At 41.3% G+C, this 144,179-nt stretch overlaps 4 protein-coding genes across 11 annotated transcripts in view; 2 read left to right on the forward strand and 2 right to left on the reverse strand.

Moving 5' to 3' along the window:
• AP3D1 (adaptor related protein complex 3 subunit delta 1) overlaps positions 1–6,832 on the reverse strand; it is a 55,981-nt gene extending 49,149 nt beyond the window's left edge. For both annotated transcript variants that reach the window (XM_032210179.1, XM_032210093.1), the window contains exon 1: positions 6,399–6,832. In XM_032210179.1, the coding sequence (XP_032066070.1) occupies positions 6,399–6,494 (96 nt within the window). In that variant the 5' untranslated portion in view covers positions 6,495–6,832. The remainder of the gene's footprint in view (positions 1–6,398) is intronic.
• A 13,767-nt stretch (positions 6,833–20,599) lies between these two features.
• On the forward strand, positions 20,600–115,343 carry DOT1L (DOT1 like histone lysine methyltransferase). 6 transcript variants are annotated; one of them, XM_032210293.1, is made up of 29 exons: positions 20,600–21,002; positions 36,575–36,618; positions 42,197–42,271; positions 47,558–47,621; positions 51,140–51,368; positions 53,465–53,559; positions 56,842–56,904; positions 60,846–60,901; positions 63,179–63,258; positions 66,726–66,794; positions 68,196–68,302; positions 69,526–69,567; positions 70,212–70,295; positions 72,675–72,912; positions 73,850–73,963; positions 76,308–76,399; positions 77,373–77,474; positions 79,494–79,631; positions 81,145–81,270; positions 82,788–83,272; positions 86,436–86,559; positions 89,530–89,676; positions 92,822–92,951; positions 93,698–94,323; positions 99,387–99,592; positions 100,899–100,963; positions 102,248–103,201; positions 104,097–104,731; positions 109,351–115,343. In XM_032210293.1, the coding sequence occupies exons 1-28, from the start codon at positions 20,922–20,924 to the stop codon at positions 104,690–104,692; spliced, it is 5,232 nt and encodes a 1,743-aa protein (XP_032066184.1). In that variant the 5' UTR covers positions 20,600–20,921; the 3' UTR covers positions 104,693–104,731; positions 109,351–115,343. The 6 variants fall into 6 exon arrangements, with proteins under 6 accessions (XP_032066184.1, XP_032066338.1, XP_032066514.1 ...); XM_032210447.1 differs by lacking the exon at positions 89,530–89,676; XM_032210623.1 differs by lacking the exon at positions 104,097–104,731 and having other exon boundaries at positions 20,601–21,002.
• A 3,203-nt stretch (positions 115,344–118,546) lies between these two features.
• On the reverse strand, positions 118,547–129,593 carry PLEKHJ1 (pleckstrin homology domain containing J1). The gene is made up of 6 exons (XM_032210983.1): positions 129,440–129,593; positions 127,058–127,125; positions 126,069–126,138; positions 121,972–122,062; positions 121,004–121,067; positions 118,547–119,284 (listed from the first exon to the last, which is right to left on the reverse strand). Exons 1-6 carry the CDS (start codon positions 129,531–129,533, stop codon positions 119,219–119,221), a joined length of 453 nt encoding a protein of 150 aa, XP_032066874.1. The 5' UTR covers positions 129,534–129,593; the 3' UTR covers positions 118,547–119,218.
• Positions 129,594–129,776: 183 nt separating this feature from the next.
• On the forward strand, positions 129,777–143,698 carry SF3A2 (splicing factor 3a subunit 2). Of its 2 annotated transcripts, none has more exons than XM_032211098.1 (9): positions 129,777–129,950; positions 132,550–132,701; positions 135,321–135,392; positions 136,606–136,652; positions 137,887–137,996; positions 139,008–139,057; positions 140,479–140,619; positions 142,238–142,306; positions 143,250–143,698. In XM_032211098.1, the coding sequence occupies exons 2-9, from the start codon at positions 132,576–132,578 to the stop codon at positions 143,574–143,576; spliced, it is 942 nt and encodes a 313-aa protein (XP_032066989.1). In that variant the 5' UTR covers positions 129,777–129,950; positions 132,550–132,575; the 3' UTR covers positions 143,577–143,698. The 2 variants fall into 2 exon arrangements, with proteins under 2 accessions (XP_032066989.1, XP_032067076.1); XM_032211185.1 differs by having other exon boundaries at positions 129,777–129,945.
• Positions 143,699–144,179: the final 481 nt, after the last annotated feature.

Here is a 144,179-nt window from a genome sequence, read left to right on the forward strand (position 1 = left end):
TGACAATGCCATAAAAAACAGATTTCTGTGCTAAAAGTTTCTGCAAATCTTACACAACCACAAATTCCTATCAGTAAATATCCAACATGGTCAAAGGAGCCTGCTAAATTGAACTTTATAGAAAGAGTCACTGTAACAGTGAGATGGATGGCATATAAATTTAATAAATAAAAAATAAAACTTTACAATAAACTAAAAAAAGTCTTAAACAGAAAAACATACTTGATCAAACACATCTACTCAGAAATAATTTCACTGAATCTAATGTAAAGCCTACTAGTTATCTCTCCCGCTTGGTCAGGGGTGGGGTTGGGTTGGACTAGAAAACCTACAAGGTCCCTTCCAGTTCTATTAATCTGTTAAAATCTGTTTTATGATATTGCCAGAGGTTGTAATCCACAATTTTAATACCAGCTGGGAAAAGACATAAATACTATTGCACATTAATGACCTGAATGCATTTTCTTTTATTTCTGAATTACTTCTATAATTGTTAACAATTAAACTGATCTCAACATATCCAGTTGATATGTTTAATTTGCACAGAATCTCACAACAAGAAATTAAAGGAACAAAAATAAGCTTCTTATTCTTACTCACCATAGTTAACTGAGTGCATAATTATTTACAAATCTATGCGCTGTCTACATTAGCTATAAACTGCATGACTATGCTCAGAACCCATAATGCATTATTCCCACTACTATAGGGTGTGTGAAGAAACCAGAAGCTTTCATTTTCATTTTTTCAATTGACTGTCATGTTTAAACACACAGCAACCCACAAATATAAATCTTAACTGTAATCTAGTCTGCACAAGGTGCAGTCCATGCTTAGAGATAAGTATTTATTTATTGAAAAAGACTGGGCCACTTATGCAATACTCTAAATATTCTAAAACATCCTGCCCGCACAACTGTGGTTTGCCCACAACCTTCTGTCCTTCTCATAAGAGCCTGAAGGCTTGGTTCTGCCAGTTGGCCTGGGGAACCAATGGGGGAGTAGCATACTGAGGGTGGCTATTGGCCTAACCACTGACCCCATCTCCCTCCTGTGCATCCTTCTCCCTCCAGACCAATCTTTTAATTCAATGGCCCCCAACCTTTTTGGCACCAGGGACTGATTCCCTGGAAGACCATTTTTCAGACTTTGGGGGGAGGGAGAGGATGGTTTTGGTTTCACTCACTCTCCTGCCACTTACCTCCAGCTGTGCGGCCTGGTTTCTAACAGGCCATAGATTGGTACTGGTCCTTAGCCCAGTGGTTGGGGACCCTAGTTTTAATTCAAATTGTTGTACTCCCATTATTTATTTTTATTATTCCATTATTTTTCAATTGTCATAGTAACATTTTTTATAATTTGATGTTTGCTGTTGTAAACTGCCCATAGCCTCATGGAGAAATGAGGAAAGGGGCAAATAAATATAATAATAAAGTAAAAATAAATAAAAATCTACAACAAAGCTGGATGGCTTAGAAGGACACAATAAAACACAAAAGAATCATACAACCAGCATGAAAACCATTTCCAATGCTTCAAAGCAAGACCTCCCCAATACATAAACATTCACACTTACTGTGAATGAATGTGTGGGTGATAACACTAGTTTTACTATGGGTAAACAACTTTCGAATCGGAATCGTGGACTTTACTTAAAAGCGACCTGAACCTATTAGAACGATTCCAGCTAAGATGCCTGCGCAAAATTCTGCACATAACTCTATGGGACCGATGGAAAAACGGAACGGTATTGCAGCTGTGTAAAAACCAAACTACAATCGAACTTTACCTAAGAAGACAACGACTTAGATGGTTTGGACATGTTTGCCGTATGGACAATAGCCGATTACCTTACCGATCGATTAACTCGCTGCGACCGGATGGGTGGAAAATCGCACGAAATGCCCCAAAGAAAACGTGGATATCCCAAGTGGCTCACGATCTTCAACCACTCCATTTCTCGATAACCGATGCCCAACAAGCTGCCCTAAATCGGAATCAATGGCGTGCTGTAATCCGTGACATCCTGCCCCTGGCCTTCACAATGCAACGGTCACTGCCTTATGGACGTTGACATTTACGAAGATTAAGTCCAAGTAAGTCCAAGTAAACAACTTACCCACAAACTATGAGAGAGACAGCCATCAAAAGCCAAGCCCTCTCTCATATAATCAATACCTTAGCTTTTTTACACTGATAGTCCTCAATTTATGACATAAATGAAGCCAAAATTTCTGTTGCTAAACGGAACATTTGTTAAATGAATTTTGCCTCATTTTATGACTTTTGCCACAGTTATTAAGTGAATCATTGCAGTTGTTAAGTTAGTCACGGTTGTTAAGTAAATCTGGCTTTTTCACTAACTGCTTATCAGGACATAAAAAGTGATCACATGACCCTGGGATACTGCAATCTTCCATCATGTGAATCAGTTGTCAAGCATCCAAATTTTATTCAAGTGACTGTAGGGATGCTGCAACAGTTGTAAGTGTGAAAAATTGTCATAAGTCACTTTTTTCAGTGTTGATGTAACTTTGAACTGTCAAAAGTCAAGGACTACCTCTAGTAATTTGTGGTAATTTCCTATGATTTTCTTACTGAATTAAAAAAAAAGTAGCTTGAATGGGATATGGTAAGATTAATTCTTCACAAGAATTTTATTTTTAAAAATGCTACTGTGTAATTTTGTCTGAACAACGAAAAAAACCCCCTATATTTAAATATTAGAGTTAGAAGATCTGAAAGCCACCTGATAATGGAGAAAATCTATGTGGTTGCTAGCAGTTGACAGTGACTTAATTGCACATAATCAAAAACTTCAAATACTAATGTGGAAGGCTAAAATAAAGTAAACAAGGTTAAAAACACTAATCCTTGACTTATGACTGGACACTTAACAACCAAAGTTATGACAGGCCTCCCCAAAGTTACGTATGATGAAGTTTCAAAATTCCTACAGCCATGCTGCCTGTGGTCACGTGATCACATTTTGGGCATTTAACAAATGGTCATATGACTGCAAATTTTTGCATTTACTTCTCATTTCTGACAAAAAACACCCATTGGCTAAAATGGGTTGTTTTTTTACAATTACTGAAAAAAGGGCATTACTGAAAAAATTGGGTGCAATCACATGGTGACCTGCTTAATGACAACTTAGAACCATAACCACTATAGTTTTGATTTCATACATACATTTATATCTAATGTTTTCACATGCTTGTGGTAAATGAGAGAGGGGTAGATGAACAAAGGAAAACTTGGCTAATTATGATAAATTATTATTTATAATTGCATCAAAAGACTAAATGTTCATGTTGTGAAGGATATAAGGCTCAGACATTTCCTCTTTTTAGGGGGTAGGCTTATCTGAATATATTAGGAGTCATTACAAAACAAAGTACAAATAGTTTCTCATCCAAGGGCAGCTGGGAAACTAATACAATGTAGTAAGCGCTACATTCCTTAAATTTATTTTGTGCAATAGATACATAGAAAACATTTCAAAGATGCAAGCTTTGCAAAAAAAACCCCACTTGAAATAGCTTTGTTAAAGCTTCTTCTTGCAAATGCCCATATACATTTTGTAAAATGGAAATGAATAAACTTTTTTGATAGAGGTAGGAAATAGATAGGAATGCTATATAATATGCTTCTAAAGAAAAGGAAGAAACAAATCTAATATAAATACTGGATAATTGCAAAACAAAGATGTTGTAACTGCATGAACTACATTTTCCTTATTTCTATCTGAGTCCTGAGATAGTAACCTGTTCCATAGTAAACCATGGCTTGCTTAACCATTTTAAATTTAGTACCTGAGACATAAAATAGATCGGGTGGCCAGGGCAGCAATTAACAATTTTGGGAAGGATTAAAACCACAATGGACTGGGATGATGAAATAAAGAGAGCATGTAACAGTGGAGTCATTCTCCACTGCCTCCCATGTTAGAAGTTTTTTTTTTAAAAAAAATGGCCCACTATATGCTTACTTATGTTCCTATATTTTCTGTCAGGAAAGAGTAGAAAGCCATATTATGAAGGCAAAAAATCATGCTGTGAAATTTTAATAATTTTAATTGAAGTAGCATATCAGGGCTACAAAGGTCAGTTTTCAGGCCATATAGCAACCACTAGTTGCTACGCTCTTCTTTTAGCACATTCAACAAATGATTTCAATCTTTATCTTGAGGAATAAGTTAAAAAAGCTATTCCAGTATTATCTTGAGATGGTGGTTGTGTAATTGTGGCTAAGGGAATATAGAAGATTGTTGCCAGAGATTAGTTAGTTACAGTGATAAAATGGATTCATATTTCCAAGCAGCCTCCCCACCAAAAAAAATTAAGCATGAAGGTAAGATATCTCCTTTCTTGACTGTTCTCAATATAGGAAATTCAACAATGAACCAGCTTTGTTGATTGGATAGATTTACTGTAGACTTATCAGGCTGCCTTAGAAAAGCTACTTCTCTGAGCCTCAAACCCTGTTTCCACACACCTTCAATGGCTGTGTTTCCAGAGCATGCTTATAATGAACTAAACCACGGTTTAGGTAATTTTCTGAGTTCATTCAATACACTGAACCATAAATTAGCCACAGAGGATAGGTTTATTCAACACAACAGGCTAAAATGTGGCTGGCTAGTTTTTAGTAGCTGTGGCATGCAAACACAGCCAATATAACCATACTTATTTAGCCTTACCACACATGTATTTACAATGTTACTTCTCTTTAAAAGCATATAAGCAAAAAAGTTGCACTAGTAGTCATGTGTTATGACTATTAGATACTGGCAATATTCTTGGGGGACTAGGGAATCTACTGTATTCATTTGCAAGAATTCAACCCATCATCTTAGGTAAGATGAGGATATAGTGGCCTGTCACAGGACTGTTGAAAGACAAGATAAATAATACAGTGGCATATTCAAGCAGAATAAAGATGTTTATTCTTGAATGTTTGAATGATTTAGTAAAGTGTTTTGAACTAGGGAGATCCAAGTCCACCCTTATCCCACAGAGGAACTGTTAGGAAAATTGCAGAAGTGCTATGTATGCTACTTTCAGTTCTTTGTGGAAGAAGAGTTTGCAACACTAGTCTACTTTACTGAGTAAATGTGAAGTAAACAAATTATATGTCAGCGATAAAGATCTTCAGATTTTTTGTTTGGTCAATGTGTTTTGCTGACTTTTGTTACTGAAGGCAGGGGTTTAATCAACTGTAAGACCACAAAGCATATTAGTCTAGTGAGTACTTGACTAGATCCACATATATAATTATGTTATTATTAATTACACAATGATGTTCATAAAAAAAATTACCACAGCATTACGACAAAGTCACTGAGATGCAACACAGAAAACCTGTCCAAATTTATCTTTCTAGTTACTATAGATAGCCTTTTAAAAATTACATTTTTATTTATGAAATTTATCCCCCATCCCCTTTCAGAAATGCAGGACTGTTTTCCAATTTTATCCTCACAACAACCACACTCGAGTAGGCTTGGCCCAGAGACTGTGATTGGCCCAAATGAAAGGTTTTTAATGAAATGTTCATATGATGACAATATTACCAACTAGTTATGGAAGCTGAATAATGTCAATACATTGAAATTGTAAGACCACTATTTATCATAAAACATATTTTACCTTTCTTTTACCAGAAAGGTTCACTGAAAAAATCAGTGATATAATACAGCACAGTTCCTGTTCCAGGGTTTTAATGTAAAAGATACATTTATCAGAATCAAAGGGAGAGGAATAATAAAATTCAAGCATAAGGTCCAAAGACAGACCTTCTTTCACTATTATACTAATAAAGAAATCTTGTGCAACTCTTCTCTTTGCTTCCTTAACTAAGATTAGAAACAAAGATGGAAGGTGAGAAAAACCTAAGATGTCTAAAAAAAGAAGAAGAAATCATATCTTCTTATCCTGAGGGACAAAATAGATCTGAGAGAGCAAGTTCTTTGATTGAGCCACTCCCCACATTTGGTGTTCCCGGAGGGAAACAAAGGGTACAAATTCCATATGCAAAAAAAACAACACACACAGACAGAAAGAAGGGAAAGGAGAAGGCGGCGTATAGACGGGGTAGGAGAAACAGCAACAAGTGCACCCAATTCTTAAATCAGCTTTGTCCTTAATTTGGCTCCTTGCAGAAGCCCCGTGCTTCAATTCGCATGACATCCAGCTGGCATGCAGCTACTGGCTGAGGCTGGGGGAACTGGCAATCTAACACATCTGGATTATCAGGTTGGGGGAACTTGTGACTTAAAATCTGACAGATGCTGAAGAGGGATGCGCTATCGCTTACATGATGGCCTAGCCCACCCTTCACGTCTGCCCCCCCCCCCGCGCCTTTGGTTAGGCTGCCAGCCTCCTCCTGCTCACCTCATCCTCCTTATGGTTGCGGATGCCCCGCACCAGATCCTGCAGGTTCTTGTCAAACATGCGGTCGATGCTCCCCTTCACCATCTTCAACGCCATCGTGGAGAGGGAGAGCCGACGGAGCGGGAGAAGCCAAACTAAATGAAAAAGAAGGCAGCGTTCCGCTTAGAAAGGAAGACACGCCACAGGAGTCAGGAATCAGGCAGAGAAAGGCAGGTCGGCGGCGGGTCACATCCCGTGGGCTGGAAAGAGCGTCGCCGCTTTGCCCGCCTGCTCCCCTTCCCCTTTTCTTTGCCTCCCGCCCCACCGGCGCTTTTTCTGAGGTAAAAGCCGGAGCGGCGGACAAAATGGCGGACAGTCAGCTGAGTGAACGCAGGCCACACCTCCTATCCTCCAGGCCAGCCTCCCGTCCCAGCATCACGACCGCCTTGTGCGTTCAAGTTTATAGCACTATACAGGAACTGTGTGAAATTTATGGTTGGTCCATAGAGTAAGTTAATGATGTTAGTGAACCAACGTCACATCCGTCTGCCGCTCTCTCCTTTGCTCCCTCCGTCTCTGTATCACTAGCTTTGCTCATTGGGCCGTTTGAGTCCACGCGTCAACTGAGCTGGCTTCTTATTCTCCCACGCCTAAGTGCGAAAGCCATGACTACAGAAGCACGCCAAAAACCTCTTAAACATTTTTTTAGCTTATTCGACATTACTACAAGAGACTGATAGGGATATCCCGCTATAGCTGCATGATGGTGGCTGTCGTACTGAACTACAAACCACTCAAGTCTAACATGTTTATGAAATCAATTCCTATGATAAGTTTCGTGGTTCAGTGACAACCATAGTTTAGTCTGTTTACCTTTCTGGATTTCTAGAATAGGAATAAAAAAATCTAATTAACGGCTAAAGCTCAAATCCATATTTGCTTTTATTCTCGACAGTGATTTAGGAATATTTTTGCTACCATTAATTTAGAAAACAAGATTAAAATTGGAAGCATGTTTGTATTAACTTTGGCATTCAGTTAACCCACTATTCTGATACTGAATTATAAATCGGCTTCATATGCTGACATTGTACATCATATCACTTAGCTATATCAAGGTTGGGTATTTTGTGTTCTTGGGCTGACTGCTATTACTATTTTGCTTAATCTGTTTTCCTTTCGTTTTAGAGTATTGCTTTGTTTTTATGCATTTTATGATTTAATTTCTGAATTCAGACATTTGATTTGTTTTACCTAGAGAAAAAGTGAAATATAAATTATTGTAGTTACATTTTAATATATTCTATCCTGCTTTTCATTCAAACGTTTTAACAGTTTCACTTACTTAATATGACTCTTCAATTTTACTAACACTGCAAATGGAGGAAAAAAGCATAATACCAATTCTTAAAGTAAAATATTATTAGCTGGTATACTTCAGGAAAAGTAAGTATCCACTGAAGGTAGTTATCAGAGAGGATAGACTTTATCACTTCAGTTCTTAATATTATCCATTCAGTCATGTATGACTTTTGGCGATTCTGTGGGCGGTTCACCAACAAATGCGCGCACGACAAATGCGCACCAATAAAACCACGGTGAGAAAACCACGATGTCGAAATCGCGCCGAAAGTGTGCCGACAACAGCGCGCCATCAACAAACAACGCGAAAACAACATAATAACCCTATCCCTAACCCTTACCTTAACCGTAATTGCGCTTTTGTCGGTGCATTGTTGTGGGCGCGATTTTGACGTCGTGGTTTTCTCGCCGCGGTTTTGTCAGTGCACTTTTATCGGGTACGCATTTGTCGGGTCATGTCTGTGGGCTAGGTCTTTCCTCTTCTTCCTTCTTGAATGTTTTCATTCTCTGGCTGATGTAGGCTCTGATGGTGTTTAGCAACTATGTTCTTTGATATCCTGGTTTTCTTTTACCACCTACTCTTCCAAACATAGATGCTTTCTTTAATGAATTCCTCCGCATGACATGGCCAAAGTAAGTGAGATGCAGTTTCATGATTTTGTCTTCTAGTGATATGTCTGTTATGCGCTCCAATACTTGCTTGTTAGTCATCTTTGCTGTCCAAGGAATATGCAGGAGCCTTCTCCAGGACCACACCTTGACATATAAGAAGTTAAATAGTAATATGTGCTTTCAGAACTATAAAGCTTGTATTAGGGAAGGTGAAACTATGTACCTCAAGGTGGAATTTATTTGCACAGTCACAACATTGCCAGCCATATTCTAACATAGCATAGTATTGTATGAAGCCAAACTCTGCCTTTCCCCATTTCGGTGGGTTTATAAGACTGGCTAATCAGTGCAGAAATGTTGCCATATTGTTAGAGTCTACGTTTTACCAACACTAGTTAGCCAATATTTGGTAGGGGTTGTAATTTAGTACCATATAACTAGCCACAGAATTCTGCAAATGTGTGTTATACTCACAACACGTTCCCTTGAACCCTGTGTATAACAAATAGATAGCCATGATGGCAAACCTATGGCACATATGCCACAGGTAGCACACGGAGCCATTTGTTAGGGCATGGGAGTTGTCCTGTCAGGTCTGCTGACTTCGGCCTTCTTTTGAGGCCGTTTTTCGCCCTCCGGAGCGCAAAAAACGGGCAAACCAGAAATCCATTCCCAAACTTCCACTTTGGTCACAGGGCCATTTTCTGCCCTCCAGAGCGTTCAGGCGGCTTCCCTGAAGGCTCCGGAGGGCAAAAAAAGGCCCTACGAACAAACCGGAAGTCCATTCCCAAACTTTAATTGCAAACTACTTCAAGTGCAGTTTGGTACAGAAAAATTACCTATAAGTTATTTTGATAAATAGAACTAAATAAAAGTAAAATATGAACATTTTATATTGCTGCACAATAAAAAATAATCATAAATGCACTGGCTATGAACATGCAGCAAACTAATCAAATTTTACCTATTATGTGAATGCTTCATCATGTTATACAAACCAGGCATGATGTGCAAACTGACTATGTCTTATTTTGGATTAGCATATATGAATTCATTCAAACCATCATTTATTATAGTGTGCAAATGTGGCAAAAAGGAAACATCTATTTTGGACCACAAACTCATTGAAGTGGGCACTTCTAAAACTTCCATAGATATATTGATATATTACAGGTGAAACTAAAAAATTAGAATATCGTGCAAAAGTTCATTTATTTCAGTAATGCAACTTAAAAGGTGAAACTAATATATGACATAGACTCATTATGTGCAAAGCAAGATAGTTCAAGCCGTGATTTGTCACAATTTTGATGATTATGGCTTACAGCTCATGAAAATCTCAAATCCATAATCTCAGAAAATTAGAATATTTCATGCAATCAATAAAACAAGGATTGTACATAGAACAATATCAGACCTCTGAAAAGTATAAGCATGCATATGTACTCAGTACTTGGTTTGGACCCCTTTTGCAGCAATTACTGCCTCAATGCGGCATGGCATGGAAGCTATCAGCCTGTGGCTCTGCTGAGGTGTTACCGAAGACCAGGATGCTTCAATAGCGGCCTTCAGCTCTTCTGCATTGTTCGGTCTCATGTCTCTCATCTTTCTCTTGGCAATGCCCCATAGATTCTCTATGGGGTTCAGGTCAGGTGAGTTTGCTGGCCAATCAAGCACAGTAATCCCACGGTCATTGAACCAGGTTTTGGTGCTTTAGGCAGTGTGGGCAGGTGCCAAGTCCTGCTGGAAAATGAAGTCAGCATCCCCATAAAGCTCATCTGCGGAAGGAAACATGAAGTGCTCCAAAATCTCCTGGTAGACAGCTGCGTTGACCCTGGACTTAATGAAGCACAGTGGACCAACACCAGCAGATGACATGGCTCCCCAAATCAACAGACTGTTCCCACTGGACTTCAAGCGTCTTGCAGGGTGTGCCTCTCCATTCTTCCTCCATACTCTGGATCCTTGGTTTCCAAATGAGATGCAAAAGTTGCTCTCATCAGAAAAGAGGACTTTGGACCACTGTCTGTTTTTCTTTAGCCCAGGTAAAACGCTTCTGACATTTGTTGTTCAGGAGTGGCTTGACAAGAGGAATACGTCATTTGAAGTCCATGTCCAGAATCCGTCTGTGTGTAGTGGCTTTTGATGAAGACTCCAGCCTCAGTCCACTCCTTGTGAAAGTCCCCAACACTTTTGAATGGCCTTTTCCTTACAATCCTCTCCAGGCTGCGGTCATCCCTGCTGCTTGTGCACCTTTTTCTTCCACACTTCCCTTCCACATAACTTTCTATTAATGTGCTTTGGTACAGCACTTTGGGAACATCCAACGTCTTTTGCAATTACCTTTTGAGGCTTTCCCTCCTTCTGGAGGTGTCAATGATGGTTTTCTGCACAACTGTCAAGTCAGCAGTCTTTTCCATGATTGTGATTCCTACTGAACCAGCCTGAGAGACCATTTAAAGGCTCAGGAACCCTTTGCAGGTGTTATGGCTTAATTAGCTGATTAGAGTGGGACACTTTGATCCTAGAATATTGCATCTTTTCACAATATTCTAATTTTCTGAGATTATGGATTTGGGGTTTTCATGAGCTGTAACCCATAATCATCACAATTATGACAAATCACGGTTTGAACTATCTTGCTTTGCATGTAATGAGTCTATCTCATATATTAGTTTCACCTTTTAAGTTGTATTACTGGAATAAATGAACTTTTGCACGATATTCTAATTTTTCAAGTTTCACCTGTAGTTTCACCAAAATCACTTTTAAAAGCTTTTCTCTTAGAACAGAACCAGGCCTTTCTCCTAATGTAACCTATTCTGTTATTGCTCTAATCCACTGTAAAAAAATCTGAGCTAAACCAAAATAGAGTATATCTTGAATTTACTATTCTATCTCAACGATAGAGACTCTTACAAAGTAAGCAGACAAAGCACCATTTTTTTCTAGTCACTAGCTATACCATGATGCTGAATAATTAGTTTCATTTTGAATTCTCCTTTTCTGTGGTCTTCAGGGATTTTTCAATCCCAGACTAATAAGGACTTTTCTGGATTGAGCAAATTTGCTTAAAAGTGGTGCAGGGCTATAGTCTCAACAGACTGTCTGCAACAGTGCTGTACAGAGATCAAGACACCACTACTAGTACATGGCTCCTTTTTGTATACAATATAATTATTTGTACAGTAATTGTATTTAGGATAAAAGCTCCAAAAGAAGTATAGATCACTTCTGTAATCTGACTTAAATGTGCTGTATAGCACAGTTTGATTTAACGGGCAAATTGTGATGCTTAGATTTTGATGGTTAATCTACACAATATGATAAATGAACACCAAGCATACTTAGGCAGCTCTTCTCTGTACATTTCTGTTGAATAGGTATAGTTTTCAGTAAATATTTACACAACTTTAGCATTTGTGTCAAAATATTTGTATTACTTTCTCCTATATCCACTTAATTTAATTTAATTCAATTAAAAATATGCAAGATAAATTAGTTAAAAATAATTAAAACATATGCATTTGAAACAAAGTCAAGTGCACTTTAGGAAAGTAATTAGAATTGTAGGCTTCAGTATAATATCCCGGTCTTCCCCAACCCAGGCATTTGAGATCTTTTGAGCTGCAACTTCCTTCCTTCCCAGCACATCTAGAGGGCACTAAGCTAGAAATGGCAGTTAAATATCATGCCAATATATAGTTGTGCTTATTTTTTTCCAGCTGAGGGCAGTACAACACAACCCCATAGAAACATTTTTAAAGCAATATTTTGTATTATTGCATTGTTTGTCTGGCCAGACAGACCTGTGGAAAAAGGATTGTTCTTTTATTATAAAATGGCTAGTTGAAATAATACAAAATTATATAACATGCTTAACCAGTTTGGCGTGCAGTTTGTGATTATATTTCAGTGAGCCAGGGTCATGGGATTGTGATTGACTGATCTAATTTATATAGCTATCCGTCTCACCAAAAGTGATTCTGGGTGGTGAACAACAAAACTAAAACAGTAAATAAATACATAAATCCATTTATTATTAATTAGGTAAAAGCATTTAAAAATATAAAAAACAGAACAAACAAGGAAATAAGGAACAAAACGATGTTAATACGTTTACCTGTCCCCTGGGGTCCCCAGGCTTGCTGGCATAATCAGGTCTTCAGGGATTCTCAGAAGTGATTAGGTCAACCTCCTTTCAGGGGGAAGAAGATTCCACTTCAGAAAAGGCATGCTGCCTAGAGCTTGCCAACTGAAGTTTCCTAGCTGACAGAACCCATAGCTTTCTCTGGATCTGGATCTAGCTGGAAGAGGCAGTCCCTCAAGTAATCTAGTCCCACGGTTTTGAAGGACAACATCAACAACTTGGATTGTACCTGGAAACAAACTGATAACCAATGAATCTCTCAAAGCAGAAGTGTAATGTGTGTTCTACCATATAATTGCTTGTGCCACCACATTTTGCATCAGCTGAATTTTTTGGACACTCTTCAAGGGCCCCATGTAGAATGCACAGCAATAGTCCAACCGGGAGGTGAAGAACATGGAACGGATGACCAAGTTTTCAGAAGCAAGATCAATGGGGAAACTTGTAGGAAGTTAGAAGTTATGTAGTCACATGTGGTCTTCCCTTAATGATGGCAACTGAGATTATTAGAACTGCTGTTGCTAAGCAGAGGAGTCATGCAATGTTATGATTTTTGACCACATTGTTTAGTAATGGCGGATGATCCCAGCTGCCATTATAAACTGAGGACTACTTGTATTCTACCTTTCATTTAGGACTCAAAAGCAAGAGAAATAGTACTCTCTACTTCTATCCCCCCCTCCCCCCAGCAACAATCTTGTGAGAATTGGTTCAAAATAACCCAGGGAGCTTCTGTGGCTGAGGGTATCAAGAACCAGCATCTCTCTCAGCTTTTTTTGTCTTTTATTGTAATCATTTATTGTAATCTTCTCCCCAGTTGGAGATGGTTCCCCCCCCCCCCAAAAAAATCACTGCTGTCAGGTGTTTTGCTACGGTACAAAATTTCATGTGGTAGTTGCATCCTGGTTTCAAGTATATCTAAATTCAACCAGGCAGAATTTTCTAAAATGGTTGGTTTAGTGGTGGTTTAGTGGTTTATTCAACTTGTATGCCGTCCTATTCCCAAAGGGACTTAGGGCGGCTGAAAAACCAGGAGGGAAGGGGCACAAAGACAAAAAAAGTAAAAACAGAAACAAACAACAATACAAAACAATTTAAAAAGTCACAACAAGCACAACCAATTCGAGTAGGGGTGGAACTCAACAGCCCCAGGCCTGCTGGAACAGCCAGGTCTTAACGGCTTTACGGAAAGCCTGAAAGGTGGCGAGGGTCCGAATCTCCACGGGAAGATCGTTCCAGAGGGCCGGAGCAGCCACAGAGAAGGCCTTCCTGGATGGAATTCGGAGGCGGCCTAATCTGTGGGATCTAATGGGTCTATGGGAGGTGATTGGCAGAAGGCGGTCTCTCAAGTACCCAGGTCCAATACCATGTAGGGCTTTATAAGTGACGACTAGCACCTTGAAGCGTATCCGGAGACCAATAGGCAGCCAGTGCAGCTCGCGGAGGATAGATGTAACGTGGGTGTACTCAGGCGCACCCACAATCGCTCGCGCGGCTGCATTCTGGACAAGCTGAAGTCTCTGAACACTCTTCAAGGGCTGCCCCATGTAGAGCGCATTGCAGTAGTCCAGTCTTGAGGTCACAAGGGCATGAGTGACTGTTGTGAGAGCCTCCCGGTTCAGGTAGGGACGCAATTGGTGCACCAGGCGGACCTGGGCAAATGCCCCCCTGGTCACAGCCGACAAATGGTGATCTAAAGTCAGCTGTGGATCCAGGAGGACTCCCAAATTGCGAACCCTGTCTGAGGGGCGTATAATTTCACCCCCCAGCCTGAGAGTTGGAATACATGGCCAATTTTTGGGAGGGAAAAACACAAGCCACTCAGTCTTGTCAGGATTGAGAGCCAGTTTGTTTACCCCCATCCAGATCCTAACATCCTCCAGGCACTGACACATCACGTCAACCGCTTCACTGAGTTGGCACAGGGCGGAAGGATACAACTGAGTATCGTAAAATGGGTGATGTTTAGCATTTAGGGCGAAGAAAATGTTCTCGTCTCCAAATTCTGGCTCTTGTTCAAGAAACAGAAGCATTTCTAGATTTGATCAGTATTTTTCCTTTTAATTGTGCAATTTGTCCTGACAGAACATAAAGAAATCCAACAAAAATCTCTTGGTCCTGTATTTTCCTTCACATTCCAGGGTGGGAAGTTGAGAATTCATAATCTTAAAAAGTAAGAGAGATGAGAAGACTAAAGGATAAAATATAGTCACTAAAAGTGTTAAGATACTTTTCTGTGTCTAAGCTCATGTATATATTTGAAGAGATCCAGAATAGCCATATTTTCTTCCGGGGAATGCTCTTGAACTTTTAATAGTTGAACTATCTGTAGAAATTATATCAGTGAGGTTCCCCAGTTCAGAACTGACAGGAGCTAAACTGGAAGTTCTTGAGGTATATGATTAAAACCAAAGGTTGGGCTGGTGCTGGTGGAACATATATATCATAGCTACACAAATAAATGTGTCCAATTTTGTACTGATTGTAAAATTGATGAAAGATGACTATTCTAATTAGCTTTTTTAACCAAGTGGATTACCTTCTTGCAGTTCTCTGTCTCTTCAGTTGCACAATGTTTAACCATGGTTTATTGAATAAACATAGTTGGCTGGTTTCAGAGTATGGTAAAGCCTTAAATAATTACTTACAAACCTCAATGGCAAGATCTGCACAATGCTCCAAGGAACAATTAAAGAACAAAACAAGTGCCCTCCAAAATATACAATATATAGTACTCCATATATTGAAACATACCAAGTTCAGAAAGTTGTGTGAATGCAATATGTGTCAGACTGATGAGACTCTAATATGCCTGCTTAAAAAACAAGATTACTTGCATATATCATGCTATATCATGAAAGCGTTTATGATACAAAGCAGATAACTACCAGAATGTGCTTCTGTACCACATGTGTTGAGAAGCAGATAAAGGTATATAGAACAGCTGAGAAGAACAAGGAGAAAAAAACTTTCTAGTTTCAATCAGCAACCAGCTGCCCCAGAGAGTGTCATGTTTTCCAACATGAAATTCACTAATCTTGGAAGATGACTCCTGTTGTTATAGTTATAATAGTTACAACATCAGAACATTGGAAACTATCTTCTGCTGCAATGTCTATGGAGATTCTTAATCATCCAGGTCATGGTAGTCCCACAGATACTTTTTCCAAAAGGCAATGGGACTTCTTGGTTTTTTCCTTTGAAAATGTTTTGCTTTTCATCTAAGCAGCTTCTTCAGTTAAGGGGAACTTCTGCTACATTTTCTCAATGGGGTTCTTTCTACATATTTAGAGAAAACAGACTGTTAGACTTCCCTAGCCAGTATGGCCAATACTAAGATTACTAACTGATTGACTCAGAATGATGAGGCCAATACCCTGCTCAATGTAGAAACCCAAAATTAAACACTCCTGATTGTTGGCTAAATTACTTCATTTCACTTAAACATATACAGTGTGGAGGCCCACCAACTCTCTGGTTAATTGGTTTTACTAGTAGTTTTGTCAGAACTACTCTCTTCAGAATTTTTCCTATATTACTAAATTTGAATGTCACGTAGGCTTTAGTTCCTAGTCCCCTATTCATTTTTGCTGCCCTTCCCTGAAACTGTTCTAATTTCTAATTCATCTTTAGGTGTAGTGTCCAGAACAGTTTTGTGGTAAGGTCTGACCAAAGCAAAATGAAATGGAATTATTATATCCTTTATTTGGAAATGATACTTCAGCTGATACAGCCTAAAGCTGCAGTAGCTGTTTTTGGAGCCACATCAGATTGCTGACTCATTCAATTTGTAATCAACTATGTCAAGTCTTTTTTTGCAAAAAAATATTTTATTTTATTGGATAGAGAGGCTGCCTGACTTCCAAAGACTGTGTGAGTGGTTTACATCTCCAAAATAGGAAACAAAAGAAAGAAGACATGCATATCCAGACAACATAAAACTAATAAGAGGATTGACAGTTATCCTAATCCCAGACAGGGAGCAAATCCAGATATTCAAAGACTTGTAGAACAGCAGTGGGGTGGGAACAATACAGATGTATGGGGACAATGTTCCACAGTGCAGGTATCACCAGGTGTGCTTCCTAACTTCTGTAGACTTTTTAATTGATGGGATTTGGGGTGTGATCACTATCTCAGTGATGTCAAACACAATTTCATTGAGGGCCACATCAAGGTTGTGTTTGACCTTGGAGGGCCAGGCGGTGGTGGTGGTGGTGTGTGGCTGGAGTGGGTGTGGACAAGGTGGGCGGTGGACATAGGATCAAGATGCATTTCCCCCCTATTTTCTTTCCACAGTTCTTTAGTATAACCATTTTCCTATCTCTCCTACCAGATATTACTGGCAAACATTTATTACTTATTCTTCATACTCTACTAAACTTTTTATTTCTAGATTTATACCCCATTGTTTAATAGTAAATTGTTTTTCCAGGCAGAATAGCATAAATAACATGATAATACAAGATCTAACAGTGGAGGTGAATTTCCAGGATAGTAAATAGAAATGTCTGTCAATTATAGATCGTTGATTGTAGATTAAATGGATTTACAGTATGTAAAATCTGACATTAAACTGTAGCATTAACATAGGATGTTGCTTGTTTTCTATCCAGATCCGGCACTTACTTGAGGTAACATAATTGTAATCCAGTCCAATCCAGTCCTCCTGCAGCACTCTGCTGGCCAAAAACGGGCCGTGCAGAGGTCCCGCATGGCCTGTTTTTGACCAGCAGAGTGCTACAGGAGGCCGGGGAGGCCAAAAACATGTCATGGGAGTGGGTGGCACATGCATCCTTCTCCCCTGGTGGCCTATTTTGGTTGGCAGAGGCACCGCAGGCCGGAACTTTGATATTTCCAGGCCAGCCCCATGGCCAGATTTAAGCACCTGGTGGGCCAAATCCAGTATGCAGGCCTTGAGTTTGACACCCCTGCTCTATCTGATCTTACTGGACAGGTAGAAACTACTGAAGCTAGGTGGACCCTCAAAGAACCTAGCTTATTCAATAGGGCTTTACAGGTGATAACCAGCACCTAAAATTGCACTTGAAAATAACTGGCAATAAGTACGGCTCACAAAGCATCAGTGATACATTGGCATAATGTGATCTGCTCATCGTTGGCTATGTTGCTGTCATTTTATTATTAAGGGGGAATCAACTGAGTCTTAAGGATCTGGCATCATATTTTCCTAAATTCAGTGAATACCAGAATGTAAACCTGAAACAGTTTAATTTTGTTGAAGCTGTTATATCTCATAGAAACATCTGAAGATAAAAGAGTGCAAGTTAGTATACTATTTTGAATTTTGGAGGAAGTGCATTTAATTTCAGTAATATTAAACTGATGTAAAATGACTTCACATAGCCATAGAACTATTTAAAACTACAGTATTGCTATGAATAAAAAGGTGTAGAGGGAATAGGAAAGAGAGGGTGTGGTAATATTTATTGCCTGTTGTATGTTTCAAAAGCAAAAGTGGAAAACCTTTGAAATGTAAACTACTAGACTTGAATTTTGAGAGCACTGTTAAATTTTGCTGTGGACTTGAAAAGGAAATGTCTTCAGTGCCAGCTATATACTGTGTTTAGACATGCAATAATAAAGGTTTCTTTATTTAAATTCACATTCATGTGCAGAAATAGTGGTGATCTTGAACATAGAACTCTTTGGAATTGTCCTTGAGCAGATGCTACAGAGGGACTGAATAGATATGCTTCACTCCCTATCAGCAAGAAACGCTGACACAGTTTGAACAGCTTCTCAATGACGTCTCCTTTCAAATGTTCTGTACCAACAGCTGCAGGGAGCATCTGCCTGCACGTTCCAAGCATCCCCATTTCCCTTTGCAATGTGCCACGGAATCTCAAATTTACTAACCAGAAAACAGTAAACAAAAGCATCGATAGATGGAAAGCTGCAATCCTGTGCCTAGTTCTGATATTATGTCTCTTGAACAGTTGATAAATACCACTGTTACTGATGTGGAAAACACTGCAGAATAGATTCTTAGTGTACAAATATATTTTTATTCCCACATGTATACTTTTCTGTTTCCAGGATAATCACATTAATTCACACTAACATGTAGAAAAAAAGAAACAATGACCACTAGATTAAATAACTAAAAATGGGGGAAGGGAGGACAAATGTAAATTAGCCAAATCACACTTCTACAGGTAGGAAACACTTCTGTAGTCTCATCTCCTAAATTTTTTACAAATTTAGGATAAACAAAATAGAACTGCTGTTTTTGTCTTCTTTTGAAGGCTACATGGACCTCTAACCTGATTTAGTTTGACAATTTCTTGCATTCTCAGGTACACTCTGATGGCAACTCCATGTTCAGATTCAGTCCACCTCTAAATAATAGTTTGCCATGGAGGGTGGCTTATAGAAGAATTGCTTTGTCTATCTTTCCTCCAAGAATCTCAGGATAGCAAAAATGCTTTTCTCTTCCTAACCTCAACATTTATCCTCACAACTGCCTACTGAGATAGTTTAATTGGTATCCCCCCCCAATATATGCATTACCTGGACTTTTCTGAGGATGCCCCCAGCAGCTGCCAGCAAACATGAATAATTATTTGGTATTTTAACCTCAAAGTCGAAAGCAGATTTCCATCGGAAATAAAGACTTGCACCATAACTTCATTTGTGCTGTTTTTATTCTCCTTTTAGTATTTGTAAATACGCGTAATATACGATAGGCGGTCATTTTCCAGGGGGAAAGAGAGGGATCCAATTGCCCTTATGTACCTCGGCATAAGCACCGAATCGCTACAGCATTAATTATGGTGTATTCTTATCTCTGTGGCGGCGGCTGGTGGTGGGGGAGGCTGGCAGCAACAGGGCAATTTTGAGACAAGACCCAGCTAAATGAGCACAAACTAGGAAATCTCTCTATGTGGAAAAGCTTCCGCCTTCATTCAGAGGCAGATTGGGCTTAATTAAGACAGAGAGTCAAACCTTTCCAGGCTTGCCTTGTCATCTTTTCCACGTCTCTCCCTCCCTCACACCAGCCCCCCTTTTTACGTGTGAACATAACTCTGCGTTGCGTGTGTCTACTATTTATAAGTCGAATACATACCTAAGGAAAATCTGACGTGCGCGTCGTGACTTCCCGCGCGAGGAGGATTGCCCAGGGAATCGCTTTGTGTGTGTGAATATGCGTGTCTTGTGGTGTGTGGGTTGAAAACACGACTGTAACGATTAGAGGGGCTCATTGACATTTCAGCGTGACCGTTACTATTTTCTTCGTGCGCCTCGTGCGTTGGGGAGGGGGGAAGCTTCGTGAGGAGGAGGAGGCGTTCGCGCGCCGAGAGACACGAAATGGGGTGGGGGGGCTCGAGGAGGCGGAGGAAGCGCGAGCGCGCGGCCGCAGCCGAGGCCTCCACTGAGGGCAAGTGAGGACAAGGAGGCGCGCGCGCGTTCTGGCCAAGGCGGACACAGATCCGGGCCCGCTTTTTTTAAATATTTATTTTTAAATTCGCTCCCGACACTCGCGCTCTTTTTTTTAATCCACTGAGACTCCTCCTTAGCGTACATAGGGGGAAAAAAAACCAAAAGCCTGGATGTGGAAGAGCGAACGAATGTGTGAAAGGAGCGAGGAGGAGGGAGTTGGGAGAATAGAACGTGAGGTAGGACGAAGGCAGACGTCCTTCCTTTTATCTTGGCGCCGCGCGCCTTTTCGTCTGAGTTCTGCGCGTGCGCCCCTCCTTCCCCCCATCTCCTCCCTCCCCTTCGCCCAGGCTTCTCTTTCGAATAATTCACTTACATCTGGGACGTGCGTGCGTACCCTTAAGGAGCACGAGTGCGTGCGTGCCAATCTCCTCCCCCCCGCCCCTCGTCGCGCACGACGTCGGCTCCCCCCTCCCCCCGCCTTTCTACGTGAAGCTATAATTTTTCTTCAAGAGTGGTGGAGTGAAGGACGTAAGACGAGCAATAAAAGCTGCACTTGATACATTTTGGGTTGACGTTCTCCGCCCGCACGGGTTTTTTTAAAATTCTTTTTCTTTTTTTAAAAAAAAAATATAATTGCCCTCCCTCTCCCTTCTCGCTGTTAACCGTCATCGCCCTCATCATTACCACCACCTCCACTGGGCGGCCCCTGGCTTTTGACGCCGGCGGGGGCGGCCCAAGATGGCGGCGGCGCGGCTGCTGCTGCTGCTGCTGCTATTGCTGACGAAAAGCCCGGCCCGGCGCGGGCGACAATAGAGAAGAGAGAGCGCGTGAAGGGAAGGAGCGGCCGCTCGCTCGCGGGCTGGTCCTCCTCAGCCGCCGCCGCCGCCGTTTCGCTCTCCGCCGCCCTGCCGCTCTAGCATGGTGCGGGTCCGCCGCCACTTGCTCCCTTTGGCCGCCCCGAGCTGACCTATCCTCTCACTGAGGCTCTGCTCTGCTCGCTCTCTTCCGCCGCCAGCATGGGCGAGAGGTTGGAGCTCAGGCTGAAGTCGCCAGTGGGAGCGGAGCCGGCCGTCTACCCCTGGCCCCTGCCCGTTTATGTGAGTGTGCGGGAGAAGGAGAGAGTCGTCCTTGGGCGCCCCGGCGGGGGGGAGATGAAGGGGATCGGGGTGTCACGGGAATATTGGGGGGGGTCTTCCGAAGGAGCAGGGAGTCCCAGGAGGGTTACTTTTATGGGCACGGTAGGAAATGAGAAAGAGAAGTGCCCTTTTGAGAGAGAGAAAGAGAGATGGGGAGCCCTGCGGGAATAATTTTAGTAAAGTAGAAAGGAATTTGGAAGAGGAAATTAACCTGGAAAGGAGGGGGGGAATGCAAAGGAAAAATCCGGGTACGATTATTTGGGTGTCATGGATGGGACGTCTGCTGGGAGTGATTAGAAATAAAGGGGGAGAAAAGTTTGAGAAAGGTGCCGAGTGGGAATCGCAAGGGTTTATTTTTAAATTATTATTATTATTTTTTAGACGAGGGGAACTGGGAGGCTGAATTGAACCGAAATCGGGTGTGAGGTAGCCTCGTGGAAAAGAACCACAAGAGTGTTGTGTGTGGAGGGGAGAGCGAAATAATGTGCTGTCATTGTAGCGAGGTACCTTAGGAAAACGGAGTTGGGGAGGATTGACAGGCAGCTGTTTGGTGTCACTTCGCCCAGGTTTTCATTTAAGATTATATGGAGGGAATCGAGCCCGTGAGAATTGCCTTTTGAATTCCTGCTAAACGGAAAATGGAAAGGTATTTTGTGCTGGGGAAATTTAGTAACATTTATTATAGAATAATAGGTGCAAAGACACCCCCCCCCCCCCGGTTTGGATGCATTATGGGGCTGTTATGTAAGGCATAGGAAATGGGGGAGACCTGATTGCATTGTGATAGAAAAACTGAGGGGTGCTTGAGGAACCCTTGTTCCCTCCCTTCTAGTTCCTTTTATTTCTAAAGAAAGAGGAAATAATCATGAAATTTCACCTTTGATATTTTCTGCTCATCTATCTGCACCATCTTTTCTCATTCTCCCAGATTTTTATGTCCCAGGCACTCGTCCTGGCTTGACCTCAAAACCTAAGTTCTCAACCGTCTTCTAAACCAGATATATTTGGAGTTGTCCTCTAGTTACATTGCTGCCAATTTTTTTTTCATGCTAGTACAGTATGTGTTCTGAAAATGTACTGTTTTCTCTTCGACTTTCCTTTCTCAGACTTTAGGTTTTCCTTTTGATTGATCACCTTAGTAAAAACTTCCTTTCATTCTTAACACATTTATAATGCTTTTTACAATTTGCTATCACAATCTGTATGCAATAGATTCTAATGTGCATACTTTACAAAGAAATTAGACAATGTAGAATAAGCATGTTTATCCTTATCAAGGTTCAAAAGATAAACTGTCTTAAAGGTAGCAAATTTCTTGAATGTCAATTTTTGGATGCAATTATGAGGGAGGGTCTTTAGGATTATTGAAAACATTTTATCAAACTACTGGCTGCATTCAGAATACATATGACATTTAAATGTGTTGTGTGAACTCTGCCTTGTATGTTATGGGAATTTAGGAAATAGAATTTATTTAATCTTTAATACTGTAGTTCAGTTAATCAAGACTGTGTGTGACAAACAGCCACCTTGGAAAATAGGTTGATGGATTTGATGAAACTTTGGTCTATTCTTTCGAACTATCTCTTACATTCTGCTGAAAGTACTGTATTTTATATATTTTGTGTTCTTGATGCCACCTTTGCAGTCTTTATTTCTTGTTTGTAATAGTATTGCAAAGTTGGAATCAACTTTAAAGGTCATCTAGTCTTAACTTAATGTCTTGATGAATTCAGGTTTATGATATGCAGAAAGAGCTGCATTCCTGCATTCAATGTTGCTTTTCCATTGCCTTGGGACTTATTTTATTCTTTTATTCTCACTGCTATTGTGAGAATCTATTTTCAGAGAAGGAGTGTCCTCCTTACAATTCAACTGTTGCCTGTCAAACTCTGGAATTTGCTTTAGCCCCCAAATCCTTAGTTGACCCACAGATAGCTGGCCTCCCTCAGGACACTGTTGTTGCTTTCTTGGTTCTCTGCCAACTCGTTGGTATTCCCCACCCTGTCACTTTAAAAAAAAAACTTACAAACATTCCTTACATCCCAGGCCAGCCATTTTAAAATAATCCTACTTTTCCTGTTGTGGGTGACTCATTACTTGCAGATACTCCCTGTCCACACCCAAACAATATTTGTTCCATTCTGTTCCACCCTCCCTGTCTTTTCTACACTCCATAATCTCTGTCTGTAGCCCTACTCAACAGTCTCATGTTTTATATTTTCATGATGAATTACTATTGATTAAAAACTTATCTCTTTTTCTCTTTTCTTTTTCTAAGCACTTTAAATAACCAGACCGTGGGTTTAAATCACACAAGAAGGGTTGTAATTTGGAATGAATGTGTCTATGAATTAGAATGTTTGTATAAAGACTAGGATATTATTTCTACTCTAGATAACAGAGTTCTGAGGAGGTAGAAGACTGATTATAACTAAATAAAATAATTGGAATATTAATTAGCTTATCCTTTACTTCCTTTCTTCAGGTGTACATTTTTGGAATTGCTTTGGACTGAAACATAGAAGAATCTGTAAAGTTAACTTTCTGACTGTACTGAATGAGGAATATGTTTCGTTTTCCTCTGTTTTAAAAAGGAAATGAAACAGTAGTGGGAGGAGGAAGATAGAACTGAAACCTAAATAAAGAATTCTTTGCAAATTTCCCTTTCCTCTATTTAGTGATAAATGCACAAATTGATTCTTCTTAATTCTATAGTTACAGTCCGTATTTGGTTATTGCACACATCAGTGATGACGCTACATTTTATTTTTGTAATGCCTTAGCTGCATAATATTTTACACATTTCACAAATTTTGGCTAACCCTTTCTAATGAATCATTGTGTTTTGTAATGATGTGGCCCTGGGAAATGACAGTTATGAATATAGAATATGTTTGTGGGGGTGTCAGAAAGAGAGAGAGTGTGTGTGTGCGCGTATGTGTAAATCTTCACAAACTTGCAATAGCATGTGTTTGCTATCTTAGCAGGGGTGGGGAATTGCATTCTTGTTAAAGAGTGGGACTACAAGCATTAAAAAAAACTTGGCATGGAACTGTTTGGCTATTCTTGCACTGTGTGGCATTTCTCCATTTGTATTCCATATTTCACAGTGTAAAGGAAGTAGGCTGTACAATATATTGAATTTGACTGATGCAGATTAGAACTGGGCATCTTTTTTTGGATCAGGGGAGGGACCATAGCTTTTCTTCCTACCAGCTGGTCAAAAATGGCTATCTGAGGCATTACTGGAAGTGGTGGACTGAAAATGTTCAGTCTGATTTTTACCTTGGGAAGGGTTTAAGAGTAGGAATGGGAAACATACTGCTTCAAAAAGGCTACGTGTTTCCATTTTCAACCAAAGAGCCACCCGGGTTCAAAGTTGAGCGAAAGCCATGCTGCTACCCTAAATGAGGTATTTTGCTGTTGAATTTCAGTGACCTGAACTTGAGCTGCCAGAAAGTCACATGGTATGGGTATTTCTACTGCATTTCAGCAGATGATATGAGGAATTACAATAGCATTTTTTGTGGAAAGATGACTAAATTGTGCTATCATTGGCCTTATGTCATCTTGGGTCCTCAGTTATCTGATTTCTAAAAACTTCCTGCTTATTCAGAAGGATGAGCTATTTTTGACTGCCATTCCCAGAGACTATGGGGCCTGCAATTGTTCATGTGGCCTTTACTGCTTGGCCAGCTCCATTTCTCTCTCTCTCTTTCTCTCTCTCTCTCTCTCTCTCTCTCCTCTCTCTCTCTCTCTCTCTCTCTCTCTCTCTAGAGAGAGATGGAGAGAGAGGTGCATCCATATCTAATGAGGTTTTTTTTAAACTTTACTTTTAATTTCAGTATAAAGCCTACAGTAATTGCTTATCCACCTTGCCTATAATCCTAAATAAGTGTACATGGGAGTAAGTGCTATTAAGCTCTGCAGATCTTAATAGGCATGTAGTACATTAGAATCTTTATTGAACACTGGAATCATTTCCTCAGAGCATATTTTGCTTAAGGTATGATCATCACAAAACATTTTCTTTCTGTACATTAGTGTTTTACTAATGTTGCTAATGTTTGAAATTTTGATTTTCTTTTTCCAAAGCTAGAACAACATATGTTAAAGGAAAATACAAGGATATACTTTTCTAAGCAAGAGGTGAAGACCCATTGCTCAGTGCAATGTAGTGAAGGAAGTCCAATTAAAAGGATCAGGAAGTAGTTAATAAAAAAAGAAACTCTTTTTTGTTGTAAAGCTGTTACCAGTCAGAAAAGACAAAATCCACTAGCTAGGCAAAATATAATCTGGCCTTGTGCACAGAAGCTTTTTCCTTCTCTAATAGATCAGGCCAGTGGGTTTATCTGATCTAGAAGCCTCCTTACTGTGATTAACATCATAGTAGGTTAGTGATATCTAGAGGACTATATTTTTCTACCCATTGCTTCCTAGAAAAAAATGAATGCAAGCATTTCAGAAGTTTATTCTCCCTTTATTCACTAAAGGTGTGAGCTGTAAAATGTCTGCTGTGCTGTGGTGCCTGCCACAAATCTCCCCCCCCCCCGCAGAATTAATATGCTTCGGTTGCTCCGTGGCAACTATCTGCAATTGGTTTGACTGGTTTTCCCACAAAATAGTTCCTACTAATGAATGGAGTGCATTCAGTGTGTAAGTCTAACTCAAGCTCTTATGGAAGTTGGTGTAGCAATGTATTAAGGACAGAATACTTATTTTATTGGGCTCCCAAGTCTTGACTGTGACAGTTCTTTTCTTAGAATCTTTTCTGAGAATCTGATACTTCTATTATGACTATTAACCTGACACATTTCAGAATCTGTTTTTCTTGTTGTAGTTGTAGTAATGTGAAGTAGTATATTGTGACAGTCCAATCCTGGTTGTCTTTATGATCACCAAATAAATCTGTAAGATCTCTGCTGAATCAGCGTATCGGGTTTCCAACAATTGGCAACCTAGATATTCTTGAAAAATTTCAAAGTCCATAGCCTACCCACTGAAATATCTGTTTATTGATTTTGGCTAATCATTACTAGCTTAAATAGTCCTCCATGTTTATTTCTTTTACTTATTTTCTTTCTTTCTACCCTGCTTTTATTATTATAAACAACTCAGGGCAGCAAACATACCCCTTTCTCCCCCTATTTCCCCCACAACCACAACAACCCTGTGAGTTGGGCTCTCATTTTGTCCAATTCATTTTCAAACCTGAGTCCTTTGTCATCACAATATCTCATGGCAGGGAGTTCCGCACTCTCGTCACCTGCCATATCTCATGGCAGGGAGTTCCTCAAAATTGTGTCAAGAAGCGTTTTCTTTCCAAATGTCAAACTCCCAGCATTTGGGAGCCTTCCCCACCCCCACCCCTTTTCCAAATTGCACTGAAATGGCTGCAGAAAGAGAGAGCAAGGCAAGCCGTTGCAGCAGAAATGTGCAAAATCTTTTTTTGGGGGGGGGGCGGGGAATAATCTTGAAAACCAAAGGAACTAGAGGAATATTGTACTGTAGTCAAATGAAGACATTATTTTTCTTTCTCTCCCCCTCCTCCTCCTCTGGTATAGAAGCTATTTGGCATCAAGGGGAAGAGGGGGTCTGCTGTGGTTTTGGAGCGTAGCTCTCTCTGACGTCAACAAAAGGCCTCTTAGTTTCACTGCTCTAGTTCTTCTTGGTTCTTCAGGCAGCCAAGGGGGAATGGCCTGTGTTATATGTGGCAGGTGACGAGAGTGTTCCATAGAAAAGGCCAGGTTTGAATTTTTTGGCAACATGACACCTCAGGAGACTGGAGAAGAAATTTCAGTTTCTTCCTTATACATGGTCCTATCTTACTTTTTTTTTTTTTTTTGCATTGCCATAAAAGCAGTTCCTGATAACAAGCCTCTTTGCAAGATGGAGCCTAAGTGTTAGCACTTATCATCTCATTTGTACCTTATATTGTACAAGACATAATACAGATCTTCCAGGTTTTTTTTAAAAAAACCCCATGTGGCAGACTATTTCTCTTAATCGTGGTGGACTCTAGCCAGATCTCCTAGATCACTGAAAAGTTTCTACCAGCTCTGCTAATGCAAGAGCTATAAAACAGAGAAGCAGCGTATTAAACTTTGGACCTTTGCTTGCCTAGCAGGCATTCTGCTACTAAGTTACCAGGAAGGATTTGTTCCTATGTTGGATTATGTCAAGTTCCAGATTCATATGAGTTATATACATAGTTATATTGGCAGTGCCTATTAGAAATTCAGTATTTTTTCCAGTGGCTAAGGATGGAATATCAATACTTTTGACCACTAGCTATCCAGAATAGCTAACTAGCTAAACCCGTGATAGAATAGAATAGAATAAAAGAGTTGGAAGGGACTTTGAAGGTCTTCTAGTCCAACCCCCTGCCTAGGCAGAAAACCCTATACTGTTTCAGACAAATGGCTATCCAACATCCTCTTAAAGACTTCCAGTGTTGGGGCATTCACAACTTCTGAAGACAAGCTGTTCCACTGATTAATTCTTCTAACTGTCAGGGAATTTCTCCTCAGTTCTATGTTGCTTCTCTCCTTGATTAGTTTCCACCCCTTGCTTCTTGTTCCACTCTCAGGTGCTTTGGCGAACCTTTTTGTAAAGGCATGCTGAAATTGTGTGCGTGCGCACTATTGCAAGCACGTGCGTGCCCACACCCACAATTCAATGCCACCAGCTCATTGAATCGTTTCCAAACTTCCAGTTGGCCCGTTGGGCCCATTTTTCACCCTCCCCAGGTTCTGGAGGCTTTCCTAAAGTCTTGGGAGGGCAAAAACACCCCCCCCCCCGGTCCTCCAGAAGGCCAAAAATCAGATGGCCGGTGCGTGCATATGTGCCAGAGCTGATGGCGGGGGTGCCATGTGGCATGCGTGCCATAGGTTTGCCATCATGGAGCTAAACTGTTTTATTATAATTGTGCTTCGTTCTTCTTTGAAAAAGCTCCTGACAGTGAATGGATCCCTTTTCTCCTCTCTCCCTTTCCTTGTGAAGTAGCATAGTTTAAGAGAGGAAGTTTAGTTGATTTTCATGGCTGCATGAAGATTTGAACAAAAGTCTCCCCTGTGGTAGCCCAACACTGGTTTTCTCTTCTGCTTCTCTCATTTTCTTAGAATTCATGTTGGATTGGAATGATGAGTAATAGTTGGGAGTTTCTTAAGAAAAAAGTTTATAAAGCCAATTTATGACTCTACATATATCCAGAGTTTATTGAATAAGCTACGTGTGCATCACAGTGATGAAAACCCGGGACTACTGCTAAAGACTGTAATATTTGCATAATTGCTTAGCTGATAGAGGGAAAAGCTGCTGGTGTCATGATTTTGGTTGTTAAGAGCTTGGGAGGAGGATGTGAGATGTGTATTCCCTTGCAAAGCTAATTAAGGCTGTGGGAGAAGGGTGTCTTGGTGTTCCAGATGCAATCCTCCCACTGGCTTTCATGTCACAGTGAAGCGTGTGTGACTCTGCCTTCCACCTTCAGGTTTCCTGAAAGGGGATGTAGAGGGTTTTTCTGATGAATCAGAAGTATTTTTGTTAAATTAGAGTAAGATGATTCTTACAGGGTTGAATAACTTCTCCATCCCCCTCAGTGACTCAGAAAATATTTTCTGAAGTTGACCTCTGGCATTCGAAACATCAGCATGTGAAATAGAAGTGGGGTTTTTTTTTTTGCTTCCTCTTTGGCCATTTGTGAAAACCTTTCATTATTGCCCCCCCTTTCCCCCCCAGACTTTTGCCAATGCTAAGCAAGAGAGATTAGAGATTATTTAGGTTCTCTATAGTCGATGGGGTTAAAAGGCTATTTTACTGAATGTCTTCTAGGACAGTAGGAGTATATATTTCTTCCACTGAGAATAGAAAAGAAAAAAGCTTTTGAGTGAAATTCAGCTTCTTGGATGCATCTGTGCAGTTTTCTTGCAGTAGTATGCAAATGGCCTGTTATTGCCTTTTTGCAGGATGTCTTTTTTTTTTAAACTTCCCAAACTAAACTATACCTCTTGTGTTGGCTTGTAGTCTCCTCTCATTGACTTTGATAATGATAGAATTTCTAATCTAATCTATTGCCTATACTGGAAAACTGGGATACATTCAGAGATACATCTCCCTTGGAAATAGCTCAGGTTGAACTGTGTAGCATAGTCAAACACTGGCACAGGAAATGTTTTATGATATTTTATATTATATCATAGCAATAGAAATAGCAGGAAACTTATGCAGGTAGTCCTTGACTTACAACAGTTCATTTAGTGATCGTTTTAAGTTGCAACCTCACTGAAAAAAGTGAGTTATGACCATTTTTCACATGACTGTTGCAGACTTGGTCACATGATCAAAATTCAGATGCTTTGGCAACTGACTCATTTATGACGGTTGCGGTATCCTAGGGTCATGTGACCCCCTTTCGTGACTTTCTAATAAGCAAAGTCAATGGGGAAGCCAGGTTCATTTAACAACCAGGTGACTAACTTAACAACTGCAGGGATTCACTTAACAACTGTGGCAACAAAAGGTCATAAAATGGGCCAAAATTTACTTAACAGATTTCTTGTTTGGGGCTCAATTGTGGTTGTAAGTCAAGGACTACCTGTATATCACCCATTCTGCTTTACAGCACTCTTTGGATGGTTTACGTCAGCATACAGTATTACCCCCCAACAACTTGGGTTCCCATTTTGCCGACTTTGGATGGAAGACTTGAGCCGGTCAGGATCAAACTCCCTGGCTGTGGACAGAGTTAGCCTGCAATACTGCATTCTAACCACTCTGCCATCAGGGCTCATAAATTGTTTTATCATAATTTTTATGTCATAAAATGTTTTATAAAATTTGCCAAATTTCATTTCCATTGGAGTCTTGTGTTTTAGATGCATTCTGTACGTTAGCTAGTTTGAGATACCTTGGATCAAAAGCTTTTGCTCTATGGTACACCATTTTGCCCAGTTAAGGATTACAGGAATCAGAATTTTAATAATATATGAATATTATCTGCTAGAACCTTTGAAAGGTGACCTTTGTACAGAGTCTATGCTTCCAAAGTTTTGCTTAACCAAAGTTTGAAGATAAGATGGATTAATTTAAATCAGAGCAATTAAAAAGTCTCATTCAAATAATAAACTAAGGCGTTGTCAGAGTTTGTTGCAGAAATAAAATCCAGAAAGGTAACTGGTTTAGCAGGATTCATTAACTTCTCTTTATATACATAATAATACATGAGACATATATACAATACCAAGAGTGGTTCTTCCATTGTGGTAGTAAAATACAAGCAAACACTGGCAGAGAGAGAACAATTTCCAGTTCCAGCAACAGACTAGTATTTAGTTCTCAGCACAGAAGTTAGCAACAAGGCTCCTGGCTGTCTCCATCAAATACTGTTTCAATTTCCAAACAGTCCCTATTGGCTGACCTGTTGCCATGTCTATCCATTGGCTGAGCTTGTTACTAAGCCCTATTCCAATTCATGAATATATATCTACACTGCTAGGATTCTAATTCTGCATTTCCTAAACTGATGGTTTCTAAAATTTGATCCAAAGCAGTGTTTGAATGATGTCTAATACATGTGGCAAAACAGAATTAAAAATGGTTTAAAAAATTTAGCCAGAATCAGAGGAGACTGCTAGAGTTATTTGTTTATTTAGATGTGTATGCTTCATGTTTCGTGTTTCTCAAAAATCCTTTTTAAAATGTAGCCGGAATTGAAGGAGACAGCTAAAGTTGTTTGTTTATTTAGATGCAAATGCCTCTAAATCCAAACAGTCCCGTGAGAACACAAACATCTCATTAGGTTTGGATGTTTTTAATGTAATTTTGTGGTAGTGTAGATATGTCCAGGGGAAGAGAATCGTATTATAGCATTGATAGGTACCATGTTACCAGTCCTTAGTTTATTGGCTCTTTAAAGCTGTCGATAATAATGTAGTGATCCACATAAAGAAAATGCTTGGGTGTTGCTGACTAAAGAATAACACATCTACCCAATATGGGAGGTTTCCAGATGACCTCCTTGTCAAGTCAAACGTTTGTTTGATAGTCTCCTCAGTTTTCCTTGTCCATTAAGCTCTCAGCCACTCATCCATGTAATATTTACATATTTAAAATGAAAGTAATATAAATCAAATATATTATTTAAAACATTGATTTTATATTAATTTCTCACTTTAATACCCATTTCAAATTTTGGAAAAAAATTACTATTTTAATATTTTGAAAATGATAGAGAACTATTTATAGTACTATCACAGAGATTTTCATGTGACTCATATCATATGCTGCTTAGTTCCAGTTTATCTGCAAGTCTTTATATACAGCTATTCACATGATTTAGAGTTATTCACAATATATGAATAGAAAGTCAGAAGGAGGAGCTAAATGTCCTGCATAACATAAAGGATGGAGATGTTTCGTGATGAATGTATCTTGTCTTTTTATGTACACTGAGAGCATCTGCACCAAAGACAAATTCCTTGTGTGTCCAATCACACTTGGCCAATAAAGAATTCTATTCTATTCTATTCTATGTTCAGTGAAGTTCCGCATAACACATAGCGAATTCAGTTCATGATTACTTTAGATAATAGTACGAAATCTGTTCTGGTTCAGAAAAAAAAGATTTTTTTGTTTTAAATTTGAAAATAGTCAAAAATATAGAGGGCTAAGAACAACATTTGGAAGCAGATTTTCCTATCAAACAAATGCCTCTTCTAACTTTCTAATATTTTAAAGTGTATTTGAATTCTTAAGCTTTTACATTTAAGTTTCTTCATATTATATAGCATTTACAACTACAATAGCAGAGTTGGAAGGGACCTTGGAGGTCTTCTAGTCCAACCCCCTGCTTAGGCAGGAAACCCTATATCAGACAAATGGCTATCCAACATCGTCTTAAAGACTTCCAGTGTTAGGGCATTCACAACTTCTGGAGGCAAGCTGTTCCACTGATTAATTGTTCTAACTGTCAGGAAATTTCTCCTCAGTTCTAAGTTGCTTCTCTCCTTGATTAGTTTCCACCCATTGCTTCTTGTTCTACCCTCAGGTGCTTTGGAGAATAGTTTGACTCCCTGTTCTTTGTGGCAACCCCTGAGATGTTGGAACATTGCTATCATGTCTCCCCTAGTCCTTCTTTTCATTAAAGTAGACATACCCAATTCCTGCAACCGTTTTTCATATGTTTTAGCCTCCAGTCCCCTAATCATCTTTGTTCCTCTTCTCTGCACTCTTTCTAGAGTCTCCACATCTTTTATACATTGTGGCGACCAAAACTTAATGCAGTATTCCAAGTGTGGCCTTACCAAGGCATTATAAAGTGGCATTAACACTTCATGTGCTTGATTCTATCCCTCTGTAGCTTAGTACTGTGTTGGCTTTTTTGGCAGCTGCTGCACACTGCTGGCTCATATGTAAATGGTTGTCCACTAGGACTTCAAGATCCCTCTCACAGTTATTACTATTGAGCAAGGTACTATCTATACTGTACCTGTGCATTTCGTTTTTCTTGCCTAAATGTAGAAGCTTACTCTTTTCACCATTGACTTTCATTTTATTAGATAGTGCCCAATGTTCAAGTTTGTCAAGATCCTTCTGTATCTTAAGCCTGTCTTCTGGAGTGTTGGCTATTCCTGCCAGCTTGGAGTCATCTGCAAATTTGATGACTTCTCCATTTATTCCCTCATCCAAATCATTGATGAAGATGTTGAAGAGTACTGGACCTAAAACAGAGCCTTGGGATACTCCACTGCATACTTCCCTCCATGTAGATGCAGTTCCATTGAGGACTACACGTTGAGTGCGGTTGATCAGCCAGTTACGAATCCATCTGGTGGTGATGCTGTCTAACCCATATTCTTCTACTTTATCTAATAGTAGGTTATGGTCTACCTTATCAAATGCCTTACTGAAGTCCAAGTAAACTATATTGACAGCATTCCTCTGGTCCACTAATTTTGTCACTTTGTAAAAGAATGCAATAAGATTAGTCTGGCATGATCTGTTTTTGACAAACTCATGTTGGCTTTGGCTATTACTTTGTTTACTTCTAAGTGTTCACTAATTGGCTGCTTGATTATCTTTTCCAGAATCTTTCCTTGTCAGGTCAGGCTGATACGTCTATAGTTTCCTGGATCTATTTTTTTCCCTTTTTTGAAGATGGGAACCACGTCAGCTCTTTTCCAGTCCTCTGGCAGTTCCTCGGTGCTCCAGGATCTCTGAAAGATATAGTTCAGTGGTTCTGAGATCTCATCTGCCAGTTCTTTCAGAACCCTAGGGTATACTCCATCCGGTCCTGCTGATTTGAACTCGTCTAGGGTAGACAGATGCTCACCATTTTCTTCCCTATTTCAATGTTCCTAATCTGATTTTTGTGGTGATGTTTTTGATAGATTGGACTGTTTTATCCCATTGTGTAAAGACAGAATTTTATTAAAAGACTCTTATGAGTCAAGATATTCCCATTTTTAATCCCATCACTGTCTTGAATTCACTAGGAATATGGAAAGCTTAATCAGATTCTATCTGTTGCTTCTATGTTTTTGAATTCAGTAAAGAGACCAGTGTTAATTTCTATTTATTTGTTACTCAAAGGGATAGATAGTTGAAATGAAAAGAACTTGTAAGTAAAAAATATTCTTTTGCATAAGAATTTTAGAAGAATCTTATTGGTTTTTTGTGACATGTAGTTTTCATTAAGAATTTTTATTATAATAGTAAAATCTAATATAAGTCAACCTTAAAGAAAAAGAAGTGAACAGTAAGGAGTAAAAAATGAAAAAAAAGAGAAAAGTGAGAATATAATAGAAGAGGAAAGAAATATATAAAGAAGTGACTTCCAACTGTCATCACAATAAATACCTTATTTTTTGAACTATAGGACGGACCAGAGTATAAGGCATACCAAGATTTCAAAGAGGAAAACAAAAAAACTTTTTGCTGTCCCCAGCCCCAGGACCACTCTGCAGCCCTCCCAAACCCTTTGCGCACCTATTTTTTTTCAAAAAACGGGCTCGTTTTTGGCGAAAACAGGAGACATGGGGTGGAGTTTCGGGATACCAAAAATGGCTGTATTCGTGTATAAGACACACCAACATTTCCACCCTCTTTTGGGGGAGGGGAGTGCGTCTTATAGTCCGAAAAGTACGGTATAAACAAATTTAGTGACTTTTCACCTCCTCCAAATTGACAAACATTTATCTCTTCATTCCATATCCCTTTTCTTATCTATAAACAAATCCTGGTGTTAGCAGAAAATCCATAAAGGGTTGCCAGAAGTTATAACATCTTGTTTTAATCTTGATCAAATAAACCAACTTTATATTCTTTTCTGTTATTTCTAAAAGGCTTGACCTATAGTTTATTAAAATATTGTTGTAGTTTCTCTTCATTTCTTCTTTGTTGCATCACATATAATTTTTCAAGGCTCTAACATGCCTCTTTTGTAAATCCAGTAGGAAAAAAATTACCCAAATCACTCTTTTGATTTGTTTTACATCTGTTATTTCTTCAATAATGTAGAAACATATTATTATTGACATTGTTGATATTGTGATTGCTATTTTCCGATTCCCTTCTTCAAAGTCTCCTTCAATATTTTAATTTTTAAACGTTTTACAACATTTTATAAGCTTATACCTAAAAATGTTAATTCCCTTAGTATCCAATTTTTGAAATCCTGAAATTGCTTATCTTTGTTTTGTCTTGTAAAAAACGAAACAGAATCTATTTTTCATGAGAAGCTGCTTGTTCTTTAGAATTAATCCAAAATCTTATGAAAAAGCTTCAATACTCTAATTTTACCTGTACCCCTTAGTCAATTTATAACTTTCTAAGATTAAAATCTTATTTAGGTTTTTGCTATTTATTTCAGTCTCTTTAAATATATGTTTATTATTATTATTTTAATTCAGGATTAAAGTTTCCTGGACATTCACCAGGTGTTTTCAAACTAGTTGTTCTCTAATAGCTTAGAACCAATTAATAAGCAGAAAGTGAGATCCGTGAACTTCAGTATCCTTTAAAACTCTCTATCTTGATTGTAAGCAAGAAGGAAGATCCCTTTGTCTACCAGCAGTCAATCCAGGGAAAATTGCTATCCTATGGTCTCCTCATGAGGAGTAGCTGTTTGAAGTATATATGGGATATCTCCTGCCCTCTGTTTATCTGAATAGGTTCCAAGGAGCCAATCTACCCACCAATTCCTTGGTCTTTGCTGCAGTCATTGGCTCCGCATCTTCAGTTCACCCTACTTTCCCCAGAAGCCATGAAGAATCTTGTTGATTTTTACTAAGGATCTAACTAATTTATATTTCTGCTTTCCACAATTAAACAGATGCCCCCAAAGGCCCCAAGAAGGACATAAATTGCTGTCTTTCCTTAGCATCTAGAAATCAGAGATTGGCTGCTTCTAAAAATGAATGTTCTATAGAGCAGGGGTCCCCAACCCTAGGCATGTGGACTGGCACTGGTTTGCAGCATGTCAGAAATGAGGCTGCACATATGAGCAAAGCCCCATCTGTGCATCCGTGGCATATAGACAGTGCGCAAAGCCATCCCTCTTCCCCCGGTTTGCGGAAAAACCTCTCTTCACGGAACCTGGCGCCCAAAAAGTTGGGAGCCACTGCAATACAGATATCATGGCAAGCATTGGTTTCTACTCTTGCATATTACTATATGAAATACTTATTTTTGGACATGTTGCATACAAAATTTGAAGATAAACTATTCTATATATATATAGATTTCGTTGTATTTATCTTGTACAATGACTATAAAGGATATAGATAGATAGATAGATAGATAGATAGATAGATAGATAGATAGATAGATAGATAGATAGATAGATAGATAGATAGATAGATGATAGATAACCTTTATAGTCATTGTACAAAATAAATACAATGAAATTGGTTTTAGCCCACTGGTGCAATCCATAACAACAAATACAAATAACATAAATAGTATAAAGAATAAAATGCAAGTAATTAGGGGAAAAGAAGAAAGAAAAAGAACAACTAGTCTTATATTTCTGCATGTGCTTGGAGTGATTGTGGCTGTGTTTAAGAGTCTGACAGCCCAAGGATTTCCTTTTTTTTCCCAAAAAAAATTTAGCTAGCTGGAATGAAATAAAATTGGCCTATGGATTTGAAGGGATCGACTTCCTTCCATTTTGGAAGTGGAACTAGCTCCTCTGTTCTGCTGATACCAAATGCAACTGGTAGTATTTTACATAGCTTTCATCATTCTGTGGTGCCCAGAGATAGGATTGCAGTAGGTTAATCTGGTGTTGAGTAGAAGACCCAAAAGGAATACTTTTCACACAAATATTGGGGAGAAATACGAAGCATAGAATTTGTGTTGTGTTATTCTTGATAAAATGTTTTAATGAAGGAGGTTAAGTTTCCTTTCTCTGCATTTGCAAACGATGTTTATTAAAGCAAATGACTCTTGTACTGACAGCCAACGTAGATGATGTCACTTCCTAGATGTCCTGAAGCCACCTCTTTCTGTGTTTTTTTTTTCTGTTGTTTCAGGACAAACACCATGATGCTGCTCACGAAATCATTGAGACAATTCGGTAGGTGTTAAGGCAAATATGCACTACAAATTTTCTCTCCCTTACGTGTTCTTTCCAGGGCTGCATCTCAAAACAGCAAGTGAGTCTTCTGATAGGGAAGAGATGAAGAATGGAAGCTTGGTTCTTGTTAGGATTCTATACTTGGTGTGTAATCTCAAATTCCCATGATATGGTATGCTTTTCCAGACAGACTTAAAATAACCCATTTCTGGGTTCCATTAAAACAATGAAACAAACGAATATAAGATACACAGGACACATAGTGCAGTGAGCCACTATTTTGTAACCCTGGTTTGTTGGCTGGATTCACCCATGTTACCAAATCATAAATTATGGTGAACAAACTATTTGACCAAGTCACACAACCTCCTAATTCAAAACCAAATCCCATTCTGATGTCAGAATGGAACCACTTGCCGCAGGACAATTCAACAATTCAATTTAATTATTTAAAACAATTTAAAAAATATTTTAATTTTTCTGATTCACATTTCATTTTTTCCTTCCTTGGGCATCTTTTCTTTAATGATTGTATTCCACTATTTCTTTGATATTAGTGTAAAACATGTTCCACAGCAAGTTGGCCATGGTGAGTTGTCCCGTGGCAAGTTGTCATATACCCTCTGATGTTCTTATGTTGCGTGCATCTAGTCACAGATTGACTTACCATAAGGGGGACTATCCCGGTGGAAGTGGTTAATAGATTAGCAACCAATTCCCCCCTCCTCCTCCCACCCTCCCCATATTTTAATTGGGCACAGTATTTTAATCTTCACAGTATTATATTTATGTCTTTTAGTTTTTGTGTCAATTTTATTTTTTTAAGATTGTAAGCCGTTCAGAACTACCCTGTGGTATAGTGGGCAGCCAGTACATTTTACAAACAAACAAGCAGATAAATAAGGCAGCCTCTTAATTGCAGCCATAGAGTTTCCAACAATAGTCTTTCACATCACCTGCAGTCTGATTCTTATAACTGGATTTGTCAGGGATTGGACCAGGAATTCTCCAGTGCTTTCCAGTGCCAAGAATAACAGCATATCAGTGCACAGGTTCAAAGGTGTTCATGTACCTCAGTTACTGCAGCTACTAGTGAGGAAGATGATGCAATGTGTCACCTTGGTTTTTCCCTCAGTAATTATAGCTGTGCATCTACTTTGGGAATTGGATAGTAGGCAATGGACTAGATTCTCTGTAACCCAGCTTAGCATACATTGCTTGCAGTTTATCCTTTTATCCTAGGGCATAGGAAGGCATGGGATCTTTGTTCGTTTTTCCTGTTTGTGTAGGTCTGGATGCTGACAATATTTCTAACTAGTCTGCAGGTTACTGAACTGTGCTGTGTTCTGACTGAAAACGTGCATTAAAATCAGGTTTAACCTGTCCTCCAAACAACAGATTTATTACTGTTATGTGTGAGACCTACAAAGCTTGAAATACGTTCACTGTAAAGATTATCACACTCTAGATGTATAGAGCTCCAAAGAATGGAGGCCTTGAACTCTGGTGCTAGAGAAGACTCTTGCAAGTCCCTTGGACTGCAAGGCAATCAAATCGGTCAGTACTAGAGGAGATCAACCCTGACTGCTCTTTAGAAGGCCAAATCCTGAAGAGGAAACTCAAATACTTTGGCCACCTAATGAGAAGGGAGGACTCACTGGAGAAGAGCCTAATGCTGGGAAAGATGGAGGGCAAAAGAAGAAGGGGACGACAGAGAATGAGGTGGCTGGATGGAATCACCGAAGCAGTCACTATGAGCTTAAATGGACTACAGAGGATGGTAGAGGGCAGGAAGGGCTGGAGGAACATTGTCCATGGGGTCGCGATGGGTCGGACGTGACTGCAACAAACAACAAGATGTATAGGATCAGAGCAGATCCCTTTGTAACTTTTGCAGACAGTTGATTATTTTCTCAGAATTAGGTTTAGAAAAATGAAATTTCTCTAAAAGGACATTCAGAAAATAGAGGAAAAAAAGTTTTGAGAGCACATTGAAATAATTAGGTATGAACTTAATACATTTAAAACATATAAATGTAACTTAAAATTAATGCCTCATTGACATACTTATGAAATTTACAGAATAAGTTACAGTCTACATTTCTTTTAATGGTGCTTATAATTTGAGCAAAACACAATAGCAACCTTAAAACTATGGACATTCTATTTTTGTTCAGAAAAGAGAAAAAGTGTGCAATGAACTACTGCATCATTTTTAAAGACCTTAAGTTTTACTCTTGGAGAAATAGGGATAAATAAAAGTTGAAAAAAATTACTTGTTTTGTATTAAATATATAGATACAGTTTAAAGGGCTAAGAACATATTTGATGTATTTCTGTATTCACAAATGATCTTTGATGCTTATTTATATGAATTCCTGTATGCTAGACATTTTCAGTAAATATTAACATATCTGGTCTTTGGGGCGACAAATTCTCATCAGCATTAATGCACATATGTGTGCCTGCCTGTACATGCACAGCACACGTACCTATCCATACACAGTCCTTTGGCAGGCACATTACTATTGATAGCAGGACTTTCTCTACTAGCCAGTGAAAACAAGACTGAGATTTTGTTTCAAAAAGAGGAAACCATGAAAGATAGTAGTGTAGCATGTTGCTTTGAAAATTAATTGTGCCAGAAAAGATTCAGTCCTTCATGTATGGGAATTATTTCACCTTTAGTCCAATAGTTTGATTTTAGTAGTGCAGTCATTGTCCTAAATAGCTGCTCAAATAATCTTATCTGGATTCTACCAGAAACCTCCTCCTATCTATGCCCCTTGAAGTAACTCTATTGCATTAAGTAGCATTCTCTCAAAGACCTCATTGACTCTGTTATGAATAACAAATGGCTATCTTGTAGAAAAACCACTAAATCTAAGCCTTCAGATAACTCCTTTCTTTGGCTCAGTGGGATGTGGTTTTAAGTTTCTTGGGCAAAGCAGCATTGCCTCATTCCTATTGTGTTGATGTAACACAGAAGATAACAAACTTTTATGGAACCCTCAAGTGAAGAATAAGCTGCAAATTACCTTGCCCAATAACAGCCCCTCTGTCTGACACAATCTAGCTATTTAAAATATTATCAATTTTTGAGGTTCAGGCTTATCAAGATAGAAAGGATATGGACTTTCTACTAGGAAGAAAGCATAAACATAGGTACATCTAAGAGTTCCTTGCCTAAGTCTTCCATGAGCCAGTTTGGTTTAGTGGTTAAGGCTCCAAACTAGAAAGCAGGAGATCATGAGTTCTAGTCCAAACTTATCCATGAATGCCAGGGTTTTTTTGGGGGGGGGAGGGACTTTGAGAGCCAGTCCCTTTCTCTCAGCCCAAACCACCTCTCAGGTTTGTTGTTATGGGGAAAATAGGAGGAGGAAGGCGTATTAGGCATGTTCTCTGCCTTGAATTATTTGTGGGATTATAAATGTGAGATAAGGGACGTGGTGGCTCAGAGGCTAAGACGCTGAGCTTGTCAATCAGAAAGTTTGGCGGTTCGAATCCCTAGGGCCGCGTAACGGAATGAGCGCCCGTTACTGGTCCCAGCTTCTTCTAGCAGTTTGAAAGCATGTAAAAATGCAAGTAGAAAAATAGAGACCACCTTTGGTGAGAAGGTAACAACGTTTTGAGCGCCTTTGGCGTTTCGTCATGCCGGCCACATGACCATGGAGATGTCTTGGGACAGCACTAGTTTGGCTTTGAAACAGAGATGAGCATCGTCCCCTAGAGTCGGGAATGACTAGCACATATGTGCGAGGGGAACCTTTACCTTTATTTTTACCTAAATGTAGGATACAAATAGATAAAATAAATAATAACTATGTATGATATGGGTCAAAGAAGGGAGATATGATAGAAATATTAGTTTCCCTTTTTGGAAAATTCTCTATGTACTTCAAGAAATATCACAAATCATGGCTTAGCTAATAAACCAGGATTGGTAGCTTACTGTGCTCAAAGCCAGTCACAATGGTCTCTCCAGAAAAGGAATAGTAATTTATGTGTTTGCCTCTTATCTCACTCTATCTTATTTTGATATCACTTCTTTCCAATGTGTTAGCCTGGTATCTCCAGGCTGAAAAAAGCCACCGCTTTCCAGACTCTGCATCAGTAGAATACAACTCATATTGATCTTTAATAAAGCTTCCATTGATGTTAGAGGGTCCACCTATATGAGCTGTTTATCTTGGTGTTTTTTTTTAAGGACTAGCTGTTGGGGAGCAAGGATAAAGTGCTTATATGCAATTGCAGGTTTTTTTTTTCCTGCGATAAGTTATTGCTTGCCAGGATAAACATCTGTCTTTGCTGATGGCGATAAGTGAACATTTTCTCCCTTTCAATTTAGAGTTCTCCCAGTGAATAACTATCATTTTAGTTTCTATTGCCCCAGTTCTTCAGCCTTTATAGTACAGGCAGTCCTCAACTTTACGACTACCATTGGCCCCCCAAATTGTGTTGTTAAGTTGATAGGTTAGTAACCCAGTTGTTAAATGAACCTGCCTTCCCCATTGGCTTTGTTTGTGAGAAGGTCACAAAAGGTGATCACATAACCTTGCTATACAGGAATGATCATAAGTATCGAACCAATTACCAGGCATCTGAATTTTGATCACATGATCATGGGAATGCCGCAAAGGTTGTAACTCTGAAAAACAGCCATAAGTCACATTTTTCAGTGCTGTTGTAATTTTAGCAATATTTTCAAGCAAATATAGCAAATATTGCTATTGCTATTGTTGTAATTTTGAATGGTCACTAAATGAACTGTTGTAAGTCAAGGACTACCTGTATTTAGCATTGCCGTTTTATTGCAGCATTGCAAAAAAACATAAAATGTTGTAAGCATCAGAAGGGAGGAGCCATACATCAATAGTTAACATTTGCTCTGAATGACGAAGTCAGTCCAAAATGGTAATCCCTGGCATCTCCAATTCCAAGGCTTTCGGTGGTGATGAAAATGCCATTTAGTACTGTCGGATTAGACAATGTTGGTCTTAGTGGACTTACATTGTATTGCAACATTCTTCTTTGAAAGAAGTGAGAAAAACTGAGCACTTAATATTGCAGGTTGCTTACATTATTCTTCATGGATGTTGTTAAGGAGGGTTCCTGAAATAATAAGCATAAAATAGATTAGTAGAAGATCCCACCTCCACCTCATCTATGCACTGGTTCTTTTGATCTGTTTTTAACTTTTGATGAGTGATGATGTAATGTTTCAGTAATTATTTTATTCTATTAATTATGGTGTTGTAAGCTGCCCAGAGTTGCTTGATAGAAAAATGGGCAGCAAACAAATTTCATTTTAAAAAAAACCCAATTAAAAAAAGTTTTAATTACCTTAAATTTATTTCTTGGAGACTTGAAAATAGCCATTATGCTGAATACCTGAGAAGAATATTTCTTTGCTCCAGTTGAATAAATGTTTTTTTTCTTTTTCTCAGACCGCCAGGGAACTGCAAATGATGAATAGTAAATATATTTGGACTGGTAGTAATATTTTAAAAAAAAGCAGATAGGAATTTAGGAGAGTTGCTTGAAAGATTAATTGATCTTCTTTGTTTTTGTTTTTCAGGTGGGTCTGTGAAGAAATTCCAGACCTCAAGCTTGCTATGGAAAACTATGTTTTAATTGACTATGATACTAAAAGGTGAGAAAATGATAATCTATTTAATTCTTCAGTAGGGATAACTTATTATATAGCCGGACTAAATGCAGCAATTAAAATAGGCTTGTGAATTAGGCATTGCAGTTACAAAAGGCATCTGAATAATTGGTACCTGGTATGGAATTAATGTCAGATGCTGTACAAATAGTTTTTAAAAATATAAATAGTGCTTTTGAATATTTCTGTTATATTTTATATTTCTGTTATAGTCTGTTATACCTGTATTTAAGAGCTGAATACAGCAGCTGTTTACATAATACAGGTAATCCTTGGTTAACCGTGGCAATTGGGACCAGAATTGTTGTCACTAAGTGATAGAGTTGTAAAGTGTGATGTAACATGAAGTGCTGCTTAGCAACAGCAACTCTGGCAGTCCTGATTGCCATCATTAAGCAAGGGCTGCCTGCATCAGTAACTAAGGACCTCGCGCATCACAACTTCCAACTTCCTGCAGATTTCCCCATTGACTTTGCTTGTGGGAAGCTGGCAGGGAACATTGGAAATTGTGTTCATGTGATTGTGGGGACACTTTTATGGCCAGAATTCTGAAGATTGATTGCAACTATCACTTGTTCAGGGACCTTTTTAAGTTTGAACAGTCACTGAACTAAACTGCATGTGGAGCAAGCAACAAGGAACTTAAAAAATCCTTAGGAACAAGTATAAACATCAATTGTTGGCAAAGGTTTTCATCTTTATTCCATCCCACAAAATATGAATGATTGTTTGGACCCACGCAAAAGTCTTCTTTGGCTGCAGTTGTGCTTTGCAACCTCCTGCATAACAAGCCCTTCTTAGCTCCCATTGGCAGGATGTTTCAACTGCTGAGTTGTAGATTTTGGTATTGATGAATTATTTTTTCTGGATCCAAAAACATAATTTCTTTTGAGAATGTATTTTATTGCCTTTTTGTTTTTCTTTACATCGTCAGCATTTTTGAGCATATTTGCTAAAAGGTAAAAAAAAATACTTTAATAAATAATAACCACTGCATGAAATCTTCTCCCCCCCCCCTTTTTTTTTTTCTTTTGCTGCAAAACACCAAGCAGTAAATGAGTAGTCTGACTGCCACTTTGTGTTTTATCTCTTAAGGCACGTAACCAAAATTGGCATTAATGAAGGCCTTTGAGGGAATCCTGGTTTCATTGTTAGAGGTTGTTCCTTTTCCACTTCAAAGTAAATTGGAAGCAGATGTTACCAAAATAAACCACGGCAGCTTTATTTTATTTATGTATATCCCTGTTGGGAGATACAATGCAGCTTAAAGATGACTTCGAACTCTTAAAAAATGTTATTCTGCTGTGAGTTAATCTGGAGCAGCAGTCCAAAGGGTTCCCAGCTGACCTGCCAAAATAATGCTAGGGAGCTTTAGATGATCAATTATTCTGCCATTCCTGTCAAGGAATCCTAACTGCATCTTTTAGGCAATGCTACGGTTAATAAACTTTAAGTTTCTTATATTTAGAATAATAAAACCATAGGATTGTAGAGTTGGAAGGGGGACTAAGGATCGTCATCCCTCTGCAGCGTTCAGGGAAACCGCTTCCATCATCATTGAGAGATGGTGGCACAGCTTCTCTTTAAATGCTTATTGGAAGTATTGCATGACTAAGAAGATGTCTGGTAGTTGAGTAAAAAATAAGTCCAATTGCTATGATTCAACCTTCAGACAACTTTACCACATGATTTGACAATCTTCATCTGTTCTCAACTAAGAAGAGTTTTCTTCTATTTATGAAATCCAACAGCTAAAACTTATATGTTCACATCTTCTGCACATGGTTTCTGTGGCCATGAAAAGTAATTCTTGGTCATCTTTCCCATAGTTTCTCTTTCTGTACCTGACCTTTGCTATTATGTGTGCCCAAAATCTTCTTTTCCTCAGATTGATCATTCCTACCTCTCCTCACAGGGCATGCCCTCAAGTCTCTGTATCATCTTTGTTGCCAAATCTCTAACCCAGTGGTGAAATTCAATTTTTTTTACTACCAGTTCTGTGGGTGTGGCTTGGTGGGCGTGAAAGATACTGCAAAATCTCCATTCTCACTCCACTCCAGGGAAAGGATACTGCAAAATCTCCATTCTCACTCCACTCCAGGGAAAGGATACTACAAAATCTCCATTCCCACCCCACTCTGGCACTAGTTGGTTCTCCAAACTACTCAAAAATTCCACTACCAGTTCTCCAGAACCTGCTGAATTTCACCCCTGCTCTAACCCCAAATCATTGGAAATGTACAGTATTCCAGTTGTGGTTTCATTTGTGCCCAGTAGAGAGGAATAACAACTTCCTGTTTCTTTGGTACATTTCTTCTTGTAATGCAGCCCTTGTACATTGCCCTTGTAGCAGCTGCCTCTCACATGTTCATGCTGATACATGTTCATGGACAATGACCATACTCAAATCTTCAAACAACAAACTCCCCATCTTATATGTGCATGCGATATTTTTCTCTAAATGTAATTAAGTTTCTCCCAGTTGAATGATGTCTTGTTCTTCTCTGTCCAGATCTCTTTTGCCATCCTAAACTTTGGCTGAACTTGCAGTCAAATTGTGTTAATTGTGATAGTTCATAGTGTCTTCCTTAATTGGGTGTCCTTCCTATTGAGTATAATGGCTATGGACAATTAAAATTGTGGCCTAATCTGGAAGATAACAGGTTTAGGAAAGTTACTTTAATCCCCTTTCTTTGTGTTTTTTAGTAGGTAAATAACTCCTTGGGCTTAATTCATTAGAAACTTTTAATTGTTTTCAAGTTAATTATTTGTGTAATTTTTTGAATATTTTGCGTTTATCTCCTAGAAAGCCTAAGTTGCTAACAGTTCTAAGGACAGGGACACATGCGATAACCACAAATGAAAAGCAAATAGCAGATAACATTATTAATCAGATTAACTTTTAAACAGCTGTGAAACAAATAGCTTTCAAAGAAACAATATGATACATAAAGAAACTGTTAAACAGACTTCATGGGACAGAAGGGTTCTGTCCTCTATTCTGATTAAAAGAGGAATAGATATAAAGGGAATATACAAAGAAGCCTCTTCATCTGATTTCACTGGAGAGGCAGGATCCTGCAGCATTAGGAGAACCTGAAAATAAAATTTGAAATTGTAGTCACTTGTCAGTAAATACTTTTTTTTTACCATGGTACTTTCTGCACATATGCTGATTGTTGATTATTTGAACTTCACTTTTGAAAGCAAAAATTGGAGAAGTGTAGAGTTTGAGCATTGACTTTAATAAATTCTAGAATGGGGTAGAGGTAGTTTATTTTATTTTAGTTTGTATGTAGAAACGGAGTTGTTTGCATGCTATTCTTCCCTTGCAAAATGACAAAACAAATACTAAATCCTGCATGTCATTTTCAGCCTAACCAAGGACCTGTGTTAAATATTAACTGGCAGGACTCTATAAACCTTTTCAGCACACATGGGAGTATAGTTTCAGACTACAGTCGATGTCACTCCATTTTAATTCATGAGCCTTTTTCCCCCCCAAGATAAGCAAAACATTTTAACTTTGACAAATTCTCTTCATGGATTAAATCTCCAGTACTTAATGCTTCAATATTATACCTAGAGGCTGTTACTATGCCTTTAGGATATCAGTAAATGCTATCCCGTTTGTCAATAATTGCACAACACAAGGAATATTCTTGGCAAACAAGATTGCTGTTCATTACCAGTTTAACTGTTTGTGAATATTGTGAGTCAATTAATCTGGTAAATTTTTCATCTGGGATTCCCCCTCCCCTTTGTGCTTTCCCTCTGTACCTTACACTTTGAAAGGTACACGGCTGTTAATTAATGTGTAGGTAGGCACGCTTACCAGATATACTTTGTTCTTTTATTAAAATTCTGTGATCTTTTCTGGCTGTGCCTCAGAATATGGCCTCTCTTTTTGCATTTGAAGCTGTCTTCTCTGGTTCCTGATCTCTCACACTTCAAAGAGCACATCACACTGAAGGACAGATTTGCACAAGTAACTGCAAGTAGCAACTACAGAAGTAGTTAGCAGCTTCAGGGGCAAAGAGATTTTCCAGCTGCTCATGTGCCCGTTCCAAACATATGGATTCTAATGTTTATGGGAACTGTAGGCATATTTCTCTAGGGAAAAAAAGGTACTTCTGCATTCTCATTGCATGAGTTAGATACACCATTGGGCTTTTTCCAAATAGAGGGAGTGTGCTACTGTGAATGCCACTGAGGTATCCTGGGATACCTTTTGAAAATACAAACACAACAAGAGATAAATTGGAAATTGACCACACGCCCCTTGGGATTAGGTAACAACATTGGTGGCTGTTCAGTTACAAAGGCAGGTTTATTGCTGACATGCTCCAATATGCTCTCCTGTTGTTTCGGTGTAGCTGCACAGCTCTCTGCACTGAAGCTTGAAATCTGATTATGCAGTGGACATGTGACTGCCATGTCCCTCCCTTCTTTCCTCCCCCTCGATCCTCATGACCTGAGATGATTCTTTAATTCTTTCATCCTCAGTTAGGTTGCCTGGTTTAGGGGGAAAAAAAAACATTAGTCCAACCAGCTCATATGATGAATCTTGTATGCCTACAGCAGCATTTTCTAATCTGGTGCCCTCTGGGTGTTCCTGGGATTATAATTTGCAGACTATTCAGCTAGCGTAGGCATCGGAGGGCACCAGGTTGGAAAACGAGTATCATTTAGTCAGACAATCAATTGTCCCTAGGAGAACTTCAGCACCGAATTATTTTGAAATGCTGCTTCTGAAAAATCGGAATTATTAACCACCAATAAGGGTGCACCCGGGTCCATACATTATAACGCCGACATGTTAAACAATGTAGAAGTTAGTGAATTGTGCTTTCTTAATTGTTTTAAATGTTTCAATAAAACATAGGTTTCAAATGAAAATTTTATTTTATTTGCAGCGCTCAAGTTCCTATCCTCTTATGTATGATTGAGTCTGTGTGAACTCAGAATTAATTTCTGAATGTATAGGACTATGTCACAAGAGTATTTTTACCACAAATTTTTTTCCAGACAAATATTCCAGTTGATTTACTTGTGGCTACTGGGACTAGATTAGATGTATTTACTGACATCTTGTATGTACATACATACATACATTAGAAGATACTTCAGAAAAACTTTCTGGAGAGTTGTCCAAAAGTATAATTAATACAGTTTCTATAGGATGTTTGTGGCTGGGCAGACAATTGTAAGAATATTGAGAGAATATGTATTGGCCTAATTTACTCTTGTCTTTGTGTCTCATTATTTTAGCTTTGAAAGCATGCAAAGACTTTGTGACAAATACAACCGAGCTATTGACAGCATTCATCAGTTGGTATGTGTTCCTCTCTGTTTTGTTTTTGCATTTTGTTTAGCCAGTTGGTTTCAAGGTCATCAAGCAGTACAGATCACTTTGCTGATTCTATAGGTCTAAGATTACATAGGTATAAGATTTTAAAAGTGGCTGACTAACCAGTAATTGTCTGATTTAGGACCAATCAATAGCTAACTAGCAGCCAAATCAATCCCCCAATTTGGTATTTGAGGGGTGAATAAGGAGATTTCAGTCTTTACCTATCTGTCACCATAAGACTTAAGTAATCTTGCTGGACTCCTTCTCAATTCCAGCATACTATTTTCAGCATTGGTATTCTTGATTGTTTTGTTTTCAAAAACATATGAAAATAAACATCCATGCACACAGGTAGCCTTTGAATTAAAATGATTGGTTGCTATGTGACTGTTTAAAGTTTTGACAGACCCCTCAAAAAGCTATAGTTTTGATTTTCACCTTCTCCAATCACATAATAGATTGGAGTGATTTATGACTGTGATTATGCTTTTTTCTCTCTGGAAACCAGCATTCCCAGTTTCTGGGAAGAAAAGCCCTATAATGAACAATGTGTTTGCTTAATGACCACTGAATTTGTTTAATGACTGCCACAAAAAACAAAAAGGCATAAAATTGGATTCAGTCACTTTACAACTCACAATTTATAATAATAATTGCCAGGCTCAATTATAGCAATAGCATTTAGACTTATATACCACTTCACAGTACTTTACAGCCCTCTCTAACTGGTTTACAGAATCAGCATATTGGCCCTCCAAAAAGTTTTGGGGCCTCATTTTACCTACCTTGGAAGGATGGAAGGCTGAGTCAACTTTGAGTCGGTGAGAATCGAACTCTTGGAGTGAGCAGTGAGTTAGCCCTGCAGTACTGCATTCTAACCACTGGGCCACCACAGCTCTTAGATGAGCCATAGTGAATAATGACATAGGAGAGCAAAGCAATATTCCATATTTTAATATTGGAATATCTTAACTTTTAATTTCAGCATATGTATACCACTTTTGCATAAATTACAATAAAATGATATAGACTATAATAACATCAAATATTGATATTAATTAATTAAAAATATTCATTGTAGTAAGTAAAACAAGTGAATAAACAGACAAATCCAACATTTATTTATAAATTTATGTTTATATTACCTTTTGTGTAGAGGACCTTGGGGCGTAATACTTGGTTAATCTCTTTTCTCCCACCCTTTCCCCATTTTGCCTTAAAGAACATTGCAAAACAACTTACATTGAGAACCAGAATGACTGGTGACCTGCCAAAGTGGTGTGAGGATTTGAACTTGGGTCTCCCCAGGAGCAAAATGATAATCCAGAAGACTTTTGCCTTATAGATTTGCCTACAGTTTGATAAAGTTAGAACAAAAGCTGGGCCTGTCAAACTGATTTTAAACACCAGACAAACGTGAGACATAGTAGCCATTAACATAAGTGTCTACTGCATAATGTCTGCTGCATTAGAGGAGGAAAGATTGATCCGTGACAATTAGCCATGATGATTGTAGGGAAGGGTTATTTTAGAGAAAGCCTGTCTTTGAACATCAGTAGCTAGGGGCACAAACGACCGAAAGCCTGTGGCTTTTAGGCTTTGTTTATATAATTTTCAAAAGCAACTTTTTGGCCAACATAGAATATTCCTCAGCTCAGGAATGCTGAGCAATGGGGGTGGGGGAGAGCTGCAAACCATAGCTTGTTTATTGTTTAGAAAGCACAGACCATGATTATATATGATGTCCGTTACTACCAACAGTACACTTCGTAAGAATTTTGGTAGCATACATGCTTAATTAGCAATAGCAATAGCAGTTAGACTTATATACCGCTTCATAGGGTTTTCAGCCCTCTCTAAGCAGTTTACAGAGTCAGCATATTGCCCCCACAGTCTGGGTCCTCATTTTACCCACCTCGGAAGGATGGAAGGCTGAGTCAACCCTGAGCCGGTGAGATTTGAACCGCCGAACTGCAGCTAGCAGTCAGCTGAAGTGGCTGTAATACTGCACTCTAACCACTGCGCCACCTCGGCTCTAATTAAAACGGGTTAGATGTAAGTTGACTATACTGGGATGTAATGTTTACATGGTAAGTCTCCCCTGTTTCCCTGAAAATAAGACCTCCCCAGATAATAAGCCCAATCGGGCTTTTGAGCGCATTCAATAAAATAGGCCCTCCTCCGAAAATAAGTCCTCCCCAAAAATATTTAAATGCATGCCAGTCCCTGCCATTTCCTATTGTTGCTTGCTACACAAAAAACACCAGATGAGGAGGTGAGGCTGGAGGGGGATAAAGGGAGCGGGGAATATGCCCCATGCACCCCACACCATACCTAATGGCCGCTCCCACAACCCTAGCCATTGTGCTCCTTCTGTCATGCTACTGGCTGCCGCAAAAAGAGCGGCAAGCCCAGCAACATGCAACACAGCAGCAGCCATGAGGCGACCTGGTTCACCGCCTCCTTCCCCTCAGTAATAATAAGACCTCCCCAAAAATAAGGTGATGAGATTACTGCATGAGATTATTTGTATATAATGTGATTGTGTGGCACTTTCTGGGTCTTTTCCTGTGTAAGATTGAGATTGTCTTGGCAACGTTTCGGCGAGGTCTCACTCATCATCCTCAGGCTGGTGTTTTAGCCAAAAACACCAGCCTGAAGATGGCGAGTGGGACCTCACCAAAATGTTGCCAAGACAATCTCAATCTTACACAGGAAAAGACCCGAATACAACAAGACCAGCATACCTACACCCATGAAAATCTACGAAAACACACACACACACACACACACACACACACTGTCTTGACAACGTTTCAGTGAGGTCTCACTCTCCATCTTTAGGCCGGGTTTTGGGCTTAAAGTGTGATCGGAGCTGTCGTCTTTCTATAAATCTTGGTGGGTGGGTGTGGAGTGCTGGCTTTGTTTCATTAAGTGGAATGGTTGGTTGTGTGGTTGTATCATGATTGGCTGATTGGTGCTGGCTGTGTGTCTATTGTTGTTTCGTGTTGTAACAGCCTGGGTGATGGGTGGGGATCACAACCAATCATTCCACTTACTGAAACAAAGCCAGCACTCCACACACCCCCACCAAGATTTTTAGAAAGACAGCAGCTCCGATCACACTTTAAGCCCAAAACCCAGCCTAAAGATGGCGAGCGAGACCTCGCTGAAACGTTGCCAAGACAATCTCAATCTTACATGGGAAAAGACCCGAATACAACAAGACCAGCATAGATATAGATATATAGATATGAAAATAAGACCCTGTTCTTATTTTTGGGGAAACATGGTAGTAACATGGCAGCTATTTGTCGCAGAGTGAAGGATTTACTTAGTCACTTTAACTTTTCCAGCCTATTTCTTCTTACTCGAATAATGTTCTTGGTGCTGTTGATGTTATGAACAAGCATTGAGGGGAGTTTTGTGCTTTAAAAGGTGTTTTTTCTATAAGAAATAAATTGTGATCAAGATAATTGAGTTTCTTGTTTCATTTTCAGTGGAAAGGAACCACCCAGCCCATGAAACTGAATACCCGCCCTTCCAATGGGCTTCTGCGCCATATCTTACAGCAAGTATATAACCACTCAGTGACGGACCCAGAAAAACTCAACAACTATGAACCCTTTTCCCCAGAAGTGTATGGAGAGACTTCTTTTGACTTAGTGGCCCAGATGATAGATGAAATAAAAATGACTGAAGATGACCTCTTTGTAGACTTAGGCAGTGGTGAGTGCTCACTATCCAGTTCTCTCTCCTGACTCGACTCAAAATAGTTCAAGCAGAATTGTTACATGTTTTCTGAATAACTAATCTGTAGCTGGAAATTCCTGTTTTGTTTTACTGGCAAATGATGTTCTTTGGCATTGACTTTTTTCATGTCTTGGTGAGCTGCAGCCCTGGCTTCTAATAGGCAGTACCAAGTTGGAAATATAATTTACTGTAATGCAAAGCTTGGTGCCTGGAATTGGAAACCATAGTGGTTTTTCCCATTTTGACATGATGGAAATAGATCATAATTGTGGCAGTTGACATCATCAGTGTCCAACTAGGCCGCTGAGAACCACAAAATGAGGGCAGTAACTAGAGAGTGTGGGGGTGGGGGTGGAAATAAAAATAATAACATGTGACATCAAGCTCTGGCCAGCCAGCGGTTGTGATATTATGTCTCCAGCATGTGTAGTTTTAGCCCTGTGAATTTATTTTTGCCTTAACAACTAGTACTTCTCTTTAAATCGCTAGGTGGCTCCAATACTATGTTCCCCCTGTGGGCTCCTCTGCTTCCAGAAAGTGCTTGGATGATTTGTTTGCTTTGAAAAGACCTAAGTTTAATATTTCTTGCAATTGCAAATTTTAAAATAGTGTTGCCGGTTTTGACTCAACCTAGAGCCCTAAAATTCACTTAAATAGAATCTAGTAGTTGGAGAAGCAGGAACTTTAGTTAATGCAGCTAATAACATTTATATCACCCTGTCACTGTCAATTCACCCAGGGAAAACAGTCAGTGGGTGGCTGTTGTGGGTATTTAGGGTGGGGCTGAACCTTCCTTTGTTGAAGAGCAGTTCCTTGTGCCATACGGCAAACCCACAGTGAAACTGAGAGGAATGTTGCAACCAATATGGGGGGGGGGGGGAATCTACTATGCAATCTGAAGTTGTTGGGTTCATCTAGAGTAGGTTTTTGACTGAATTATTCCTTCTCTTGCAGCTAGGTAATTAGTTAAGGAACAGAGGAGAATTAAAGTTTCCAGAGTCTGTCTTTAGTCTTTGAGCTCCCTGTTGATTCTGCTGTACAGATTCTTAGTTTTCCAGCTATTATGTCATGATAGCATGACATCTTAATATATTTTTGACTAATGTATTTCCCTACTGTTTCTGGGCAGGCAGTAGAATTAGCAACAATGTCATGCCTTGCTGTTTATTATTATTGTTATTATTATCATTGTAGTTTATTTATTTATTTGTACCCTGCCTTTAATATTTTTACATATAACTCAAGGAGGTAAACATATCCAATACATCTTCCTCCTCCTATTTTCCACACAACAACAACTCTTTGAGTTTGGCAGAGGGAGGGGGGAAGTGGAGGGGGAGAGAGAGTGTGTAACCAGCCGGTTCAAAGTCACTCAGTTTCCTGCTATTTTGTCAATGCAAAAAGATCTACAAGTGCTTTCTTCTCTTTCTCTCTCCCCTCCCCCCTCAGTTGGTGATTGTTTTGGAGGTTTTTTTTTTTTTTAAGGGAAAGCAAAGTTGTATTTGGAACATTTTCCTGAGCTGATAATATAGGGTTGTAAGCTAAATAAACCATGGCTTGGAGGAAAAGGCAACATCTGCTGAACTATAATTCTGACATATCAGTGGCATTAAGTGCACATAAATCTGTCCATGCATTTCTGAAAACAGACTTGGCTTTAAGTATCTGGACTACTGCAGTGCCGTTTTGAAAATAGCTCTGGAAACTTCAGTGGACGGAGAAATCTGACAGCCAGACATCTGTCTAACATATACAGCCTGAAATGTTTCACTCTGGTCTTATATGTCAGTTCAGCTGGTAACCTCCTTTGCTTCGAGCTCAGATCAAAGTGTTGATATTGGCATTAAAACCTATTTTTATATGTTAAATCTCCATTTCTAACGTTTCTAGTGTTAAGAAAAATCCTGGACTTCATGAACCAAAAGGCACTCCACTTTTTGAAGTACAAAATAGCATGTTTAAAAGTTCACTCATACACTTGAAGTTCGTATGTAAAATTTACTCCAAATTTAGCTTCTCATGTGACATTGTGGCAGTCCTCCTAACTGTAATACTCTGTTGCCTTCTTTTAGGTGTGGGTCAAGTTGTGCTCCAGGTCGCTGCAGCAACAAACTGCAAGCATCACTATGGTGTGGAGAAAGCTGATATTCCGGCCAAATACGCTGAGGTAACATAGGATCTTGGGTTAAAATTGTAATATACGCTACATTGCCAAAGTATTCGCTCACCCATCCAAATAATCAGAATCAGGTGTTCCAATCACTTCCATGGCCACAGGTGTATAAAATCAAGTACCTAGGCATGCAGACTGTTTTTACAAACCTTGGGTTGCTCTCAGGAGCTCAGTGAACTCCAGCGTGGAACTGTGATAGGATGCCACCTGTGCAACAAATCCAGTCATGAAATTTCCTCGCTCCTAAATATTCCACAGTCAACTGTCAGCTGTATTATAAGAACGTGGAAGTGTTTGGGAACGACAGCAACTCAGCCACGAAGTGGTAGGCCACGTAAACTCGTCCAACATCAGTGTGTGACCTCACAAATGCACTTCTGGAAGAATGGTCAAAAATTCCCATAAACACACTCCTGAACCTTGTGGACAGCCTTCCCAGAAGAGTTGAAGCTGTTATAGCTGCAAAGGGTGGACCGACATCATATTGAACCCTATGGATTAGGAATGGGAGGTCACTTACAGTAAGTTCATATGCGAGTAAAGGCAGGTGAGCGAATACTTTTGGCAATATAGTGTATGTTAGAAATCTGGCCAGAGTGATTATATATGCCATCCATTTTTAAAAACACCATCTTCAACATCCAGTGCTTAGATCAGTGTTTCTTAGCCTCAGCAACTGTAAGGTGTGCGGATTTCAATTCCCAGAATATCTGAGTCAGCATGCTGGTTGGGGAATTCTGGGCGTTGAAGTCCACTGAGGTTGAAAAACATTTGTTTAGATGCTCAGTTTTATTATCTACGGTGACGGTTAATAAACAGTGTTCCTAAGAGGAAAGAGAAAGGAAAAAACTATATATGGATCCTAGAATTATTCAGAATCTTTCTGGCTTCTAAAACTGCATCCTACTCTCATGCATGTCGGGGCTAAGAACTTTTCAAAATGGCAGCTCAGGTAAAGATCCAATACTTTATTATTTATTAGCGAACTGCATCTTACAGTGGCCTGTTAGCAACAATTCCAACATAGAACTGTCCTTGCAGAAGGTGAAATCTTGCTTGTGAAGGAGCTGCCCAATTTACCTCATTGTTGGCTGATTTTTATTTTTATTTTTCCCTCATAGTGCTTATTGTCTGAATTAAGCCGTACCAGTTGTTTTAGATTTCATAGCAGACTATATTCAAAGGATTCTTTTCTAAGCCAAATACAGTACCATAGAAGGTTTGGATATAACATGTAGTTAAAAGGAGGTGGCATGTGGGCACCAGAAGGCATTGGCAGGCTGGGCTTCAGTAGAATCGTGACTGGAAGAAGGGATATTGCTTCTCAGAACAATTTCCTAGGAGGTGTAGAATATACAATTCAGGGATAATTTTTATTACAGGGGAGGCTGTAATTGCTACCAAATTTGGCTCTGTAGCATCAAGGCCTTTGAACAGTATAGAAATCAGTGCATAGTTTTATTTGCCCTTTTCCCATAATACTCTTTTTTTTCCTGAGGGGGTCTCTGAGCTTGCTTGTTTTTTTACAGACCTTTCATTAACCAAACTAGGTAACATCATCAGTGCTAGTAAGGAGTGCAGTTTTCTGTCACTTTATATTTTAGTGGATTGACCTGTTGGGTTTGGTGGGGGTTGTAGACTGCAGATTCTTGCTGTTGGCTTCTTTGACAGATTTCTTGATTGGGGTATTGTTTGCTTGATTGTTGGTATGGAGGAGTTAATTGATGCTAATCAAGATTCTTATTGCTGATGGAGATGTGCTTGAGTCTTTTTGTTCCTTTTGGGGCTGAGTGATAGTCCCTTTTGCATAATCTATAGATGTTGTTAATGTCCATGTGTCTATTGATGGCTGATTTGTCAGAGTGTCAGGCTTCTAGAAATTCTCTGGCGTTTTCGTTGGACTTGGCTTGGTCTGAGATTGTCACATTTTCCCAATTGAAACTGTGATTAAATCTGTCTACAAGTTGTGAAATTTAAAAAAATTCATCACGTCTTCGGACTCCTTGGTGTTTGTGGAGGCCTTTGTCAGTTTTCTGCCTGTTTTCCCTACATAGTGGTTGTTGCAGTCCTTGCATTGTATGTTGTAGATGACTCCTGTTTTTCCCCTGGGGTTGTTGGATCTTTGGGCCTGCTTAGGATGTTTTGAAGGGCTTTAGTTGGTTTGTGTGCTATGCTGATTCGATGTGGTTTTAAAGAAGTCTGCTATTGGTTTCTGAGATATTCTTGATGTATGCCAGCGTAATTCTTTTTAGTTTTGTGTTGGTTGGGCTGTATTAGGTTGGATGGTCAGGGACTTTTGGATAAAGTTGCGTGGATATCCATTATTCTTTTTTTCTTCCTTTTAACTCCTAGATGCCAGGTATTTTAAGTTCTTGAAAGCTTGTCTTCTGCCATTGATTTTAGTTCCCATATAAGACTAGGACACGTTTCTCTAACCCATGGCCATCTAAGCTCCTTGGCCAATAGCTCTCACAGGGATGTTTTTCTGAAATTCTGTCAAATGGAGGAATCTGGGTTGAAATCTGCACAGGTAGTTCTCAACTTACGACCACAGTTGGGACCAGAATTGGGACTAAACTGCTAAATAAAGCAGTTTTTCAGGGAGTTAGACTTGATTTTACAACTTTTTTTATTTGCTATGAATGTTAAGTAAATCACTGCAGTTCTTAAGTGTATTACATGGTCATTAAGTGAATCTGGCTCCCCCCATTAACTTTGCTTGTCAGGCACTGACTGGGAAGGTTGCAGATGGTGATCACGTGATTCTGGGACGCTGAAGCCATTATAAATAAATGCTGATTGCAAAGCGACTGAATTTTAATCACAGGACTGGAGGATGCAGCAATGGTTGCAAGCATGAGGGCTGGTCATAAGTCATTTTTTTCAGTAGCAACATAACTTCAGATAGTTGCTAAACAAATAGTTGTAAGTCAAGGACTACCACAAGTTTCCTTGGGCCAAGTACTGTAGGTTGCTATTCTGTGAAAGGGACTACAAGTGTTGAATTTCTCAAGTGGTAAACCCAAAAGCTGTTCAATGTGTCTTGCTGCTAATTTCACCATGCTTCTATAAAGTTAAGATTAAATTCAGCTACCTTCCACATCTTAAAATGTTATGCTAATGGAAGTGCAAATTTGTGTATGGTAGAAGTCTCTCATTAGACACTCTCATAGTAGCCATTTTCTTCTATTTGTAGAAACACAATCTCTGGATTTCCTTTTTATTTTATAATAATAATCTATTTTTCTTTCTTTTTCTTTCTTCTACATTTTTTAGACGATGGACAAAGAATTCAGAAAGTGGATGAAATGGTATGGGAAAAAACATGCAGATTACACAGTGAGTGAAACTAAACCACGAAGTTCATTTTAAAACCAAGCAAACCTTTCTGATAACCCTAATGTGAATAATTACTTTTTATTTTAGTGTAGGAGTTTCTGAGAATTGCCTTTGAAACCAGTTAGTGGTTGAAATTAAAGTTGGTCTGAAAAGTCAAAAGAACTCTTTTCCTTTTGGTAATGAAGAAAACTTTAATAAACCAGAATATGAATGAATCATTTGCAAGTTCAGACAACTTGTGTGCTCTTTCATTAAAGTAAAGTTACATTTATTTTTTGTCTGGACTGATACAAGTTTCGACTTGAGGCTTATGTCTTGTCCATAAAAGCCCAAATGCAGTTTTTAACCTGAAAAAATGTCTTCACCACAGACCAGGAAATGATGTACGAATATGGCTATTGAGCCAAGAGCTTAGAGGATATAGTATCATTCTGACATTTGTAAATTTTGCCTTTGAATATGTAATAAAAGAGAGGTACTTTCTTTACACTTTAGACCAGTGTTTCTCAAATTTTATAACTTTAAGGTGTGTGGACTTCAACTCCCAGATTCTAGAACTCTGGAAGTCTACACATCTTGAAACTACCAAGGTTGAGAAACACTGTTTTAGACAGGTGATTTAGAGTTTAGCATTGATATACTATCTGGGAATTTCTTCCTGTGCTTTGAGTTAAGACTCAAAACTCATTGTAATTTATGTAAGCTGATTACACGGAAGTTATCACCACACTTGGCAAACTACACAGGGCGTATTGATATGAAACCACTTAGATTTGAATGGTTGTTTCTAGAATTTTTGTCTGAAAGATTTCATTCCTCCCTCCCCTGAATGCTTTCCCTGTGCCACTTTTCCCTCTCAATTTTCCTAATAAGTTATGTTCCAAGTTATTAATAAGGAGCCTAGAAATAGAGATGGACTTAAAAAGATGGTACAACTTGTAAGAAAATGATCCACTGGTAGTTTATAATGTTTCCTTAAAATGCTTGGATTAGGGAGTTGATCTGGTTTAATGTCTCTTTGTACAATCGTTAGCCAGGAATTTTAAAGTATTCAGCAAGCCATTGCTTATACATCACACTAATTCAAAAAAATGACACATTAATGCTTAAGGCAGCTGTCTCCAAGGCTGCGGGGGGGGGGGGGGGATTTTTTTTGCTTAGCTATGTTGAATATGAACAGGCCATTATGTCTACTCTTACTTTCTTGATGAGGCTATCAAGAAAAAAGTCAAGTGAGATTATGTGCCATCAAGTCTCTTAGAAATCACATAAACACAGAAAAATAAGTCAAGTGAATTATTAAATCCTTTTATCCGGGGTAAGAAGAGAATTGCCCAAAATTAGAATTCAGATTAAATTGGTGGGCTAGAAAAGCAGAAACCAACATCCTTCGCTGATAGAAGGTAAATGAGACATGCTATGAAGAATACGTATTCATTTGTGTAATTTATTCAGCTTATGTATCTTCCCATTTAGCTTACAATGTAGAGCAGCCTACACAATTTCCCAAAAGCAAATACTTGTTTGTCTCTGTGTGTTTGTCAATTCATCCATCTCAATATAATAGAATGTTTTGAACCAGAAGTAATTCAAACAATGAAAATCCTGTTCCCCAGGGATTTTATTTTCCCATCCCCTTCCTTCTTTCCTTCCTTCCTTCCTTCCTTCCTTCCTTCCTTCCTTCCTTCCTTCCTTCCTTCCTTCCGTCAGCGTTCCAAATAACATCCAAAATTAAATCAGAGTCCAAGCAGGCCAAAGATCCAGAAAGGAATATGACTGCAGGCCTGACAGCTTCCTTCCTTCCTTCCCCACCTCCCTCCCCAAGTGACACTGGGCAACGAACAAACTTTTTAAAATAAAAACAAATAAAATCCCCATCTCCATCCCGTTTCTTTTTGTTTCTCACTTATTTCCCCCCTGTTAATAGTAACAACATAGCCTTCTCCCCGCTCATCTACCCTGTGCAAGGACTGTTTTAACAGATCTACTCTTTTGCCACAGAAAAAAAGGCAGCAGAATATTTATTTGTTTCTGGATGAATATATTTACCGCCTATTTTTTGGCGGGAACTTCAGCCCGCTCAGATATTTGAAAAACTCTCCAGTCCCTCCTGTGGTTTTGAAACAGAGCCATGTTTAGCAGTGTTCCTTTTTTATTATTATTAAAAAAAATAACTGCATGTGCTTTTCCAGGCAGAACAATTCTTTGGGAACCAAATGTATTAAACAGTGGCTGTTGGAATGAAACAATTTGTGTGTGTGGTATTATATACACAGGCAGCCAGCCAGGTCCTGGTTCTTCCTACTGTGACGGTTTGCTGTGGGTAGATTTCTTTTCTCGGATTTCTTTTTGAGCTCTAAACTCTAGAAAAGCAGTTTTTTTGGAAAGGGGCTGGTTTCTTAATGTGATTGGCCTCTACTCTAGTCATATGTCATTTTAGTGCTCCTACTTGGGATCCCGGCTGCCTCTTTGGCTGGATTCTAGCCTTTAGTTGCCATAAATGTAATTCCCCTAGTCTTTGGTAGATAGGCCTGGCATTGGCATATGCATAGAAACCTGAATCACAAACTTTTGCTACATTTAGAATAGTCCTGCTGAATTGGAAAATGCTGGCCGAAACAGGGAATGTTTAACCAAACAGTATTGCCGAAGGAAACACATGTTAGTCAATGGCTGTAAAAAAAGTCAGGAGTCTGGTAGACTCTTTTAATGAAGTTTGTTCAAGTAATTCTCACTTAATGACCAGTCACTTAGCAGCTGTTTGAAGTTACAAGGGACTTCTGTATGTTACTTACGACCCCTTTTCGGCACACATGGTTACATGATCACATTTAAGGCGCTTGGCAACTGACTTGCATTTATAGCGAATTTGCTGCATCCTATAGTCAGATGACCATTATTTTTGGCTTTTTTTTTGTTTTTGTTTTGCCAAATTCCAAACTTTACTTCTGGTTTCTGACAAAAATGTCCACGTGTTCATTTAACAACCAAGGTGTTCACTTAACGACTGCTGCAAAAAGGATAATAAAATCAGGTGCACCTGTGTGGTAAGCACTTAATGGAAGCCATAACATGCAACTATAATTCTGGCCTTAATTCTGGTCATAAATAGAGGATTATCAATAATCAGAAAACAATCAAACTCTTCCTGATTTTGAAATTAGTAGCAGCAACTGGCCTAGATCCTTTAGTTAAAAGGTTGGTTATCTCTATTTTGGCATGTATTGTTGACCATGATTAAAATGTTGATGTGCCAAATCTTTTCTCTTGTGTGCCTGTTCTCACAACAGTTTGATTCACACAGCATGTAAGCCCCAAAGTACTATTATCCTTATGTCTGGGCCCCATGTATGTGCTCAGATTCTCAATAACAGTTTTAGGTAATGGTAAATTGTACAAGCTATTAACACCATGTGCTGTGTCTCAAATATAGAATTATATTTGTGCTCCAAAGTACATTTTAATTCTGAAAGCTGAATGGTGATTGCAGTTGGTGGGCTGTTTAAATCTTCCACCGATTTGGAATTCCTGTCCTTTCCTTTTGGGACAGAATGTAGGATGGAAAGTGAGAATTCGGAATGGAGGGAAAAGTTTAAGCATCCACTCTTCAATCCTCTTTTAATAATTATACTTTGTATAGTTGTTTGTGTGTTTTTAATGTTGGAAAAAGGAAAAAAAAATGTCCTTTGATTTACATAGGCTTAGTCTTCTCTTGAAACAAGTAACTGGTTATATTAGAATCACAAATGAACTTTGCAAATGGATTGTGTTCTGTTTCATACCAAGTTTTTGATGCCTTAACATTCAACAATTAAAAGACATAGATTTTTCTCCCTCTTCTCTATTCTGTGTTGTAATAGATACGTTTGGATTAGACATCTAAAAAGCGGCTTAGTTTACATTCAAATTTCAAGTGCCTTTTTTCTTTAATCCATTTTTAGCTGGAAAGAGGTGATTTCCTCTCAGAAGAATGGCGAGACAGAATTGCAAACACAAGGTACGGCTTTAACTTGTTTTCCAGGCCTGCCATCCTAAGTATAAAATTGTTTGATAAAAAGTCAGTCTCCTCTCCCATGTTGAGGATTGCTATTCAGTCTCCCATCTGCTCCATTGATTTGTTAGCAAATAACATTAACGTTCCCTATTTCTTGGAATTTCAGGGATAGTATTCACAGGGACCGGGGGATATTCTGTATGTGAAAACAGTGTAGAATTTAAGCATAGCTTTCATGGTATTGGAGTCAATTCCCCAGGGAGGTGGTGGACATCCATCCCTTTGATGGATATATCCAGGCATAGCCAATCATTCATTGGTTGGGAATGCTTTAATTTGGACTTCTGCCTTAAGTAGGGGTTGTATTAGATGGCCTAAATGATCCCTTGATTTTGCTATCTTTATATGTTTATGTACAAAACTAAATGAAGCCAAAGGATATACATTGCTGTTCAATGGCTGATTCATGATTGCCACAATATAACTTCAGAGCAATAGCAATAGCAGACTTATATACCGTTTCACCGTGCTTTACAGCCCTCTCTAAGTGGTTTATAGAATCAGATCATTGTCTCCAACAGTCTGGGTCCTCATTTTATCTATTTTGAAAGGATGGAAGGCTGAGTCAACCTTGAGTCAGTCAGGATTGAACTCCTGGCAGTGTTCAGAGTCATCGTGCAATACAGCATTGTAACCCATGCACCATTACAAGGAGGCCCTCTTTTCTGAAAAATTATCTCAGCCCATTCTTTTAAGTATTTTTAATTGTACACCGCCCAGAGTTGCTTTGATAATGTGGCGGGTGGTCTCTAAATTTAATAAATAAATAAAATAAATTCCTCTGCCTATGCAGGCAAAACCTTTTAGATCACAAGTCTCCAACCTTGGCAACTTTAAGCCTGGCGGACTTCAACTCCCAGCTCCCAACTCCTCCAGGCTTAAAGTTGCCAAGATTGGAGACCCTTGTTTTAGACATTAGATGGGATGTAGAAGTTCTGTTCTCTTAAGGCTGTGTCATTCTAATATGCCAAACTCCTGTGATCTCTCAAACATTCGTTTCCATTAGTGTAAGTTCTGTGGAGTATTATTTGAACATGGATACTTTTCTGAAGAAGAAATTCTCACCACTAAATAAGGGAATGAGCCTTTAGTCTGGTTTTTTTTGGAAAGATTTCTCTGAGTTTAGGTCAGGGAAGAGTAAATAATCTAAATTCTAGTACAGGGTTGGACAAAAATGTAAATCCAGATCTGTTGATAGATCTCAGAAGGAATTATAATGAGATTAAAAAAGGATTTATATATCCCAAATACTTAATAACGGCAGCAAAACGGCAAAGTAGGCTTCCATTCTCAGATATACTGCTTGAATTAAAAATACTTAAGGAACCTTGGTTTGCATATTGATGAAGAAGCTTCTGTGAGCTTTATTTTCAGTTCTGGTACTCAAACCAAAAATCTGGGCTTGGAATTCTTTAATTGACTTCAATTTAGTTTGTGCCAATTTCAGTTGGTAGAACTCTAAAAAAGGAAGCTCCAGAAAACTAGAGAAATCACATAGGTTTCTTGAAGTTGGTCTGCTTTCATTCTAGTCCTTCTCCTTCCTAAAATTTAGAAGAAAATAAAATTGTACACTGACACATAATTAATTGCTATTACAGTCCCCTTTTTATACTGCATAGTTGTTGTGAAGGCATTTTATCAAAAGCCTAATAGGTAGTCCTTGACTTTCGACCAAAGTTATCATGGACCTACCTTGGGACTACTTATGACCCAGACAGACCCGTTTCCCCCTCCCCCCCATCACGTGACTGAACTTATGGGTGCTTGGAATGGATGGATTCATTCACTGCCATTTCTATATGCTGCAGTCACATGACTCTTTTTGGAACATTTTTTGCTGAAAAGTACCACTCCAGTTTTCAGCAAAATCGCTCCAATGGCAAACTATTGGTTTACTTAACAACCACAGGGGGCTTGCTTAATGACTATTGCAAAAAAAAAAAAAGGTTATAAAACCAGGGGAGTCATGTGACCAATCCATTTTACAACCTTTGTGACTCACCACCATGATGGGGCAGGCAGGCTCCATTACGGTCATAAGTCAAAGACTTCCTGTATTCAGTTCTTTTACAAACAAAGGAACACTTTTGTAAGGTTCTCTGGCTTTATTTACTATAGTTAGTTAAATTTTGTAAGAGGTAAATATTCCCCTCTCCAGAAATTTTTTTAAAAGCTTAATGTTTTTTTTCCTTGTTTTGCTAACACATTGTTACTTTGCAGTGTTATCTTTGTGAATAACTTTGCTTTTGGTCCTGAAGTGGATCACCAGTTGAAGGAGCGATTCGCAAACATGAAGGAAGGTAATAAATCCAATGTTATTTGATCAAGATTTTCTTCAGTTAAATATACATAGTACATTCATACCTACATACATACAAAAACCAAGCTGGAATGCAGCTACAAGTATGGGCTGGGGGTTTGACTTGTGATAGTAATCATAACGTTTACTGACTCTCAAATGTTGCTTCCTACAGCTGATGTCTTTTACTTACCTTTTCTTGGCTTTGTCTCTTCTAAGATTGTAAGCTCCCCGAGTTACCTTGTATGAATGTTAACTCATAAAGCTTTATATATATGGAAGCAATCAGTATTAGCAATAATAGCAGGGATTTCATATTCTTCATATCTTCCAGATATATTGAATGATGCGGTTACATAATTTTAGGCTCTGAACTTCTGAGCGTTCTCCTCTTTAGGTGCTATTTTTACTACCCCTATCTTTCTCCCTCCTTCATTTCATTGAACAAGGCCTTGGGCTTTGTCCTGTTTTTAAATTTACCTTGAAGCAATAATATCATTTGACCTTGAAACCCATGTAAGCTATTTGGCTTTCTCTAAGAGAAACATTAAAGCTCTATGAAGAACTCTCTGTTAATAATCTCCTCTTTAGCATCATTTGTGCTATAACCACAAATTTTAGAGTTGCTCAAATTCCTTTGAAAAGAAACCAGAGGAGTTTTGTTTGATGCCAGCTATAAGCCCTTTAATACAGTACTGAACCCCCAGAATGGTGAGTGCCCACTTCAGAACTCATGTACCAGCGTGCTTTCAGCATAGATTACCGTAGGGTCCTTGGTACTCTCTGAGCTTGTTTGTTTTCTTGTAGACATTTCATTACTCAACTAGGTAACATCATCAATGATGATGAAAGAAGTGGGATTTGCTCTCTGTTTATATACGTGGCTTACCCTACCAATATTGGTGGGAGTGTATCTTAATTAGGTAATGTCTGGAAAAAAACCATCTTTGAGAGTGCCTTGAATTACAAATATTTTTTTTCTCTTGGCATATATATGTTATTTTCTCTACAGTGAGAGTTGTGGGGTAGTGATCAAAGGAATCAGATTTTGATCAGGGCCTTGAGATTGTGACAATGGTTCCTTTATTTGCCATCTTTATATATTCACATTAAAATGGATAAGAGTAAGAGTTCTTGGCTATGTTTGCATTTTGCACCTGAGCCTGGTAGCCTTATTGGCCAGCTGCAGCTTTAAGATGAAGACAAGGTGCTTAGCCAAAGAGTGGGGGGCACCTCAGTTTTAGCATCATTAGAGGAAGTTGTTGAATTAAATAAGCTTGATCTGATCTGTTAGGGCAGCTTTTAAGTCCTGCTCTTGGAACCAGCACTCCAGTCTTCATCCTTAGCAGAAACCTGACTTAGGTTTGCCTTACCTTAGAATTTATCTTAATTACCAAGGGAGAGATTTGCCATCTGTTCTTGAAATGTGATCCATTGCACAATCCCAGAGCTATACAATTTCTCCTCTGGTGCTTATTCTAAATAAAGCTTTTTTACTTCACCTGCCAGGGAGCTGCCCTGTATTCAAATCCTCTTGGGTGTGGCCTTTGGAGTTATTTTATAGCCATCTGTTATAACCCTTTCATTAGGCCATTCATTTCTTAAGCCATCAAGCTCTCTGAAAGCTCCCCACATTGTCAACCAAAAACTTTTTAAAATGCAGATTCACAGTAAAGCTGCTGAGCTGGTTTCCTTACAGATGTAGTGCTATTAAGACATGCCCTGAACAGGGATTAGGAAGGGCTGAGTAATTATCTCTACTTAACCATTTTACTCACCTGTTACAGCAAAACAATGAAAAGTCATGTAGGACCTTTTAGGCTAAATTCTTGAATGGCTTAAAGCTTTCACTGACTGTAGTCTAAGGCTGCAGCCCACTCCTTTCACCAGATGCCTTCAATGTTCTGCTGAGTCATAACATGCAGTTAGAGGGATTGTCAGCTGTGAGGAAAAAAATATATGCATGGCTAATAAAAGTACATGTATGGTAATGCATTTGGGCATCGAGCCATGCTTATTGTGGCCATTTGGGTACATGAACATTTCCAAGCCATTATCCGGAGCTATAATTCATCCAGAGGTTTAGTGTTGTCTCTTTTGTCCTGACATCCAATGATCCATATCACTGTTATAGTCCAGCTATTTTATGAATTTTTCCTATATTTTTCTTAATCTTGAGATGGTCAGACCATAGACCATATGCATCCCCCTATAGTCCCCTATTATCCCAATGTCTTTTTTGCTCTGTGTTGTTGGAGATTTGGGGAGAAGATGAAAGGGAAATGGGAAATTTGTTCCTGAAAAGTACAACTTCTTCTGTTGCCATTCTGTTTCATGGAGGGGTTTACATAGCAAAAAAAAAAAAAAAAGGTCAAACCTCAAGGTATAGATTTTGCCCCTTAATCTTCCAGTTTCAAATAGTCAAACCTGCCAACCCTTTGCTGGCCCAAGGAGCCAAAGCAATTAAAATGCGGTCCTCCTAATATAACAAAAATGTTCACTGAATCACATTCATTGCGCTGATTGCTTTTTTGAAGAACAGAAGATCCTAAGAGCGATTCTTTATAATGTCCCTTTTCATGCAAGCAGTAAATCAGGGGTGTCCAACCTTGGCAACTTTAAAACTTGGGGGTTGGGTAATTCTGGGAGTTGAAGTCCACAAATCTTAAAGTTGCCAAGGTTGGACATCCCTGCAGTGAATTATCATTGGGGCTTTCCATAAACATCAATTTAATGTTGGATAAACGTCTGTCTTCCCCAGTTCGTTGTTGTTTTCCAAGAAGATAGGTAGTTCTGCATCTTTTTATTTTCTCCTGTGGTCTTTGTCATATTCTTGCAGTTTAGTTGTGTTTCTCAGCCTCTGTTTTCCCTGTGTAACAGGGCGGTTTTGAAGGATTGTATGTGAACTGAAGATGAATATATACATATACAGAGATTTGTTTTTCAGAAGAAACTGATAGTTTTAGGGTTTGCTCCTTTCCCTTTCCTTCAATTATTTAGACAGAATCTGAGAGTTCTGGTTGCCAATTTTATCTACAGGTAGTCCTGGACTTACAACTATAATTGAGCCTAAGTTGCTAACTTAGACAGCTGTTAAGTGAGTTTTGCCTCATTTTAGAACCGTTTTGATCACATGACCATGGGGGGGGGGACGCTACAGTGGTTGTATGAAAACCGTTATTAGTCATTTTTTTTCATTGCCATTGTAACTTCAAATGGTCACTAAACAAATGGTTGTAAGTCAGGGACTACCCATGTGTCAAACGTATCCTCTGTTATTATATTCAGCATTCATATATATCATTTGAAAACATCACTGACATCTAAAATCACCAGATACATTAAGCTCATTGGGGAGGGGCATCCCAAATGAAAAGATATATCTTTATGACACAGAAGTAAATACATTTACACATTTTTTTCCTAATTTGTCAAGGAAATTAACCTGTAGCATAATTTTTTTTCCAGGTGGTCAAATAGTATCCTCAAAACCTTTTGCACCATTAAACTTTAGAATAAACAGTCGAAACCTGAGTGGTAAGTTTTGGTTTTTTTCTTGTGTATTTTCTGAGAGAGAGAGAGAGAGAGAGAGAGAGAGAAATGAAGAACGGTTGCAGGAACTGGGTATGTCTAGTTTAATGAAAAAAAGGACAGGGGAGACATTATATCAGTGTTCCAATATCTCAGGGGTTGCCACAAAGAAGAGGGAGTCAAACTATTCTCCAAGGCACCTGAGGGTAGAATAAGAAGCAATGGAATCAATGGAACAGCTTGCCTCCAGAGGTTGTGAATGCCCCAACACTAGAAGTCTTTAAGAAGATGTTGGACAGCCATTTGTCTGGAACGGTATAGGGTTTCCTGCCTAGACAGGGGGTTGGACTGGAAGACCTCCAAGGTCCCTTCCAACTCTGCTATTGTATTATATTGTATTTTATATACTTGGACCATAAGAAAAAGTTTCTGGGTTATTAGAAATAAAGCAACACTTAATTCTGAATTAGTCATGTCCATTAAGATAACCAGAACTATTGAAAAGATCAATTTCCAGAAAGTTTATTCTGTATAAATCAGTGGTGGGTTGCTCTTACTATCAATACCAGTACGCTGATAACATGCTCGTGCATTCTGTTCGCGCACATGTCTGACTTGCACTGTGTGCGCATGCTCAATCCACCGCTCCTGCGACAACCAGCTGCTTGTTGGGGTTCGCGCATGCACCGTATGCTGTGCACACGTACGCACTTTACCGTGTGCCATAAAAACAGGTATGGAGCATGGACGGGCAGGTGGGCCAAACAAGCGACTGTGAACCGGTATGCTCTCCTGGCCACTACCGGTATGGCCGTACCGGGCCATACCCACAGCAACCCACCTCTGGTATAAACTACATATATTAGTCCTTAGAGTATTTTTATTTTTAGTTGTTTGATGTACAATAGGTTTTTGTATACTGATAGAAAAATAAACCTTGATCTTCCATTGGTTTGCTCCTTAAAAAAAAAGAAAAGAAAGCAACGTTCTCCACTAGGTGGAAGTTGGGTGAACACAAACAAACCCATTTCAGTCCTTCCTGTTGAATGTAGAGATCTGATGGGATTGGGACATGGGGGGGGGGGGTAGGATTTGCATGAGCATCCCTGGGTCCTCTCTCTCCTCCCTCTCAGTCCTAACATAGGGTATGTGGTTGCCCCTTTAAGGTTTTGCTGCATTTAAATTTATATACAATTGGTTGCAGTTGTATATAACTGCCTTTTCACTCCAAGGATTCCACACCCACATATCAGAGCTAAGAATACCTAGCTTGTGTTGGTGGTTTTTCTGCAGTGACCTAACATAGGTGTCTTTGCAAAATCGAATCCCATCTATATGTCATTACATCATCTAATTACAGCAGATAACTTCTTAATTTTGTTCACCTTTTATTTATTTATTTCAAAGATATTGGCACTATAATGAGAGTTGTAGAATTGTCACCACTGAAAGGATCTGTCTCATGGACCGGGAAACCAGTTTCTTACTACCTGCATACTATTGATCGAACCATAGTGAGTATTGCACTAATGCCAATCAACTTCCTAGTCCAATTCAAGATGTTGGTTATTATCTATAAAGCCCTACCTGGCATTGTACCGTATTGTTTGAAGCAACGGTCACCAACTGGTGGTCCACAATAAAATTTTGGTGGTAGAAAAATGATTTGCATTTTTTATATTGCACTAAATCAGGGGTCCTCAAACTACGGCCCCTGGGCCGGATACGTGCAATGAACACTTGTGTTGATGCAGAGAGTTTCCCCCTTCAGGGTCTTTTTGTGCAGCTGGAGGGGGCAGAAATTCTGACTTCGGGTCTGCTTCAGCCTCCTGGTGCGAGGCTTTGGGCGAAGGCTGGAGGGAAGTGCTGCTGATGACGAAGAGCCAGAGAGCCTCGTTCAAGTGGGACTGCATCATGGTCTGGAACTGGCTGACCATCTCAGTCCGCTGAGCCTCCAGGCGCCGGTACCTCGCCTTGCACTCCTGCAGGTCTTTTCTCTGCTTGGAAAGCCTATGCTCATAGTCCTTAGTAAGGTGCTTCTACTGAGCCTCCTTCTTGGTCAGTTCCAATTTGAGCTGAGCCAGTAGTTTTGTCTTTCTTGTGGTGGCTGCTTAGCTCCAATAGGCTGCTTCCTATTGGGGCCCTAAGGAACCCCGGAGAGTGAGGAATAGCTGGGAGGGGAAGGGTGAGTAGAGGCCAGCGAGATGCCCCTCAATGTGAGTGACATCAAGTTGGCCATGCCCACCCAGTCACATGATCACCTAACCACACCCACCCAGCCAGTCATTAGGCAGTTCATATTAGTGGTCTGCGGGATTTAAAATTATGAATTTAGTGGTCCCTGAGGTCCAAAAGATTGGGGACCCCTAGTTTGAAGGACCAGCTACAGTATCACTGGTATTTTCCAGCAGTACAGGTGCCATGGCAGGTTTTGTTTTGTAAAGTAATTACCATGGCATCCCAAGTGAATAAAAGATGTCATAATTTATATTCCTAGGAGGCCAAGTATCTTTTCAAAAGAACCCTTTGCCTAATTACACCTGATTGGCTCAGTATGAATTTTTAATGTTGTTTCCTTGTAAGTTTATTCTTTGGAAAGCTGAAAAATATGTATGGGAGGTTTTTAATTTCTAAGTACATTGTCCACTATTTTCTATCTCTTTGTGAAATGCATTATAAACCTCTTAAATGTTTCTTCTGATGTCCATTTGTAATTTTCATTTTTTTTCCATTTTAGCTTGAAAACTACTTCTCTAGTCTCAAAAATCCAAAACTCAGGGTAAGTGATTGTTGTTGTCAACAAATCTTGTTCCTCCAAAGAAGAAAATAAAATAGTGAAGGCCTTAGATATTACTCCTTCTGATTTTGGAAGCTTTTGTTTTCCTGTAAGATAACGAAGTAGGCCTAGCTCTTCCGTGTCCATAGAATTGCATCAACTTGCATGCCTGTTACAGTTCTGGGATGGCACAGAAAAAACAGCAAAATATGGAGCTTGCCATCCTTTGAATACCTGTACCTGGCAGTTATATTTTTGCTATTAAGAGCATTCATTTTAAAATTAGGAGGAAAGATGAACAAATCTTTAAAAGTAATGATACATAGGAAAGTATTACTTGTATATCTTGCATATAAGTCATCATGATGAATACAGATGTATTCATTTCCTTAAATAATACTAAGATGTTTTGGATTCAGAAGTCCAGGAATGTCACTGTTGCTTTCAATAGAGTCTGGATAAAGATTAGTGACTAATATATATTGCATGGCGGATCACAAGAGTGCAATTTAATTCAACTTTCTGTTCTAAAGATTCTTGAATAACAGTAAGAGGTTAATCTAGAGTCTTTGTGCCCTCCTCAGTTACCTTGGGGACAGTACAGTATTTCACCCACTCAACTATTTCCTTTATTTTATTTTCCACAGGAAGAACAAGAGGCAGCTAGACGTCGACAACAAAGAGAAAACAAGAGTAACACAACAACTCCAACAAAAGTCCAAGAAAACAAGGTCTGATTCTAATTAAGGCTTCCTTACATGTCATTATTTACTGGTAACCTGTATATAAATCACATAAACACATACACAAAATTTTACAGAAAAGAATCTAGAGTAATACCTCCATTAGGGGTAAATGATACAGATCAGTTCTCAAAACTTCAGTGGATACATTTCAGTTAATAGCTAATTGTGTCATCTGCTTTCCGTTAGAAGTAAGCTCCTATCCCAACTGGAATCGTAAGAGCTGCTTTTGAAAACATGATAAAACTAGTTTAGTTTGTGTGCAACATTTTTTGTTGCCAACAATGAATGATGATAATCTTCAGGATTCCAGACCTAAGAATGCCAGGGGAATGACTCCTGGGATTTTCTTCCTAGCATAGCAGGCATTCCTATTAAATTGCAGTTCTTCCAGAGTTCCAACAGTAGAATAATGACTTGGTTGATAAGATGCTCTGGAAAGAGACAGAAGAGATGTGATGACAGAATAGATGGGTGAACAATAATTCAGTGCAGGTTGTCCTTGACTTATGAACACAGTTGTGACTGTTGCTAAGCAGAGGAGTTGTTAAGTGGGTTGTACCCAATTTTACAACCTTTTCTTGTCACTGTTGTAAGTGAATCTCTGGAGTTGTTTAGGGAATTACATGGTGGTTAAATGAATCCAGCTTCCTACATTAACTCTGCTTGTCGGAAAACAGCTGAAAAGGTTGCAAAAGGTGATCACATGATCCCAACATGCTTCAATTGTAAATACATATGGCACCCAAATTTTGATCAAATGACCGTGGGATGCTGTGAGGGTCGTAAGTGTGAGGATCGATTGTAAGTCGCCATTCTAAATTTGAATGATTGTTAAATTATCGGTTGTAAGACAAGGACCACCTGTATTTGTGGCAAGCCCACCCTCATTGCCAGCCAATTTGGAGCGCTAGGAATTATTAGATTACAATATTGGCTATGGAGGATGGAGGAGTTTAACATCATAATGCATGTCTTTAGAGCAGTATTCCCCAATCACATGTTCTTCAGAAGTGCAAGGCTTAGGATTGATTGAGGTATTATTGATTTGTAGTTCAATGGATCCAGAGGCTGTATTAAAGATCAAGCCACCCAGTTCCCTGTTTCATAGATAATTGCTCTAAGCCAGTGATGGTTAACCTTTTGGGTGCCAAGTGCTGCCCAAAGCGCGCACTCGCAAATGCATGCGTGCATGCCTGAACCTCCCAAAATGCAATACGAGTGCCCCCCCCCGTGCATGCACCACATGCATGTGCGGTAGAGACCCAAAGACCAGCTGGCCAGCAGGAGAAGCATGCATGCATGCATAGTGCAGCTGGGCTGGGGCGATGGCTTGCATGCCTGTAAAGAGGGCTCTGCGTGCCTCCTGTGGTATGCGTGCCATAGGTTCACTATCACAGCTCTAAGCCATATATACATATGAAGAATGGTTGCAGGAACTGGTTATGTCTAGTTTAATGAAAAGAAGGACTAGGGGAGACATGGTATCAGTCTTCCAATATCTCAGGGGTTGCCACAAAGAAGAGGGAGTCAAACTCTTCTCCAAGGCACCTGTGGGCAGGACAGGAAGCAATGTGTGGAAACTGATCAAGAAGAGAAGCAACTTAGAACTAAGGAGAAATTTCCTGACAATTAGAACAATTAATCAGTGGAACAGCTTGCCTCCAGAAGTTGTGAATGCCCCAACGCTGGACGTCTTTAAGAAGACGCTGGATAGTCATTTGTCTGAAACGGTATAAGGTTTCCTGCCTAGGCAGGAGGTTGGACTAGAAGACCTCCAAGGTCCCTTCCAGCTGCTATTGTATTGTATATTGAATTGTCTATTTGACCTCTAATTCCTTTGGAAATTACTTTAAAAACAGAAACCTCACCCCTCTCAGGAATGAAAGGTTATATTAATATTTCATGGCACAATAGGCTTATACAGGAAGATAATTATTAATATGCTATTTTCTTCTAGCATAGCTGGTCTTCTCTGGTTGATGGCAGCTATTCAAGTCTCCTACAGAAAGGGAATTTTTAATAGTTCTGCTTGATGGTAGTACAGGTGATTCTCGACTTAACAGCTGCAATTGAGCTCAAAATTCCTGGCCATCAGGATGCTGCAACGGTCGTAAATGTGAAAAACGGTCCTAAGTCACTTTTCCCAGTGCCGTTCTTCAAAAAGCCACTAAATGAATTATAAGTCTTATAAGGTTATGTCAAGGACTACCTGTACGAAAAACTGAGTTTGGGGTGTTGTTTTCGACTATCCTCCATAAGGAGAAAGAATGAACCTTTTTTTTTTCTTCTTATCTCAATGTTGCCTTTTCTCTCCTTTCTTTCTCTCCTTTCTTTCTTTTCTTTTCTTTTCTTTTCTTTTTAAAGGACGACGGTGCTGAAGAAGACAAGAACCTTGCGGCTAACACTGTCAAAAAACCATCTCCCTCCAAAGCACGCAAGAAGAAGCTGAGCAAAAAGGGAAGGAAGATGGCTGGTAGGAAGCGTGGGCGCCCCAAGAAAATGAACGTGGTGAATGCCGACCGCAAGATCAAGAAGAACCAAACCGCGCTGGAGCTTCTCCATGCTCAAACTGTATCACAAACAAATTCATCCTCTCCTCAGGGTGAGCCCTACAGCTGGGGAATGCCAATCCCCCTTAGAAAAGGTCTTCTCTTGTGTCAGTTTAGGCTGGTGCTTCTCAACCTCAGTGACTTTTTAACTATGTGGACTTCATCTCTCAGAATTCTGGGTGTTGAAGTCCACATGTCAATTCAAAGTATCCCTGGCCTTCTCTCGAGTTGCCATAGGCAGGAGGGGGGGGGGAACTGAAGGAGCAGCACGGCAGCCACAACCAGAAGCACATTCCACACATACTTTTCTCAAGGCTGTATCCCAGGTTATCTGCAACAGGTGGAGGGATGTGATCTCTACAGACCGGGAAAATGAGTTTCGATCTTGCTGTGATTGGATGTAGCTTTCATTTATGATTTTGTTAGTTATAGTACAGGTAGTCCTCGATTTACAACCATTCATTTAGTGTCTGTTCAAAGTTACAAGAGCACTGAAAAAAAGTGGCTTATGACCATTTTTCATATTCACGACCATTGAGGCATTCCCATGGTCAAAATTTGGGTACTTGGAAATTGCACCTAGCAATTGGCATGTATTATATCACAGTTGCCCTGCCCTGAGGTCATGTGATCACCATTTGTGGCCTTCCCAACTGGCTTCCAACAAGCAAAGCCAAAAGGCGAAGCTGGATTCACTTAACAACTGCAGTGATTTGCTTAACAACTGTGGACAAAAAAGTCATAAAATCGGGCACAAGTCACTTAACAACTCTCTCTTAGCAATGGAAATTTTTGACTCCGTCGTCGTTGTAAGTCGGGGACCACCTGTAGCATATTTTTAAAACTGTGAACTACTTTTAAACCACAGTGGGGGAAATTTGTGTCACAGGCCAATAATTATATCAAAGGGGAATGATGAATGTCTGATCCCAGGCTGGACTCCTTCCAATAGAAAGAAGCTTAATGGACTCATGTTCTCTTTCCATCCAGATGCTTATAGGTCACCTCATAGTCCATTTTACCAGCTACCTCCTAAAGTACAGCGGCATTCGTCCAACCAGCTCTTGATTACTCCTACTCCACCTGCACTACAGAAGCTGCTAGGTAAGGGCATCTCCCCCATGTTGTTGGGCTGTTCATATTTCTTGACATAGCATTTGCTGAAGGTGTAGAAAGAAAGACCCTGTGCTCTGATCTTTCTCACAGTTTTGATTATTATTATTATTTTTAAAAAATCTTTATGACCTCTGTCAGACTTAGCAGGTTGTGATGGAGATCTGCAAGTGCATGAATCTTCCCATGTGGGTGAATTCGTGCACTTGCAGATCTCCATCACAACCTATAAAAAATAATCAGTATGTTTTCTTCTTAACTATTGAGATGGTTGAAAATAAACCGAAATAGATATGTGAAGTCTGCCTGCAAGAGAATGGTGGGAAGTTATTTGGCAGATTCAATAATAGACATTTGAAGCTGTGGTACGGTGGCTTAGAGGTGGAGCTCTTGCCTCACAATCAGGAGGCCGTGAGTTCGATCCTAGGTAAAGCCAGATATTTCTCTCTCTGGGCTCACTAAGAATATATCTGCTGAACAAAACTCTGTGGCAACAGGAATGGCATCCGTCTGCTAGCTCCATTCACTTGCCCAGACTCCACTGCTCCAGGGATTATGGGGTCATTAAATGAAGATGATGAGGAATAGTAGACATCTGACGCTCTGAAGGAAAACCAGCTTCAGTTGTGGAATAAAAGGACAGGGCTCCTCTTAAATCCAGTCTTGGATTTAATACATGGTATCGGACCTGGGTACTTGAGAGACCGCCTTCTGCCAATTACCTCCTCACGACCGATTAGATCCCACAGATTAGGTCTCCTCCGGATTCCATCAACTAGCTAGTGTCGATTGTCGACCCCCCAGGGGAGGGCCTTCTCTGTGGCTGCTCCGGCCCTCTGGAACGATCTCCCCGTGGAGATTCGGACCCTCGCCACCCTTTAGGCTTTCCGTAAAGCCGTTAAAACCTGGCTGCTCCGGCAGGCCTGTTGTTGCGGCTGTTGATGAGTTTTTAATCTGTTTGTATTTGTCTGTCTTTTCATTTTTTTTGTACTTCCCCTCTCCCCTATTTAGTTTGTTAGCCGCCTGAGTCCCCTCGGGGAATAGGGCGGCATACAAGTTCAATAAAACTAAACTAAACTTTTCACTTCTTGAACTTTCATATAAAAATTGAGTTCTATTTTTTTAAAATAATATTTTTTCTTTTTCTCCACTCTGATTTTCTTTGTTTTAGGGATTTAACTTACTGAAACCATTTTTAAAATTTTGGCCATGAGGCATTATCAATCCTCGCTGCATTATTGTAGGTAGGGTTTTACCACTAGATTCCAATCAGATTGGAAAATTGGAATTCCAATTTTTTGCCTGTTTAGTATCCCCACTACAAGGCAAGTTGTTTAAGATTCATGATAACCATACCACAATGTGCTGAAAGTACATACATATCTCTGTTTCTTATCTCCTATTCCAGATAAACTCAGAATATGAAAAGTACCGTATTTTTCAGAGTATAAGATGCACCAAGATTTTGAAGAGGCAAATTAAAAAAAAAGTTTTTGCACTCTGCAGACCTCCAAAAAATGGCTTGTTTTTTGCAAAAACGGGCCCGCTTTTTTTGTCAAAAAAAAAGGCATGAATAGCCTTTAAGAAGCTTGTAGAGTGTTCCTGGGGTGGGGGAAATGAACAAAAAATGGCCTGTTTTTCACAAAAATGGGTCCATCTTTTGTCAAAAAAGAGCATGCATAGCCTTGAGGCTTATAGAGTGCTTTTGGGGTCTGGGAGGGAGCAAAATTGAGCAAAAAATGGCACGTTTTTCACTCATTTCTGCCCTCCCCAGCCCTCAGCAGCACTCTGGAAGCCTCTTAAAGGCTATGCACAGCCATTTTGGTGAAGGGGGTGGGGTTTTGCGAGGCCAAAAGTGCTGTATTCAGTGTATAAGATGCTCCCAGATTTTCACCCTCTTTTTTGAGGGAAAAAGGTGCGTCTTGTACTGAAAAATGCAGTACCTTTCAGCCTATCTCTTGGAAGTTGCCAGACAAAGCAGTAGAAAAACAAGTTCTCTCACTAGAGCCTCTGTGGATAAATAAGGTTTATTTTTAATACAAAGAGGAAGAGAAAAGGTCAGAGGTCAACAGATTACTTATCTGGATCTAATCAAATTACAGAATGATTAACAGGAGATTGTTGAGAATTTCTGATTCTCACTTGATTAATAAGAGTAGCATGACACTATTATTTTAAATTAAAGAGCTAGAATGTGTGAAGTTTTAGTACTTTAGGAATAGATTTTAGTATTTGTGTATTTCTAATTTAGATACAACAAGCTGAAGTTGCACAAAAGATTGATGTACTAATATGCTTGCAGACTGTTCATGTGGGTTTTTTCCTTCACTTACAGACTCCTTTAAGATCCAGTATATGCAGTTCATGGCTTATATGAAAACAAATCAATATAAGGCAACTCTTCAGCAGTTATTGGAACAGGAAAAGGTAGGTGTCAGACTTGGTCTCTTAGGAAAGAAACACTGTGGACTCCATTCGTAGCGAAAATATTACTTTCACTAAAGCCAAGTGGTTACAGTAAGCCAAGCCAGGACTAAGAGTTTGAGTGGGAAAATTACTCTAGTTAACTTTCCCTTTCTTGCACCCTCCCTTATCACCCCCACTGTCCAGTCACATGTAGAGAAGAAGTATGTATTTTTAATGGCTATAATAATGATTTATTACTTGTTGCTTGTATGTACACTGAGATCTTACGCACCGAAGACAAATTCCTTGTATGTCCAATCACACTTGCCTGATAAAGAATTCTATTCTATTCTATTCTACCCTATTCCTACTCTACTCTACTCTACTCTACTCTACTCTACTCTACTCTACTCTACTCTAATTCTATTCTATTCTATTCTATTTTATTTTATTTTATTTTATTCTATTCTTTTCAATATGTTTTGGTAACTGTCCACCCTGTGGTTGGTTAGATGGATATGTGCTGCATTCCATTCCCAGGGCTCTGGTCTTGAGATGTCTCGGGACTGTACAAATATTGCTTTTGATTTCCCAGGTCCTCTTCTCATGTTCTCCCTTTCCCCACCCCCCTCCCTGCTCCCTCTATCTTCCTCCCCCACCCCTAATGTATGGCAGACTGATACCTAGCAAAGCACAGATTTGAGCAAAGGATGGCAGCTCTGACATTGGACTGTTTTTTAAAGGATTGGCAATTAATTGCCAATAGAATCAGGTCACTCCAGAGTCGATCTTTCAATTGAGTCTAGAAGGTTGACCTCTAAGGTCCTTTTCAATTCTGCTTCTAGGATTCTGATCTGATTACATTTGTCTCCCTCCAATCCTTCTCAGCCTGTAGTATCTATATGCCTGTAACACTGTTATGTCACTCATTTTAAGGAATGACATCTTTACTTTTCTGAAGTATTGGCGTTTCCTTCCCTTTTTTGTTCCCTAGGAAAAGAATACTCAGTTAATGGGAAAGGCTCAGCAGTTGTTTACTCACTGCCAGGCTCAGAAAGAAGAAATAAAACGACTGTTCCAGCAGAAGCTAGATGAGGTACAGTGAGGAGTGGGCTACTGTACAGATTGCAGGGCAAAAGGGAAAGGTCTTTGATGCTGCGGATTGTAAGGTAGTTTGAACTGAACCAAGGAGAAAGGCAGAGTTGGTAGATCCCTGAGAATTAAATCCAAATCTGAAAATGAAGGATGTAATGAATTTGACATTTTTTAGAATAGGCTGAAGTTCAAGGCACATGAGTGTAAATGTGGGTGTCAGGTTTCCAAGTAACATCCCCAATGAAAGAAGACTCCGAGGCTTGAATTTCCTCAAAGTTCCACTTTATTAGAGATGTCATTGGCACATCTGGGGAAACCCAAACCTGAAAATTTCCAGGTTTTCCCCACCCAAATGAAAGTCCAAGTACTTGCTCAGCACCCACATGTCCATCACATGGCCCAATCAGGCACCGTCCCAACTGGAGATGCCTCCCAGTCACACCATCGCAGCTTCAAGGCAAGGTGTCTTTGACTCTCTGAGAAAAGAATGTTATTTTGACTATATACCTCCCATACTCCATATAATACCCCCTCCCATTTTCCCACAGCAGAAAATGTGGCAGACCTGAAGGCTCAATGTAAAAGATGGCTTCTAGGTCCGACAGGGCTTTTTTCATTAATAACATAATCAAATGTCTAACAATTGTGATAATGGTGGACTAAAATTTAAACTATGAAAATTAATTGCTACCTGAGGTGGATGCGAAGTAAGTTTAAGACTTCACTGAATATAACTCTGAGGAATCACTCGGTTTCCAATAGATTTGTATGGTGCTTTTCCAGTGATTTAGTCCAATATATTTCTAATAGGGAAAGTGAGGTCAATGCATAACATCAAACTTGGTTGTTCTGAGTAAAAAACAAAAACAAATCAAGAACAGTTCTTAATACAGTAGTACACAAACATACATACCAAAGCACTATATTAATTGCCCTATATATTTTATTGCAGTGTAAACAGAATTTTTGTTTCTTTTTGTTTTGTTGGTGCCTTTGAGTCAGTCTTGTCTCCTGGTGAATGCCTGGACATGTCCTTCAGTTTCCTTGGCAAATGTTTGAAAGTGGTTTGTTGTTGCCTTCTTCTAGGATTGAACTAGCCTGAAGTCATCCAAATGGCTTTGTGCCTAAGGTAGAACTAGAACTCATAGTCCCCTGATTTCTAGAATGGAGCTTTTAGCCACCATACCAAACTGAATAATACATAATACTTGCAACTCAGTTGATACTAATCTAAGGAATCACTAAACAAATGCTGATCAAAACTTACGGTTTTGAATACCTTGCAAGTATATAATTCAAAATAACTTACACTGTATATAGTTTCAAATATCAGTACCAGTCTTTTAAAATCAGCAAATACTAGGAACATATCATTAAAACAATAGAGTGTTTTAGTAACCATTTACAGCAGGGGTATCAAACTGGATTTTTTTGAGGGCCTGATCAGCATTGTAGTTCTCCTCCTCCTTCTTGGGTGGGGGGGAGGTGGGACAGACAGCCTCCTGCAGTACTCTGCAGGCCAAAACAGGGTGCGGGGGGGGGGGGAGGCACAAGCACTCCCCCAACGCCCCGTTTTGGCTGCCAGAGGCACTGCGGGCCAGTCCTTTGTTATTTCCAGGCCAGATTTAAGCACTCTGTGGGTGTGGGTTACCATACCTGGCAGATGTTCCTAGACCTAAGGATTTATAGTTACAGTAGTTTAGTTTACTTTACTTTATTGTCATTGGCCTTGAGTTTGACACCCCCGATTTACAGTAATGGCTTAACTAAAAGAGGCCAGTTATTTGGAGAATAAAGCAATGATAGAATGCTTGCAGTTCTTTCGATCCTTAATATTGGTTCAATTGTACTGTATGTCAAATAATATGATAAACTGTTCCTATTACGAGTTTTAAAAAAAAAACTTGAAAAAAAGCTGACAAAGCTGACAGGGTTTCTAGCATTCAACAAACTCATTGCCTTTTTGTTGTTGGGAAAATAGTGGTCCTAACTGTTCTATCCTCTTCCTTTTCCCTTGTAGCTGGGTGTTAAGGCACTGACGTACAATGACCTTATCCAGGCCCAGAAAGAAATTTCTGCTCACAACCAGCAGCTGAAAGAGCAGACCAAACAGCTGGAGAAAGATAATGGTGAACTCAGGAATCAGAGTTTACAGCTGGTTTGTATTCCTAGATGCACCAGGCCACAGTTTTATCTTGTTTTGATATCAATCACAAATTCCACTTCTGCCTTTGATGTTAATTTAAGATTGTCATCCTCCCTGGGCCTCTATTCCAAAAACTGTGAGATTGTGAAATGACCGGGGGATTTGTGATTAAAAACTAGGCGTAGCATTTAGGAGATCCCAGGAACATGGAGACTTGCACCCAGTTGAAGACAGACTGTGGTAGGTTAGATGTAACAGGCTAATGTGAAACTTTGTACGTAGGTGTGAGCGAAAATCTGTAGCTGGACTACTTTTAGCTAGATGAGCTGTAATCAGTGCTTTAAAAGTGTGAAGTTCTTAGAATTTTTGTGACACTGGAGTCTTATCCAGCAGACTCCACCTAAGATGGCCAGACAGAAGAAGCTAGACATGCTTTTTTCAAGAGACAACTGGACTTTCTGGTTTGTCTTTGAAGACGTTTCATTTCTCATCCAAGAAGCTTCTTCAATTCTGACTGGATGGTAGGGAATGGAAGAATTCAGATTCCAGTCAGAGCTGAAGAAGTTTCTTGGATGAGAAGCGAAATGACTTCAAAGAAAAACCAGAAAGTCCAGTTGCCTCTTGAAAAAATCACCTTTGGAATAACCATGACCTGGATTACTGAGGATCTCCATAGACATTTAAAGTCAGTGGAGAAGCCGTATTCAATTAACAATCATCTTACTAATTTAGCAACTGCAGTGATTCACTTAACAACTGTGGCAAGAAAGATTGTAAAATGGAGCAACATTCATTGTCTCACTTAGCAACAGAAATGTTGGGCTCAATTGCGGTCATAAGTCAAGGACTAGCTTTACAATGCGCATTACAATGTATTGTAAGTCAAGGACTTCCTGTACATCCTGGTTGAACTGACAGTTTGCCTAGATCCATGAAAAAGGGAACATACTTGTCCCTAATTCTGGTGATCCCTGCTATGAATTTGAGACTCTCCACAGACATCTAGACTGGAACTGATCATCTAATGTGGGATACATCACATTTTATATCAAGAGCATAAATATAACTTAGATTTATATGGCACTAGCTGATAACCCAGCGTTGCCCAGGTATTTATTTATAGGGGGAAAATGTCTGTACCAAACGTAATTTCTAATGTTGGATTTTCCCCCTTACCAGAGGGAGCCCCCTTGTGGAGTACTGTGAAGACGTTACCATGACAACTCCACAGTGCTGTACAGTAGAAACCACTACGGCACAACAGCCTGCATCTTAACAGGACACACACACACACCCAAGGGTGTTATGAGTGTCTTCCTCCCCCCTCCCCCCAGTATTTTCCTCCAGACAGTAAGTCATCTGTGTACCAAGTTTGGTTGAAATTGCTTGAGGCGTTCCAGAGTTATGCTGGTACACACACACACAGGACTGTTTTTATATATATAGATGAAGGGTTAGTTTTGACAGTATGATATAACATTTTCCAAATAATATATCTCCCTGTTCTTTTTCTGCCTCCTCCCAGCTGAAAGCTAGATGTGAAGAACTAAAGTTGGATTGGTCAACACTTTCACTGGAAAACCTTCTCAAAGAAAAGCAAGCATTAAAAAATCAGATTTCTGAGAAGCAAAAGCACTGCTTGGAATTGCAGGTAGCGTATGGCTAGGATGTAATACCTTTTGTTAGAATTGAGTTCTAATGTTGCCTTTTTAAAAAAAGAAAAACCTGGGCAATGGATTCAGCAGTGTTCCTTGGCGGTCTGATGGGTGACCAGGTACTTCACATGACTAATTCCTTCTCATCAGAGGGGGTTACAATGAATGGGGCAGTTCAGGCAAAATAGGGCAGGCTATTGAGCAAAAGGAGCTTGCTTCCACAGTATGGTTTACTTTCCTAAATGGAAGAAAGTGGGGCAGGGTTTGTTGGATTCTTAAAAGAGTCAAAGGAACTTCAGCCTTGAAAAATGTGAAGGGACAGTTATTCCTAAAATATAATAATCTCAAAGGTGCTTTTAAAAAGTCAACTGAACTTTATTTTCTTAAAAACATTTCTTTTTCTTATCCAAGAGGTTTCTTTGGTTCTGACTGAATGATGGGGAATAGAAGGATTTATATTCTTTGCAGTCATCTCTGCTCGTTAGTACTCTGAAGGCTAGTCTTTCTATTCCTCACCATTCAGTCAGAACTGAAGAAGCTTCTTGGATGAGAAGTGAAATGCTTTCAAGAAAAAAACAACAACATGAAAGTCCTATTTCCAAGTCCTTTTGGAAAAGCCCCTTTGGGGCAACCATGACCTGGATGGTTGAGAATTTCCATAGACACATAACGATAATAACCTTTAATAATGTTTGTCAGGGTAATGATGATTTAATAACTGACCAGCTGCTTTAAGGCTGTAAACTGGGATGATGACATGAGGATGAGTCAGCAGGGTTACTGCCACTTTAAGAAGCTATATATATAAGGGAGGCTATGTGAGGGCGTCTCTCTCTCTCCTCCTGTATCTCTCTCCTCGTATTCTATCTCCATTGTAGTTCTTGTGTAGAGTTGAAGATTGATTGATTGCTAACACATGTATGTACTGTATTTTTTGAAGTATAAGACGCACCTTTTCCCCCCTAAAAGAACATGGAAATGTTGGTGCATCTTATACACTGAATACAGCCATTTTTGGCCTCCCAAAGCCCTCCCTCTGCATCCCATTTTTCCAAAAAATGGGCCGTTTTTTGCAAAAACAGAGGTGTTTTTGCCTTCCCCCAGCCCCCAGAAGCACTCTGCAGGCTTCAGCAGGGCTGGGGGAAAGGTGAAAATGCCCTTGTTTATGCACAAAATGGCCCGTTTTTCACAAAAATGGGGGTGTTTTTGTCTTCCCACCAACCCTGCTGAAGCCTGCAGAGTGCTCCTGAGGGCCGGGGAGGACAAAAACTTTTTTTCTTTCTTACTTCTTCGAAATCTTGGTGCGTCTTATACATTGGTACTTCTTATAGTCCCAAAAATATGGTTATGTATGTATGTATGTATGTATGTATGTATGTATGTGTCTTGTATATTAACCACTGTTTGAAAGAAACAACCTCTGTGTACTGTATTTTGCTCCTGGGTTGTCTCAAAATAGTAGTCACGCTGGGCGCACTCTGACAATGTTCTTCTTTCTCCTATCATTTTAAAGATCAGCATTGTGGAGCTTGAGAAAAGCCAAAGGCAGCAGGAACTCCTGCAGCTGAAATCCTACATGCCCTCTGACGAATCGCTGCCAGCCCAGCCACGCCACAAAAACCACCTGAACCGGGAGGCAGAGCCTGACCACAACACGCTTCACCTGGAGCTAGAGTGCCCCAAGTTCCCCGTGCCCCAGGTCAATGGCATGAGTCCCGAACTGTCCATAAATGGCCATGCCACACCTTACGAAATTCATAATGCACTCAGCCGACCAGCTTCTAAGCAGACGACTCCTCAATATCCACCTGCCCACGTGGACCAAGACATCATTCCTTGCACCCCGATCCATAGCTGCAGACAGAAGCTGGACAAAGGCTCAAACTTATCCCTGCCAGATTATACCAGGTTTTCTCCAGCTAAGATCGCCCTCCGGAGGCACTTGAACCAAGACCACATAGGCAGCGGGAAAACAGCACCCAGTGAGAACCATCAGAGGTGAGGATCAGAGTGGTTAGATCATGTGTCGTCGTCGTCGTCCCCCGCCCCCCACCCCCACTTTGGTGGTAACCTTGGGGGAATTATCACTGGAGGTAGTCCTTGACTTACAACCACAATTGAGGCCAGAATTTCTGTTGCCAAGTGAAACAGTCATTAGGCAAATTTTGCCCCACTTTATGACCTTTCTTGTCACAGTAGTTAAGTGAATCACTGCAGTTGTTAAGTTGGTAACATGATTGCTAAGTGGCTTTCCCCACTATCTGCTTGTCAGAAGGTTGCAAAAGGGGATCACATGACCCCAGGACACTGCAACGGTCATAAATATGAGCCCGTTTCCGAGCGGCTGAATTTTAATCATGTGACCATGGGGATGCAGCAGTGGTTGTAAGTGTGAAAAACAGTCATAAGTCGCTTTTTCAGTTCTGTTGTGACTTCAAACGATTACTAAATGAACTATTGTAAGTCAAGGATTTCCTGTACATCCTGGTTGGAATGACAGTTTGCCTAGAAGATCCATGAAAAAGGGAACACACTGCTCTCTCTAATTCTGGTATTGCCAACTAGGAACCAACTGAAGCTTTGAGGGTATACAGATTTGTATCTTCAATGTTTCAATTCAGTTTGTTCCAACAATCTTCCCTGGTTCAGTCACTTTCGAGGAGACTTGGAAAATATCTGTTGGGTTCTTGATGCTCTCTGAGGTTTGATTGTTTTCCCGAAGACATTTTGTCACCAGGATAGGTAACATCTATGCAAGGAAAAGTGAAGCATGCTAGTTGTTAATATATAGTAGCTAGCTCTGCCAGTCTTGGTTAGAATAAGGTTTCTTCTTTGAAAGTTCCTGGACTAATATATTATTTCTTCCCTGATTGTTTATCTGTGTTCTGGCCTAGGCTTCCCAAAAGCACAAAGCTGACTCCTCGTCCCGATAAAACCCCTGTTATTTAGTTTAAAGTGAATTCCTCTCCAGCAAAGTCCAGGCCAACAATCAAGAGATTTCACAACTACAGACCTTTACCAGGCAGGAGAGCTGCCAAGCCAATATCTTCCAAACGCCACACTGCAGCAGACAATTACTCTGCAAGAAGCCAGGAGCAGATCTTCAGCCTAATGAATTGAAATAATTGCCTCCTGCAAACTCCCCTCCCCTTTCGCTCCTCTTTATTCCCTATGGGAGAGGCCATTCACTGACCACCTGTGCCTTTACTCCTCAGTCAGCCCTTGTTCCTTAGCTGTCCCCTTCTCCTGTCAGCTCTGCGCATGAGCACACTGGGAACAGGCTCCAGCTGTTCTGCCCAACTGATGTCTGGATAACTGTCAGACGGCCCTGGCCCCATCTCTGCCTCTGTTGCAGAGCCCTCGTCAGAGCCTTCCCCAGACTCCAGGACTGGCACATGTTCCTTCCCAACCTCCTCACTGTCTGAATATGCTGCCAGTTCCATTGGCAGGGCACAACAATCTGGTGTTATTTCCCACTTATTAGGGTGTCAGTTGCTAGGAAGGAGGTGGGGGATTTGGTTCGTTCCTTAACCTTTGGTTATGTTTTTTCAGTGGTGTGTATATATCATTTATATGTTTGTTAATGGCCGATTTGTCGGAATGCCAAGTTTCAAAGAATTCCCTAGCATTTTTGAATTTATCTTGATATAAAATGCCAGCAGTTCCTCAGTTGAAACTGACAGAGAAATTTGTCTTTGTGTTAAGAGATTGTGGAATTTTCATATTGCCATTTGATGTTTATGGATGGATTCTGCCAATTTTCTACCTGTCTTTCATGGATAGAGATAGGTGCATTGCTCTATATAAAGAACCAGTAAACTTTGCTTTCCCATGCAGTGATCATGTTCGTGGTACTGACACATCTGCAGAAAAACAACCAAAGCAGGATAAAAATAAATAACTAAGCCCAGAAAAAGCAAGATTCTGCCTTTATTAGTTTATAAGTAACTCAAGGCAGTGAACATACTACTTCCCCCTCCTATTTCCCCCACAATAACAACCCCATGAGTTGAGTTGGGCTGAGAGAAAGAGAGAGTGACCGGTGCATGGTCACCCAGCTGGCTTTCCTGGCTTAAGGCGAAACCAGAACTCACAGTCTCCTGGTTTCTAAGCCAGCATTTTAACCATTCCACCAAACTGGCTCTCTCAATACTACAACCATGAACCATATATATATTCTCTAGGACTGGAAGTTGCCTTTGGGTTAACAGTGGCACTCTGGATAGCCATGGAGAATGTATACTCTGTTTGTGGGTGCTACCTTTAGTTGAATCCTGAATGGCTAAACTCTGAAAGTATCTGGGAAGTTGGCATGCTGAAAATCAGAGCACTTATCCTCCAGGCTCATTTTTTTTAAAATCAAGAATGCTTCTTTGTTTAGAGGAAAGCTGCATCCTTCAGTCAACAGAAGAATCAGAAAGCATTCTGTGGATGGAAGAGAAAGAGAAAAGAGATAGCGGTCTTCGAAACTACATTCCCCCCCTCCAATCTCTTTCTTAGCAGCCATTTTGTTTGTAGATAACAGTTGGTCTGGGATGGAGCCTGCAATGTCTTTTCAGTTTTCAAAGGGCATAATAATTCTGTCTAATGCATCAGATATTATCTAACAAACCACTTCTTCCCTTAGAAATCCACTAAGCTGTTAAGATGTAAAAGGCCAGCCTTTTTGAAGAGAACCAAGCTATCAGAAACTGTCAGAGTTTGTTGCAAAAAAAAATCAAATCCAGAAAGCGTACACACATAACTGATTCAGCTGGATTCATTAACTTCTTCATATACATAATAACAGATGAATAAATGTACAATACCAATAGTAGATTCTTTCAATGTGGTAGAAGTTACAAGCAGAACACAAGCAGGAGAGAAAGAGTCAGTTTTATTTCAGAATTCAGAGCAGACAGGATCAGTCTTGTTTCAGTTTCAGTTCTCAGCACAGACTCAGATCTGTTTAAGGTCCCTTTGGCTGATTTAGCTGCCATGCCTATTCATTGGCTGACCTTGTTACCATGTCTCTCCCAGTCATGAATATCCTAACAGAAATCTTTCTTTCTGACACATGGAAGAGGGGCTTCCTCTGCATTCCTCTGCTATAGGATGCAAAAATCTTTCTTTTTAACGAAGCAGAAACGTTCAAAAACTTGTGCTTTTTTTAATGTTTCAGGGCTGAACATTTAAAAGAAAATGGCCTTACATTTCCAAGCCTTTCAGTATCAAACGGCATGAAGATGAGCCCTCTGGAAGCTCAGCCCTCTTCCCCAGCAGCCTTCCCAGCTGGGAATGAGAAGGTAAGGAATTTTTGGACGATGCCTCAGAACAATCTCAGGCCAGTTCTTGTACCGAGCAGCAGCGACTGTGTGGGAACTCTTGGTGTAAATGGAGAGCATGCTAAGGGTTGAAAATTAATATCACTTAGGGGGTGCAGAAAAAAATCGCTGAGTAGAAAAACCAAATACAGGTAGTCTTCGATTTATGACCAATTCTTTAGGACCATTTATTTAAAGTTAGAATGGACTTCCAAAAAGCCCATTCTACGACCTGGTTCCATAGTTCTGACAGCCTCTTTGCCACAGTCACATGAATGCACGTCAGACCTTCGGCAGCTGGCTTGTATTTATGACCTTTGCAATATCCCACAGACCCGTAACTGTGTTTTTCACAAAAACGCTCCATAGAGAATAATAGATTTGCTTTACGACCACTGCATTTGCTTAATGACTGTCATAAGGATCAGTCACCACCATCGTGACTTACAACCAATGAGCAGGTTCCATTACAGTTGTAAATTGAGATTACCTGTAGCATTTTGAACCAACACAAATACAGTTACTTCTGTACTTATCCATAACACTCAATTAGAAATAAATCAGATTATGAACAGTGCATTGATGCAAGTACTGTAACAATTTGCTGTTGTAGTAAATAAACCAGTATTGGAAGGAGTAGCAATCAAAACGGAGAAACCTTGAGTCACGTCTTGACCTGAGATTATGATAACATTAATCTCAACTAAAATTTTGTAATTATGATTTAATTTTATTAATTTCAGGTTTAGATACAATGTGGAACCAAATGAACTGTGCGCAGCAAGCACACTATTAGTTTATTAAGTTTATGATACTTTGTTAAACCAGGATTACTGATAGAGTTGTGTGCAAGCCTGATCGGTATTTTTTCCAGCCAAAATGAGATGGAGAAAAAAACATTGTTGTACTGCTGGACTTTAAAAAAGCTCAGGTTAAAGTCCTAATATTTAAAATTCCTAATGTGAAATACATTTGTCTGCTGCTTAATCATGTTTTACGAACCTACACAATACCTATTCTTGAGGTGTGGAAGAGGAAGAGAATATGTCTTGTTTTGCATCTCCTTCAAATTTAAATGGGCTTCATAACCGAGTGCCAAATTGTAATCAGGCTTGATTAAAAAATGAGGCATAATTTGTTTGCAAATTAAAGTAAACATGATGGCGTTACTATTTAAATCAGATGCACTGTTGTAGAAACAGGTGCAGATAAATTCATGAACTCCAAAGCACAGCTGTGTGATGGGCAGTGTGAGATCAGATCTAGTTCCCATCTCTTCCCTTCCATGGTTTCCTTTTATTTAGGAACCAATTCCTCCATTAGTTGATGAATTATAACTCCCAGCATTCTTCACCTGCTTGCTATAACATGTGATAGTGTTTGGGCTATAAGTTCACCATTCTAGAATAATTTAATTGTTTGTTTGTTGAATTTATATGCCACCTATCTTGCTATCAAGTGACTGTGTGATTACAACTTGAAATTAATATTTTCTTGACCATAATTCACATAATGGAAATCTGAATTCCCTTAAAACTAAGTTTGCCATTCCATTGTAGGGTCTGGTTATGTAGGCAATCATACATAGACCTAAAATAATTGCTGTTTTCTAACTTTAATCGCTTCTTTGTTTTGGACTATAATTTTGTCCTCTCATGCTTTCTTATTGCTTGGCAAATCTTCTGTTTGCATTTTTAAAATGCATGCTATATCCTATTAGAGTTTTGCAAATTATTTTTTGTAATAGTGTAAAGATTACAGGATTCTCAAGAATCCTTTTTTGTAAGTTACTTACAAAATAACTTACCCATTTTTTAAAATTGCAAACTGCACCACAATATTCCTAAAAGTCCAGATAGAAGAGTTGGCCTTTTTTTCAGGCTTGCGCAAAAAAACCAAAAACTAGTTGGACTACTTTAAAAAGCAGAAAAGGGGTGCTGTGCTTGTGTCTGCAGAAGGAGCAAATCCTTTTCAAAGAGACATGCAGTCCTCAACCTGCAACAGTTAGTTTAGTGACTTTTCGTGACCTTCTGACAAGCAAAGGCCATGGGGAAGTCAGATTCACTTCACAACCAGTTTACTAACTTATCAGCTGCAGTGATTCACTTAACAACCGAGGCAATAAAGTTCGTAAAATGGGGAAAAACTCACTTAATAAATCTCTCACATAACAGTAGAAAGTTTGGCCTCAGTTGTGGTCATAAGTCGAGGGCTACCTGTATTTCTATCCTGTATGTACACATATACAAACCTTATGGCTAATGTAACCAGGGAAAGTAGAGAGTATTCCTCAGACTTACATTCTTGCTCTTTGTGTCCTGATCAAAGCTAAAATAGTATTCTGCGCTGTATATGCGTTATTATTATTATTATTCAATCGGCAGTCAATAATAGCTTGCTCAGACTTTCACAGCCTGGAGAGTCATTAGAACTGCATTTCCCAGTTGGCATAAACCAATGGGTTGTGATCCCAGGGCATAAGGGCCGAAGGGCATAAGTTTGGAGAAAAGGCGAACCATCTATTGTGCAGTATGACTTAGTTGTAAATTTACTATATATACTTTGCCATAGTGACACAAGGTTGTGGAAATATTTCCTCATGCACCATAGCAATCCCAAACACAGCTGCTAAGTATAAATACTTGGCGCGGTAAGTGTTTTTAGTTGGGCGAGCGACACCATTGCGGTTATGTTTCCCTATTAGATCATTAAATAAAACATGAACTGTTTGTGTGGTGTGTGTGTGTGTCTATGTTGGCTGGCTGAGGCAATTGACCTTGTCTGCATCTGTAAGAAAGTTTTTTGTTTATTTGTTTGACGGGTGGGGGAAATGCTTGCAATTCTTCAGGACGCCTCCTTGCACCAAGTACTCTGGCCGACAGCCACGGCCCAGAAGCTCTGGCTGATGATGCAAGCTGCATTTTTGGCTTTGTCTGCTTTGTGTGTTTGCAGGCTTTGCGCGAGAGGACGTCTGCGAATAATGGGGAGACCATCACCAGCCTTCCCATCAGTATCCCCCTCAGCACAGTGCAGCCCAATAAACTCCCTGTTAGTATTCCTTTGGCCAGCGTAGTCCTTCCTAGCCGTGTTGAGAAGGTGGTGAGTAGGGGTACTTTGTTTTCCCCCATAGTCCTTGCCGTAAAGACAATTTACCATATTACAATGAATTTAATAGCATTATTTAAGTGCGGTGCAAGGTAAGGGAGCATGCTTCCCTCGGGTACTTTATTTATCTATTTATCTTTATCCCACTTTTATTATTTGTACAAATAACCCAAGGCAGCAAATATACCTAATATTGCTTTCCCCTCCTATCTTCCCCGCAACAATTTCGTGTGGTGGGTTGGGGCTCAGAGAGAACGACTGGCCCAAAGTCACCCAGCCTCTCTCATCCCTAAGGCAGAACTACAACTCACAGTCTCCCAGTTTCTAGATCGGTACCTTAACCACTAGACCAGGGGTCGGCAACCTTAAACACTCAAAGAGCCACAAAGGTCGTAACTGGAAGCCCCCCATTCAATTCTGGAGCCGGTCGGAAGTCCAGTTCCCCCACCATAGAGTCTCCTCCTACTGCAACATCCTTTTTCCTCTACCTATCCTAACCGAAAGCCCTATCCATTGTGGAGCCAACTGGCGACAGAGAGCCGCAGCAGAGGGATGAAAGAGCCACATGCAGCTTCAGAGCCGCGGGTTGCCGACCCCTGCACTAGACCATATGGTTCTATTTCTTGTTCCTGCTTAACAGAACTTACTAAACCACTTCAAAAATCTTTTTAAGTTGATGTGTGATAACTGATTCCTAAGAAATTACACCTTTTTTCTTTTTTTAAAAATCATTCTCATATTTTTCATTTATCCAATATATTTATTTGCTTTCTATACATGTGCTATAAGAGGAAGTGGTTAAATCTGTGTCCAGCGCTTAAGCTACTTTGAGCAGTTTTGTTCTAGCTTCTGATTTTGTTGTTGAAGTTGTCAAGCTGTAACTATTTGAATAAAGTAACTATTTACATCAGGGATGAGATGGCCCAGTGGCTAAGACGCTGAGCTTGTCGATGAGAAAGGTCAACAGTTTGGTGGTTCAAATCCCTAGTGCTGCATAATGGGGTGAGCTCCCATTACTTGTCCCAGCTTCTGCCAACCTAGCAGTTAGAGAGCATGTAAAAATGCAAGTAGAAAAATAGGAACCACCTTTGACAGGAAGGTAACAGCATTCAGTGTTTAGTCATGCCAGTCACATGACCACGGAGACGTCTTCGGACAGCGCTGTCTCTTCGGCTTTGAAACGGAGATGAGCACCACTAGAGTTGGGAACGACTAGCACATATATGCGAGAGGAACCTAACTATTTGAATAAAGGCTAGTTTAAATACTTGGTGCGTGAATCAGAATATAACCCTGTGGGTGATATGGATTGTGTAGACTATTGTCTTTCCTAGATAAAACAGCTGTAGCTGAATGACTAAGCATAAATTTTGCATACAGGACATCCCAGGTTCAGTCCTGACTTCAATGACTAGGATGAGGATAGGCAATCCTTTAACGGCTCTGTATTGCACTTAAAAATTTTTTAGAGAATGAGGGCAGAAGTGCATGGAACAATGCTTTATAGTGAGCACACTGCATCACGTGTGTGGCCAGACCCTGATATTTCCATGTTTTTTCCAAAGTTTGGATGCATTCTTTTGCTTCTTAAATTATGTAATTGCTATTAAGGGCTGACACTCTAGCGCAGGGGTGTCAAACTCAAGGCCCATGGGCCAGATCCGGCTTGCGGGGTACTTAGATCTGGCCCACGGGGCCACCCTGAAAACAGTGAAGGACTGGCCTGTGGTGATTCTGCCAGTGAAAGCGGTCTCCCAAGCTCCATTTTCAGCTGCTACAGCCTCCTGCAACCCTCTGCCAATGAAAACAGAGCTCCGTTTTCACTGCAAACGGTTGCAGGAGGCTGTGGCAGCCAAAAACAGAGCTTGGGAGACCGTTTTTGCTGGCAGAGCACTCAGGCCACCACAGGCACCCCCAACACGAGGGATATCAACCTGGCCATGTCCATGCTGCCCCCCCCCCCCGCCCCTGAGATCAAACACAACCTTGAGGCGGCCCTCAATGAAATCGACTTTGACGCCCCTGCTCTAGCATTTATTTGTGCGCAGCCTCAGTATGATGGGAAGCCATGCCATTAGTTTGTGGCCCTCATAGTTAGAGGGTCTCTTGAGGGCTTTGAAAAAAGATGTGACCATATATAATCCAGGGGCTAGAATGTTAGGTCATGGGTGATGGGCAGAGAATGACTGCTAAGCAGAGTAGACAACTGGGATGGATAAATAGTTTGACAGGGTTTAAAACTGCTGCTATTATCTGCAGAGAGAAACGGGTCCTCCTGGAAAAACAGATGTCTGAATGAAACTATGTTTTACTTTCTTTCTGACTACTACTTACCAGCAGCCCATAATCTTACACAAGCAAAGTAATTTTTAAAAAGTTACCGTATATACTCGAGTATAGGCCGACCCGAATATAAGCCGAGGCACCTAATTTTACCACAAAAAACTGGAAAAGTTATTGACTCGAGTATAAGCCTAGGGTGGGAAATGCAGCAGCTACCGGTAAATTTCAAAAATAAAAATAAATACCAATAATGTTTTTGAATATTTATTTCAAAGAAAAACAGTAAACTAGTGGTGTATTCAATGAAATACTTCACTCACCTCATGATGCTGATGTCCCGCTGTGATGATGATGTCCCGTGCAGCCGCGGGAGCGATGTCCCGCCTCCTATGACACACGGCACAGTGATTCCTATCATTGGATCACTGTACCAGAGGAGGTGGGACATCGCTATGTGGCTGCTTGCCATAACAAGGAGGAGGTGGGACATCGTTGCAGAGCGGCAGGAGGGGGAGGAAGGGGAATCGTAAGACAGCCCTGCATTACATTAGAACGTGAGGAGGGGGGATGGTGCGGTGCGCGCTGCGCGGCAAACTGACACAGAGGGAGGGGAAACTCACAGGGGCACTGGGCCATTCACGAGTGTCACCCAGCGGCATGGCCCCGCCCCTTTTTCTCCTCCATTTCGGGCAAATTTTTCACTGACGAGTATAAGCCGAGGCGGCTTTTTTCAGCCCAAAAAGTGGGCTGAAAAACTAGGCTTATACTCGAGTATATACAGTATTGTTTTAACCAAAGTTAATTTTATTATGCTTCCTTTTCCAACCGTCTCCTTTTTCTCCCTTTCTTCTTCCAGAGAAGCACACCTAGCCCTGTCCATCAGAACCGCGATTCCTTTTCAACACTTGAAAAACAATTTGGTGCTAGTTCTCATAACAGCATTAGCACTGCTGCTGGTAACAAGCCACTGACTTTGGCTACCTCAGGTGAGCTCCTTCCTTTCCCACTGCTGCTTTCCAGCTTACAGTAGGAGGGTTTGAGAAGGCTGGAGGGATCAATGGATCCACTTTGGAGAGAATGTCTCATATTCATTGTAAATAGCTTGAAGAAAGCTATTTCTCCAGGATTTAGCCTCTAATGACCCTCTAATGCCAGGAATATCTGTAAAGAACCTTTGTTGAAGATCTTAATGTACAGAGCAACATATATGCATTTATTTTATTTATTAATTTTTATGCCCCCAACTCCTTTATAAGATAACTCATATGCACAGTCTTAATTTTTTAATTTGCATACTTTTAATTTTTTTAAGTTGCATAGTTTTAAATTTTTAACTGCTTTTCTATTTTATCTTTTCTACGATTTGTAAGCTGCCCAAAGTTGCTTTATTGGAGAGATGGGCAGCATATATATTTATTAAATAAACATAAATGTTAAGATTGGCTAAAACAATTAACCTACTTCCCCTGATGTGAGCCGCGGTGGTGCAGTGGTTAGAGCGCAGTACTGCAGGCTACTTCTGCTGACTGCAATTTGCCAGTTCAGATCTCTCCAGGCTCAAGGTTGACTCAGCCTTCCATTCTTCCGAGGGGGGTAAAATGAGGACCCAGATTGTTATGGACAACATGCTGACTTTGTAAACCGTTTTGAGAGGGCTATAAAGCCCGGTAAGGTGGTATATAATTCTAAGTGCTATTGCTATATCTAATTTTCTTCATTCCTCATTACCCAGGTTTTTCTTACATGTCTGGCTCTGCACCAGTTGGTGGGATTGTTTCAAATAGCCCCGGCCCATTGAACCCGGCTTCTGACAGTGTAGCTATGGAGGAAGTATCCAGTTCGGGAAGCTTGTTCAACTCCACAGGGTCTCGAAGCTCTACTCCACAGCATCCTTCCTTGCTTACGTCGTCCTCACGGAATTCTGGACAAAACTCGCCTGCACACCAGCATTCCGCAAGCCCTAGGTTGAATGGCATCTCCCAGAGCTTGGGAGGGGTACTGCAGTACATAGACACTCAAAAAATGTTTGCTGAAAACGCCAGAGGAGATCCTACCTCCGACCCCGCCTTTTCTGACCCCGAGAGCGAGAGCAAAAGAAGGATCATCTTCACCATCTCCCCCGCCACAGGAACTCTCAAACATTCTCCATCAAATAAGCACAGCCCCCTCACCGCAAGCATCCGGATGGATTGTGGCCAGGCATACATGCAAGATGGGAAGAAGCGTGGCCGGAGGAAGCGGTCCTCCACAGGAACGCCGAGTGTGAACTCCGGGGTGTCACCCAAACGCAAATCATTGCCCCCAATGGCTGGGCTCTTTGCTCAGCCTTCTGGATCTCCCCTTAACATCAACTCCATGGTGAGAATCTAGGTTTGAGCTCTGCAGTTTTAAGGCCAGATCATTTTGCCCACCGTAAATAAGGGAGAGGCCTTAATGGGGATGATGACCAAGGGCAAAAAATAATTTTGAAGATGGATGTTAGCTTATTCACCGATTCTTTTTGTTAATAGAAGAGCCTAGGTTATTTTTTTTTTACAGCCTGACCCCCCCAGAGCTCCATTTCAGTCACGGAAGGCTCAGAAATCCTCTTTACGGGACCACCGAGTCTCTTCTCATTGGAATCTCCAGTGATGGAGCACTCACAACTTCACACTTCACATTAACCTGTGGTGTTTATTTAATGTAAAAAAGGTGTAGAGACACTGGAAAGAGTGCAGAGAAGAGCAACAAAGATGATTAAGAGATTGGAGGCTAAAACATATGAAGAACGGTTGCAAGAACTGGGTATGTCTAGTTTAATGAAAAGGACTAGGGGAGACATGATAGCAGTGTTCCAATATCTCAGGGGTTTCCACAAAGAAGAGGGAATCAAGCTATTCTCCAAAGCACCAGAAAGCAGAACAAGAAGCAATGGATGGAAACTAATCAAGGAGAGAAGCAACTTAGAATTAAGGAGAAAATTCCCCACAGTTAGAACAATTAACCAGTGGAACTGCTTGCCTCCAGAAGTTGTGAATGCTCCAACACTGGAAGTTTTTAAGAAGGTGTTGGATAACTATTTGTCTGAAGTGGTGTAGGTTTTCCTGCCTAAGCAGGGGGTTGGACTAGAAGACCTCTAAGGTTCCTTCCAACTGTTATTCTATTCTATTCTAAATCCAAGTATCAGTCAGCCCATTGTTTTATTTGAGCAATGATTACAAAATTATATGAAAACATAATTAAAAACAATTTTCAAACTTGCATAAGCTGAATCCCTTGGGACTGCCTTTGGCTTCAAACTTGCTTCATCCCCAGAAGGATGTTTATCATGGGAAATGGTGCTTGATAAACACATGCGGGCGAGCCCTTACAGGGTAGAGCTGAGGAAATTGTTCAGTTTCTGTCGGACAAAGTCGCTCGGATTCGGACAGACCTGGACTCCACTTGGACAGTACCAGCCGAGATGCCAGGAGAGGGCCTTGATCGGATTTCTTGGAGCAAGTTTCAACTTGTTGCTCCTGAGGAAGTGGACAAGGCCATGGGAGCAGTGAGTGCCTCCACCTGTTTACTGGACCCGTGTCCCTCCTGGCTGGTCTCGACCAGCAGGGAGGTGACACGTGGCTGGCTCCAGAGGATTGTTAACACCTCTCTTCGGGAGGGATCCTTCCCGCACTCTCTAAAGGATGCGGTGGTGAGACCCCTCCTTAAGAAACCTTCCCTGGATCCAGCCATTCTTAATAACTATCGTCCAGTCTCCAATCTCCCTTTTGTAGGGAAGGTTGTTGAGAAGGTGGTGGCCTTTCAACTCCGACGGACCTTGGATGAAGCAGATTATCTGGATCCCTTTCAGTCAGGTTTCAGGCCTGGTTACTGCACTGAAACTGCTTTGGCCGCGCTGACCGATGATCTCTGGCGGGCCAAGGATAGAGGACATTCCTCTATCCTAGTGCTTCTTGACCTCTCAGCAGCCTTCGATACCATCGACCATGGTATCCTTCTGCGACGGTTACGGGAGGTGGGAGTGGGAGGCACCGTCTTATGGTGGTTCTCCTCCTATCTCTTGGACAGGTCGCAGTCGGTGTTGGTTGGAGGACAGAGATCGACCCCTAGGCCCCTCAAATATGGGGTGCCGCAGGGTTTGGTCCTGTCCCCCCTCCTATTTAATATCTATATGAAGCCGCTGGGTGAGATCATATGCCGGCACAGGATCAAATATCATCAATATGCGGATGATACTCAATTGTATCTGTCCACCCCGTGCCAACTCAGCGAAGCAGTGGAAGTGATGTGCCAGTGCCTGGAGGCTGTCAGGGTTTGGATGGGAGCGAACAAGCTTGCACTCAATCCAGACAAGACAAGTGGCTATTGATGCTGCCTCCCAAGGATTGTCTAGACATTCCATCTCTTAGCTTGGAGGGGTGAAATTATACACTCCTCAGAGAGGGTCCGTAATCTGGGTGTTCTCCTGGACCCACAGCTGACGTAAGAACACCATCTGTCAGCTGTGACCAGGGGGGCTTTTGCTCAGGTTCGCCTGGTGCACCAGGCTGTGACCCTACCTGGACCGGGAGGCACTTCAAATGGTCACTCATGCCCTCGTCACGTCAAGACTGGATTACATGGGGCTGCCCCTGAAGAGTGTTCGAAGACTACAGTTCGTCCAGAATGCAGCCGCATGAGCGATACTAGGTGTACCTAGATACACCCATGTTACACCCATCCTCCGCGAGCTGCACTGGCTCCCTATTGGTCTCCGAACGTGCTTCAAGGTGCTAGTCATTACTTTTAAAGCCCTACATGGTTTAGGACCTGGCTACCTGAGAGACCGCCTCCTGCCACATACCTCCCAACGACCAACAAGATCTCACAGGTTGGGCCTCCTCCGGATGCCGTCGGCCGGACAATGCCGGGGGAGGGCCTTCTCTGTAGCTGCGCCAGCCCTGTGGAACGATCTACCCGTAGAGATCCGGACCCTTACCACTCTCCCGGTCTTCCGAAAAGTCACCAAAACCTGGCTGTTCCGGCAGGCCTGGGGCTGTTGATCAATGTCCAGCCCCACCTAGACAGAATGGATGTTGTGTAATTTTAATAACTGTATTTTTATTCTTAATTTTTTAATCGTTTTTATCTTGTCTCTGTAAGCCGCCCAGAGTCCTATGGGATTGGGCGGCATACAAATTTATTAAATTTCAAATAACCTACTTGGCTTAAGGTAGATTCCAATATAATTGGAAATTGTTTCCTGAATGATGGCCAATAGGATTTTTCATAGATCGGTGATCTTTTGGAAATTGCAGGTAGACCTCAACTTACAAAAATTCATTTAGTGACCATTCAAAGTTAAAATGTCACTGAAAAAGGGACTTACAACCATTTTTTTCACACTTACAACTGTTGTGGTCTTTCCATGATCATGTGATAAAAATTCAGGTGCTTGGCAACTGATTCATGTTTATGATGGTTGCAGTGTCTTGGGGTCCCCTTTTGCAACCTTTTGACAAGCAAAGTCAATGGGAAAGTCAGAATCACTTAACAACCGGGTTACTGACTTATCAACTGCAGTGATTCAGTTAACAACGGTGGCAAGAAAGATTGTAAAATGGGGGCAAAACTCAACAAATGTCTCACTTAAGAACAGAAACTTTGGGCTCAATCATGTCGTAAGTCAAGGACTACCTGTATTTGAATAGCTGGATAAATAACATGTACCAAAGATAATTGTATAGTTCCTTTGTGAATCTGTTAATCAGGGAGCTATAAAAAGTTGGGAAAGTCTTGGTGATCTTATGGCCTTGTTTTGAACAATTTCCTTAGTGCTTCTAATTTAGTTTAGCTTACTTTATTGTCATTGCACATCGTACAATGAAGTTAAATGCCATCTTCAGTGTGTATTTTTATGTTTTTATAACTAAAAACACAAACACAATATATAATTGAAATTGAAAACAAGATATTGCATTAATATTGCACTATACCATAGAATTCAATATAGTTATTGCCCTGGGATATAAGCTGTTTATAATGTATTATTATTACTATTACTATAATATATAATAATATAATAATCCCAGGCATTAATTTCTGCCATCCTAACTGAATGAAATTACCGTATTTTTCAGAGGATAAGACGCACCTTTTTCCCTTAAAAAAGAGGCTGAAAATCTGGGTGCATCTTATACACTGAATACAGCATTTTTTGCCTCCTGAAACTCTACCCCTTCACCAAAATGGTCGTGCAGAGCCTTTAGGAAGCTTATACAGTGCTCCTGCGGGCTGGGGAGGGCAACCCCCCCCCCCAGCCCCCAGGAACACACTATAAGCCTCCTAAAGGCTCTGCATGCCCTTTTTTTGACCCCCCCCCCAAAATGGGCCTGTTCTCGGAGGTCTGCAGAGTGCAAAAACCTTTTTTTTTAATTTACCTCTTCAAAATCTTGATACGTCTTATACTACGGTGTGTCTTATACTCCAAAAAATATGGTAAATTGTTTTTCTGTAGATGTAGGAAATGGCAAGGAATAGCGCTCACTTTCTCCTGTAGAGGGAGAGATGTGACAGGTTGGGATCTTTCTTGAGGTTTTATAATCTAAATAGGAAGGCCTTCTCAGCTGGGTTTGGCTTCTGTGGTACAAATTCCCCATTTTTGACCTAAATCTTGGGCAAGTTATTCATCCCAACAATCCCAGCTGGCATGGCACAGATTTCCCACCCTTCCCTAAATAATTGTAAACAGTTGCAGTGTAAGGCAGGAGTGGGCAACTATGGCCCCTCAAGACCTGTGAACTTTAACTCCCAGAATTCCTGAGCTAGCTATACTGGTTCAGGAATTCTAGAAATTGTAGTCCATAAGTCATAAGGGGCCATAGTTGCCCATTCCTGGTCTATGGAACAATTTTGTACAGATGAAGAAGAGGCTGGTTGCCAGGAGCCCTGGTGGCACAGTGGTTAGAATGCAATATCGCAGACTAACTAATCACTGTTCATTGCCAGGAGTTTCATCCTGATGGGTTCAAAGTTGACTCAGCCTTCCATCCTTCCGAGGTGGGTAAAATGAGGACTCGGATTGTTGGGGGCAAGAGGCTGACTCTGTAAACCGCTTAGAGAGGGCTGCAAAGCACCATGAAGCGGTATATAAATCTAAGTTTTGTTGCAGTTGCCAACCACCTGGACCACAATTACAGGACTGTGAAATGCTATGACAGTTGTATGCGTGAGGAACACTTGTAACTCACTTTTTTCAGCCCTGTCATAACTTCAAGTGGATGATCCTAAGTTGAGGACTACTTGTAATAACTCTCTACCTGAAAAGTAATGTTATTTCCTTTCTCTTCCCCAAAGCTGAGCAACGCTGTCTTTAAAAGCAAAATCCCTAGAAACACAGTTAGCTCTTTCTTCCTTGTCTTTTTTCAAATCCTTAATGTTCTCTTTTTGTCTTCCCTCCTCAGGTCAGCAACATTAACCAGCCTTTAGAAATAACAGCCATTTCTTCCCCCGAAAACTCCCTGAAGAATTCTCCTGTTCCATATCAAGACAATGATCAGCCACCTGTGCTGAAAAAGGAGAAGCCTCTAATTCAGACCAATGGCATCCATTACTCTCCGCTAACCTCTGATGAAGAACAGAGTCTGGAGGATGACCATAACAGCACCAGGCGAGTAGCAGCAGGTGCAGTCCTTTTATGAGGGGCTGCCTCAAAGCAATGTATGGTCTCAAACCCCACAGCGTTTCCTTCCCCAACATTAAACCCGTGCTTAAGTTTGAAAATGCATTTTAGGTTACTTTACCATGTAATAAAGGGACCCGGTGGCTCAGTGCTAAGACGCTGAGCTTGTCGATCAGAAAGGTCAGCAGTTCAGCAGTTAGAATCCTTAGTGTAACGGAGTGAGCTCCCGTTACTTGTCCCAGATTCTGCCAACCTAGCAGTTCGAAAGCAGGTAAAAATGCAAGTAGAAAAATAGGGACCACCTTTGGTGGGAAGGTAACAGTGTTCCGTGGGCCTTCGCCAGTTAGTCATGCCGGCCACATGACCACGGAGATGTCTTCAGACAGCGCTGGCTCTTCGGCTTTGAAACAGAGATGAGCACTGCCCCCTAGATTCGGAAATGACCAGCACATATGTGCGAGGGGAACTTTTACCTTTTTAAAGTAGTTTGCTTGTTGGAAGCCAAGGGACAGTCTCAAGTCATGATCACATGATGTCCTTGCTTAATGACAGTAGTGGGGGCTGGTATTGCTGTCACAATGTGATGTAACATCTCATCACACTTTACAATCACATCACTTAGCAATTCAATTTTCAGTTCCAGTTACCATTGTAATTTGAGGACTCCCTGTAATTATTGGTACCCCAACCCAATATTTTGTAACATACTGTTTTGAGGCAATAATTGCAGTCAAGTGCTTTCTGAAGCTCCAGTGGCAATGGGTTTTTTCTTTCTTTCTTTCTTTATATTTATTGGCTGCCCAACTCCAATTGTCTTAGATGAGGAAACTCCCAACTGTGAGTTGGAACTCTTTCCATGGATGTTGTATTGGGTTCAAATCATAGCAGGCCATTTCAGAACAGTCTAATATTAGGTTTTCAACCATTTTTGGGTTCTCTTAGGTAATAGCAATAGCACTTAGACTTATATACCACTTCACAGTGCTTTACAGCCCTCTCTAAGTGGTTTACAGAGTCAGCATAATTGCCCCCAACAATCTGGGTCCTTATTTTACCACCCCCAGAAGGAAGGAAGGCTGAGTTGATCTTGAGCTGGTGAAAATCAAACTGGCGAACTGCTGGCACACAGCAGTCAGCAGAATTAGCCTGCAGTACTGCATTCTTACCACTGTGCCACCACGGCTCTAGGTGTACGTCTTGCGCCGTTATCCTCCTGGAGGATCCATGACCTGTAACAGAGACTGTTCTAAAACATCTGTATATTAATCAAATAATCCCCTTTTTCCTTTCCTAGAATTGAAAGAAAAATTGCGACAATATCTCTGGAAAGCAAATCTCCACAAAAGCCGCTGGAAACTAGTAAGTTTGTAGACCAGTAGGTGGGCATGTGGTAAGACAAAAGGAATTGATCAGAACAAGAATAGAAATAAACTCAACCGCTTGTGGTTATCGGCTTCTCATAAAGCCCTTCTGACGCTGAAAAGGTTTAAGAAAAAAAGGAGCCACAAATTGTTGGCCTTGTATGTGGCCCAGTTTCCCCTTTTTCCCTCAGCTTGAGTCTGGTAGGGAGGTTGGTTCGCTGATGGTAATGCTTTTTGTTCTGCTCTGTTTTAGTTCTGCTGTAGATTTTAGAATAGAATAGCATAGAATAGAATATGGAAGAATGGAATGGAATGGAATAGTTGGAATGGATCTTGGAGGTCTTCTAGTCTATCCTCCTGCTCAGGCAGGAAACCATATACTATTTCACATAAATGATTGTCCAATATTTTCTTCAAGACTTCCAGTGTTGGGGCATTCACAACTTCTGGAGGCAAGTTGTTCCACTGATTAATTGTTCTAACTGTCAGAAAATTTCTCCTTAGTTCTAAGTTGCTTCTCTCCTTGATTAGTTTCCACGTGTTGCTTCTTGTCCTGCCCTCAGGTACTTTGGAGAATAGCTTGACTCCCTCTTCTTTGTGGCAGCCCCCGAGATATTGGAAGACTGCTATCATGTCTCCCTTAGTCATTCTTCTCATTAAACTAGACATACCCAATTCCAGCAAATAGATGTAGGATTTCTGTTAAAAAAAAACAAAAACTAAAAAGATCTGCAAATCTTTTACCAGCATTAACATGAATCACCTGAAGCATCACAGTCTCATAGCTGTTACCGAAACCAAAATGTGTGAATTCACTGTTAAGCGTTTTTTTTTTTTTAAAGGTGAGCGTCTAAGTTTAGGTAGTGACTGAAATACTATTTCAAAAGATGTGGCCCTCCTAGTTTTAATCACTGAGTGGATGGCTGAGATCAGATAACTTGTGCTCTTTTCTAAGACAGTATATCTCTTGTGGTATGAATCTGGGTGACTATTTTTAGAAGTACTGGACTAAATGGATTTTGACCCAAGCAAGATGGGCTGCTGTTCTCTAATTGTGATGAATGCAGAAGTCACTCTCCTTCCGTTACAAGTTCTTGCACAGTGGACGATTTATGTATGGCAGTTCCCAGCTGCAGAATTCTGATAGACAGTCTAGCTAATTTTCTCCTTGGTATCAAAAAAGCCAACCCTGTTTAAAAACAGGCTCCTCGTTCCGTTTTACCTCTCTGCCAAAAAGGGGAAACACAACTGACGCCTACGTTTTTCTGTCTTTGCAAACCAGGCAGCAACTCGGCTGGGAGAAAGCAAGCTGCTGAAAGCATGAACAGCAGCAAGTGGAAGTCAACCTTCTCTCCAATTTCTGACATCAACCTTTCCAAAACGGCAGACAGTCCTTTGCAAGCGTCTGCAGCGTCCCTGAGTCAGAACACCCTCTTCGCCTTCAGACCGTCTTCGGATGACAACCTGGCGGGCGACAAGGCTGGCACGCATGCGAGGAAGCACATGGCTGCCTCCGATGGGCTGGGCCAAAGTGCCAATGCCATGAACGGGTTTGCTTACAACGGCGGCCTGTCGGCAGATGTCGGTTTACATAGCTTTACTGATGGTGCTTCGTTTTCTCACAAATCTGCTGACGTGGTGACGGCTCTGGGGGGCTCCTCCCTGGGTTTCCTTGTACAGAGGAGCAAAGAGGCTGGAGTCCCCGAGACAAATCCATTCTTGGGCAAGAGGCAGCTAGAGAGCCTTGGCGGTGGGAAAGGGGAAGATTTAAGCTGGTCGGGACTGAAAGGCAAAGAGGCCAACGAACTGAGCGTCCGACTGGGAGGTTCTTCAGACAAGGCTTCGGTGCTAAACAACAAATTCGGCAAAGGACGGGAACGAGACGTGGAATTCAAGAACGGCCACAACCTGTTCATTGCTGCTGCTGCTGCCGCTGCTGCTGCTGCTGTCCCCTCTGGTGGCCTTCTCAATGGCAAAAGCCTCTCCGCAGCCAGCTCTGGCAAGTCGTCCAGCACAGCCCCCTCTTCTCAGACCCACCACCCTTTCTTGAACTCCTTAACCACCGGCGCGCAGTTCCCCCTTGGCCCCATGGTAACAAACTCCTCGGTACTGCAGTCCTTATTTAATTCGATGCCAGCCGCCAGCCTAGTGCATGTATCATCAGCTGCCACCCGCCTGACCAACTCACACACGATGGGGAACTTCTCTCCCGGGATGACAGGTGGAACAGTTGGAGGTAAGCTGAACTTGATTGGCTGAAAGGAACACACTGTCAGGTGCAAGGAAGCAAGAACGACATGATGAATTGTTCAAAGCACTTTCTTTATTGCTGTCCGCCCATAGACCGGAATCTTGCCAGACTAAAGCACACTCTGCATAACTGTCAGATAAAGGCTATGAAGGTTTAGGGTGAGTCTAGACCTTTTCTGCATACCAAGGACTCGAGGCTGATTTGTCTTGTTAGTCCCTTGGGAAGGAGCCCCTCCATCCAGAATTCAGCCCCAGATTCCACCCCCCTTCCTGGTGTTCCATACCCTTCACCTTGATGGCTGATACTTTCGAGCGTTCTTTCTTTTGGAAAAAAAATTTTCCACCTGGATTTATCTCGTGAGGAATCCCTGTGACTCCCTGTCATGTAAGCTGAGTTTCTGGAGCCTCTTTAAATCCATTCTGTGAGAATGTCTGAGCTAGGACGAGGAGAGACTCGTAACACATTGCAGCGTTATATTTTAGGCTTTTCTCTAAACCAAGGCACCTTAAGAATTTCAGGAGACAAATCCTGCATGTATCTTGAGGATGGGCCTAGATAGAATGAATGATAGCTTGTCAAACGATTCTGACTACTTAAGGTCCGTGTGTTGATCTCCACTGGGGGTTGTGTTGGGATATTGAGTTCAGCCACGGAGTTCCCCCTTGGCGCTTCTAGAATGTGAGGAAGGAAGAGGTAAGTGTGTCTCTCTTCTGCTAGGTGGTTGTTGTTGTTGTTGTTGTTGTTTTTACTGCCACTGCCCATTGCCTGCTGCTGTTTTCATTACTGCATTATTGCTTGCCTGCCTGCTTTTGTTTTGCTTCTCTTGCTGTGAGCTGTATAAAGTCCATCTGCTGAGGGTTTTTTTCTCTCCTGTTTGCAGGTATTTTTAACCATGTGGTGCCTTCTGCCTCCTCCTCTTCCTCCTCCACCCCCTCTCCCTCCACCTCCTCCTTTTCATCCTCCACTTCCTCTCTCCATTTTGGCAATGGTGCCGTTTCCAGCTGTACCCTCTTAAGCTTAAATCCTCTGCAGGTTGCCTCCAGCTCACCATCATTCCATGTGTCCCCCAACCCAGTGCCGTCTAACGACGCCCAGCACCTCACCCGTGCCCCACCACGGGCCACCCTTCGGACTCCGCCTCCTCCTAATGTTTCATTGCCACCACCTCCTCCCCTCCTCACTTCTAACTCCGAACCTGTCCTCCTACAGAGTTTGTCATCTCTGCCAGTATCAGAGGCTTTCTTGCCGCCATCTTCCACTGCTAACTCCGCTTTGTCTATTAAACTAGCTTCTCTTCAGCACAAAACCTCCCGCCCCTCCTTCACTGTCCACCATCCACCTTTGCCCCGCTTGGCGCTGGCCCAAGCCACGCCTGGGATCCCACAGTCCAACACAGCTGGCACGCCTGCTATGTGGGTCACCCTTGGCATGCAGTCTCCTTATGCTTCACATCTCTCTGGAGTTAAGCCACGATAACGAGCTAGGCTTAGCTTTTAAGCACTGGTGCTCTGTAAGGTAAGGCTGGTGTGGTTTGTCTTGGGTGAGGTAAGGGTGGTCCGTAGGAGGTTGGCACTGTGACATGCTTTAAGACGTATGGGATCACATCTCTCTCCTTTCCAATATGTATTTTGCCCTTGTTTCCCTTAGAGGTTGGGATAGGATAGGATAGGATAGAATAGAATTCTTTATTGGCCAAGTGTGATTGGACAAACAAGGAATTTGTCTTTGGTGCATATGCTTTCAGCGTACATAAAAAGAAAAGATACATTCGTCATGAATCATAAGGTACAAAACTTAATGATAGTCATACGGCACAATTAAGCAATCAAATCATACTAGGAAACAATCAATATAAACCGTACAAGCAACAAATTTACATTTGTATCATCATAAGTGGGAGGAGATGTGTGATAGGAACGATGAGCAGATTAATAGTAATAGTATAATAGTAATAGTAAATAATTTGACAGTGTTGAGGGAATTATTTGTTTAGCAGAGTGATGGCATTCGGGAAAAAGCTGTTCTTGTGTCTAGTTGTTCTGGTGTGCAGTGCTCTATAGTGTCGTTTTGAGGGTAGGAGTTGAAACAATTTACGTCCAGGATGCGAGGGGTCTGTAAATATTTTCACAGCCCTCTTAGAGGGGAAGCTCAACAACCAAGTGCATATTTCTTTTGACAAACAAAAACGCCCCAAATTTAATTCCTTTCCTCTTGGGAGAGTTCACTAACAAGAAGTGAGAAAAACCCTTTTCTGCAGGAGACCTTGGAGAGCTGGTGCTAATCAGATATGAACCTTGGGAACAGTGCAATGGTGGGTTCCTACTGGTTCGGAACAGTTTGGCCAAAGCGGTAGTGGTTTGGCGGCCTGGGTCACTGGAACTTGCAGTGATCCAGGCCTGCCACGCCCCTGAACTGGTTCTCATTTTGTTTTTCAGTTCTGCGCATGCGCAGAACAATTTTAATTGCACTGCGCATGTGCCCAGAGAGTGCATCAAGTGCGTGCATAGCACGCATACGAACAAACCGGCAGTAGTGCCTGCCGGAACCCACCTCTGGGACAGTCCATAACTAAGTAATGAGGCCCAGGGTTTTGCACAAAGAAACACCTCAACATTACTTCCAAAGATGAGGGTCAGTGGGCCTCCCCAGGATGCACAAAATCTGCAGGACACTCTCAGTCAGATTTGCAGTGTTAAACAAAAAAACAAAACAAAAAGAGGGGATTGGAATGTAGCTTTGACTTTGTACAGTGAGATCTTAATTTGTTGTCCCTCCAAAACACACAACAGTCTTCCAAAAATATGACTGCTCCTCTGGGCATTCCCTTTGTTTCTAAATGGAAATGTGGTCATTTCTTGAAAAGGTTGCCATAAAGTTTTATGATTAAATTAAAAATCTCTATTATAAAAATGGCTCTCTGCATGACTCTGGAACGCCTTGAGCAATTTCAACCAAATTTGGTATACAGATGACTTACTCTCTGGAAACAAATACTATGGGGGGTAAGACACCCCTAACACCCCTCAGAGTGTGTGTTCTGTTAAGATGCAGCCTGTTGTGCCTTAAAATGCTTCCACTGTACTGCTGTAAAATGGCTTCTACTGTACAGTGCAGTAAAGTTGCCATGGTAATGGCTTCACAGTACTCCACAAGCAGGCTCCCTCTGGTAAGGGGGAAAATCCAACATTAGAAATTATGTTTGGTCAGACATTTTCCCAGTATAAATAAATACCCAGGCAACACCGGGTTATCTCGTAGTATATAAAGAAGTTGACCTGAAAATCTTTGTACATTTTGGGTAGGCAGTAATGAGCTAGGCGGGCCAGATTATTCTGAGGCAGAAAGTGATCAAATGGGTTTAATGTCAGATCCCGGTCACATAATTAGCAACCAAAATTCTGATCATGACCAATTGTGGTCATAAGCTGAAGGCTACCTGTAACCTACTTTATGGTTCAGTGCATTAAACAGAAGACAAAACAGATAGGGAAATGATGACAATCCTTGACATGGATCATGTCCTGAATGTCCATGCAGGCAGGAGCTACGCAGATGTCCTGGAGTGTGAAAATAACACTGAAGATTGTTGTGAAGTTGCAATAGTGATGAAAGACGTTTAATCTTAGCTGAAGCTGTTTGGAAAGAGAATGGGGCAAAGGGGGGGGGTGGCTTTATAACTCATTTGTCTTCTGATGTTTTCTATTCAAGCTTAATTGATAATTTAGGCAAGTTGGGGTCACAATGACAACCCGAAATAGGGGGAAAAAACCACACTGTATCACGCAGACATTATAGTGTAATTCTTCATAAGAGTTTTTTGGGCTGTCAGGGGAAAGGATGTGGTTGAGAAGTTTCTCAGTGCCAGGAAAAGGGGTGGGAAGGTGTGAAAGTGAAGATAAGGATGAAGACTGCAAGAAGGAAAGGAAAGATAAAAGCAGACAAGTGGCAAAGAATAAGGAAATGAGAGGCTTTCAACAGCAGAAAAGACAACCTGGAGGAAAAAGGGGCCTTCTCAGCATCTGCATGACAGTTGGCGGCAGCTGTACCCATTGCCCAGATCTGTTTTGGTTACCCTTTGTGCCCATTCCTGGACTGGGAGACCCTCTTTCCGTCACTCATGCCTTGGCTATCTTGTGGGTAGAATATTGCCATGCACTTTACATGGGGCTGCCCTTGAAGACCAGAGGTAACATGCTACCGGTTCACCCAAACCGATAGTAAAAAAAATGCTACCGGTTCGGGCGAACAGGTATTACCGACGATCAGCTGTGTTGCTCGATTTATATTAGCTAGAATCGTCAGATTTCCTGTTTCTAGCTAATCTAAATTGTGTGGCACAGCGGATTTCCTCCCCCCTCACTGTTCTACTTACCTGGAAGGCTTCAAAGTGTTTCTTTTTTAGTGCACTGTGGGCGCACCTCAGGTGCGCATGTGAGCAAAGCACACACTCAGTAGCCGACGGTAGCTCGGTAGCAGGATTTCACTGCTGTTGAAGACCACATAGAAACTTCAGTTGGCCCAGAAATTAACAATGTGAACCGCTACAGGCAGATCTTACTACATCCATATAGCCCTGGTTACCACTAAATTGGGGGACTATTCCGGTGCTGGTTATTACCTACAAAGGCCTACATGACAGAGGGCCTAGTTGTGTAAAAGGCCAAGCATTTGGATAGGGTGAAACTCAGTATTCTGTGAACTGTTGTTTAGAGCACAGGGAGTTATTCTTTAGATGTGTGCTTTTCTAGTTTATTTTGTTTTAATTGATTCATTGGGAGAGCCACCCAGAGTTATGGCCGGTAAGAGAGGCGGCCTTAGAAATCTCCTCAATCAGCCTCACATGTCTTCTCCTTATTATCCTTTTATAATCAGGGATCGGACACAGATACAGGTGCTAAAACAGAGTTGGCATGCTCAGAGACTCATGGATTAAACAGTGTCATCTACCGCACGGGTTCTCCAACCTTGGCAACTTTACGACTTGTGGACTTCAAGTCCCAGAATTCCTCAGCCAGCGCATACTCAATTCACACAGTATAATAAGCCAATATCAAGCAATCAATATTATGGCTTGGTATTATATTTTAATTGGCCTATGGCAGCATAAGTGAATTCCAAGCTTTATTCAGTCCACTACAGGGGTGTCAAACTCGCGGCCCATGGGCCAGATGTGTCATACAGTCCACCCCCACCCCCCGGTTTAGCAAAGGGGGAAAAAGTCACGATACGTCATGTGAAGAGTTTGACATCCGTGGTCTACTATATCCATATACCTCAGCAAAATGCAACGTCCATCCATTCAAGCTACATAGGCCGGGAGTGGAGACAAATGATTCAGAGGGAGGATCTATCTCCTAATTTTCTGGATTGCCTAACTATTTGGCTTGCTTAACTATGATTGTTGGATGATCATCAATTGACTGGGTTCACACAGTATACGAAGTCAGCTCTAGAGTTAGGATATTTGTGGAAGCTCCTGTGGATTTTCCCCCCTGAATGTTATTTATGTCATGTTTCTTTAATTATTTAATTCATTTCTTTATGTTTTGATTTAATTCAAGGGCTTCCTAACTCCAATTGAATCCTGTGTTGTTTTAAATGTTGTAAGCTACCCAGAGTCTATTTGCAGTTGGGCAGCCTCAATATCCAATAAATAAATAAGTAGATAAAAACATTGTGCCACTTCATTAAATAGGAACCAACAAGATTTATCTGGGATGTTTTGTAAATTCCAATACAAATCTTATTTAGCACAGATCAGGAATTCTTTGAGGTTTATTCAGCTTGTTGGAGGTAGACAGGGAGCCTTTTTTGCTATTGTTAAATCACCGGAAGCAGGAAGCCATCATAAATTCGCTCTTCATTCCCATCGACCTTCTGCATGTCCATGGTAGAGTGCCAAAACTGTAGAATGTTCTAAGTCCATCTTGCTTGCTTGCTGAGAACTTTATTTTAGGTCTGTTGTTTGACAGTCTGGAAAGAATTATTTAATGTAAAAAAACAACAACAGACTCATAGTTGACTTTGATTAAAATGCCAACCTAAAGTTGAATCTTGTTCTTGTCCTTCCCCTCCCTCCCTCCCTCCCTCCCTCCCTCCCTCCCTCCCTTCCTTCCTTCCTTCCTCTTTTGCAGGTAACTAGGACTTCTACCTCAACCTGATGTGACCTATGCAAGGACAACATGGACCAACTTCTCTCAGCTCCCACTGAAGGTGCTTGCCTCTATGGCTTAAGGGTTTCTTCCCCCCCCCCCCCCCCATGACCTCACTTCCCCATGCCCCCACTTCTCTTTTACTACTGGACTCAAACTTAAGTCATAAATGTAAAACCAGAGGAAAGAAAATGCTACTGTGAATCTTAAGTTAAAATATATATGTATTCAGACTGCAGAAGAAAATGCTTAGAAACAGCTTCCAGTTTGTATTGTTGATAGAGTAGATATTTATATATTTTTAAATGTTTAAAACACACACGGGCCCCCCTCCCTCTCGACATTTTTCCGTTCTACCTGAAGTTGTAGAACTGAAAGAAGAAGATGAAGAGGAAGAAGAAGAGGAACTTCTTTTAACAACAGAACCATCGTTTTCTCTGAAATAAAAAGACTGGCACATCAGCAGAGATGTAACAGAGCTTCTCTTGGTGCTATTGACATCGGACAAACTGTGCCTCTCCAGTTCTGAACCCCATGGTGCTTTTTTTTTTTTTTTTTTGGCCTGGTGGAGATGATCAATATGAAGTTTTGTGGTTTCTGTACCTCACCTGGCTTCTTTTGTTCCTCCTGTTCCCATGGGACACTTGCCAGCCGGCTAATTTTTATATTGAAATCAAGAAAGCATTGGATGTGGGAGAAAGGGGGGGGGGGAGGAAAATAGCTCTTTTGAAAACTTTTATTTTTTATTGATTCTGACATGGGTGTAATTTATAATGCAAGCCTTGGTCAGCTGTCTCCCTTCCTCCCTCCCCGACTTCCTTCTTTAGCCTCTCCTGGCGGGATTCAGCTGTTGGTGCTCTTGTTGGGCTCTCCGCCAGCGTTCAGTCATGCAGTGGTTGTTTGGAAGGGGGTATACTCTGCCTTAATTGTGTGAAAGCCAAAGGGTTGCATTAAAAAAAAATATTGAGGGGCTGAGTCATTGGTGAAAAGAAATTGTACCTTCTATGAATATTGGGTGGTTATTAAAATGATCCTTGCCATTCCGGGCGGTTGGTTTACGTTGGGCAATCAAGAATCAGGTTGTTGACTTGTCAAAGTCTTATAGTTGCCATGCTGGCTGACTCCATGAAGCTGTGAGTAGACTAGCCTCTGCCTTTGTTCTCCAAATTGGTGCGGGGGTGGGGCTGGTTGGCCTTGTGTGAAAGCCTTCCAGGATCCTTAGATCCCAGCCTCCATCAGTCCCAGGTGGCTAGCAGTCAAGGATGGTATGATTTGCTATCATCTGGAACAAGGGTCTCCAACCTTGGCATGCGCCGGCTGAGGAATTCTGGGAGTTGAAGTCCGCAAGTCATAAAGTTGCCAAGGTTGGAGACCCCTGATCTGGAGGGCCATGGGTTCTTGGTTGGTAATTAGGAAGGTTTTCTCCTTTCTTTCTCTCCCTCTTTTGTTTAGGGGGTTTGGGATTGCATCTTCCGGGATTCATATTGTTCGAAAATTAATTTGTACAAATTCACAAATTGGAAGATCATCCAACTAGCAGCTAATTTGCCTTTTGTCCTTTACGCCTCCCCCTGCGCTCCCCTCCCAAACACCCTTGGGAAATACCTAGTGAGCTTATTATGTATTTGCAGATCCCTAGGAACCGATCTAGGAGCCAGATGGGAAGATAGTATCCCTATCTAGCTGTATCTTCTGCATATCACCTCCCTTGTTCAGAGGGAATTGCCTACAGTTTATAAAGGCATAAGTCCTTTGATGTTGGTCTGACTGTTCCTTTGTCAAACTTGAGAAGTCAAGGCAGCTGAATCTTGCGTCAAGAAACGGGCTGCCCTCAGGTTCGTCTGTTGAGTTGGTTTGTTTGAAGTACAGTGTATTTTTTTTAAATTAGCAAGACATTAATACTTGATTGAGATGCAGCTTTGAGTTTTGTTGTTTTTTGTTTTATTCAAATTGAACACGTGCTGGTTTTGATATATGGTATTTGCTTTTAAGGAAGCTTTTTAATATTATTTACTTTCACATTAGAGGAAACAACCACAACACTCAAAAGTTAAATTTTTTTTTTAATCACGCTGAGTATATTTTTTAAGAAAAAAGAAAGAAATCAAATCTGTGATTTGGGAGTTATCACTTTACAGAGGAAAATATAAGGCACACAGTTTGGGAAAAGCAACAAATATTTTATAGAAAATGACGGTGACTTCTCGTTTATTTTTGTATCAGACTGTTCATAATAAAATAGGAAGAGGGGTATGGTTTAATTTTTTTTCAAGCAAGTAAAACAAGTGTGAAAGGAAAGGAAAAAACGTTGGTGTAAACCTTTGAACCGAAAGGAGCAAAAATCGTGAGTAGAAATACAAGTCATATGAAGAGCAAGGTAAAAACATGTCAGTGTTCTCATTCAGTGAGAATCAAATCAGTTGATCATATTAAAAACTCTAATGTCTTTTTCAGACAACTTTAGAAAATGCACGCATGCATGCTTAAAGCTCTGGGTAACTACAGGATAATTCCATTTTTATTTTATTTTTTTGGCCTTTTTGGTTCCATAGTGCATATCCTTCTGGCTGTTTTAGACCACAGCTTCTCTTAATATCAGCAAGCCTCACCAAAGTTCAGGAATGAAGTGAGAACAGGAGTACGACAAAAGGCTGGGTGAGAAAAATGTTTTAGAAAGAAAGTTGAGCTCTTTCTGATGATATTGAAAAACATCCTAGGTTCTGCATAATTCCTGCATTTCTTCCCTTTGAGCCAAAAGAGGAGGGAATAAAGGGGAGGGGAGGGGATTGCCCCACACTATTCAGTTTCCCTTTGGAAGGTTTTTACACCAACTGCATAGCTTGAACAGAAAGTTTTGACACACTTGGCAACCTGGAACAAACACCACAAAACAATTCTTCAATAATAGGATGGTTATTTTTCCTAGCTTGCCATGAGGAAAGGAAGGAGATTGTAGGACAGGAAGGAGATTAGAAAATGTGAACCAAGTATTTGTGGCACAGGAATGTGGAGTTTGCTACCTTCCCGTGTTTCTCAGTTCCAGAAGCTTGCAACTTTTAAGATGTGTGGACTTTAAGGCTTCCTGGGGGATTCTGGGAGTTGAAGTCCACACGTCAAAAGTTGTTGAGTTGGAGAAATATTGCACAAGAGGCATGTTCTGGCTGGGTAGAGAGGAGGGGAAAGGGCTTTTCATTCTTGATACAATCATTTTAACTTGAAGCATGTATAGCCTATTCACCTGCAGTCTTTTTAAAATCTCTCCCCTTTCTTGAGTTCTCGCTCTGTTGTGGTTGCAAGGGCAAGCTCTGGTTTGTGGCATTTTACCCGCTTTCTTTCGATTTTTCTTCCCCTGTCTATCTTAGAAAGCCTAATAAATCCCCAGTTTTGTTGCTCTACTGTCTTGCCCCGAAAAGTTGAAATAAGAGGCCGTGGATTAGGAACCTCTTCAGAATATATGTGAGCTAACAGGATAACACAGCATAAGGTTAATTTCTTTCTTTAAAACAAAAAATTGGGGTGTGCTGATCAAAATACACATTCAGTGAAATTGATTTTAGTAAACCACCGATTACATAATTAGGTGGCGGTTTCTCTTTGGACAAGCAAGATTACCGAAGAAGGGGACTATGAAGCTATCTTCCCCAAGCACTCTGCCTTATTCCAAAACAAGCATCTGATTTCTTGTTGGTGCTGTTCAGGTGTAAGAAATGCATAATGCAAGAAGTTGGATTTACGAAGCCTCTAACAGTTGTGAAATCTTCTGTCCAGCTACATGATTATCTGTTTCTGAGGCCGAGATAAATCTCTATGGTGCTCCAATCAGTTCTTTGCACTACGGGGTATTGGGAAATGAAACCTGTACCCTTTTCCAATGTGGAGTTTGTCCTGGCTGAGAAGAAACTTCATGGCTAAGAAGTCTTTGGAACATTTCTGGGTCAATCAGGATGTTTTAAGTAGAGTGGGCTAGTCCTATTCCTTCCTAGGCCCTTCATGCTTGCTGAGGTTTTATGGATATTTTTCACCTATCCAGTCTCAGCTGCAGCTAAAGAAAGAGACCAGATCTTACCTGTTAAGTATTTTTCATCCTATAATATTATCTCTCCTTAAATGCACAGAAAATGAATTTTAAGCAGATTAGGAAATCACAGCCTGTATTTCCTGCAGTTTTCAGGAGAACAAGCGCAAACACTCAACTTGACCCCATTTCAGCATAGGTTATGGTGCTATTAATCTGGGTGTTTTCTCAGGCCAGCCTGGGATCTGTTCTTATCCATGTTTCTTCTTAGATTCTTCCAAGCGCAGGTACAGCTTATTTGTCACTGTTTAGATAATCATCTTGTTTGTTGTTTGTTCTTGTCCTGGATTGATTAATGAAATGTGGCTTTTATCAGTGCTCAGTGTCTTGATGGCACCCCTTTCATCCGTGTAATGGGAAGCATGCAGTCTTGAAATATAATCATTTCATGTATTTTGCTTCCCCCTCGTCTGCCTTTAAATATCTTTGACTATCTTGCATCTTCTCTTTGGCCTGATATGTAAGCATTTTTTAAAAAATTTATGCTCAGAGCCCAAAAATCAGTGAATGAAATTAATTGTCTACACTTGGAGGGTTTGGGGGACGGGGGGAGGGGGATGTTGTGTAATTCATGTGTGCTATCACAGCAGCAAAAATCAGAGAAACTTGCATTCAAGGGACCTATGGTTTGAAAGTAAGAGAACCGAGGGGAGGCATGTGTCCTCCCACGAGATATTAGATACGCAGGGACCTACAGAGGATGGAGCAGACTTTCACTGAGGAATCTGATCCAAGCTCCTCCTGATGCAGGAGGTTAAACATTAAGGTTTCATCTCCAGAGTTTCTAAATTAGCTTGTATGGATCCTTCATATCCAGGGAGATCTTTTAAAAACCTGCCCAAAGTTCACTCGAACCGCAGTTTATAATATCCAGTAATAGTTTGGGGATACGGGGAGAGTAACTCAGTTTAGGGGGACTCCCTGGATTCCGGGGTGGCAGCCTTTTCAAATGCCGGGTTCAAGCTGAAGCGATCCCCTGTGCAAATTTCAGGGACTTAATGAGAGGATTTTTCATATTATTTAATTCATTTTCTCCCACATGCTTCTCTCCTACCCCCTCCACATAGGTCGTGCTGCAGGTTTTCAAAGATTAGCCTTGCTAACTCTTAACTTTCTGGTATATATATTTTTTTCTTTTTAAAAATAAATAAATGAGGAAATAAAAAAGGTGGGTAAGACAAGTCTAGCTACTATGGTGACTTGTGTCAGCGTTTTGCATTTTTGAGCCTTTTTGGATATATTCTCTGCGGAATGGAATGGAAGTCTGTGTTGGAGTTCAAGGGGAACTTCAGTCAATAATGGAAATTGCTGCTGCTCAGGAATTCATTTGTAAAATATTAAAAAAAATTTATATAAAATCCATTTGTAAATGGATTGAAGAGAGTATCCATTTTCTTAAAAGGTGGCAATATGGGATGTTTTTTTCCTAGGGTCTAGGAATTGATTTGTACACATTAGCCCATGAACATGGCATTTATTTAAAGAGTAAATTTTCCATTGTGGTGGGACTACTGGATCTGAGCTGCAAAGAACCAGAGAACAGCAAAGGTGTAGAAATCACCTTGCTGCCGCCTGGTGGCTGTTCCGAGCCTTGCAGTCCAGATTGGATAATCCTATTCCACTGTATCTTTGTCGCGTCTTGTTTTTTAAACTTTGCTCCTTATGTTTTATCTGCCATTCTTCCATAAAAGTCACATAGAAAATTCTGGCATGTGTATATATGTATGTAATAATAAGCTTATCAATATATTTTCCACTCTTCTGATCTTTCCAGTTCTAGAATTTCCATTCTAATCTTCTCTTTGAATCTTCCCACACTTCACTTTGATTTGTAAATGAAAGAAAAATGGCTTTGAAGTTTGTCTTTATATTAAAAATGTATGTATTTTAATACACTGTACTAAATGTGGTGCTTCCATTCATTTTAAAGTTGGCTTGGGATTTTTTTTTTTAATCTCAAACCCAGGTCGCTATATTATGAATTATTTGCCATGAAATACAGTTGTGGCCGTGAGTTTGTGTGGCTCCAATTGCTAAGCAAATCTAATGAGGAAGACCAGATCTAGCAATTATATAAACATAAAATATAAATGTCTTCCACAGCCTTATGTAACTTTTGACCAGGGTCAAATAATATCAGATAGCCATCACTGATATTCTGTTTCCTGGGAATGATGGCATCAGCATGCTGAAGTGGAGAAGGCATTGCAGAAACTATAACGTACAGAATGACATGCCTTAGAGCAGGGGTGAGGAATTAGGACCCTTTTATGACTTGTGGACTTCAACTCTCATGGCTGGCTCAGGAATTCTGGGAGTTGAAGTCCGCAAGTCATAAAGGGGCCATAGTTCCCCACCTCTGCCTTAGAGCATGAATGGTGAGCCTTTTGGGTTCGGTGTGTCAAAAATTCATAAAATACTACCTTGGCTCTACTGGGGTGTAACACATACATGCACACATACACAAATGGACAAAAGGGGCCTCTCCGGATCTCCTCTCCAGATCATTTGGAAGTTGTATGCAAAGACTTACATGCAGGGGTAAAATCCACTTACCTTTGCTACTGGTTTAGTAGCAATATGAGCGCACGCACCACCTCCACACATGCACAGTGTCAAATAATATCCAGGCGGGTGGGCGAAGTCTGCTACTAAGCACACCGGCAAAGGTAAGCGAACAGCGGGGGAGGGGGGGGATCTGTTGTGCCACACGATTTAGATTAGCTAGAAAGCAGGAAATCCTGCTTTCTAGCTAATATAAATCGTGCAGCACAGCTGATCGTCGAAAAAACCGGATCGTCCGAACCGGCAGCATTTTTTTTATTACCAGTTCGGGTGAACAACTGGCATCTTTGCTACCGATTCGGGCAAACCGGTAGCATTTTACCCCTGCTTACATGGTTTATGGATACCTCAGAGGCTGCATGAGAGCAAGACCATTTCATGTGACTTGCAGAGGGTCTGGAGGCCTGGCATGTCACCTGTGACACGTGTCATTATTTATATCCTGCCCTTATTTTTTTTTTAACAAACAACGCAAGGTGGTGACCATATCCAATTCTCCCTCTTCCTCCCATTTCCCACACAACAACAATCCTGTGAGGTAAGTCTGGGATGAGAGAGAATGACTGGCCCAAGGTCAACTAGCTGGCTTTCATGGCTAACGCAGGGCTAGAACTCACAGTCTCCTAGTTTTTTTGCGTGGTGCTTAGAAATGTTTGCCATCACTGCCTTAGAGCCATTCTAGCAAAAGGAATGTCGAGAGTTCTCCTGCTTGCCCCCCACTATTCACTCTTAAATGTCCAGATAATACTAATTCTATAAAAGATGGTAATGGGGAAAAAAAATCTGTTAACCCCTTGCCTTCAGGTGCTGAGTCCTGTCAGAACTGGCTAACGTGGCCAATATTGACAGTCTGGGAGAATTTGGTGTATAACATTTGGAAAGCATCGGGTTTGCTCACCCTTAAATTTTAACTCCTTGACATTTCAATGACAATTTCTCAAAGACTGCAGATGGGATTGAGGTTAAACATTGGGGGCATTAAAATTCTTAGGGTAGGCAGTTTTCCCTGTCTACAAATAATATGGCTCTGCCCAAACAACCATTTTTGTTCTCTCTGCCTGATTTGCAAGAATTCCTGTTCCAAATATTGTTGTTTGGTGGTGGTTGTAGTTTTTTTGGGCGGGGAGGGGGGGCTCTCAAAGAAAGTGTCAGAGAAAATAGGTAGTTAAATAAATAACTGGAACAGAAAGCATGAACCATGCTTTATAAACCACACAATCTGCTACATCACAAAGAAGCAAACTGGTTTTGACTTAATGTTTTGCCAAACTTGGACATGTGTTTCTGGCTTGACCGCTTGGTTGATAAGACTAGACAGCCACTTGTCAGAAATGGGTCTCCTGCTTGAGCAGGGGGTTAAAGTAGATGACCTATAAGTTCTCTTTCCAATCCTGATATTCTGTATAAGATTCTGACAGATTACATCCCAGAGTTCTGAAGGAGCTGGAAGATGTTATCTCAGAACCATTGTACCATATCTTTCAATTACAGCATTTCCCATCTAATTTTTCAATATGTATGGGTGCCATTCACTAGACCTAAGCAAGTTTCTTTCCTAAATATTTACCTATCCTAAAGGACAAGTAGATAATAAGTCACTAAATAAAGGGTTTGCTGAAAGCCCAGCGCACTTACTACTAAATACTTTTAACACGAGTGGCAGAGCAGCAGAAAATAAAAGCAGGTAAATAAGGCAAAATAACTAAACCCATCCATGGAAAAGTAATTGCTCTTTTATTATACAGAGATGGAATGGTAGGGGAAGAGAAGGGAGATTTGAGGGTACAGTACATCGTGAATTTCTAATGGCTCTAAAAACTTTTCTAAATAACCACAGGCATTCTATATGAGAAGCAATTTCCCCATTTTCTTGATAAAAGTTAAGAAAACTTTCAAAATGCCTGAAGATATTTCACAGCAGATTTTAAAATACATTCAGCTGCCAGTTCCCAAAGTTGGACAAGAAAGATACTGGAAGAAGCGACAGAAAGGCCGAGTAACACCAAGAATGTGGTGGATAAAAGGAGACATTTTTTTACAAACACCAGACAATTCAGGAGTGCATCTTCACAGCTGCTATGAACCACTACACTCATCACCCATAATCTAAACACTAAGCATGTAAGAGTTTGAAAAGAGGCTCTACCTTCCCTTTTTATTCTTGCAGGAAATAATTACTACTGACTGTAAGGGCTGCCAGCGATGCCCAACGATCTATTTGCCACCTCAAAGGCTGAAAATCTGTTGAATCGTTTGTTTCAGATCAGTAAATCCCGCTCTACCTATTTTGAGCACTGATTAACATTGGTTGCCATGTCCATTTGCCAGGCAACAATTCCACTTAAAACACTTCACATCTAGAATAAGTTAAAGGCTGCCTATCCATTTTGTGTCTGGGAGAAATTGCTGGCCTTGGTACCCTGTTTCCCCCAAAATAAGACCTCCCCAGATAATAAGCCCAATCAGGCTTTTGAGTGCATGCGCTAAAATAAGCCCTCCCCGAAAATGTTGCCACACAGCAGCAGCCATGAAGTGACCACGCTCACCGCCTCCTGCACCTCAAAAATAATAAGATCTCCCCCAAAATAAGGCCAAGCGCTTATTTGGGGGAAACACGTTAAGTTTCATGATGGATTGCAATAACTCCTGAAGAGACAGATACCGTATTAGATCTGTTCTTCCAATCTGACTCAAATGCTTAATTAGACCCAATGCAGGGAGATGGTAGGAAGACCATCTGACAAAGGTTTGGGAGGATTTGGGAGTGAACACTGCAGAGCTGGTGTACCTATTAAATTCATCTCTGCTGATGGACAACACATTCTGCCATCTGCCACTAAAACCTCACTGCCTTGCCAAAGAGGATTGGAAAGAGAATTAAAACCGAGGCCTTCCAAATCTGAAGCTCCCTTTCCCCATTTCCTTTATTTTTACAACTTGTTCTTTGTACCTGTACATAAGAGAGGCAGAACTGATTCAATTAACCCACAAAACTGATCCTCCTTATCAATAATCTTCATTGTAGCTGTGGCTATCGGTAGTCGCAAAACCGAGATCACAAAGGAGCAGAAGAAATACAGCGTGTGTGGACAGTGTTTTTTTTTAAAAAAAGAAACATTCCCTTCCCCTCCCTTAAGTTCGTAAAAAAAATAGAGAATTAACTCTTGTCGACATTTCAGCCGTGGAGTTCCTGTGTTCACCTTACGTGGATTAAAGCTTCCGTGCCCGCAGCTGGAAACGTGCTTCCTCTGAGATGCCATATTGCTCCAAGGGGTCCTGCATCCAAGGAAGGAAGGAAGGTTGACAGTTTGTTCCATCAAGTTATTTGTGTTCTCTTCTACGCTGGTTAAAACGGCCAGCTACCTACATTCGCCTGGCCTTATGTTACACTGAGGTCATCTGTATCTCCTCCCAAGTTAGCAGATGCCTTGGCTTGGTGTTGAACAGCATGACACGTTGCCTTTTGCTCTGGTTCCTCATCGGAGAATTGTAACTCAAGACTTTAAGCATTAGATGCTTCTAAGATTTCAGCTTGATTGATCCCCTGTCTTTTGAAATCATGTTATTCCCGAGTTAAGTATCCTATTTCCACAAAAATAAGACCTCCCTGGATAATAAGCCCAATCTGGCTTTTGAGTGCATGCCAGTAATGGGATTCAGCCAGTTTGCACCTATCCAGGAGAACCGGTGGTTAACTTTCTAAGCAGTTGGGAGAATCGGTTGTTGGAAGAAATCTCATTTTGTTCTTTTCCACTTTACAGGGCTAATCCTGTAAGGAAGGCGGGAAGGAAACATTCTGGTGTTGTTTCTAGCCTAATCCTTATTGCCCTGCTTACAGAAACTGTCTCTCCGGTTAACCCTTATGACATTGTAACAACAAATGCGACACGCCCATCAACGTGAATGATGTTGAGCTGGCCATGCCCACCCAGTCACATGACCACCGGGCCACGCCTACCCAGCTGGTTATTAGGGCAGAGAACCGGTTGTTAAATTATTTGAATCCCACCACTGGTGGATGCGCTAAAATAAGCCCTTCCAGAAAATATTTAGATGCAAGCGCAGCCAGTCCTCGCCATTTCCTCTGGTTGCTTGCCGCGCAAACAGCACGAGGTGAGAAGGCGAGGCCGGAGGGGGAGAAAGGGAGTGGGGAACGTGCCCCATGCACCCCACACGCCCTTACCTAACGGCAGCGCCCACAACCCTACCCACCACGTCCCTTCTGTCACGCTAATGGCGACTGCAAAAAGCGGCAGGCCCCGGAGACGTGCCTCACCTTACCAACCGCCATTTACTCCTGCAGCTGAGTGGTACTTTGACTGAAAAGCATCCAGCTGACGAGCGGCTGTGTTGCGCTGCCACTTAAAAACATTTCACATCTAGATTAATTCAAGGACTGCCTATCCATTTTGTGTCTGGGAGACACACAATGCTGTCTGCCACAGCAGCAGCCCGGAGGTGACCATGCTCGCTGCTTTCTGCACCTCAGAAATAATAAGACCTCCCCCAAAATAAGGCCAAGCGCTTATTTCGGGGGTCAAAAGCAAATAAGACCCTGTCTTATTTTTGGGGAAACACGGTATACAATTGTATCTATAACTCACATGAGAAGAGGAGCAGAAAGCTATTCACGTCTTCCCTGCCGGCCTTCAATCGCTGTCTTCTAGCTAGTAAATGTTCTGAAATGCCTTCAGAAATGAAGCTGTCCTATTGGCCAGTTCAAGCAGCCTCACAAACTTATTTCAAGCCACAGTCATGACTTTATCCTTGCAACGGAGATAAGCCAATTTTATTAGCTAAGCCATGATTGGCTGGGTTCCACACACCAGCACCCAGTTCTGCACTGTGATTTACAAATATTCACACAACAGACCCAACGTTAAAATAATCCATAGTGGAACTTGGTGGCAAGTGTGTGAATCTGGTTGGTGTCTACATCTCCAAGGCCTGTAAATAATCTGAGCAAAGAATTGTCAGTTGTGGCCACTGGCTTACCTTCCCTGTCATCTTCTGGATCTCGTTCCGATAAAAGATCAAGCTGCTTCTCATGAATTCGTAACTGTAGATCAAAAGAGAACAGGAGAACTGAAAGAACTGGCCCAAAGTTTGTTTGGATGCAACGGATGGGATATAGATCGACCATTTCGCTCTCTGATGGTCACTTAAGAAAGAAACGCCACCCAGCAGAGATGAGCCTATTTTCTCCCTTGTTTTTCCAAAGCAGCCCCAATGTAGGCAGCAAATGTTTTTAAGGCAACATAGTTTATTTACCGCATTTTTCAGAGTATAAGACGCACCAAGATTTTGAAGAGGCAATTTTTTTTTAAAAGTTTCTGCACTCTGTAGACCTCCCAAAAACGGCCCGTTTTTTGCAAAAACGGGCCAGTTTTTTTTTTTTTAAAAGGGCATGAATAGTCTTTAGGAGGCTTGTAGAGTGCTCCTGCGGGGGTGGGGGGTCCCAAAAGCAAGCAAAAAATGGGCTGTTTTTCACAAAAACGGGCCCATTTTTCGTCAAAAAAGGGCATGAATAGCCTTTAGGAGGCTTATAGAGTGCTCCTGGGAGCTGGGGGGGGGGGCAAAATTGAGCAAAAAATGGCACGTTTTTCGGTCATTTCTGCCCTCCCCAGCCCCCAGGAGCTCTCTGGAAGGCTCCTAGAAGCTATGCATGGCCATTTTGGTGAAGGGGGCGGGATTTCGGAAGGCCAAAAATGCTGTATTTAGTGTATAAGACGCACCCAGATTTTCACCCTTTTTTGAGGGAAAAAGGTGCGTCTTATACTCTGAAAAATGCGGTAGTTCCTATTAATAAATCTATTGCAGGTGCCAAATAAAAATTAAAGTAAATCAGATAATATTGTCCCTGCCTTCAGGCTTGCCTTGAATTGGTACTCTCTCCAAATAGATAGATAGATACAGACAGACAAATAAGATTTATCAACCTTCAGGTGACGAGATTAGCTCACCTGGCCTTGCGAAGGACGTCAATCCATTCCTGGCATTGTTCTTCTGTATCACATTCAAAGTAGTATTTCCTCTCTGGCTCTTCATGGAAGCCTACAAAAACAAGCCCACAAAACGACAGTCATCTTGGCTGCTTCTGTTGCTTCAACTCAACTTTCTCAGAACAGGGCAAATATGTTACGAAAGGATTTCAACTGGCGGGTGTTCTGACCTAGGCTTCCCCCAAAAGTACAAAGCAGATTCCTGGTCCCGACCAAACCCCTTTTTATTAAACGAATGTGAATTCCTCTCATTCACATTCAGCAAAGGCCTGGCAAACAGTCTTTCAAAGGAATATCTATGACTACAGACCTTATCTAGCTTGGAAAGCTGCCATGTAAATGTTTCCCAAACGTAGTGCTGGGCAAGGAATGTTGAATGTTGTTGAATGTTGATTTTATTTATATGCCGCCCTTTTCCCCTGAAGGGGACTCAGGGAGGCTCACAACTCAACCAGGGAAGGGGGATACAAACAAAAAAATTAGAACAACACAAAACACTGTATAGTTAAAAAAAACACACAACAGTCATACCAATTCGAGACGGGGGCAACAGTTCTTTAGCCCCAGGCCTGTCGGAACAGCCAGGTTTTAAGGGCTTTGCGGAAGGCCTGGAGGGTGGTGAGGGTTCGAATCTCCACGGGGAGTTCGTTCCAGAGGGTCGGAGCAGCCACAGAGAAGGCTCTCCTCCGGGTAGTCGCCAGTCGACACTGGCCAGCAGATGGAATTCGGAGGAGGCCTAATCTGTGGGATCTAATCGGTCTAGTGGAGGTAATTGGCAGCAGGCGGTCTCTCAAGTACCCAGGTCCAATACCATGAAGGGCTTTATAAGTGACGACTAGCGCCTTGAAGTGTATCCGGAGACCAATAGGCAGCCAGTGCAGCTCGCAGAGGATAGGTGTTACGTGGGTGAACCGAGGTGCACCCACGATCGCTCGCGCGGCTGCATTCTGGACAAGCTGAAGTCGCCGAATACTCTTCAAGGGCTGCCCCATGTAGAGCATGTTGCAGTAGTAAAGACTGGGCACAGAGTCTCTGAGATTCACGAACAGATTTTCACCCTCCTGAAACAAAATAACGGTTTCCTGAAAAAGCCCGCTCCCATTTCACTTCTATTTCATATGGGAGGGGCCATTCACCATCCACCTGTGGCTTTACTCCCAAGCTGACCCTGATTTCTTAGCTGTTCTTTTCTTCTGGCAGCTCTGTGCATGCGCACACTGGGAACAGGCTCTAGCTGTTCCTCTGCCTTACTGCTGTCTAGCTCCGAAGGCAGCTGAGAACTGCCCAATGGCCTTGGCCCCACCTCTGCCTCCAATACAGAGCCCTCTGAGTCTTCCCTAGCCTCCAGGACTGCCCCATGCTCCTCCCCAACCTCCTCACTGTCCGACTCTGCTGCCAGCTCTGCTGGCAAGCCACAACAGTGGGGTCCAGGAAGAGCCGCTTCTCTGTTGTTGCCCCTACTTGATGAAATATCCTTTCAGAAATGGGGTTGGCCTTCATTCTCTTGGTCTCTTGGGAAAGTGTCAAGTCCTGGCTATGCCAACTTATGTACAGGGCTCGAAGAGGGGCATGCAATCCTGGGGGGTGTTACGACCCTGAAAACACTCCCATTAGCTTTTAGTTTTTTACTTATTGTATCTGTGTTTTTACTTTGGCTCCTATTTTACTGAACTTGTTGTGCATTGTGTTTTTATGTTTTTTTTTACGTTTTACACACTACAGTATCACTCTGAGAGCGAGATGGGCAATAGATCCTCCCCCCACCTAAATAACGTGGTAGTGAAAACCATTGACACGGAAGGCAGATACTGACCTGAGCAAAGGCTAATGGGCCAATTAATTAGGGGCCATGCTGATTTTCAAGCCCAGATGCAAAGAATTCTGATGTTTTCCTATCATGATCAGAAGGGACATTTTACAAGAGACTCCCACATTGCTGTTTGAATTCTTGACAGCAGAATTGTTGATTTTTCCCCAGAGTCTCTCTGTTCCCTTCCACCAAACAACTCCCAAATCAGCTCCACCTTTCCCGTGACCTTCCTTGCTATCATGTTCTCAACTCTTGGGAAAACTAGCCATTCCAATTTCATGATGTAGTTTATCTCAACCCTGCCAGGAAATTACAGCCGTCTAAGCAGGATCAAACTAAAGCTGGCTTTGTCAAGAGCTATGCAAAATGTTACCAATTTGAAGAACATCTTGAATCGTATTAACAGAATTCCATTAAAGTGTGACTTTTTTCACCACCAGAAGGAATGGAGTATATTCTGTTGCAAGAGGATCTGTAGCTCAGGGTTGAACTGTAGGGTCTTTGGTGCTCATTGAGTTTGGTTGGGGTTCCTGCCCCACAGATGTTTCATTACCCAACTAGGTAATATCATCAGTGCTAGGTGTCCTTCCCCTCACTTTTTTTTTTTTGCTGTTTTTATGCAGAGGTTCCCTGAGACTTAAACATTACTTTAAGGGTTCCCCCAGAGTAAAAATGCAATAGGAGAGTTGGAAGGGACCTTGGAGGTCTTCTAGTCCAACCCCCCACCTAGGCAGGAAACCCTATACCGTTTCAGACAAATGGCTATCCAACATCTTCTTAAAGACTTCCAGTGTTGGGGCATTCACAACTTCTGGAGGCAAGTTGTTCCACTGATTAATTGTTCTAACTGTCAGGAAATTTCTCAATGGTTCTAAGTTGCTTCTCTCCTTGATTAGTTTCCACCCATTGCTTCTTGTTATACCCTCAGGTGCCTTGGAGAATAGTTTAATTCCCTCTTCTTTGGGGCAGCCCCTGAGATATTGGAAGACTGCTATCATGTCTCCCCTAGTCCTTCTTTTCATTAAACTAGACATACCCAGTTCCTGCAACCGTTCTTCATATGTTTTAGTCTCCAGTCCTGTAATCATCTTTGTTGCTCTTCTCTGCACTCTTTCTAGAGTCTCCACATCTTTTTTACATTGTGGCAACCAAAAGATGGAGAAAGGCTCCATCTCAAGCTACAGTTATCTGCTTTTAGACTGGAATGGCCACAACTGGTCATAGACTGTTGAGATCTCGCTGAACTAGCTGTCTTCTCCAGTGGTGAGTTCCGGATCCCGTCGCAACCGGTATGCTGTGACGGGGCCAGGCATTGTAAGGCACGCGCGCTGCACATCCATGCACACACCCCTGCCCAGCGACACTCAGCTGCTTGGCGGAGGTCACACACACGCCGCAATACTGTGCACGCAATTGGCCCGTTTGCATCAAAAAGAAGTAAGGAACGTAGGCGGGCGGGTGGGCCACACGAGCCACCGTTCCAGTACGGTAGGCGCTACTCCCAGCTACCACCAGTAGTCCTGTACCGGGCCGAATTTCCGGGAACCCACCACTGGTGTTCTCCCCAAGTCCCATTCCCTGATTAGTCGCTCTCAAGACCTCTCTCTTAGCCAGCAATATGAGATTTCTCCAGCTTCAAGTAATGAAAGAGGAGAAGAAGCTGTTCTACTCCTGCCTGAAAAGGACGTGCAAGGAGCAAATCTTTTAACTCTTCCTCCCCCTCAAGTCCCATTGCTAGGAAGAGATTGGGGGTAAAATGTATAACAACTGTCTATGGAGATTCTCGATCATTATGTCATGGCTGTCCAAAAGGTGCTTTTTTTCAAAAGGCAACTGGACTTTTGTTTTTCCTTGAAGATGTTTCGCTTCTCATCCAAGAAGCTTCTTCAGTTCTGACTGAAGGGTGGAAGATGGAAGGATGTATAGTCCCCTGGCCATTAGCACCCTTTCTGAGAGTCCCTGAAACAACTTGGGAGGCTTATCTGTGCCCTCAGGATCACCTGAGTAGTGCAAACGGGTGTAAAAAAAAATAATGCAAATGGGTGTGTATAAATAACTTTATAAATAGGGAAAGCAGCTGCCAGTCAGAGCCAGCAAACCGAGACTGAATGGACCAGTGAATTGGCTCAACGTAATCAGTGACGTTGGTATGTTGTCAATGTTAAAAATGAAAGGCTGCCAATTTTCTAAGGGGGAGAAATTTTCTCCTGACACAAACATCTCAACAACTCTTTCTTAAAGCACTTACTGATGGAAAAGACGTTTTTTCCTTCTTCTTTGCTGATCTTGCAGTGTTCCAACAATAAAGCACCAATGGGCTGAGGAGAGATAGGGGTGGGGAGAGAAAGAATCAGATCCACTTTTCAATGAAGATGGAAGTGTTATAGGTGGTCCTTGACTTACAACTACAATGGACCCCAGAATTTTTGTCATCAGTCATTATTGGTTGTAAGTCGAGGCACCAAGTGACTGGACTCAATTTTACAACTCTTTTTATGATGGCTGTAAGTGGAAAGTAACTCACAGTGGACATTAAGGGAACCCGCATGGTGGTTAAGCAAACTATACCGTGTTAAGTGAATCCACAATATTTCATGGGCTTTTATAGCAATAGCACTTACACGTACCATATTTTTCAGAGTATAAGACGCACCTTTCCCCCCTAAAAGAACATCAAAATGTTGGTGCGTCTTATACACCAAATACAGCCATTTCTGGCCTCTCAAAGGCCTGCCTCCACATCCCATTTTTGTGAAAAATGGGTGGAAAACAGGCTATTTTTTGCAAAAATTGGGGCATTTTTGCCTTCCCCCACCCCCCAGAAGCACTCTGCAGGCTTCAGCAGGGCTGGGGGGGAGGGAAAATTTTTGCCTCCCCCCAGCCCTGCTGAAGCCTGCAATGTGCTGATGGGGGCCAGGGAGGACAAAACAATTTTTTGGGGCCTAGGTTGAACTTAAAAATACATCCCAACTCTTACTTTTATTACAGGAGTGGGCAACCTTATTGTTCCAGATATATTGGATGTTCTGATTTTTACACGTCTCAGAAAGCAGAGCCAATAATTCAATTATAGCTGAAGGGCCACAGATTCCTGCATCCTGGTTGACGGCCAAATACCAGGAAAAAAATTTTTTTGGTGATCACCCAATTACTGCAAGATGCACTAACCCCTTAGACCTAGGTGCAATTAAAGTGCAATTCATATCACGTTTTAACACCGTTGCTAACTACTGTTACCTCAGTCTCGTCTGTTCGGAAATAAAAGAGGAAATTGACCACTAATTTCACCAGGCGTTTCTTCAAGGCTGCAAAGTGAAAAGGGACACAACAAACCATTTTTTAATTTTATTTACTCATTTATTCGATTTCTATGGCTGCCCAACACAGCCAAGTGACTCTGGGCAGCCACAGTTTGACAGCTGGGTTGTCAGCAGGAAGCCTGTAAGCAGCCCCTGAGTTTGGAATAGCATAACTCAGCATCTGCTACACCCCAGCAGGTCCACACTGTGCACCTGAGACCAGTTATAATCAAAGGATGCTCAAACCTTTCCTACCAGCATAGGTAGCACATTAACACCTTTAAACTACTGTTAGCTTCAGTATATGACACGATACCTCTTTGTCTCCCTACCTGTGTCACTTCATGGCAAAGAGTGGTTAGAATAAAAAGCTTTTTACCCTCAAAAGTTGCCCTAAGAATATTTAGCCCCCCCTAATGAAATCAGTACCACTCGATATTATAATAAATGGGCCCATTCTGTCCTGTAGATTCAGAATGCCTGAGAACAGTTTTTCCCTGCCCTTTAATAATTCTCTTTCTGGAGACTCGCATTAAGAAAATTAAATCTGGAGGGGTCAAAAAAGGGCATTAAAATCCTTAAAATCAAATATGTGTTATCCTACTGGGGGTGAGGAATTACAATCCAACATAACTGGAAGGGTTATCATAAGATCTAGAAAGGGATTATCGTATTGGTAAACCATGCAAGTGGTGCTAAAAGGAGTCTAGTTATTAATCCCTGATGCAATAATGCTGTATCTATGCATAGCAATAGCAGTTAGACTTATATACCGCTTCATAGGGCTTTCAGCCCTCTCTAAGCGGTTTACAGAGTCAGCATATTGCCCCCAACAACAATCCAGGTCCTCATTTTACCCACCTCGGAAGGATGGAAGGCTGAGTCAACCTTGAGCCGGTGAGATTTGAACAGCCGAACTGCAGAACTGCAGTCAGCTGAAGTAGCCTGCAGTGCTGCACCCTAACCACTGCGCCACCTCGGCTCTTCATGCATATGAATAAGCAAAATAGCCAAACTGTTCACTTAAACAGAATAGCTTTAGTATTCACAGTGGCACAGCAAGTTACCAATTATCACGTACAGTACTGACATTATCCAATAAGCCAACAGTGAAGTTAATTCTCCCAAGTGCAGCACCTTCTGAAATCAGGGCAGCCAAAGTACCCCAGAGACCTGACCTAAAACAAACCTCAGAATTGACAGCCGCATTATGATGGGAAGAATCTCCAAAGTCACCGCCCCTCCCTCAAGAACTGAGCAAGCTAAGGGGCTAGGAAGTAGGAGATGGAAATACCAAGGAAAGGTATGGAGCAGAGCACCCTGCTTTGGCAGATAGGCCTTCCGAATACGGAAGCCTCTGAACTAGAGGTTTGTGCATCTGTATCTATAATATAAAAAAATATATAAAAATGCAGCCATATTAAGGAAGATTTTAATATGTTTGGTTTAAGAAAGTAATTTTAAACGAACTCCATTAGAAGTTGGTTGTCAGTCGGTTGTAGCAAAAACTAGCACCTTAAAGGTGAACTATAGGTAATCCGCAACTTACGACAGTTCATTTAGTGACCGTTCGAAGTTACAACGGCACTGAAAAAGGTGACTTGTGACCATTTTTCACTTATGACCATGGCAGCATCCCCATGGTCATGCGATTTACATGCAGAGGCTTGACAGCTAAACTCCCATTTATGACGGTTGCGGTGTCCCAGACTCCTGTGATCCCCTTTTGCGATCTTCTGACAAGTAAAGTCCGGGGGGACGACGACGACGACAGATTCACTTAGCAACATGTGCTACTATTTAAAAAAATGCAGTGATTCACTTAACAAATGCGGGGAGAAAAGTCGTAAAATGGGGCAAAATTCCAACTGTCACATATTGTACCAATTAACACATTTCTCACTTAGCAACACACATTTTGGTCTCAGTTGCGGCCCTAAGTTGAGGACTACCTGTGTTTTACTATAAATTTATTAGTTTCAGGGACCAGGAGGCACTAGGCAGAAAGCAAATACAAAATAAATATACAAAGCGTAAACATGAAATCGGTAAATGAATCAGAGTCATGGTGAAAATGAAAAAGATATTATGGAAGACATAAACTGCATAGAAGCTGGAACCGAGGACTAGTAACCAGAGGGCTGATAAAAGCCCACTCAAGGGTCTAGTCCTCAGGGATGGCAGTCATGCCAGAGGCCCTTGGACGTCTCGCTTCCTTTTTTCCCAGCGCCCTCAGATGACGCAATTAGCCTCCCCCGGTCTCGTGTCGTCACATCCCCCCTCCCTTTCCCACCGTGACGTCACTGCCCCTTCTCCTTACCGCTTCCTTTCTTGGGGGCGCGCATGAGAACCTCCGCCGCCTTTTCGGCCGGTTTTCGGGAGAGCAACAGCAGCTCCCGCTCGTTGTACCGCATCGCTTCCACCGCAGCCCCGCCCCCCCGGCCTCTCGGATCGATGGCCTCTTCCCTCTTACTTCCGCCATGGCTTTCTCACGACCCGGACTTGCCCTTACGTAACACTTCCGGGTCCGATTCCCACCGCCCTCCCGGCAAAGTGGCCTCTTTCTCTCTGATCCTCTTCTATTCCTAGAGTAGACGCCTGGGAAGTTTCCCCCCCTCTTCTTCGCCCCTCCTCTTGATATACTTCCGGGAGAATATCCTATCGCCGACGGTGATCTAACCCGGAAGTGGAAGCTCCTGAAGCGCTTTTGGCCTAGTAGTAAATTCTAGCGGTAACACGGCGACGCGGTAAAGGCGGCCTTGGTCGCTCGGGGGATTCGGTGCCCCTCGGCGGCTGAGGAAGCGAGAGGGAGTCGAAACGGCACGGGTGAGGTAAGAGGGAGAGAGAACGCCAGCCTTGAGAGAAGGGCAGAGCTCCGAGGCCATGATGGGGGAAATTAAACCTGGGGGGGAGAGACATGCGGGAGGACGGTATAACTTAAGTGGTGGTGAGACTGGAGGGGAAGCAGCAGGACTGATGGGAGGAGAAAACAGGCCTCCAAACTTAATGGGGCTCAGCCGATCGTGGGAATGGGGGCAATAGAGGAAATGCCCTGCTTTGGAGGAAGGAAGACCTGCATTCCCTTGTATAAGCTTGAACAGGTAGTCCTCGACTTATAACACTTTATTTAGTGACCATTCAAAGTTACAACGGCACTGAAAAAGGTGACTTGCGACCAGTTTTCACACTTAACAACCATTGCATTATCCCTGTGGTCACGTGATCAAGATTCAGCTGCTTGGCAACTGACTCCTATTTATATAACGGTTTTTGTATCCCTGGGTTCTATGATTGGGACCTTCTCACAAGCAAAGTCAATGGGGAAGCCAGATTCACTTAACCGTGTTACTAAACAACTTCAGTGATTCTCTTAACAACTCAGTGATTCACTTAACTCGGGCAAGAAGTGTGGTAAAATGGAGCAAAACTCACTTAACAAATGTCTTGCTTGTCCCAAAGGTGCTTTTTTTTTCAAGAGGCAACTGAACTTTCTGGTTTATTTGTTTTTTAGGTTATTTCACTTCTCATCCATGAAGATTCTTCAGCTCTGACTGGATGTTGGGGAATGGAAGGATTTATACTCCTTGTATAAAGAAAACATCCTGCAGAAAGCACAGCTCCAACTCCTCAATGAAAGAATCAAGGAGTATAAGTCCTTCCATTCCCCACCATCCAGTCAGAGCTGAAAAAGCTTCTTGGATGGGAAGCGAAACATCTCCAAAGAAAAGAAAAACCAGAAAGTCCAGTTGCCTCTTGGGGAAAAAAGGATCTTTGGGACAAGGACAACCATGACCTGGATGACTGAGAACCTCCATAGACAAATGTCTTCCTGAGCCACTGAAACTTTTGACTCAGTTATGGTCATAAATTGAAGATTATCTGTGATGATCGAAAAGGTATAATGAATGACAGTTAACAGGGTGGAGGAGCTGGAAACACTGGAGCTAGAGTGGAAAGGAGCATTATTGCATTGCAGGAGAAAGAGGCAGGGTGATTGTAGATGGAGCGGAGACTACGGTTTTGGTTCGTAAAAAGTTGGAGAAAGATTTTCTGTCTTCCTGCATGGAAGAATGTGGAGAATTAGCCAAGGGAGAATGAAAGCTTAGCCTGGAAGGATTAATTAAGGCAAGAATGGGCACTGAAGTAAAGGAGAACGGTGTACAACCTCTACGGCAGCACCAACCAGAAGAGAAGGTCACCCTTTTCATCTTAGAAACAGATTGTAGTCACAAATGAAAGTGAATATTCATGTCCCAGGATAATGCTTGCAGGTTCCAACTTGGTCAGTCATCAGGACCAGGGGTTTTGTCTTTTGAACTCGTGCTGGAGCCCATCTTCAGACAAAATCTCTGGTCCCAGTGACCAAACCAGGATGAACCCTGCAACAGGTTGTAGTGTGTGAATTTGGAGTTTGTTTCCCTACAGACTATTGAAGTTGGCTAGTGCAGCATTTTTCTTTTGTGCTCTTAATTCTGAATATAATGGTTATTAATTGGATTATTCATTATATATGGATTCATTCTAGTCACCCACACCAAAAGGCTTGCCTTCTCACTTATGTTAAAGCTCCTCACATGTCATGTTGACGTCCTAGTGAAAGATCATTGTTTTTGTTTCAGGGCGACTACCTTCCACTCTATTAGGAAACCTTGTCATTAAAATTCTTTTTTGGTTTTTATGGTTTCTGCCTTTCAGTTTGGCTAAATAGAGTTTTTTTTTTTATAACAATTGAGATGAGTGACACAATGGCTCAGCGGTAAGGTGCGGGTCTTGTTTGCTAGAAACTCAACACCCCAGGTTCGAGACCCAAGTGTCACGCAACAAGGTGATTTCTCATTTTTGCCCCAGTTCTTGCCAACCTAGCAATTTGAAACCATGCAAATGCGAGTAGATAAATAGGTACCACTTTGGTGGGAAGGTATCAGTGCTCCATGATGTCATGCTGGCCACATGACTGGACAGCACTGGCTCAGTGGCCTTGAAATGGAGATGTGCGCCACCCCCTAAAGTCAACTACAACTAGCAGAGTAAAATCTGCAGGGATTCCTTTTTATAACAATTGAGATACAATACTTACTGTCACGTGATTTTTTGCCACTTTTAATTATTGTGCAGATTTTCCAGTTTTTTCAGGATATATTAAGACCAAGACCATTTTGGTAGCATCCGAGTCTATTGCAGGGGTGTCAAACTTGCATCCTTACGATGGCGTCATGTGAAGTATTGCAGCTTTCCCCCCTCCCCCTTCGCTAAACCAGGTGTGGTGTGGCCAGCGCGTGACGCATCCGGCCCGCGGGCCACAAGTTTGACAGCCCTGCTCTAGAGTGACTTTGGGTAGATCACAGTGTAAAACACAATATAGATAGTCCTTTGCTTACTGCCACTCAAGTACACCAACTTAATTTTCTCCTCTCTTTCTCCGATTCCCAGCATTTTGAAGCACAAAGACTTCAGTCATGGATTTTCAGCACCGTCCAGGTGGAAAAACAGGGAGTGGAGGCGTTGCCTCAGCCTCAGAAAGCAACAGGGACCGCAGAGAGAGGCTGAGGCAACTAGCCTTGGAAACAATAGATATCAATAAGGTGAGCTTCTACTTTTTTGTTGTGTGGTAAATAGGAAATATAACATTATAATGAAATAAAGGTCTGATGAATCTATTGCTCCATAGCCACCATCATTCAACTGTTAAGGTGTTACATTCAGACTAAGAACACCAGGTGCAGGTCCATCCTCTGCCACAATGTCTTTTGCCGTATACTCTCAATCTCGCCAGCTGTTTGCAAGGATCAAATTAAGGGGGAAAATTGTAATGCATGGCAAAAGACACTCCTGGAGGAAAAGCAGTATATACACTTAATAAAGAATGGCTTGATTGAGACAGAACACATATTTTTCAACAACCTATCTCTAGCTTAATCTTCAAATTTGAGAAATGGCATTTACTATATTTTTCAGAGTATAAGACGCACTTTTCTCCCCCTAAAAGAGAGTGAAAATTTGGATGTGTCTTATACACCGAATGTAGTCCCGCCCACCCGCCGGCCCCTATCCTTTGGCCTCTGCCTCCTTGCAGCAAACAGCATGTTTCAGCTTCAGCACAGCCTGATTAGCACAAGCAGCTGATTGTCAGTTGGATTGGCCTCCCGACCATCAGCTGTTTCAGGCTGTAGGGATTGCCATAGCCCAGTGATAGCTAACCTTTTTTGGATTGCGTGCCAAAAACAGGGGAAGCATAGGGGGAGGGGTCGTGTGCAGGCGTGCCCACACCCATAATGCTATGCGCGCGACCCCAGCGCCATGTGCACATAACCAGGATTTCCCCCTCCCCCCCGGGTTTGTTGCACTTTTTTCACCCTCCCCAGGCTTGAGAGGTTTTCTAGGAGCCTGGGTAGGGTAAAAACAGCTCCCTCCCCCCAGAGGCCCTCTAGAGGTTTCAGGGGCTTCCCTGAAGCCTCCGGAGGGTGGAAAACAGGTCCTATGGGCAAACCGGAAGTTCAGGAACGGACTTCCGGTTTGCTTGTAGGGCTGGTTTTCGCCTTCAGGAGGCTTCCTTGAAGGCTCCGGAGGGCAAAAACCGACCGTATGGCCAAACCAGAAGTCACTTCCGGTTTGCCAGTAGGGCTGTTTTTCGCTCTCTGGAGGCTTCAAGGAAGCCTCTGGAGGGCGAAAAACGTCCTTAAAAGAAGGCCAAAGTCAGCTGGCCAGCACACGCATGGACGCTGGAGCTGACAAAGCAACGCCTCACATGCTCTAACAAATGCCTCTGCATGCCACCTGTTCGCCATCATGGCCATAGCCTATTGCCGCCTCCAGGTGCCCCATTTTCAACCTCTGCATCCCTTTTTTGGCCTCTGTACGTCCCGTTTTCGGCCTCTGTTTTCTGCCCATTCTGATCTCTGCTGCCCAAAACAGGTGGAAAATTGAGGGGGGGAGAGGCCAAAAGCGGGGTGTGCGGAGGCTGAAAATGGGGTGTGCGGAGGCTGAAAACGGGATGCAGAGGTTGAAAATGGGGCGTGCAAAGGCATAGGCTATTGCAATCCCTGCAGTCTGAAACAGCTGAGAGTCAGGAGGCCCGACAATCAGCTGCTTGTGCTACTCAGGCTGTGCTGAAACTGAAAAGGGCTGTTTGCTGCAAGGAGGCAAATTGCTGGGAGGCAGAGGCAGTTTTTTTTTTCTTGTTTTCCTCCCCAAAAGCTAGGTGTATCTTATACTTCAGAGTGTCTTATACGGTATACTTCAAACATTCAAGGCTTGCTTCTTCCATCAAAACTGCTCTGAACTACATCGATCCAAAGTATGTTTTTTGGGGACACCCAGAATTCCTCAGGAGCATCATCTTGAGGCAGCAGGCTTGGGAAGGATCTCTCTTTGATTGGTAGCTATCAATTTGGACACACAGCACTGGGCTGGTAATGAAAGTATATACTAAATTAAACATAACTGTTGGCTGTATGCCTCTCCCCATGGATATGCATCATTTTCTTTTCAAAAATACCATAATAGCAACTCGGCTGTAAAAAAAAAAAATACATGCAGGAGGAGGTCACAATTGGGGCCCAAGATTTTAATTCATTTCCAGAAATAATTCACTTCTGTAGTGATCGGTTTGGTTTTGTGCCTTTAAGTCAGCATTGATTTCTGGTAACTGACTGTATAGGTTTCTGCAATTTCCTTTGGTGGGAAATTTGGAAGTGGTTTGCCATTGTCATCTTACCAATGTTGAGAGAAAATAACTGGCTCAAGGTCAACAGATTGGCTTTCTGCCCAGGGCAGGAGTAATAATTAGGGTGTCCTGTTCCTAACCTGGAACTTAACCATTACACCAAACTGTCTGTCTGTCTGTCTGTCTGTCTGTCTGTCTGTCTCTCTATCTATCTATCTATCTATCTATCTATCTATCTATCTATCTATCTATCTATCTATCTATCTATGTGTGGTATATATATATATATATACACACCACACATAGATAGATAGATAGATAGATAGATAGATAGATAGATAGATAGATAGATAGATAGATAGATAGACAGACAGACAGACAGACAGACATACATACATACATACATACATACATACATACATTTATATATATTTGTGTGTGTGTGTGTGTGTGTGAAGTCTACATCCTGGGTGTGGTACATGTGTGCTTTCTGTAACTGCCTAAACTGAGACTTAACTCTTATTTTTGTTCTCAACAGGATCCCTATTTTATGAAAAACCACTTGGGGTCTTATGAATGCAAACTTTGTCTAACGCTGCACAACAATGAGGTGAGGACTTATTTTTGCAAATGCACTTTGTCCGCTAAGGAATGTTGTGACATAGCAATATGTTATTATAAATGCCCCAAGCTCAGCTCAAGTATTTCTGGAAGAATTGAATTGTGTTGCAATCTTTCTGACCTTCTAAAACCTGCTGTTTGGTTTAATTATTGATATTGTTTTATTTGGCTTTGCTAATTCTTTTATTATTTTTATTTATTTGTATCCCACCTTTACTATTTTTTCAAACAACCTGAGATGGCAAAAATATCCCACATATCATCGTCCTCCTATTTTCTCCATAACAACCATCCTGTGAAGTGGGCTGAGCTGAGAGTGGGTGACAGGCTCAATGTTACCCAGCTGGCTCATGGCCAAGGCAGGATTTGAATTAACAGTCTCCCACTTTCTAGTCTGGTGTGTTAACCACTAAACCACGCTGGATGTCGTTATCCTTGCATCCTTGTATTTTTAATAACCTTGATTAGTTGTTTAATTTACATTTTAACTGTTACGGCTCCATTTGTTGATTGTTTTGCAAAATGTTTTGAATCATGCTTTGTTTTGATGGTGCATAACAAATAAATGATATGGATATGAAGCAGCTTCCTCCAAATCTGTTTAAATCCTGTTCCTCAAAACCACAGGAACTAGACTATTAGTCTGTGTTCCCACAATTGGCTATAACAGGTCGGGAACCTTATTGTTTACAGATGGTTTAGCAGGTGGGAACCCAGCAAATGCTCTCAGCTCAGTGTGAGAACCAGACCATCATATTAACCCATACTATAGTTTGTTTTTGCAATGCAGGTGATGTCTACAGGAATTATGTTTTGTTAACTCATTTCGAGCATATTGTATCGAGTCAGCTTCTCTTTACCTATAGAAAAGCTTTAGCCGAATAGCCGAATATTTCCTTTCCATATAAAAGATTTACAACATCTGGCATCTCCAGCATCTCCAGACACTCATCTAAAACTCTGAAAACTGCTGCCAACAAAGAACATTTTCAGCAGTCTGAATAAATAGCCCATTTACTGTAATTGAAACCTTTAAAAAAAAAAACACGTTTGGCCCCTTGACAGTGCAGAGTTGAAGCTGAGCTGGAGATTTGAGGCCGCTTGACTTTGCTGATTCCCTCCCAGCTCTGTCTATCCTTGGGGCAGTCAGGCTTGGCCCAGAATTTAACTAATGTCCCCCACCCTTTCTTCTTATCCCACAGGGAAGCTACTTGGCACACACCCAGGGGAAAAAACATCAGACCAACTTGTAAGTTGCTACTCGTAAGCACCTCTTTTCTTTCTTTTATCAAAACCTCTCCCTCCTGTTCCTCTATCCTTGCATAGGCCAAAAACCTATATGCTCTGTAAGAGCAAAGAGCATCTTGGGAATCAGCTAAAAATCAGCTAGTCACAAAGACACAATTGTCTTTCTGCAGCCTTGGGCCAGTCTGGGATGTAGCGTTTTTCATGACATCCGTCAGCCTTCCTCCACCTGATAAGAAACTGTCTCAGGAGTACCCTTGAGGGCTTTGGCTGACAGTGTGTCTGATTTTCTCAAGATTGGGTGTCACTAGGCGTATGTGGGTGCATCGTCTGAAGGCTCCAGCTGAAGGCCAGTTTCACAGTTAAAGCTTTACATGAAAGTTTATTTGATCTAGTAAGTATAGTTAAAAGCAATTTGGACAGTTTTGTTTATATGGAGGGAGAACCAAGCCAGAGCACTTGTTGCTTCTTGTTATTCTGCAGTTGTTCTAAGCAGTCTCGGATATTTCAACACTTGGAGACCTACCTATTTCATGTAGGTCTCCAAGTGTTGCTAATAAAGTGATGAGACCAATATAAATTGACTTTACATGACCATTTGGGTTTATACTAGACTACCGGTGGCTACCCTCTGGTGGCTTAGTGGCTAAGACACTGAGCTTATCAATCAGAAAGGTCGGCGGTTCAGCGGTTCGAATCCCTAGCGCCGCGTAACGGAGTGAGCTCCCGTTACTTGTCCCAGCTTTTGCCAACCTAGCAGTTCAAAAGCACGTACAAATGCAAGTAAAAAAATAGGGACCATCTTTGGTGGGAAGGGAACAGCGTTCATTCTGTGCACCTTCAGCGTTTAGTCATGCCGGCCACATGACCACAGAGACATCTTTGGACAGCATTGGCTCTTTGGCTTTCAAATGGAGATGAGCACCGCCCCCTAGAGTCGGAAATGACTAGCACATATGTTCAAAGGGAACCTTTACCTTTACTTACCAGTAGTATTTTTTTTCCAAGGGGGCACAGTGGCTCAGCAGGTAAAGATGCTGAGCTTGTGAGCTGGCAAGCTGACAGAGCGGGGTTCAAGACCCGAGCGCAGCATGACTTGTGCAGGAATAATTTTAAAGACCTTATGCAGAGGTGTTAAATATTTATCGTTCCCCCAATGGTGGAGAACTCTGTAAAAGAAATCCCCTCTTCCCTTTTCTCAGTGTGGTTTGATAATTCCCCCTTCCTTTCATTTACAGAGCTCGAAGAGCTGCCAAAGAAGCCAAAGAGGCCCCAGCTCAGCCTGCACCAGAAAAGGTGAAGGTGGAAGTGAAGAAATTTGTGAAAATTGGTCGTCCAGGTTACAAAGGTAGGCGTGGCTCCAAGCGGCCTGAGAAACCGTCTCACCCTAATGGAATTAGCCTGCCCCACTCATGCCCGCAGAAGGGCCATGCTGCTGACCCCGTGAGGCAAGGAATTTTGGCTTGGGGGGTCCTTTACTACCTTGGCTCACACCCTCTGGAACATTCCCCCCACCCCACCCTCCTTGCCAAGGTCAAATCTGCTCCCACCCTTTGGACCTTCCAAAAGGCCTTTACGACATGGCTATGGCAAGTAGCCTGGGGCCCTAATTAGGAGTGTGACATGTTAGAGATGAGTAATGGCTTAGCGAACACCCTCCTCCTCCCCTCCCTCCATGCCTTGCATTTTTGGTCTCCGAACGCTCCATTTTCAGTCCCGTTCAAGGATGCGGGGATCCCCAGAGCACATTGCTGCCTGAAAACGCAACACAGGAGACCAAAAACGTGGCGTTCGGAGGCTTAAAACGTGAGGCACAGAGTCCAAAAGGCAGCCCAGAACAGCTGCTGCCTTGTCTTGGACCGGTTCCGCACAGCGTCTGCTGTACTGACAGTAGCGCCCTGCGAAGTTCAGCTGCATTTTTGACGCTGCGTTTGAGCCCCAACCAGCAAACCTGTTGCTAAACTTCCCCTCTGAGAACAGCTGATTGGTGTTGGGGGCGGGGGTATTCCGGGAAGGAACTCTATCCGCCAATCAGCTGCTTGTGCTGAATCAGGCTGATGTGCTGAAGCTCACCAGGCTGTTTGCTAAGGACACTAGCTAGATGAATACTGATGGATGGTGGTAGGCAGAGGCAGAAATTCCCCCCTCCCTTATTTTCCTCCCCAAAAACTAATGTGCACCTTATACTCCGGAGCGTCTTATACTTCGAAAAATAAGTAAGTCTACTTATATAGTAAGTCTAAGTGCTATTGCTATTGGGACATTCAATAGGAGATTTGATTCCGAGCTCTTGAAGCCCAAAGGATCCTGTCGCAAAGCCCTGCTGACCCCTCGGTCTCTCTTTAACCCTTCCTTTCAGTAACCAAGCAGAGGGACCCAGAAACAGGCCAGCAGAGCCTCCTTTTCCAGGTAAAATGCATCTAAATTTAATTTCTTTAATAAAAATTTACATGTTGGTAGTCCTCAACTTACAACCCAGTTGCTTAGCGACCAATTGAAGTGACCGGCAGATCTATCTTGGGGCTGCTTTTACAGCCATTTGCAGTGTTCCATGGCAACATGACTTGACTTTACAACGGTTTTTGCCAAAAGCTGGCATTTACTGCAGGTTTACCGTTGGTTCGTTCAACAACTGCAGCACTCAATTGCCACAAAAAAAGGTGGTAAAATCTGGCCAATCATGTGATTAACCATCGAGATTTATGATGGGCAGGCTCCATTATGGTCATAAATTGAGGAATACCTGTATATTTTTTTAAAAAATAGGTACAATAAGTGACTTTGGCCCAGTGAAAAAAAACCAATGTTTGAGATACCTGGTGCTCCCTTGAGTTTGGTTGTTCTCCTGTATGAATTTTTCTCCTGTGTGTTCTCTGTATGAATTTTATTTACTAAGACTGTATTACTATTATTATTCTCATCCTTCCTAGTACCTATCTCCTCCCACTTACTATAACCACATTGCTTGTAACTTTACAATTTATATTGTTTTATTTGTTTCCTAGTATGATTTGATTGCTTATTAATAACCTATGACTATCAAGTGTTGTCTTATGATTCTTGTCTAAAGCAGTGTTTTTCAACCTTTTTTGTGCAAAGGCACACTTTTTTCATGAAAAAAATCACAAGGCACACCACCATTAGAAAATGTTAAAAAAATTTAACTCTGTGCCTATATTGACTATATATAAAGTAATTCTCCCACGGCACACCTTACACTATGTCACGGCACACTAGTGTGCCACGGCACAGTGGTTGAAAAACACTGGTCTAAAGTATTCTATTTTATTTTTATTTTTGTACACTGAGAGCATATGCACCAAAGACAAATTCCTTGTGTGTCCAATCACACTTGGCCAATAAAGAATTCTCTTCCCTTCCATTCTATTCCATTCTATTCTAATTTTCTATTCTAATTCTATTCTATTATTCTATTCTAATTTTCTATTCTATTCTTATTCTATTCTAATTTTCTATTCTAATTCTATTCTATTCTAATTCTATTCTATTCTAATTCTATTCTATTCTAATTTTTTATTCTATTCTAATTCTATTCTGTTCTGTTCTGTTCTCTGTCATTCAGGAGAACAGCCAAGCTCAGTGAGCACCAGGAACCCCGCAGTTTAGGCCTGAGTTACGAATATTTTTTTCCTATTGATTCCCCCAACTATTGAGTATCTATTTGTGAAACTGAGCATAGAACAGTCCTGCTCTTTCTGGCCCTCCCCTTCTTTTTGTCCTCGGCTGTTATCCATATCATCAGGCAGTTGGATTTGTTGGATTTAAACGGCACTTCCAACTTCTCTTTCTTCTGGCTCTGCACCACACAGATCGATTACCCGGAGATTGCTGAAACTATCATGCCGAGGCACCGCTTTATGTCAGCCTACGAGCAGAGAATTGAGCCTCCCGACCGGCGTTGGCAGTACCTTTTGATGGCAGCAGAACCCTACGAGACCATCGCTTTCAAGGTAATGTTCTAGTCTGGCCTCTTTTGTTGAGGTTCTTGGGACATACAAAAGGGTAGATTTAGTGGTGGAAACGTAAGTGCTTCTGGGAAGGGATTTGGTTTGAGGGCTTTCGGTTTCATAAAGGAAAGAAAGGGGAATGGCATGAAGCAGAAATCTAAGATTGCTGATGTTAGTTGCAAAGTTGTGTCCAACCCATCGCGACCCCATGGACAACGCTCCTCCAGGCCTTCCTGTCTTCTACCATCCCCTGGAGTCTATTTAAGCTCATGCCGACTGCTTCGGGGACTCCATCCAGCCACCTCATTCTCTGTCGTCTCCTTCTTCTTCTGCCCTCAATCTTTCCCAGCATTAGGCTCTTCTCCAGTGAGTCCTTCCTTCTCATTAGGTGACCAAAGTATTGGAGTTTCCTCTTCAGGATCTGGCCTTCTAAAGAGCAATCAGGGTTGATCTCCTCTAGGACTAACTGGTTGGATCACCTTGCAGTCCAAGGGACTCGCAGGAGTCTTCTCCAGCACCAGAGTTCAAAGGCCTCCATTCTTTGGCGCTCAGCCTTTCTTATGGTCCAACCTTCACAGCCATCCATTGCAACTGGGGAAACCATAGCCTTGACTATACGCACTTTTGTTGTCAGGGTGATGTCTCTGCTTTTTAGTATGCTGTCTAGATTTGCCATAGCTTTCCTCCCCAGGAGGTGTTTTAATTTCTTGACTGCAGTCCCCATCTGCGGTGATCTTGGAGCCCAGGAAAATAAAATCTGTCACTACCTCCATTTCTTCTCCATCTATTTGCCAGGAATTGAGAGGGCCAGGTGCCCTGATCTCCGTCAACTTTTGCACTCTCCTTCTTCACCCGCGTCAAGAGGCTCTTTAGTTCCTCTTCACTTTCTGCCATTGGAGTGGTATCATCTGCATATCTGAGGCTGTTGATATTTCTCCTGGCAAATCTTAATTCCAACTTTTGATTCATCTAGCCCTGCCTTTTTCTAAGATTAGGGTTTCTATTAAACTTTGCATTGAAAATAAAATCTAGTTGTTCTAGAATTTCCGTTTGTGTTGAACGATTTGTATCGTGAGATCAAATCCTGAAAGCTGAATTTGATTCTCAAGCATCCCTGTAGTTGGTTGACTGTCCTTTCTCAAGGAGACATTTCCTGATTATTTGATGGATTGAATGAGAGATATTATTAGTTTCTTTCAATTGATAAGTCCCGGCTATTGCTGCTGTATTGGATATAGCCAAATATTGGATGCTGCACTTGGGCTGTCAAGATTGATAGTTTGCAGCACATGAGTTATCCGATACAAAATGTGGTGGGTGTAGCGTAGTGGTGAAACACTTGTTTCCCTCTCGGAAGGTTGAGAGTTCAATACTAGATAGCGGCAGATGTTTCTCTCTGCTTGCTTTTCCTCCTTTCAATTGATGCAAAGATCAAAGCATCTTCGACTCTTTTATCTTGGCCTTGATAGGGAAAAAGAGGGTGTTTTTTTTCTCCCCCTCCCCTTCTGTTATTTTCACTTTGAACAAACTGGCTGCCTTCTTTCATAAGTTGCTGAAACCCAGCCTTTGATGTCCTGTGATGCAACAGCTTGGCATCCCTCCTAACCTTCCTCTTTTGCAGGTGCCCAGTAGGGAGATTGACAAAGCTGAAGGCAAATTCTGGACTCACTGGAATCGAGAAACAAAACAGGTAAATGGTTTAAGAGGTTAAAAGCCGCCAGCCACCCTTGTTGAGGGGAGATGAATAATTTGAAAACTCATTTAAAAAAAAAACTTTCTTTCACTATTGAGAGGAATTGTGAGCCAAGTTCAGAAAGCTTAATCAGCATCGTTATTAGAAAAGTAAAGATCACCTTGTTGCATAACGATCTTTTTAATCCTAGATGTTGGAGGGGCAGGCTGGGTGCCTTTTGATACTCCTGTGATTCCTGTAGCATAATCCTTGGAGGCGGGTTCTTTGGAAGCTGGAGGGGACTCAGAGACAGAGTCTCTAAAAACAAAATTTATAAAACTGTAGAAATTTCTGTCTTACATCTTTTGCATAACTTGGATTCGCCCCAATCAGTTGGGATGATAGATTTGTTTCCAGCCAGCTAGGTAGGAACTCTGTGAATCAGACTGAATTGATCGGAAGAAGCTCAAGAAAGCTTCTTGAGAAAGTTTACTCCCAAGTCCTGGTTTTGAGGAATCCTTTACGAAGATCTATTGGGACGCGGTGGCTCAGTGGCTAAGAGGCTGAGCTTGTCGATCAGAAAGGTTGGCAGTTCAGCGGTTTTAATCCTGTGTAATGGAGTGAGCTTCCATTACTTGTCCCAGCTTCTGCCAACCTAGCAGTTCAAAAGCATGTCAATATGCAAGTAGAAAAACAGGAACTACCTTTGGTGGGAAGGTAACAGTGTTCTGTGCACCTTTGGCATTTAGTCATGCCGGACACATGACCATGGAGACGACTTCAGACAGCGCTGGCTCTTTGGCTTTGAAACAGAGATGAGCATTGCCCCCTAGAGTTGGGAACGACTAGCACATATGTGCGAGGGGAACCTTTATCTTTACCTTGGGAAGATCTAACTGGGTCCTTGCAGTCAAATAAAATCTAATGTTCTCTCCCCCCCCCTTTTTTTTTTCCTTTTTAGTTCTTCCTTCAATTCCATTTCAAGATGGAGAAGCCACCTGCTCCTCAAAGTATCCCACCTCCAGCTACCGTGAAGCGGCCTCCCCCACCCCCTCTCATGAATGGCCTGCCCCCCCGGCCACCACTCCCGGAATCTCTCCCACCCCCTCCTCCTGGGGGTATGGCTCTGCCTCCCATGCCTCCACCGACGGGACCCTTGCCCCCAGGTCCACCCCAGATGCCCCCAGCCCCTGGCGTTCCTCCTCCTGCTCCAATGCCCCCGATGCTGAGACCCCCTCTCCCTACGGAAGGACCAGGGAACATTCCTCCACCACCACCCACCAGTTGAAAAGTCCTTTCTTTGGGGACTCTTCCTGTCTTTCCCTGGCACCGTTTTTTAAAAGGCACCAGTTGATCTTGTCTCGTTTCTTTCCTTGTGTACTTTTTAAATACATCAGTGACTTCAGTTCAGAATGTTGTGGCTTCATTTAAAAAAATAACCATCTTCATTGCTCCCATTCTTCTAATGGAGAAGAAATGATTACCGTATTTTTCAGACTATAAGACGCACCTTAGTTTTTGGGAGAAAATCCCCCCCCCCCCCAAAAAAAAATTCTGCCTACCAGGTATTCATTTTTATTCCCATAACACCAGAAAAGCAAGTAAACAGAATAGTATAATAAAATGACACCTTTTTCCACTTTTTTTCTTTCTCCACGGGAAACTCTTAATAAGCTTAACTAGATGCCTGGGCATTCAGCCAAAAACACTTCACACCTAGTAAAAATATAAAACTGAATCAACAAACCAGCCCAGTGTTTGCCTGAAGGAGACTATTGAGAAAACTCAGAAAAATCCCTGCTTTGCCCTTAAAGGGATTATCCCCAAAAGAATAGAAATCATGTAGTCACAGGAACATACTGCCTTGCCCTTGACAGGATTATCTCCCAAA

This window comes from Thamnophis elegans, chromosome 1, assembly GCF_009769535.1.
Source record: "Thamnophis elegans isolate rThaEle1 chromosome 1, rThaEle1.pri, whole genome shotgun sequence".
NCBI classification, from domain to species: domain Eukaryota; kingdom Metazoa; phylum Chordata; class Lepidosauria; order Squamata; family Colubridae; genus Thamnophis; species Thamnophis elegans.

Excerpts from the sequence above, each read along its gene's own strand:
- PLEKHJ1 (XM_032210983.1), bottom strand. The coding sequence starts at position 129,533 with ATGCGGTACAACGAGCGGGAGCTGCTGTTGCTCTCCCGAAAACCGGCC. Across the intron at positions 126,139-127,057 it reads TCCGAACAGACGAGACTGAG|CCCATTGGTGCTTTATTGTT; the intron begins GTAACAGTAGTT and ends ATCTCTCCTCAG. Across the intron at positions 122,063-126,068 it reads AAAAAACGTCTTTTCCATCA|GCTTCCATGAAGAGCCAGAG; the intron begins GTAAGTGCTTTA and ends TTGTTTTTGTAG.
- DOT1L (XM_032210293.1), top strand. The coding sequence starts at position 20,922 with ATGGGCGAGAGGTTGGAGCTCAGGCTGAAGTCGCCAGTGGGAGCGGAG. Across the intron at positions 47,622-51,139 it reads TTGACAGCATTCATCAGTTG|TGGAAAGGAACCACCCAGCC; the intron begins GTATGTGTTCCT and ends TTTCATTTTCAG. Across the intron at positions 66,795-68,195 it reads AAACAGTCGAAACCTGAGTG|ATATTGGCACTATAATGAGA; the intron begins GTAAGTTTTGGT and ends TTTATTTCAAAG.
- SF3A2 (XM_032211098.1), top strand. The coding sequence starts at position 132,576 with ATGGATTTTCAGCACCGTCCAGGTGGAAAAACAGGGAGTGGAGGCGTT. Across the intron at positions 137,997-139,007 it reads TGGTCGTCCAGGTTACAAAG|TAACCAAGCAGAGGGACCCA; the intron begins GTAGGCGTGGCT and ends CCTTCCTTTCAG. Across the intron at positions 142,307-143,249 it reads GGAATCGAGAAACAAAACAG|TTCTTCCTTCAATTCCATTT; the intron begins GTAAATGGTTTA and ends TTTCCTTTTTAG.